At 36.7% G+C, this 144,179-nt stretch overlaps 3 protein-coding genes and 1 pseudogene across 3 annotated transcripts; 3 read left to right on the forward strand and 1 right to left on the reverse strand.

Annotated features, from left to right (window-relative positions):
• Window positions 1-23,860: 23,860 nt before the first annotated feature.
• Window positions 23,861-24,955, forward strand: LOC149181396 (UPF0496 protein 4-like). The gene has a single exon (XM_089414192.1). It carries the CDS (start codon window positions 23,861-23,863, stop codon window positions 24,953-24,955), a length of 1,095 nt encoding a protein of 364 aa, XP_089270318.1.
• Window positions 24,956-51,961: 27,006 nt separating this feature from the next.
• LOC149181397 (protein BPS1, chloroplastic-like) lies at window positions 51,962-53,056 on the forward strand. Its single transcript, XM_089414193.1, has one exon. It carries the CDS (start codon window positions 51,962-51,964, stop codon window positions 53,054-53,056), a length of 1,095 nt encoding a protein of 364 aa, XP_089270319.1.
• A 12,676-nt stretch (window positions 53,057-65,732) lies between these two features.
• LOC149181398 (putative aquaporin PIP-type pTOM75 pseudogene) lies at window positions 65,733-66,134 on the reverse strand (annotated as a pseudogene).
• A 27,625-nt stretch (window positions 66,135-93,759) lies between these two features.
• LOC149181399 (protein BPS1, chloroplastic-like) lies at window positions 93,760-94,854 on the forward strand. Its single transcript, XM_089414194.1, has one exon. The coding sequence runs from the start codon at window positions 93,760-93,762 to the stop codon at window positions 94,852-94,854; it is 1,095 nt and encodes a 364-aa protein (XP_089270320.1).
• The last annotated feature ends 49,325 nt before the right edge of the window (window positions 94,855-144,179 follow it).

The following is a 144,179-nucleotide window of genomic DNA, read 5'->3' on the forward strand; positions in this document are numbered from 1 at the left end:
CATCTACAACTTCAACATCAACATAAGAAGTCTTGCCCCCTAGCTCGATGGAAAACTTTGGAAGAACACCCTGGGGTATAAAATGCAGTCTGTCAAAGCTTTGAAGAGTAGTACTAGAATTCACGGGTGTAGGAGACCCGAGATATTTCCAGTATGAGGTTGACATAACGCAAGTGGAAGACCCTTCATCCACACAAGTGTGATATACGACATGATTAAAGACACCCACAACAATTTGAAAGGAAACATGGTGGGAAAATCCACCATGAGGTGTGTCAACATCAAAGGTGATCAAAATAGAGTCTGAGGGGTTCACCCCTCCGATGGAAGTCAACAAGGATTTGCGTTGCTGAGGGCAGGTTTGCAAATGTTCCAAAACAAACATGGCACAAGGTGATTGCGTAAGATCCTCAACAATACTGAAGTGATGGGCAACCCACGCATTAGGGTTGTGTGTTGAATTTCGAACTACACCCTTGGGTTGGTGATATATTGGTTATACATGCTTATCTAACGTGAGAGGTCCAAGAGAAGCAGTAGGGGTGGTAGAGGCCTTAGGAGCAGAACTTGACTCAGGAAGGTCATAGGATTTTTCTTGTGTTGTCACGTTAATCTCTTCTTGACACATTAGGATTGGTGCATTGGTAGCAACGGGATGAAATTGTGGCCCACCATTTCCCCTTTATGAAGGTTGAGGAGCCTGTGCAACCATTTGTTGTTGTGGTTGGGAAGGGAACGAATGAGTCAATACAACTGGTTGTTGGGAAGCAGTCAGTGATGCAAGGAAATTATGGACTTCATCCATATGCAAGCACTCATGAGTTAAATTCTCACGTTGACAAATCTTGCAAGGGAGCTTAGTCTTACGAAATTGTTTAATCGTGCCCCCACCCAGAGCAGGTTAGATTTGTTGATTCTCCTGAGTAAGTTTGTTCTTTTTTGCGCCATGTTGTTGAGCATGCTTAGGTAACGTTGAAATTGTGGTAAGAATGTCGATGGACTGGTTAGAAGAAGTGGGTGCTTGTTGAGAGCCAGGGGCACTTGCTGGGGCTTTAGAATTAACCATCATTTTCCCTAGCTAAGTAGCTAACTGGTTCATGGTATCAGAAGAAAGACAACCATTCACTCAATTAGAGAATGGTCAAGGTTTGGGTTGTTGTGGGTCTGTTGAAGGGAAAGGAGTGTTGAGAAGAACTTTATATAATGTGGCCATATGAGAGTAAATAAAATCAAGGTGTTGAGCACATAAAATGGCTTGCTCTTCTATAGCCTCCCCAACCATGATGGCATCTTGGGAAATTTGAGGTTGAAGGGAGCGAGTGAACTAGTCTCTAAGAACTTCAATAGGGATTTCGATTCTTACTAACCTCTTGTATCTGTGCCACTCATGAATATGATCAGAAATGTGGGTGGAAACATCCTATTTAAAGTTGGATAAAATTTCAGTCTCAAGATCTTGTCATGTAAGTAGTTGAAAATGATTCAAGAAAGTACTAGCAAAGGAAGCAAAGTCGCTATAGTTTGCATGATTGAGTTCGATGTACCATTTGGAGGCATCCCCTGTCAAGGTACGTTGGAAAAGCATCAACTTCTTAGAATAATCCACCAAAGAATTAGATGAACATTGTAGATGAAAGGTGGTGATATGTGTCAAAGGATTCTCTTGAGGTTTCCCTTCAAACTTAGGAATATCAAACGATAGCTTGGTAGGCATAGGTGGCCTCCGAGGATCATGATGGATGGGGTCATTGGTTAATTTATGTACATTAGTCAGATAAGGAGGAGTGAGAAAAGGAATATTTAATTTACCATACAGGTCATAAGGGTCATAACATGTAAATGGACCATAAGGTTCTCCCATTCTATATTGAAAAGAAACAAAATTATGACCAAGGTTGTAGTTTATCCCAATATTTTGATATCTTGGGCTAGTAGACGAGGTGTAAGGATTATGCCCCCACAGGGAATGTTCCCCCAGAGAGCCAAGGACCCCCATAGGCTTGACTTCCCACGGGGTTATACCCAACACTAGGGAATGAACCTCCTTGTTTAGAAGCACTAGTATAAGGATTATAACCCATAGGGATAAAAGTACTGGTGAGGATGGTAACCCTAGGTACACTGTCTTCTTTAGATAAGAAGGATATTCTGGAGAAAATTGTCTTTCCAAACATAGAATTTGACCTGGATTGAGAAGTACTCCCATAAACAACGTTGCCCCCATGCTGACCAAAAGCTGTAATGGATGGTCCCCCCCATCATGTTTCCCCAAGTATAGATACCCATACCTAAGTTAGGAACCATAGGTTGAGATGAACTAGGATTAAATGTCCTAGCTCTTGTAGGTTGAATAGAGCTTATCCCCACTCCAAATGTGAAGTTAGCAAAAGATAATGGCACATACGAAGACAAAAAACTTGATGAGGTCACATATGTGACTGGTGGAATGCCCCAAGAAGAAGAGATATAGAAGGAGGTATAGACCCTACCACACTAAGTGGTGGTAAATATGTCATGGAAGCAAATATTGTTGCTTTAGAAGGTAAAGTGGGGCCTTCTCCCTCTGTAGAAGAAGAAATGTTTTCACTAGACATGAAAGGAACTCATATGCAATAAGGCTCACTACCGTCAAGTCTCAACTGCAGTAAAATGGGGCCGAGAGGGTCAATCAAAGGTGGATAGAAATGTGGTAATTGACTTTCGTTAACTACCTAAATAGTAATAGAATCATCCTCCCTAGGACCAAGGTTATCCTCCCCAACCTGTGTATGGTCTGAGTCTACTAATGTAGAAGTTAACATGCGTCCATGTGCCGGTGGACCCTCCTCTTTAGGAAAAAGGCCTAACAATCTACGAGAATGATGTATACTTCATAGCCATAGTGAATATGAATTTATTAACCAAATTTGCTAGTAAGATACTCATATGGCCAAACTAAGACTTTGACCAAACAACACACACTAGAAAAGTACTAAAAGGGTATTCACATGCAAACCAATCCTAATATTATTTTTTTAGGTGGCCTTCCAAAAAACTTTTTAATTGAGGGATATCAACTCTACAAGTAGAGTGGTCAAGGGGAAGGTAAGGTAGAGGGATGGTTGGTGCCCAAAACCACCATGTATAGGGTTTCTTTCTAGGAATGGCCACTAAGTACCTTCGTCCCACATGTTAATTTTTGGCATCTAGGAAGAAATTCCCTAGCCCCCATTTTATTATGCTTCAAGAAATTAAATAAAAAGAATTGTATTTATGGTCCTCAAGTCGACTTTAAATTGGAGGGAAAAATATTAATTTAAAAATTTAAAAATTTTCCTAAGTCAGCCTCATGTTGGCCTAACCCTAAAGAGACACCTATTTGCACTGGAAAACAAGTATAAATACTCCATTGGGGTGATTTCCAAAAGGAAATTATGGGTGGCTCTGAGATTTCAGATGCATCTTCTGTGGATCTTCGCAAAGGTTATAAACTATGTATTTTCACAAGGGTTATGGACTTCACAAGTATAGGATGCCTCTCACTCTTATGTCTTAGGATGAATCTTTCTATGCTCTCGCTTTATACACCATAAGAACTTTTCTCTTGCAATAAACACTCTATGATCTCGTCTATATTGTATACTCTCAGTGACTATATGCTACAATACTCCAACTACTGAATTATACTATGCCACGCTACAATATTACATGATCTCGCTACAATACTTCCATACTCTCATTATCTTCTTGCAACAAGTTTATACTCTCGTTGCTTTGTGGTTACAATCAAGCATCTCTATAATGGCTACTCTCTCTCGCATCAATCAATACTATCAAAATTATCTTCAGACCATATCCTCTTGAGAATTATGCTCTACCTTAGGATCTCAGATCATAAAACTCACTTATGGCGGCTCTCATTACAACACAGTTTGGCATTCAAAATACTTTGCATCGAATCACAATATGTTTGATATCAATTCACAGTTCCCCTATGATATCTATGGTCTCGATACATAGTTCCTTTTATGGCCTCATTACACAATCCCTCTGCATTAATGTATAATATATGTGGCTTGCTCCTTTACACAGTATGTATACACTATGTATATGGCCTTTATATTTCCATCGACTCACAATATGTACACAGAACTCATATGGCATCAAACCACAAAGTTTGTATAACATCTAAATTCTCTCTATATATGTGGCATTATCACTCTATGAATTTTCCAATGGTAGCAATTGACATGTTTATATCTTGTCAATAGAAACCCTAATAAGGGTTGTAATCATGAATCAAATATATATGTGGAAACCCCTCTTGATTGATATGACTTTGGCTCTGAGCAGTGATCCTTGGCAGGAACTTTAACGAAGACTTGGCAGAAGCCTTGAAGAATATTTGGGATATGTTATGCTAATGTACATGATTGTGCTCTCATACAATGAACTTATTCTTGTTAGAGTCTGATTACAATGATATGGATTATCAGAAGTCATCTCATAAATGGAATTGTGAACTGACTTGGATTGGTCCTAAGAGGCCTAATGTTGTGATATGAATCTCTCATGTTGTGATGTAACTCTTTGAATCTTAGCTGAATAATTGATGAATATATAATAGAAGAAGAAGTAGGATGGGTTTCCCCCTTGTGGGGTTTTGCCTTGGTCCATGACCAAAATCATGGGGTCCCTATCTGTGCATGATTTTCTTTTGTTCCTTTTATTGTTCCACTAAGATGTTAATGTTATTGTTATTTCTACATGATTGTTAATGATGTTAAGATGTACATGGGGTGAACGTGTTATAAGGATAAGCTCAAAATTACAATTATCTAAAGTAAAGAACAATATATCCCTAAAAAGGTGGTAACAGACCATGGGGGCACACGAGTCTTGGGCTTCTTGATAGTCAATTGTCGGCATGGGATTCTCTGCCATGAGTTGGGTAGCCTTGAGAAGAATCGCTCACACAATGACATAATCCTAACCCCATATTACACAGGTTTATGATACACTCTAGTTTTAATCATGGGATTATGGAGGGATTTTACACTCCATAGCCCAAGATGCTAAGTTTGTTTTATATTCTTGGAGCAGTTTACTCACACACCTAGCTCAAAAACCCCAACATAAGCTAATGTTGGTGTACTACCACTAAAATTAAATGAAGAGTCTAGTGAATTTTATTAAAGTGTTAATTTTAATGGTTATTATTTACTCAATGGGAAATGGAGTGAAACTTGTATGGCGTGAGAAGATTCTTCTTAGTAACACCCTAATCCAACAACATGCCAATGCACAATTTTATTTCCGATTTGATGAAAGTTAACTATAGGAGGGTAAGAATATTTTTCCTTTTTCCAGTGAAAACAACTTCTACAAACATACTCACTACCTTTATATGTAAATCATTAAAGGGAAAATAACCCAAACTCAACAACAATCCAAAAGAAATCACTCAAAAAAACAACAAAAAGATCTATAAACTAGAATAAGTCGCAATTGATCAAAGAAATTAAGGAAGGCAATAAAAACTGAATCCAATACAAAAGAGAAGAGATCCAAAGGAAGACAGGGCAAACTCTCTAAGTTCTATTATGGAAAATTACACAAAGGCACTAGGAGCTATCGCTTCATAGTTTTATGACCCTTACAAGCCTACCAGGTCAAGGACTATATGACCATTTAATTATTCAAATAAATAGATACCAAACCATATAATCCAACTAATCGTTCATGCATGTTTTTCCCTATCTAGGGTTTGTGCTAAAACGTGGAATCCTCACAAATCAGTGATGGATGTTGGTTTCGATGCAAAGAGTCCTTGCTCCAACTAGGAGATCTCTTCCTCCACAATAGATCTAGAACCTACACACAAGCATCACCAAACAAGGAGAAAAAATAACCATATGTAGAAGATCGTCAACTTAAACAAATAAACATAGACATGAAAAAATGATCATAAATTCAGATTTACTGGAAAGGGAACATTCATTTTTATTGATCATGAAACAAAATGATACAACATGTATACCTTCACAAGTGGATTCTCCTCCCAAAATTTCAGTAGAGTCTCCCCCTCTTTGAGCAATATGCCCTCGAGACAAAATGGCTCACAATCTTTGAATCAGAATCAAGACAACAACATGTCAACTCTATAATTCTCTCTTTCTAGCTAGCTTGAACCTCAAGGATGGACTAGTATATAAAGAATCAAAGAGCTCCCAAGGAGGATGAATGTGGACACTTAGGGTGAAGAGAAGTTAGGAATATTTTCTAATAATTCACCCAAGACAACTCGAATAGATGAGATAAGGTATAGCTTTGAATTGATCTCCTAGGGAAGGTAAGTCTCTAGAAGATAAACTAGGACCGCAGGTCAAGATTGGTCTAAGAAATTTTGGCTCTAACTGCTAGGAAGAAGGTTGCTTCTTGCGGCTAAAGGCCTACAATCACTCTATTAGGCACTAAGTCTCAATGAATATGGCCTAAAATAGGTCAAAAGAAGGGCCAAGGCTCAAAAAATGGCCAACCAATGTAGAGACTCATGAATGCTGACTGTAGGGAGACAAATAGGAAGATAACACTAGTATCTTCCTGAGTACATCTAGTTTTACACTTTTCATGCTTAAAGAAGTTTATATGTGATAAGATTCTAGTTTAAATAATATTTCCAGAACTTGACGAGGAAGGAAAAATCAAATTTGAGCCTGAAGTAGTCACAAAAACAAGAACCTAGCAACTATGAAATCGATCAAATTTAAAGTATCTCATTAAGTGGAAGAACTTACCTATTTGAGATTTCACATGGAAGGATGAGTATTTTATATAGTAGCATCTAGAACTACTCAAGCATTGAGGACAACACTTTTTTGAATGAGAGGGCATGTTAGGTCCCTATAATACTAGTGTAGCACCCATATTGTTATTGTTGTGCTCATGTATCCCCCATATTGTTATTGTTGTGCCCCATAGAAGCACACTATTGTTATTGTTATGCCCTTACATTATTATTTTTATGTAGACCCTGATTATGTTATGACCCTTTAGACTCCTCATGGAGGTATTTCCATTTGTATCATTGAAGAATTGTTCACTTATGTGATGTAAAGGAGGTTTCCCCATCAAAGAGGCTTATTTCCAAGTTGTTGATCTATCTTTTCTTCTTCTTTTTTAATTGGTTACATAGCACTATGATTCTATGGCCACCTGTTTTGTTGTAGTTCCTTTAGAAGCTAGGAAGGAGATTTTGTTAGGTCCCTATAATACTAGTGTAGCACCCATATTGTTATTGTTGTGCTCATGTAGCCCCCATATTGTTATTGTTGTGCCCCATAGAAGCACACTATTGTTATTGTTATGCCCTTACATTATTATTTTTATGTAGACCCTGATTATATTGTGACCCTTTAGATTCCTCATGGAGGTATTTCCATTTGTATCGTCAAAGAATTGTTCATTTATTTGATGTAAAGGAGGTTTCCCCATCAAAGAGGCTTATTTCCAAGTTGTTGATCTATCTTTTCTTCTTCTTTTTTAATTGGTTACATAACACTATGACTCTATGGCCACCTTTTTTGTTGTAGTTCCTTTAGAAGCTAGGAAGGAGATTTTACCGCTGGAAAATAAAGAGGTAGGGGACAAACCATATCACTCATATTCTGAGGTGACGAGGGAGGATATGAAATGGGTACCAGAGCTTGAAATATTTAGGAAGAAATAATTTCATTTTATGAATGCGTTGGCCTTGCACCAACAAATAACCACTTTGTTATGTTTGATATTCAAGGAAAAAAAGTTGAGATCTATAATATATTTTCCTCATTAGAGGATGCCAAATGAATGATTCATAATTTCAGGTATTGTTTGGATTGTGTGGACTCTCGCTTGCCTTGTATAGAAGGTTTCTTGGTGAGTGACTCCACCTCTAGACACCTCACTGATCCTCTAGTTGAGCATGGGAAAATCCCTACTATAATTTCCTCAGATCAAGATTAATGATGGTGGGCTTCATAATTTTTTTTGTCAAATTTTGGTGATGTGTCCTTCAACTATAACTTTTATGGAAATCTATGTTTATGGTCTACTTGATGCAATCTAGAGCATTTGGGCTCTTGTTTCCTTTCTTATGGACTCATCAATAGTGAATACGGTTTCATGTGTTTTCCATGCACTCTGGAGAGACTCTTGTTATGGAAATTTTGTTTATCATTTGGAGGTGGATAGTTCTCATTGTTTTGCTACTGATACGTTTTCAAAAATATATGTGGCATGTTGTGTTTATTCTAGATTTTTTGTGGGACATACTCTATTTCAATTCAAACAAAGCTTGTTTGGGTTGGTGTCCCACCTGCACTTGCAACCTAGTTTATATTGGTCTACTGGTTGAGTATTATTTTGTCTCAAAATATGATGATGATGTGCTGGGGACATTATATAAAACTTTGGCTCCTGAACTTTATGCGTTCTACTGCTTCCTTCTCTTATGGTTTATAGACATATATGTACACATCTTGGTGAATTTATGAAGTGAAGTGTAGATGGGCATTATATAGAGGTCATTATAGAATATTTTAGCCCAATATGGAGTAAGCGTTCTATCTTTCATTGGTTGGTCTTCCCTAGTTTCATGGCAGTCTCTTTCATTTTGGTTTCCTAGAATGCACTTGATAATGCAGCGAGATCATACTTTGTCTATGTAGGTTGGAATCTCATCGAGATATGAGTTGTTGATGTGGTGACTGATATATTGAAGAACATATTTTGTTCTAATTATTGTAATGAAGGTGTTCAGGGAGTTTAGTTGATCTACTCTTTTGAAGGGATTTGAGATAGACTTTGATGAACTCAATGTAACCAATTTTCTTTATTATGAATACAAAGAGCTTCAATTCACAAAAAAAAAAAAAAAAAACTAAACATGCATATTCATTTTTTATTATTATAGCTGACATTATTTTTCTATTTAGAAAATATTTTATTTTTCTTTTAAGAGGGATACATGTCAACTCCACATTGAGCACATACGAACTTACTCATTTCCCTCACACTGGGATGTAGAATACACCTCTTTATGACATTAAAATATCTTTTGTTAATTTTTAATTAATTTGTTTAAAAATTTAAATTTTAATAAATTTAAAATTAAATATTTTAATATAAAAAATATTTTTAATATTTAAAAATTGTAAAATAATTTTAAAATAATTGATTTATCTAAAAACAAATTAATATTTATAAAATTTTCTTAGTAATTTTTTTCCAAGGAAAAAGGCAAAATTTTCATTAAAGATTTAAGAAAATTACATGTTGTATCAGTCCAACATGTATGAGACGAAGTCTCAGAACAATAACAGATCATAGTTTTAGCAACCAGATATACAAAATACATCATAGATGTCCATAGTGATAAATATGCTGCAAGTAAAAACAAAAATACATAGAATATGTCCATAAAGTAACTATTTACTGCGATGGAACAAAAAGCAAAAAAAAAGAGTGATCATGGATCACTCCAAAAGATCCTTTTGCATCTCTATGAACAGCTTGTGGAAAAAACAGTAGAAGAAACCTTCCCTGAATTCCTGGATTTCCCATTGTCCTTTGTTTAGTTGGGCAGCGTCTTTGGAAAGATGATTAGTGATCTCATTCCTTTCCCTGTATACGTGAGAGCATATAGTAAAATCAAATTGATATTTTAATGATAAGATATCCTCCATGGAGTGCCTGAGTGTGTGCAAGTGACAGTGGTGAACTTCATTAAACCAATTGATAACCAGCTGAGAATCCCCGAAGATCTAAATCTTTTGGCAATTTTGTTCCTTTGCAAAAAGGAGAAGGTGTTTGAGACTATTCAGCTTGGAAAAATTATTGGTACCTCTGCCCAAGCCAACTTTAATTCTGAAGGACACGGTATTGTTGATGTGCAAGATAGCCCCGCCCCCACAACCCTCAGCTTGGGCCGAACCATCAAAATATCCCCATGGGTAACTGTAGTCGATAGATTCAGGGGAGATAATCCGAGGAGGGTTGCTGTTCGGATTGTTTGGGATCAAATTGCAAATGGATAAAGAATTTATATAGGAAGTTAACCAGTTTACCGGGGCATCCAAGAAGATATTCCTATTTCTGTTGATCCAGATACACCAAAAAACAATGAGGGGAAGGTTTCTAGCTTTGTGAGTGATGGCCCTGTTCCACCAGTTATGCCAAGCCTCCCTAACATTTTGCCCAGACTAGACCAACGATAGATTCAGACTTGTTGAAATACTAGCCCAGAAACCAATCGTCATCGGACAGGACAAAAACAGGTGGTTTGAGTCCTCTTCTTGCTCTTTGCAAAGACAACATCTTGAGGGACCTTGGAAGGCCTAGTGTTTGAGGATTAACTCAGTTGGGGATTTTTCCGAGAGAATGAACCACATGAACAACCTTGCTTTTGGGGGGGCTTTTAATTTCCAGAGATGACACCACTAGCAAAGGAAATCACTCGTTTCCCGAGCGGCCATGGTTGCCAAATAACCGGCTTTGGGAGTGTATCTACCATGAGGGTATGTAGCCCAGATGAGCACATCTTCCTGGTAAGATAATCTAATATTGACATTCTCAAGAGCCCCAATGTAACATTGCCAGTCCTCAATCTATCTATCTCGAATGTTTAAGTCTTGATGGTCCATCCAGAACTGGGGCATCCATTGATCATGATCCACAACAACAATCTGTGAGATATGAGTGAAACCTGACCATGAAAGAAAATGACATAGATCGTGAGGAAGAAAGTGGGAATTACCACATCCACCCCAAGCATCTGTGCATAATCTCACCTGAGTGCCTTGACCAATTTTCCAAGCCCGTATGTTTTTTATGATGGTAAGGGATTGGGTAATAGCCTTCCAGATTAAAGAAGCACCAGTCAGGGGAAGGATGGGCCTGCAAATCCAATCCAACATTGGGAGGGGGTAGATATATTTGAAGTACATAACCTGCTGCCAAAGGCTTTGAGAATTGATAATATGCCAACCCATTTTTGCTGCAAGAGCTCTTGCAAATAACTGTAGATTTTTTATGCCCCATCCCCCCAACTTTTTGGGCTTGGCAATCTAGTCCCAACTTACCCAAGCAAAAATCTTCCTTGCATTTTGGCCCCTCCAGAGAAAGCGGCAACAGATTTGTTGGATTCTTTTTAAGATACCTTTAGGGATCCAAGCTAGCGATATCCAATACACAGGGATAGACTCCAGGACAACTTTTATAAGGTTGAGCCGACCTGCTCTGGAGAGCCAACGCTGTTGCCAAATATTGATTTTGTTTTCGATTTTTGCTAGGAGCCAAGCCCAATCGGAAATACGGTATCCATTCGGCTTCAGGCGAAATCCTAAATATTTTAAACTTGCATCCAGCTCATGACAAACATAGGCATACAATTGTGATGCGAATCTTGCCTCATTAGGAAGGCAAGTTACAAATATAATTGATGACTTCGCATAATTTGGTTCCATACCTATTGCTTTACAAAAAAGTGAAAGGATATTCTTGAACACTTATGAGTCATGAATATTTCCATTTAGAAAAACAAGTATATCATCAACAAACAGACGGTGGGAGAGAGTGATCATATCTGAAATTTGGACATCGCTTAGATCTCCAGCCACTAGAGCATTTTTAATCAGTCTGCTAAAACCTTCCATAATGAGGAGGAAGAGTAAGAGGGAAAGAGGGAATCCCTGCCTTAGCCTGCATTCCGCTTGAAAGAAACTGGAGGCAACACCATTTATGAGAACACTAAAGGAAACAGAAGTGAAACAACACATAATCCAAGTGACAAAGGCATGGGGGAAGCCTATATGAATAAGAGTGAGCTGAAGAAAGGTCCAACTAGCCCTATCGAAGGCTTTGGAGAGGTCGATTTTGAGAATGATGGACTTTAAATGCTGCTTTTTGATTGAATGGAGGGCTTCCTGAGTTGTTCCTATAGCTTCATGAATTTGGCGCTGACTGAGGAAGGCAAACTGCTCCAGGGAAATCATTCGAGAGAGAAAAGGTTTAATTCAGAGAGAGATGATCTTAGCAATGATTTTGTAGATACTGTTGCAAAGGGAAATAGGGTGAAAGTCATCAAAGGATGAGGGGTTGTTTGATTTGGGGATGAGGGCCAAGAAGGTTGCATTAAAACTCCCAAACATTCGGCCTGTTCTTCTACATTCCTCTATGACCAGTAGTAGATCATTGCCAATAAGATCCAGAAAGGAGCTGTAAAATTCCACCGACCACCCATCCGGGCCTGGACTTTTGTCCTTTTTGAAACATTTCAGCACAACCTCCAGTTCCCCTCTAGTGACCGGGGAGTTTAATGACTATGATTCATCAGGGTCAACAAATCTGGGTAGAGCTTCTGCTGTTCGAAGGATTTCTGGAAGGGTAACACCAATGGGGGCTTTGAAAATTTTGTTGAAATGAAAAACTCCCATATCGGCCAACTGCTCAAAATTATTAGCCTTTCTGCTAGCCTAATCCTGCAACTCCCATATAGTGTTGATTTCTTTTCTCCCACGAGAAAAGTTGTGAAAAAATTTAGAGTTTTCATCACCTGCTTGTAACCAAAGAGCTCTGCTCTTGAGCCTCTAGAGGTCTTCTTTTTGTCGCAATAATCTGGATCTTTCCGACTCTAGATGAGTTAAATGGGCCTTTGTTCCCTCTGATGCAAAACAAGCAATCCCGGACGCTTCCAAATTTTTTAGGGTTTCCTCAATCTCAAGGAGCTTGGCCTCATCTCTTCTTTGCTTCTCCCTAGCCCAGATGATAGTTTTAGATTTAATGCAGGACAAATTGTTGGAGAAAACCACAGTCGGGGAGAGATGATCGACAGGATGACAGTGAATCCACGAATCAGTGACTAATTTACGAAATCTGCTTCAGGAAGCCAATTCAGATTGAATTTGAAAGGTGCCAGAGGTTTAAAATTGTTATCCCTGATCTCCAAAAAAATAGGGGAGTGATCCGAGATTCCACCCGAACCCACCCACTGGTGGAAGAGGTTCAAGCTGGCGAGGAGCGGGGCCTTTATCAAAAAACGGTCGAGCCTCCTAGCAAGCGCCCCAACACCAGTTCTTCTGTTTCTCTAGGTCGAGAGGATCTTGGCCGAATCAATGGGAATGAGATCATGTGAATCCAACAGATTATCAAAAAAATCTGAGAGGTGATCACTTTGGGCCTAGCAACCCCAAGATTCAACCAATCCTAATGAAAAATTAAGATCACCTCCAATAATTAGGTTATCGGCTTGCATAAAGTCAACATCCAAGAGATTGTGCCAAAAATGTTCCCTGTTGTGACATGGCCCATAAATATTGATGAGCCTAAAAGGCATGTTTAACTCCGAGGAGGTAATGTCAGCACCTAGATAGCCCTCCCCTCCCCAAGCATTGTGAAGAATAAGGGTTCTTTTATTAATACCCAAAGCACATCCTCAAGAACGACCTCGGACATCTAGGAAGTGGAATTCCCAATTAGGGAGGAAGCTCATGAGCAAATAATTGACTAAAATCCCTTCTCTAAGGGTTTCTTGCAAGAAAATGACATCGAAACGCTCTGACAGATAGAGCCTTTTTAAAGCCAGTTTTTTTCCTAGGCTGGCTAAACCCCTGCAGTTGAAGGAGAGGCACTTCATGGTTGATCAGAAAGTGGGTTACCCTTTTCTCTAAGGACCCAATCGATGGGATGTTGCACTCTCGAAGCCACTTCCACACCGACCCTCTTAATGGCTTTAGAGATTTTGGACTGTCTACCACGAGGAGGTTTCAAGGGGATGGGGGGAAGGGGATCCGCTTCCAGACCGAAGGCTGGAGACTGAGAGGCAGGAAGGAAGCGGAGAAAATACCAGTGAGAGCCACTGGAGGTCAGGCTGCCCCCCCCGACTAGGGGCAGACAACATCGAGCTGGTTGTAGGTGATGATTGAGGTAAGGAGGGTGGGGCCGGGAGAATCGGACACACCGGGGAGCACAACTTGCTAGACTCAGGGAGAAACTAGAACATAAAGAAGTAGAGACAGAATCAGAAACCATATAATCAATAGTAATCATAGGGAAGAAGTAGCCGCAAAGGGCGAGTCACGGACCCAAGGGCTGGTGAGTGCAGTCATGGTAGTCGAAGAGACTAGCTGAGAGGCAGGTACCTGCACACCCGGCATCTACAGCTCCATAACCATGGGTTGCGCCTCTAGGGAGGGAAAGTTTGAGTCCACTGTTTGAGTGTTGGTTGAGACCAAAGCTTTGGGCGACTCCTGTTGTGCCACGGATAGAAGAGGGAAATCCTTGTATAAATGACCCACCTCATGACATCTTTGGCATCGAAAAGGGATGCCCTCATAATCCAAAATCTGCCTGCGTGTAACATCCCCCATTTGAAGCAGGTAGCTCTCCACTAGACCCTCTCTGGTGTCAAGATGTACCAAAATGCGGGCCAAAGCCAAGCAACCCGTGTCCTGGTAAGCCTGATCATGATCAAGGTACACCCCTAAATCATCACCAATGACCCTAAAGACCTCGTCTGCCCAAAACTGGAGTGGTAGACAAGGCAAGCGAACCCAAATCGACCCAACACCCAGATTTTTTTTATCCAGATCAAACAGTGGAGACCAATATTTTAGCATCACCAGAGCCATTTCAATGTGCTAGTATCTAGTTAACACCCAATCGACCTGAACAGGATGGGCAAAAATCAGGGCGAACCATCCCCGTGACAGGGTGATGATACCAGGAAGTTGAGCCAACAGATTGCCCCAAACCTCGGTGGTCCATTTCCGCAGCCATGCGGGTGTGTAATTCTTGCCTCGAACCCTACCTACAAGCACAATGCTTTCTGTAAGGACAACCTGTGCCATAGTAATACCAGCTCCAAAAACCAGTCTCCTGTTTCTTTCACGGATCTTGGAGAGCTTTGACTTCTTCTTTTCATGATGGGATGGTGGAAGAGCGACCGGGGTGCCCTCCTCAGGAACGTTGTCGTCAGAGTCCTAGGACCTGTTCTCCTTCGTGTTTATATCAGTCCTTGAAATACCATTGAAAAACCCCGAGGGCGGAACCAGGACTGAGGGAAAGTGTGTTGAGCTTGTAGGCACCGAGTCCAGGGGTCCAGCCTGAGCATCAAAGCCTTGTGAAGCGAGTAGAGAACCACTAGGCACCCCCATCGAGATGCTTGCACCACTGTGAGGGATTGAGAGAGTCGGGAGAGCCCGTGACCACTCTTGGAGCTCAGAGGGAGAGGGAATGGAAAGGAAAGGCGATTCAGCACCCTCGCCCGAACTAAAAAGACCTCCAAACACAACCACCATCGGATGAGAGTTGCCCAAGTCTTGAAGAGAGACCTTCGTATCGAAAAGAGAGGTAAGTTACGTTACCTGAGGGGCGGTAAGCAGTTACCTTTCGGTGTAGACTCTACAGTTGACGGGTGTGAGTAGTTGACCGAGATGTCTTCTGGAGCCAGTGAGTCTGAAGAATAATCAAGAAGTTTTTCTTCCATTCAACTGACAGCTGTCATAGATAAATATGCGGGGCCGTTCCGAGAAAGCCGTAGAGGAACCCTTGTGCCCACTGACCAGGGTTAGAGGGCGACTCTAAACTGAGAAAAACGAAACCCTGCAAGGGGAAACTGTAAACGATGGAGTGAAAACCCCGTGGAGGCTTATCTTCAACCGCTGACAGTGCTGCCAAAACCCATGACAACCTAAGGTAACCACCCAAGCGGCAAGAAGTATAAGACGAAAAAACCCTCGTGAGGCTATGACGGTTAGCAACAAGGAACACCACTGACGAGGAGTGAAATAAAAAAAAACCAGCTTCAAATAACCCCAAGGAAAAAGGGAACCCAGGTGACAGATAAACCATGAGCAATCCGTGCTTGGTTCAGTAAAAACTGCAGTAAAAAACTTTTAGTAATATGTAGTAAAATAATGTCTATTAATTAAATTATTTATAAAAAAATGAATATATATCTTATTTTTCATGAGTATGATTAAATACTTAGGTTTTGTTCTATAAAGTGCTTTTGCTACATACAAGTATATATAAAGTATCAATAAATTTACAAATTAAAACATTAACAAACATTTTAACACACTGAAGAGAGTGAGTATATATATTCCAAGGATAAAAATCTTGTATTTTATTTATAAATAAAACAAAATATATTTACACATAGGTTTAATAGCATTTCTATAGCTTATAGTCTATAGATTTTTATCTATGTTTTTTTGTAATTCTTTTTAAGAGTAAAAAATGACACTGAAAAATGTGACCAAAGCACTCGTCATTTTGTGTAGAATTTTTCCAAGATCAATATTTCTTCAAAAAAGCAAGTAAATTTTGTAATTTGTTGCCCTAATATCTATCAAAATTGTAGTGTATATAGCTTGAAGGTTCTTTGTTTCTGCATAGTTGTTCCAAATTGCCATTTTAAGTATGCACGAAGCTCGATTGACCTTGAGCCAAATCTAGTCCTCTCTTCGAAAGTTGATCAACATTTTGGTTTTTCTCCCTCTAGACATGTGTAAAATAATAGTGGATAAAGCTAATTAACATGTTTATAATGTTCTGGTAAATGGGGAGGAGGGTGAGATTTCTCAATTTGGACTTGCCACTCATCCAATTTACCATTGTCATAGAAACGCCATATATATTGATGTCATAAATACACAAGTGTTCACCTAATTGTAGGAGAAGTTTTAAAGCAAATAACTAAGAAAAGTTGTTTGTATCCAAACTAATACAATAGGACAAGGAGGAACAATGTGAGTCTAAGAGATATAGACAACCACATATTCTACCAATGGAGGGGATCTATTGGGAAACACCATCAAAATAAGCCCACGAATTATCCTTCAAAATGATTATATCAAGATGAAATCGATTATATTAGGCATTCAATCTCTGAGGTAGGGAGTCTTGTAGTACTAGACTATTAAAATCCATTGTGATGGATGACTAGCCTTGGTATTCAAAGATGATACCATTTCTTTCTAACCATGTACCCCAACATATATATAATCTTTTATTTTTTTATCTAACTAGGATTTTTGGCATTTGTTCATTGAGGCTCCAAGTGAGCATCAAAGTTGTCCAACCATCTTTTCATAAATAGGGCCTATGATCACCAATGTCGTAGAAGTTGAAGGGTCTTCTTGCCATCATCCTTCGAATCCAAAAGCCACCCCATACAACCGTTGGCCAAAATTAAAAGGTGTGTTGAATAACCAAGTATAGGGGAAATATTCTTCAACGTCCAATTTCTCATACTAACCATCACCATTCTCTTACTTGCAAAACGACCAGCGAAAGTGATATCCTCCATTCTTGAGATGTCGTTTGACATAACTCCTTCACCCAACACTAAATCTTCTTTGCATTTTACACATCCATTTTTGTACTTAGCTCGCTCCTTCCCTATGACTCAACTAGTGAGACGACCCTTGGATGGAATGAGACACACCCTCACAACATTTCACACGTGAAATGTTTGCACAAAAAATAAGTACGTGGAGGGGGGAGGTAGTAGTCGGTGACTAATGTAAAATAGGGGAGGGAAATTGGGTTCGAGGGAAAAGAAATAACACTAAGAGAGATAGCGGGTAGCTTGATGGAGGTTTACCAAGTTATGATGGGGTCAAGATGTGGTAAGCTTAGAGATTTGTAACAGGTGAGGAGGACCTCAAAGCGAGGGGTGACTGTGGGTGTCGTCATATGAATGAGACAAAGAAGGATGGCCCAAGCATGTGATCTGTGAATGTGGAGAGCAAACATGAAATCAAACTAAGAGAATGTGAGAGATATGATGGAGCTAAGTATTGTTGAGGAGGTGGTAGGTGTGTTTTGACTTCTTCTTTCTAGGCCCATCATTTGGAAACCTTTATATGGGTCCTCTGAGAAGTTGATTTGTTGAACTTCCATCTTTATATATAAGAGAAAAAAATGATATTAATTTAGAATTAATATTTATAAATTGTTTGAATAATAATTATAAAATTTATCTTTTTTATATATAAAATAATTAAATTGACAATAATGTAATTTTTTTAATTGACAATAATGTAATTTTTTTAATTGACAATAATGTAATTTTTAAAAATTTAATAATAATAGTAACATAAATGTTTTAATATAATATATATAGTTTAGTATATTATAAAATTCTATGGCAGCTTAAACAACTCGGGGAAATGTAAATTTTCTACGAAGGAATTTCACTGAGTTACAAAGTCCTATTCAGGAAACAATTCTCTTTGTAGAAGCGGAAACTAGTTGGAATATTTATTCAATGCCCTTCCAAACGTAAAGTTTTTTTTAGAGACTTTGAAGTCCACAGTTTGAAACTAATCGAATCAAACCAAAACTATTTCAAATGCCACACTCATCCGTCAAGGTGGAATCACAAGAGTCTTTCGTACGTAATTAAAGTTTGTCTTTCGTACGTAATTAAAGCGTGAATAACGCTTTTTATAATATGAACACGCCGTGATTGTGTGCATTGACGGGTAAATTCATCCGTCACGACGCAATTTACTTGTCAACTACGTACTTTAGAATGCGAAGTTTTATCTTGTAAAATATAACGGTCAAACTTAACTTGTAAAATCAATTTCATTTTTTTTTTCGTATGGCAAGGGACTTTTTCTTTATATTTAATTGAAATCGTCAACGTCAAAGTATTTTAGAGAGACGTTTTATTTTTTATATTTAATTGAAAATATCAAAGTCGAACATATAAATGTATGTTTACAATGTGAGGTAATGATGAAACTGAATCCATCACCAACACAAATGCAAAAGCAGCAGAATTGAAAGGTAAACAATTAGTTGAGTGCTTGACAGGGAAAGCGATCCAATCTGAATCTTTCAATACGAAATTCTTTTAATGGTCTGTAAGCTATTTATTATGTATATTTTTAGAGATGTTTTCGTTAAAATGGTCTAGAATATGGTCTATGCTCTGTAAATCTAGCTGGTTATGTATTTCAGGTATCTTTCAGAAGTTTCAATCCGCATCGGGCTTGGTCATTAATACAGCCAAATCCACATTATATCACAACGACTCAAATCTGGAGCTGGCGCAATGGATTGCTGTTCTTTTTGGTGTCAATTTGGCATCAATTAAAGACGGCTTCAAATATCTGGGCTTTTTCCTCAAGCCAAAAGCATACCGCAACCAGGATTGGGCTTGGTTGATTGACCGGTTTTACAAAAAAATCTCAAGATGGGAGCTTCGCTTTTTATCCCTTGGAGGCAGATTCATATTGGTTCAATCGGTTCTCTCCCAGCTTGCGGTCTACTGGGCTCACCTCTATTTCCTGCCTGCTGCTATTGTTCGGAAAATGGTCTCTCTATCAGCAAATTTTTTATGGGGAGGGCGCTCTCATCAGTCTAAGTTTCACTTGGCAAAAATGGATTCAATCTCCAAACCGAAGAGAGCCGGCGGATGGGGTCTCTTACATCAGCGGTCTTTTGGCAAGGCCCTTCTCTGCAACTCTCTTCACAGAGGTGTCTTTGGCAATAGTAAATGGAGTGCCATTATTAACCAAAAATATTTGAAGGGGCCATCCTTGGTTTACTGGTTCAGAAAGAAATCTCTTGGCACAGAAAGAGGGTCCGCTATTTGGCTCGGATTTAGAAAGGTAAAGAACCTCTTTTTTGACTTTCTAAAGTGGCGCTTTTCCTCCGGCTCCAGCATCCTCATTGGCATTGATCCTACTGTTTTCGGCCTGGAAAAAAAGCTATCCCCCGATCTGATTGCTTGTTTGCACTCCCGGGGTCTGTTCACTTGGGATAAATTGGTTTCGTCGTGGTCTTCTTCCTCGCCAACCTGGAAGGATGTTGAAGAACTTGGTCTGCCTCAACCGCTGCGACAGTCTTGGGAGATGGCGACAAAGTATTTTGTCGACATAGGAATTAAGCAAAACTGATGAATTGTCATGGTCAAAACAGAATTCATCTCTTCCAGTTCGCGTCAAGGACTTATATGAAGCTGCCTCATTAAACCTTCAGACTCAGCCCTCTCCAATCTTCCCCTTTAAATTCTGGAAAGCATCTTGCCCGCTCAAGGCAATCTTATTCTCTTGGCTGTGCTTTTCCAATCGGAACCTCACATGGGAGGTCCTCCAACGAAAGGGATGGTCAGGACCAAGCAGATGTGTAATGTGTGGACAAGCGTCTGAATCCAATGTCCACATGTTTTTTCAGTGTCCAGCATCAGCTCTAATCTGGTATGAACTTTCTACTTCTCATGGTTTTTCTCTACAGGTTTTCTCTACAGTTCAAGAAGGATTCATGTGGTGGAGTGCCCAACGCCCTGAATGGCGATCCTTATTTATCATCACGTGTTGGTGTCTTTGGAAATGGAGGAATGCCTGCATTTTTCAGGACTCCAAGGATCCTATTAGCTCCACGATGGTGCACATATCAGCTATGCTCGAGCCGGCTTGTCAATGATGGTTCCTTTTCTCTTGTTTTGTTACTATCCTCCCTCAGCTTTCTCTCTCTGTCCTATGCTGATCTTTTTCTACAGTATTGTCCCTCTCTTTTTTGGAAGATATCCTGGATGTTTTGATATATTTGGGTCTTCACAATACGAATTGTTCTGCTCTTTCTTGACATAGGCCCAGATTTCTAGCATGTGCTAGGCTTCAGCTATATGTTTTCTGCTTTTCAGAAATACAGGCCGACGTATTGGCTTTTTTGTACACGCTCATTATATTTTCTTAATATAATACTATGATGATTCTCTCTCTGAAAAATGGTAGGGATTCGTTAAAATCGAATTTTTCATATTTTAGATAACACAAAGATTTTTCAGGTCGATAAATTTTTATATAATTAAAAACTCAAGTTAAAAAAAAAATTAACCAAAAAAAACTAAATTCAAGCCAAATTTTCCAAAAATCTTATAGTTAGACAACTCTGAATGAAATATTTTTTTAAATTTCAAAAAGACAATTGTTAATTTGACAGTTCTCAAATATTGTAAATAAATATGTTCAACTTTGACTTTCAAGGGTTGTATCTTGAAATTGAAATAGTTAAACTCTAATTTGATGTTCAATGAGAATTCTGAATAACAACTCTGTACTTTCGACTGTTAATTAAGATATTAATTAACAAATGCAAGACAATAAGCAAGACAAATACAAAACGCAAGCACATTTGAAATAGTCAATGTGTAATAGCACTGTTTGACACGGTGTGTCAAATAATAGCAGTGGCCATTACAACTGGAGTCCACTGAATGGATAAAAAATCATAAAGATTCCAAATTATCATGTATTTAATGCCTTTTCCTAATTCTGGATACCATCTATCTCAACTCAATATAAATACGATCTCTCAAGTAATGAGTTGTTTCTTGCAGATATACATGAAAAAGGTAGTGTTGGCTACTTCTGTCTGGCGAGGGGAAGAAAAATATGGGATATTTATTTTTCAAAGTGTTGAAATTTGTATTAATTTTTGTTCTTTAATATTATTAAAGATTATATTAGGCAGGGAAAATTTTAAGAACCCCCCCTAAATTTATAAATATAATAAATGGGCGAATCTCCATGGTATATAGGAAAAATGGAAGGCGATTTTATCAATAATATAATATGTATATATAATTTTTTGTCGAATCTCTCACCAGGCATGGCGAATATTTTACTCAATTATAAAATCTTGTAATATCTTGGCGAGTCTTTCACTAAATAATAAAACTTTGTAAAGTCCTAGTGAATCTTAGCATAGGCTACATGCTGGTTTAATTCCCCCATTTAAATAGGCTACATTCTAGGTGAATACCATGGGTCAATATCATGTGCCATTTTGGTGAATACCATGGGTCAATACCATGTGCCATTTTTATTTTTATTAATTCTAATATTAGGGTTAATAATGGGTTTTTGCATGGTATTAATAACAATCTAGTCCATGGTATTTGTCCCATAGTATTTTGGCCATAGGTTTCACCTAAATAGAACCCATTTTTTGAGTGTTCGTAAATATAAGGTGACTTATGGAGTAAATATAAAAAAATGTTTTATTTGTTTACCATACCTCTCGTTTATTTATATTTTTATTAATTTACCATACCTCTTTTACAAATATGGTATTTGGCCCATAGGATTCACTTAAATAAAACCTCTTTCTTGAGCCTTCATAAATAGAACGAGGGTTATGGACTAAATATAAAAAGAGGTTTTATTTATTTACAATAAGTCTAGTTTATTTATATTTTTATTTATTTACCATACCTTTTAAGTATAAAAAGACATTTTATTTATTTACCATACCTCCACTTTACTTATATTTTTATTTGTTTACACCCTTACATGTATATAAGGTGACTTATGGAGTAAATATAAAAATGTTTTATTTATTTACCATACCTCTCATTTATTTATATTTTTATTAATTTACCATACCTGTTTTATAAATATGGTATTTGGCCCATAGGATTCACTTAAATAAAACCTATTCTTGAAAATGGGCGAATGGATTCACTTAAATAAAACATGTTCTTGAAAATGGGCGAATGGAAGGTTGTAAGTCCTAATTTCAAGGGCTAAATTTACCTTTTTTACCCTCTCCCTTAAAATAAGGTGGGCTATTTGAGGTGATTTGTAAAAATGTACTATGATACAAAATATTTGCCCACTAAAAATTTAAAACCCTTTAATTTCGCCAAAGGGCGAACATTCGCCCCTAAAATTATCCTTGATATTAGGTTTGATTTATGGTCGGAGTTATTGACATTTAAATTGTCAAAAAAAATCATGTTGTAGATTTTTTCTCACAAAATTTAAACCTTTCACATAACAAAATCACTTAACAATACACTCATTAGTAAACCTAATACTTAAATTATTAAAATATCTATACTTTGGACTCCCCTTACTAAATTATAATTTTGCTGGCACTTTGGACTCGCCTTACTAAATTATAATTTTGCTGATAATTGTCGATGTTGCTCGTAGCATGACACAAAGACAAATGCTTGGATTCTTGTTTTGAGATTATGGGAACCTAACAGGCTTAAATTATTCTAAAGTATAAGTTCGCTGATAATTGTCCACGCTGCTGCTAGCATGACAAAAAGGCCAATGCTTGGATTCTTGTTTTGAGATTATGGGAACCTAAGAAGCTTAAAGGTTATATTATTCTCATACAATTAGGTCTGGTTCTGGAGGGCAATGCAATTTTTTAAGTATAACTTGTCCATAGATTCTGCGAAAAAAAAATGTTCTGCCCATAAACCTTGGACAAGCAAGGGGACACCGCCACATAAGTTATGTCATTAGATTAGGGTTGATTTTTGTTTGCTCAGCAGCTAAGTGACACCCAATGGGTTTTTCATTTTCATTTTTTTTGGTGGTATTCTTGTTTTATTATTGAGAAGCATTGGAGTTGCTAGGTTGGGGTCCTTTGGGATGGGGGACAATGACTAGCGAAAACGAAAAAAGAAAAAGAACACGAATTTGTATTTTATTTTGTTTTTTTCGTGGAGGATTATGTCGCTGACGCCATATGAAACGGGACTTGCCAAGTTGCCAGTTTGCAGGATGAGCTGTTGCCGGCTGGACCACGCACTGCAAAGGACAAGCGGTGTGAGATTTGACGAGAGCTGAAGCGACCGACGGCATATGAGAGGCAAGGCCACGAGTTCCAATCCTTGAGAAGCAATTATACTGCACACGATAGAGACGTGTGAAATGTAAATAATGATTACGTCCGCCCGTACTCTTCTTATCCACACAGCCGGGATGACCTGTTGCCTTCAACGCATTACCTACTTAATCCGCCCCATCACGCCTTTCCCCGCAGAATTGCAGACGCAAACGAACAGTGAAGAAGAATTATGATGGAGCCTTCCTCTGTATTTTCGTCTCTCGGGGCAGCGTTCCATGCCCTGCCGCCTCTGTCGTTCCATCGTCGAACCAGCTCGTCGTCAACAATATATCCCACGACTTACACGCATCCCCTTGTGGACGCCTTCCAGAGCTGGCTCACTTCGGAGCTTCGTCGGCTACAAGAAAGCGGCACGTCTTATCTCAACGCAGAGTGGCTCCGGCAAGCTCTGGAACTCTGCCTTGCCGTCCATTCTCGGGCGGAGGAGCTCTTTCCTCACATCCAACAGGCCATTTTGCACGAAAATCGCAAGTGGGTAGACAAGCAACTGGACGCCACGGTGAAGCTTCTTGACGTTTGTAATGAGCTGAGACAAATGATAAGTGATATCAAGGAATACCAGGCATCGCTGCAGATAATCGTTCGTGGCTTGGATGGTTTTACTCACAATTCGATCTGCGCCAAACAGCTTTTGAGGGCGCAGACGGCTCTTGCTAATTGTAAGGAATTCATGGTCAAGAAAGAGGCGCAGAGTCTGCAGGCCTCTTGCCAAAAGCGCTCCACGCTGGACAAGTGCAACTCGATGCTGAGGCAAATAGGCGAGAAATTGCTGGTGACTCCAACGAGCGGGAATTCAAGCAAGGCCCAGCTCCTGGAAATTTTGTATGGATCAACGGCGACGACGGTTTTCGTCTGCGGCGTTCTCGTGGCTGCTCTGTCTTTGAAATCAAAACGGCCCCTTTCGACTGCTCCTCATACGGGCCATTCTTTATTGGCATCCACGCTTCATGGCCTCCAGTATAAAGTGAAGGAAGAGATCGATAGGAGGAGAAGCAAGGGCGCCCGGGCTCCATTACAAGAGCTTGACAACATCGACACGGCAGTCCGACATTTACACGATGTGGTGAACAGATGGATACCTGGCAAATCGTCTTGTTCGGCTTTAGGTAACGAGGCGCTGGAATTGAAGCAATCCATTCACTCCTTGCAGAAATGCATCGCAGATATGGAAGCAGGCATCGCTTCCTTTGAAAAGCAGGTGGACAAACTGTTCAGAGCGTTAATACGCAGTAGGATGGCTCTCTTGGACAGCATCAGTTATTCCTAGCAATTTGAAAAGCCAAATGTTTCGGAATAGAATCGGCACTGATGAACTGTAACTACAAGTATTTATTTAGAGTTCCTTACACAATTTTGATCTTCAAAATTTTAAACTTGAGGTTGTACTTAGCAGATAAATTCCACTGCATCAGAAAGTTAGATACAAGATCTTCAATAAACGAAATGAAAATAGTGTCAAGCTCGTCTCTCTGTAGGAAATTCGGCGGCACCATCGGTGTTTAAACAGCTACAACTTAGTGTGTGATTATTCACTTCGCTAGTGAAGGGGCTGAATGTTACAATGTTTCAGTTACTGAATGGTTAAGGACACTAAGACCCCGTCACCATCGATTTCGCAGAGTTACACATCATTTTCAATTAGGATGGGTGTCGCTAGCGACACTTTCTAAAAAAATTACAATCAATGTTCAGAGATTATAAAGTCTCATTATGTGGCAAAACTTTTTAAAAAAGGATTTATGCTATTTAAAATTTTAAGATCCTTTTCTTTTTCTCTAGATATGTACTTCGTCTTGGCCAGTCTCAAGGTCTCCCTCCTTCCCTGGATGCACATGATCATTCTATTTCACTCATACCAAGGAGCCTCCCACCCAATGTACACCCGTATTACTATCTGTTTGTTCAAAAAATGAAATTAAAAAGCTTATTTAAAATTTGCTAGCTGTTAGTGTCAATTACCCTAGTATCACTCATTCATCCTTAATCATCACGGTATTAAAAAACAAAGGCACATATGCTCCTTATTCATCCTTAATCATCACGGTATTAGAAAACAAAGGCCCTTGGCATATGTGTGCTACTTTTCATGCTCTTATAATCATCAAAGCATAAGTCCCCTATTCTAGTCATTGGTGATTTTTTAGATGAGCTTAAAAACACTTAATTTTGTACCAAATTTGTATGAAAGAGACCAATATTTCCCAAATTACTTTTTCAATTCATGAAAGACATTATTACATCTTGGTAATGTACTTTGGAATTTACAATGTACCATCCACCTTCCAAAAGCTCACGAACCACATTTGTCAACCATTTTTATTTTATTTTGTCTTTTGTTTTTTTTGTTTTTCTTTATGACATCTTAATCTACAAGAAAACTTGGTATGCCCTTGTCACAAATGTGGATCGTGTCTTATAATTGCTTTCTCATTAATAATTATTTATCAAAAGGTTTTAATGTGCCTTTGGTCTCTTTGAAATAGAACATTGAGTCATATGGTTTGTAATGATAGTGTGTGACTCAACTTGAAGATAGTTGAAGCAATCAACAATTGGCTATCTCCTAAGACTCCTAAATGTTTATGAACTTTTTTTTGTCTAATAAGGTTCTACAAAAATTTCATCAAAACCATAGAAATTTTATTGCTCTCTTCACTTCCTTAAACAAAATGCTTTTAATTGGAATGAAGCTATAGTTTAAGCTTTTCAAGAATAAAAAAATGGTATATGTACAACCCTTATACTTGCAATGTTAGAATTCCACAAAACTTTTTTTTTAGAAAGTGGTGCATTAAGAAAAGAAATTGGAGTAATTCTCATGCAAGAAGGAAGACCCTAGACCTTTACCTTCTAACAAATTTGTAAGAAGCACTTGGACAAATATTCCTAGGAAAATAAATATGGCTATTTTGCATGTTGTTGATATCTAGCATCACTACTTGCTTATGCAACATTTTTAGCTTAAAATTGATCACCACAATCCCAAATACTTTATGGAGCAAAAAATTTCATCCCTAGAGCAACAAAAATTAATTATCAAAATGTTAGGCTACAATATTGTGATCATTTATACAAAGGGAAAGGGGAATGTTGTAGTCAATGCTATCTCTAGAAAATATCAAGGGAAGGGTTACTCTTTTCACTCTTCTTCATTATAGCGGATTGATTAAATGAGATCCATAAGTAATGGCTCATAAATCCCATGATTGCTAGTTTGATCGAAAAACTTCAACAAATCCCTGATGCATCTTAAGGCTACACTAGGTATAATGAAGAGATTTGCTATAAATCGAATTTGTGTTTAAAAAAATAATCCACCTTCAAATCAATTGTGTTATATGAACTCCATGTGTCTCCAACAATAAGCCACTTTAGCCTCCAAAAAACACATAAATGGATCAAATGATTACTTTTTTGGGAAGGCATGGAGAAGGATGTTTGCACTTTTATGGTCAAGTATGATATTTGACAATCACACACAGGAGGAATAGAGAAAAATATATGTGAATTAAAATGGACAAGAATTCTATAGACTTGATTGTAGGTTTACCCAAATCTAGAAATCAAATCTATCATCGTGATTGTGGTTCACTACCTTTCCAAATATGTTCATTTTTGTTCTGTCCAACACCCCTCTAAAGCTTCAGTGGTTGCTCAAGTCTTCATGGATAACATCTCTATAATACATGGTATGCAACAATGCATTATGACAAGTCATGGTTCCATTTTCATTAGCAATTTTTGGCAATAACTATTTAGGCTTTATGGCACTCAATTGAATATTAGTAAAAATCTGTCACCCCAAAAGTTATGGTCAAATTGAAGCTATCAACAAGTTTTTGGAAGCATTTTTAATTTGCTTCCTAATGAACAACAATCACAATGGGTTGAATGGTTACCCCTAACAGAATAGTAGTACACTAAAGCTCAACATAGGGCTACCCATTTGGCCCCCTTTAAATTTCTCTATGGTCAAAATCCCCCTTTGATACTATCTTACTTTCCAAAACTCTCAAAAGTACAAGAGTTTGAAAACCATCTAATAGATTGAGCCAATATTCTCCATAGTCTTGAAGATAATATGGCAGTTCATCATAGTTATATGAAGCAATAAGCAAATAAACATCACTTTGAACATCATTTTAAGGAAGAGGATTAGGTGTTCCTTCATCTGCAACCTTATAAGCGAACCTTCTGTAACCGTCTCCTCCCACATTTACCCACTTTCACCAATTTACCCAAGGTAAACATGAGCTGAGGGTCACTATGATAAGACTCAACCTCCTATATGACCTTAAGAAAATGGAGTCGACAAATTAAGACCTTACTGACTTCCATTATATGTTACAGGGCCTTTAGGAGCTACCCAACTCCTCCATGTGTCAAACCCTTGAGCTACCTCTCTTTTTTCACTGACCTACAACCTCACTTTCTCCCTTGACAAGGACTCCAAGTGACTATAAGCCTCCAATCACTCTCATAAGCCTTCTTCTCAGTGACTATGGACTTTTACAGACAATTATTTGCTAGCGACCCCAAATTATGGGCCGCCTTTTCAATGCTAGGACTCAGGCCTCTACCCAGAACTCAATGAAACTTCCAAAAATGATAATTAACATAGAAGAAAATCCTCTAAACGAAACTATTGAACAAGGACTTGACTTGACCCCTCCTATTTGGGACTAACATTCCGTCAAAGACATGATGAAGATACAAACTACAGGTCATGAATGCATATCTGAACATAAGGATATGGAAACTTATCTGATATTTCACAAGAAGGACTTATGCCTTCTCACAATAGTTATCATACACAAATTAGGTCATGCATTCATTAATCAAACATTCACTAAATGAAATGTGATAAGAACTAAGATCTATCATATAACCATGATTATAACCAACATATAACCAGATACATAACAATGATAGAACAACCATTAAAGCCACATAATAACAAGTAAATTTATTTATCAAAGACAAGAGGAACTTAGCTCTTATTAACCTGTTGACGATGCTGGACCCGCCAACATTAAGGGCATCACCCGAGTATGAAGTCCCAATTAGACCTCACATCATTTGGTGTGGGAGTCTCATCCGGTATGATGGCCTGGTTGCCATTATCTTAAATGTTTGCCTCAGCTCTGGTGCAGGAGCATCCGAACTTAGCCAGCAATGTGATTGTATGTTCACATGTTGTGGCTAACAAGAGATGAATTTTATTAACCTGAGTGGTCAAAATCAATTCTTAGGAGAGAGGGTTGGATCTCTCGAATTGATCTTTACTTTAATTATTGTAACAATTAAATCATTGTATTATTTTTTGAACATGAGCTAAGTGTTAGGATAAGTGTGTCTCAGAGCTTGAGAATAGGGATCTAATAGTTGAGCTGATAAAAATAGAGATTGAGTTGTCAATGTTGTTAGGATAGGATTTGATCCATAAAATAAAGGAAAAAATGTAATGATCGAGATTGGATGGAATAGGAGAGTAGTAAGCGAGAGATTGAGAGAGAGAGATAGGGTTTGAGAGTGAAATAGAGGTCAGACAAATTGTGTAATCAAGTTGAGAAGACCAAGACTCTGTAATTTCTATGTTATTGAATAATTGATTAAGTGTGGTGTTGCATGTTATTCCTCGCGCAAAATTTCTCTTGAATCTATGTATCGACGTTCTGGACCCTAATTGGGTATTATTTTCTTTTTATGCATTTTATTAATAAGTCACATTTGGTTAGCATTAAGGGTTATTCCAGGCTTAAGTGCTAAACCTTTGTTAAAACGTATTTCTTAAAAGTGCATATTAAGCACGTAATCAATATTCCCAAGTGGTAAGCGGTATCTCGCGCACTTAAAGAATGGTAAATGGTATTTCTAAACTTCACCTGATTAACCTAAGCTGGTGACACATAGCACATGAAAACCACTTTTCTCGCGCGCTCTCTACCTGATATCGATCGTGCAAGTAATCGTGCGAGATTGCGCAATAACTGTTGGATCAAACGGGATAGATCGACGGTGGAAATCAACGGACTAGTTGGAACACAATACGTCATGGTATCCGTAGGATTAGGTAAACAAATCAACAGTGTAGATTGAAGCGCTCAGGAGTGGAAAAGTCAAAGTGGGACCGGCGGTGATTGGTCAGCTTAGCGGGACCCTCAGGAGGAAATACACGTACATAATCTTATTAACGTGCAGCTAATTGGTTTTTAAGTGAACCATTAGTCTAATTTTAGACTACCACATCAATTTTGGTAACCATCCGTGCATCATTTGGTCTCTCGGCTCAAGGATTAAGTCTACTACAGTAAACATGCCACCTAGGAGAGGATTTGGCATAGGTCGGGGGATACCTGTAGCGAATGCAGTTCTGCTGGAAGAGATTCGAAACCTGTGTACAATGATGGAGACAATGGAAACTGCTCAAAGGAGAGCACATGACGAAGGAGATGCCAGTCCTGCAGAAGATTCTTATGAGGAATAATAAGACGATGAAAGCGAAGCTATCAAAGTTATCAAAATGTTGGCCAAACTAAGTGGAAGACCAAAGGTGGAAATACCTTTGTATGACGGGAATCTCAATGTAGAAGAGTTGATGGACTAGATCAGTTCATTGGACAAGTATTTCGACTATGAGGAGGTTGATGACAAAAAGAAGGTGAAATTTACAGTTACCAGATTGAAGGGTCATGCAACTATCTGGTGGGATGAACTACAAACATCCAGAGGAAGAAAGGGGAAGCCCAAGATCAAACAATGGGATACAATTGTGAGTAGGTTGAAAGGTAAATTCATGCCAAAAGATTATCAGTTAAATATTTTCAAGCAGTTACAAAATTTGAGACAAAAGGGGATGACTGTCAAAGAATATACAAAAGAATTTTATAAGTTGAGCATTAGAGTAGGACATGCAGAGGATGATGTAGAAAAGGTAGCCAGATACATCAATGGCTTGAGATATGACATAGATGATGAAATCAACTTCCTGAGTTTGAAGACAATTGAAGATGCCTATAAAATAGCTTTGAAAGCGAAGGAGAAGATGTTGAGGAAACAAAATCAGAGGAACAAAGGGAAAAGTTCAGCAAGAGGTAGAGGAACTACCAGATCAAGATTTCAGCACCCTCAGGGTGAAGCAGGAGGTTCAAGTAGTAGACCACCATAGAGAGGAGACTTTAGTAGAGGAAGATTTGCACCCAGAGGAAGAGGCCGAGGAAGAGAAATTCGGTGTTATACATGTGGAGAATGGGGACATGGATCATGGGACTATCCTCATAATAAAGCAACAAATCAATGGAATGTGAATGTGGCTAAGGCAAAGGAAGAAAAACCTCAAATTGAAAATAAGGAAGAATCACCTGAAGTAGGAGAATCTTTGTTATTGAAAAGGGTATTGCTTAAAGCAGAGAAAGAGACAGGAGAACTAGCTCAGAGAAAGAGTTTATTCAGGACCACATGCAAGTCCAAAGGAAAATGTTGTAAAGTGATAATTAATAGTGGAAGCACTGATAACCTGGGTTCTACAGAAATGGTGGACAAGTTAGGATTAGTGAAAACAATACACCCTACTCCTTACAAAGTATCATGGCTGCAAAAAGGACATCAGCGTATTGTGACAAAACAATGCAAAGTAGAAATCCAGATTAGTACTTACAAGGATGTGGTATTATGTGATGTAATGCCAATGGATGTATGCCATGTATGGCTGGGAAGACCTTGGTAGTTTGATTGGAAAGCTATACATGATGGGAGAAGAAACACTTATACTCTAGAGAAGGATGGGAATAAATAGACACTGTTGCCATTGAAGGATGAAGCAGACAAATAAGTGCCTAGAAACAGTGTTATGATGATGAGTGGGAAGCAATTGCTACAAGAAGTCAAGAAGGATGAACAGATACATTTTGTTCTCATAAGGAGACCTAAGGTAATTTTGACTTCCACAAACTTAGATGATTTATCTGAAGAAATCAAATCTTTGTTCAATGATTTTGCTGATATTAATGTGGATGAGCTACCAAATACATTACCACCAATCAGGAGTATTAGTCATCACATTGATCTAATACCTGGAGCAAGTTTGCCAAATAAAGCAGCATACAGGTTAACTCCTCAAGAAAATGCAGAAGTTGGGAGACAAGTGCAAGAACTGATGGATAAGGGATTAATCAGAGAGAGTCTTAGTCCATGTGATGTACCAACAGTACTCAGTCCAAAGAAAGGAGGTGAATGGCGCATGTGTACTGATTCTAGAGCCATAAACAAGATTACTATCAGGTATAGATTTCCTTTACCACACATGGATGATTTGATGGATTGTTTAAGTGGGTCAAAGTATTTTACTAAGATAGATCTGAAGAGTGGATACCATCAAATAAGGATTAGAGAAGGAGATGAATGGAAGACTGCATTTAAAACAAACAGTGGGTTGTATGAGTGGTTAGTGATGCCTTTTGGACTCACTAATGCACCCAGCACATTCATGAGATTGATGAATGAAGTCTTGAAGGAATATGCAGGCAAGTTTGTCATTATTTATCTTGATGATATTCTAGTTTTTAGTAGAAGCAAAGAAGAACATCTGGAGCATCTTAAGTTGGTTCTAAGAACTCTGCAGAAAGAGAAACTGCTGATAAATCTGAAGAAATGTAGTTTCATGAAAGAAGAATTAATCTATTTGGGGTTTGTAGTTTCTAAAGAAGGTCTGAAAATGGATCCAGAGAAAGTCCAAGCAATTTGGAACTGGCCTATTCCAAGAAACATATTTGAGGTAAGAAGCTTTCATGGTCTTGCAAGTGTTTATAGAAAATTTATCAGAAGTTTTAGTTAGATTTGTGCACCAATTATTGAACAATCAAAGAGATTAATCAACCATTCATGTGGATAGGAGCAACAGACCGAAATTTTAAGTTGTTGAAGAAGAAAACTACAGAAAAACCAGTTTTAGCTTTGCCTGATTTTGGAAAAGTTTTTCAAGTTGAAACTGATGCTAGTGGAGTTGCAATTGGAGCAGTTTTAAGTCAGGAACAAAGACCAATAACATAATTTAGTGAGAAACTAAATGAAGCTAAGAAGAAATATTCCTTGTATGATAAAGAATTTTATGCTGTTGTGCAAGCTTTAAAAAAATGGAGACATTATTTACTACCAAAAGAGTTTGTATTGTATTCTGATAATCATGCATTACAGTTCATAAACAACCAACCAAAATTAAACCAGAAGCATGCCAAGTGGGTAGAATTTTTGCAGAGTTTCACTTTTGTGATAAAACATATAAGTGGTAAGTTAAACAAAGTTGTTGATTCTTTAAGCAGGGTAAATTTCATTGTGCAAGAAAGTAAGAGTTGGTGTTGTAGGATTTGAAGAAATGGTTGATATCTATAAAGATGATGTAGAATTTAAAGATGTTTATGCAGTTTTACAAAATCCAACAGTTCATAATAGAAGCTAGTGGTTAGATTATCTTATCCAAGGAGGTTTACTGTTTAAAGGTAACAAACTATGCATTCCCAAATATTCTATGAGGGAAAACATAATCAAGGAGAAACACAGTGGAGGGTTATCTGAGAACTTTGGACAAGACAAAACCTTTGCTCAGGTAAATGATTTTTACTACTGGCTAAAGATGCAAACTGATGTTAAGAAATTTGTTGAGAAGTGCAGGATATGTCAGCATGCTAAGGGGAGAAGCCAAAATATAGGATTGTACTAGCCATTACCAATACGAGACCGACCATGGGATGCAGTTAGTATGGATTTTTTTTGGGATTACCTAGAACTGAAAGAGGAAATGATTACATTTATGTTGTGGTAGATAGATTTTCAAAATGGCACATTTCATTGCATGCAAAAAGACTAATGATGCAACACATATTGCAAATCTATTTTTTCAGAAGTTGTAAGATTACATGGATTGCCTATATGTATTGTGTTTGATAGGGATACAAAGTTTGTTGGGCATTTCTGGAGAATTCTTTGGAAGAAACTAGGTTCCAACCTTAGTTTCAGTTCAACATATCACCCTCAAATAGATGGACAGATCGAAGTGGTAAACAGAAGCTTGGGAAACATATTGAGAAGTTTATTGTATCAAAATCCTAAGCAGTGGGATTTAGCACTTGCTCAAGCTGAGTTTTCTTATAATGACACTCCAAACCAAAGTACTGGGATGAGTCCATTTCAAATTGTTTTTGGAATGAATCCAAGAGGTGTGTATGAGCTTAGAAATTTGGGCTAACATGAGACAAGAATTGCAAAGGGCGAAGAGTTTGCAGAGCAGATGCAAAGACTACAAGAAGATGTCAAAGACAGATTGTAGGAAAGAAGTGGCAAATACAAACAGAGAGCTGATATGAGGAGGAAAGAAAAATAATTCCAAGTGGGAGATCTAGTGATGGTGTACTTGAGGAAAGAAATATTTCCAGTTGGGACTTATAATAAACTAAAGATGAAAAAGATAGGGCCATGCAAAATTGTGAGGAAGTTTTCAACCAATGCTTATGAAATTGAGTTTCCAGAAGGGATTGGAATATCACCTATATTCAATGTTGCAGATTTATACCCATACAAGGAGACAGAGGCAGAGTTACAGAAGGAACCTACAGAAGATGAAGTTCAGAATTTATAGTGGGAAGAATAAATGCCAAAGGCAATCAAGAAAGAGGTGGAAGTTGTTTTGGAGAAAAGAGTATCCAAAAGAACCAGAGGACAAGATTATTTTCATTATCTAGTCAAATGGAAGGGACATGCAATGGAGGATGCCAATTGGTTAACAACAGTAGAATTACAGAAGTACGGAGTCAATCCTGACAGTTTGATGAATGATTATTTTCTTCCCCGGGAGTCTGATGCAGGAGCATCCAGACTTAGCCAACAATGTGATTGTATGTTCACATGTTGTGGCTAACAAGAGATGAATTTTATTGACCTGAGTGGTCAAAATCAATTCTTAGGAGAGAGGGTTGGATCTCTCGAATTGATCTTTACTTCAATTATTGTAACAATTAAATCATTGTATTATTTTTAGAATAGAAGATAAGTGTTAGGATAGGTGTGTACCAGAGCTTGAGAATAGGGATTTATTAGTTGAGCTGATAAAAATAGAGATTGAGTTGTCAATGTTGTTAGGATAGGATTTGATCCATAAAAGAAAGGAAAAAATGTAATGATGGAGATTGGATGGAATAGGAAAGTAGTAAGCGGGAGATTGAGAGAGAGAGATAGGGTTTGAGAGTGAAACAGATGTAAGAGAAATTGTTGTAATCAAGCTGAGAGGGCCAAGACTCTGTAATTTCTATGTTATTGAATAATTGATTAAGTGTGGTGTTGTGTGTTATTCCTGGTGCAAAATTTCTCTTGAATCTGTGTATCACCGTTTTGGACCCTAATTGGGTATTATTTTCTATTTATGCATTTTATTGATAAGTCATAGTCGGTTAGCATTAAGGGTTATTCCATGCTTAAGCGCTAAACCTTTGTTAAAACATATTTATTAAAAGCATGTATTAAGCACGTGAGCAATATTCCCAAATGGTAAGCGGTATCTCGCGCGCTTAAAGAATGGTAAATGGTATTTCTCAAATTCACGTGATTAACCTAAGTTGGTGACACGTAGTATGGGAAAACCACTTTTCTCGCATGCTCTTGACCTGATATCGATCGTGCAAGTAATCGCACGAGATTGTACGATAACTGTTGGATCGAACGAGACAGATCGACGGTGGAAATCAGCGGATTAGTTGGCACACGATACATCGCGATATCCATAGGATTAGGTAAACAAATCAATGGTGCATATTGAAGCGCTCGGAAGTGGAAAATTCAAAGTGGGACCGACGGTGATTGGTCAGCTTAGCGGGACCCTCGGGAGGAAATACACGTACATAATCTTATTAACGCGCAGCTGATTGGTTTTTAAGTGAACCATTAGTCTAATTGTAGACTACCACATCAATTTTGGTAACCATCCACATCAAGCTCTTGCTTGTCAGCACAAGAGAGTGGTCTGCTTTTCCTTCGAGTAGTTAGGTTCGCATGCCTGGTGATTGCTAGTGTTACTTGTGTCAATGGTTCTTTCACCGCAGAAGGAGAGGGTGGGAGTGGGTCCCAAGTCAGATGGGAAGAAGCCCCAACTCTATTAGGAACACACAACACAATAGGATGTGCATAGCTTCCAAAGGAGCAGTCCACACGGATGCAGAAATCACAACACACAAGGAAAGATAACACGTACAACACACATCAGACGAGTCTGCGCGAGTGCGGCGGTCGTTATACCAATTTTACGTGAAAGGCATGTCTGATGTCCGGGAGGTAACCAACATGGGAAGGACAATGTTAACAAATGATACAACACATTTTCATTAATATATATGTATTACAACAATTGAATGAGTTCAAGTGTTAAACACAGGTTAAAGCAACATGTATTACAAGTGTTCAAGATTAGTCTTACAACAATTACAACACATGTGTGAAAACGTGTTGGCATGTTAGCAAGCTTTTGAATTAAGTGAAAGTTCCAAGACACATCGTTACACCTTACATCACTAACCCTGTGGGCAGGGCGTTGGAGCCACTACTTACTCCTCAAAGAAAATATTACATACTCTCAAGGCTATGTGGGAGGAGTCAAGGTGAAAATTCATTTGCATGTACAAATGAGGGGGTATTTATAGCCAAGGGTAAAACTGACCCTTGTGGCTATTCGACTTCCCTCATGGCTGTTTGAATTCCATGACCTTTCGACTTTACATGACTCTTCATATGACAAGTGGGCCTCTTGGACTTCCACGTTACATTACATTGATTTACAATATGGCCCACAGTAGATATGTGGACGACATGACTCATGACAAGAATCGACATGACAGTGCTGGTACATTTGTGCCGCTGATGGTGCGCATGTCGAGCTGTAGTGTTGTTGGATGATGGATGTCCTCATGGTGTGTCACAACTTCACCTCCACATGGAAAGGTGCACGGAGTCTTCGATGGTCGTTGGGTTTGCTTGATGTTGCATTCACACATTTCTCCTTGCTTGTATCTTGGCATGCTTGACAGGTTCGTCCGTTCATGAAAGTGCATGCTTGTCCGTCCGCAAACACATCTTTGCATGATCACTCATTCGTGAGCACATAACTTTGCATGCATTGTCTGTTCATCCACTCACGAACCAGTCCTCTTACATGTACTCCCCTTGTTCATGCCATCCGTTTTCACGCCATGTTTGCTTGTGTACATGTATCTGCAGTCACTCATGACGAGATGACATCAAATCCATTAACCTCCTAGTCTACCATGATGCATAATCATTTCGAATGTAGGTGACTGGGAGAGAAGACAAGGTTGTCTACACAACTACTTAAGGCACAATATTCTCATGTTTAATCCCACTAGCATAGATGAGGTATCTGTTCAAGCTACACATCTAGAAGCTAGAGGAAATAATGTGAACCCAGAAGTTGGGGGATCATTAAAACCCACTGCAAGCAAAAGCAAGGAAAAGAGAAAACAGAAATGGAAAGAGAGGAAGGCCAATATTGTACAGAAGACCAAGTCTTCATGCACTCACTGTAAGACGGATGGGCATGATGATGAACAATGTTGGATCCTGCATCCGGAGCTGAGACCCAAGAAATTCAAGGGCAAGAAGAAGAAGACTGTTGCAGCTATTCAAAAGGATTTGGGGTCAGACTCAGGAGATGAAACACCAATCGCAACCACAGGTATAAAAGGTAAAAAATATGAAGCATCTACTAGTAATTCTGCACAATCTACTGATAATGAAGAAAATGAGAGGAAAAGACATGAGATTTTTCATGTTCGAGTTATTTACAAGCATCAAAAGATCGATACTTTGTTTGATAGCGGCTCACAAGTAAATTTAATTTCTGAAGCAATTGTAAAGAAGTTGGGATTACTAACCACACCTCACAAAAATCCATATCCATTAGGCTGGTTATGTGATAAAGCACAGCTACAAGTGACTAGACAATGTAAACTTAGGTTTTCTTTTGGGTCATCATTTGTAGATGAGGTTGAGTTAGATATAGTTCCTTTGGATATATGTGGAATTGTTTTAGGAAGTCCTTACTTATATGATAGAAAAGCTATTTTCTATAGAGCTGAGAACAAGTATCAACTCATTAAATATGGAATCGAATATATTGTAAGAGTTCATAAACTCAAGAATAATTATACTCTCATAAACTCAGGGAAGATGAAAAGAATTGTAAATTCATGCAAACAATTTTTACTAATGGTTGTAAAGGAAAAGAAACCTGATAAAACCAATGTACTTGAGGGTTGTGATGTTAAACAACAAGCTGATTTAGAAAAAGTTGTTTCAGAATATGATATACTGTTTCAAGAACCTAAAGGTCTACCACCCAAAAAGGAAATATTACATGATATTAATTTGTAGCAAGATGCTCCATTACCTAAAATCGGAATGTACAGGTTGTCTGCTTTAGAGAATGCAGAAATCAAGAAGCAGGTACAGGAGCTACTCGAGAAGGGGTTCATCAGACCTAGCGCATCACCATGTGGGTCTCCAACTGTATTAGTGAGAAAAAAAGATGGCTCATGGAGAATATGAATTGGTTATTGAGCACTGAATAAGATAACGATCAAAAATCGTTATCCCCTTCCTCGCATAGATGATCTATTGGATCAATTAAAGGAAGCTGTTTATTTTTCCAAGTTGGATTTGCATAGTGGCTATCATCAGGTCAGAGTTGCAGAGCAAAATGCATGGAAAACTACTTTCAAAACAAAGCAGGGATTGTATGAGTGGTTTGTTATGCCTTTTGGCTTAACTAATGCTCCTGCTACTTTCATGAGAGTAATGAATGATGTACTCAGACCTTTTCTTTATGATTGTGTCATTGTATATTTGGATGACATTCTTATATTCAGTAAAACATGGGAAGAACATTTAAAGCATGTTAAGCAGACTCTAAATGTTTTGAAAAAAGAAAATCTTTATGTTAAACTCTCAAAATGTGAATTTGGAAAAACATATTTGAATTATTTGGGTCATATTGTAGGGGGTGGTGAATTGAAGATAGATCCCTCTAAGGTTGCAATCATTGTAAACTGGCCTAAACCCAAATCTGCTACAGAAGTTAGAAGCTTCTTAGGAGCAGCACAATATTGGAGAAAGTTTATTTCTAACTTTTCCTTAATTGCAGTTCCCTTACATGCTTTAATAGGATTGAACAAGGTGTTTTAGTGGGGAGGCAAACAACAGAAAGCCTTTGACACCTTGAAAGAAAAGATTAGTACAACACCAGTACTAGCACTACTCGATCTTCAAAGACCATTTGAGATTGAAACAGATGCTAGTGACTATGCCATGGGAGCAGTGTTGATGCAGCATGGTAAACCCATATGTTATCATTCTGAGACATTTAATTATGCAGTAATTAACTATCCCACATATGATAAAGAATTGTATGCATTAGTATAGAGTGTGAAAAAGTGGAAACATTACTTAATGGGCAAAGAGACAGTTATACATACTGATCATCAACCACTTCAATATTTACACTCCCAAACTAAGTTGCAGCAATCAAGACATTATAGATGGATGGGTTTTCTACAACAATTTCATCTAGTCATCAGGTATAAAAAGGGCATACACAATAAAGTTGCAGATATGTTGTCTAGACCAATCATAAATGCATCCACTATACTTAAGTATAATTTAGTATTGCATGAAAGCTACATTGAATAGTGTGCTCAAGATATGGATTTTAAAGATGTATATGCAACTTTAAGTCAAGGCAAACAAGTAGAAGAATTGGATTATCATGTTAAGGACCAGCTCTTGTATCATTTTGGGAAGCTATGCATTCCACAAACTGAAAGAGTAAAGATAATTTGAGAGGCACACACTTCTCTAATATCAGGTCACTTTGGTGTAAGTAAAACAGTTGCACAGCTGCAAAGATTTTTTTATTGGCCAAAAATGAATGAGACAGTTTCTAGATATGTAAGAGGGTGTACCATGTGTGCTAAAAGCAAGCCCAGCAATAGAAAACTAGGCTTGTACACTCCACTACCAGTTCCTTCTCATCCTTGGGAAAGTGTTTCCATGGACTTTGTTGGAGGACTGCCTAAATCTAGGAAAGGTCATGACTATTTATATGTTGTTGTGGATAGGTTCAACAAAATGTGTATTTTAATACCTTGTAACAAACATATTACAGCTGAACAAACTGCAAAGTTGTTCTTTTAGCATGTATGGATTCATTTTGGATTACTCACTTCCATTATATTCGATCAAGATACCCGATTTGTTGTGAAATTTTGGTCAAGTTTGTGGGAATTGATGGACACCAGGCTGAAGAAAAGCACAATTTTTCATCTGCAAACAGATGGCTAAACAGAATTAGTCAATAGGACAGTGATCCAGTCGCTCAGAGGCTATTGCAGCAAGCATCCCAGGCTTTGGGATGAACACTTATGTTATGTGTAGCATGCTTACAACTGAGCTAAACATTCTTCTACACATAGATCTCCTTTTGAGACCTGTTTTGGTTTCACACCAAGGTCTCCCTTGGATTTTGTCTTTGGTAAAGACACAACAGTCGATGGACACAGTGATGTGGACAAGGAAACCAAGTTCATCGAACAAATCCAAGAGATTCACCAGGCAGTACAGAAATAGCTGGAAAGGAGCCAAGCCAAGTACAAGGCAAGGCATGACAAGCATCGGATGGAGCATAGTTTCCAAGTTGGTGATCAAGTCTGGTTGTATATCATCAAAGATAGAATGCAAGGTGAAGGTAAGAAACTAAAGCCAATAAGGTATGGACCTTTCACGATACTTGAGAAAATTGGTGAGAATGCTTTTCGCCTTGATTTACTAGCTTACATGCACATCTACTCAGTGGTTAATGCAAACAACTTGAGATTATTTGAACCTTCATTAATTGAAGATCCTGAAGAGCAGAGTCAATTACATTCTATTGATGATCTGTTGCCTGAATATCTTAATGAATTGCAGGAAGATATAATTCTAGACAGGAAGGTGAGAACTATGCGCAAAGGGGATGTTGAGTACCTCAGGATTGGACTCAAAGGTTCAAAAACAAGCAGTGTGAAATGGATAGAAATTAGGCAAGCAAGGAATCAATACCCTCACTTGATTGATGCTTAAAAATAAACTTTTGGGGTCCAAAAGTTTTTTCAGTGGGAAGGCTGTGATTCGAATTAGATCCTAAACACTCTCTAAGTTTTCATAAACTCGTTCAAATTATGCCAAATAGATTCAAGTCTTAGAAAGATCAAGCTATCAGAAGGAATCCTCGTGACAATTGCAATTATGTTCAGTACAGAGCAATGAGGACCCTCGGTCGAGCGCACAGACCGTTCGCCCATGGTAACGCCCGCTGGCGCAAATTGGCAAAACCAGAGGCTAATTTAAGAAACGGGGGTGGTTTTTGATACGCGATTAGCGCTTCGCAGGGCGTCCCCCTCAGTGAAGGAAAGCCCCGAAGTGCCCGGATCGGAAATGGCTATGAAATGTAGAAAAGTAATTAATTCAGCTCCATGGATTCCACAAAACTGGTAATGTATTGGAAGGCCTCGAGGCAGTAAGCAGTTTTGACCGAGTCTCACACGATGCCACACATTGAGTGACACACGTCCGGCGGAAGAGAGAGAAAACCGCTCACATCAGACAGGTAAACGTCACGCTACTTACCCGCCTGATATGAACGATGATCATAGGATCTGGGGGGCCCAGATCAACGACGAAGGTGCGTCCTGATAAATGACCGGATTTGACAAGGTTATAAAGAAAGATTACATGGGATTTGAAGTCCGACGTGGACGATGAGTTGGCAGAAGATTTGTGTTTTGTGAGCATCTTGGGGCAAACAAAAATAACGGTCGTTCAATTGTGTCCAAGGAACCTAACACACTCACCCGTTGTAGAATAGGTGGCCACCTCCCTGTGAAGTGTTACATAGTGATGATGATGTAGAACAGGGGAGTTCGAACGGACAGAGGCAGGAAAACCAGAATGCCAGGAAGCAGAAACGAACTGACAGAAAGAAGACTGGCTTTAAAGCCATAAACTGACAGAAGCAGAGGACACACACACACAAAGGAGTTAGTTAGACGCAGAAAGCTAAGAGCAGAGAACAGAGAGAAGAAGCCGAGCTGACCTAAAGGCAACATCGAGCCAGACAGAGCTAGAGAGAGTCAGAGAGTCTGTGCACTCCAGAGAAAGCTTGAGAGGTTCAAGCGAGCTCCTCGACATAGGCCTGTCATGTATGAGTTTCATATTGGAATCATACTACTGTGACTAGTAGAGGTCAAGTACCAGTAAGGAGAGTCTGTGTACTCCAATCCTACTGATTCATATTTGTTGAGTGAGACTCAAATTGAGCTCACTGTTGTAAAGAAACTCTGCTTTGAAAACATAATAGAGAGGCCACCATTGAAAGTTGGACGTAGCCCAGGAGCATTGGGTGAACTCCTTATTAAAATTGTTGTATTACATGTTTTCCTGTTATGTTTTCTCTAATTGCCTCAGTGTCTATGTATTTTGCAATCTTATCGATCCATTGCATAAAGTAACATAAGCACATCCATGCACATGAGTCTGTAATACCTTTAATTCTTTGTCCTGGATAAATTCCAGATCAAATACACTTTATATCAAATTATTGAGCCACTAGTTATCATAATATTAGTATTATTAATGTGAAGGTAGGCATGAAGAGTGAGAGGAATGTCTGGAGTTCACCTATCCTTATTGGAGCTTCTAGAGCCTCTTTCCTTAAAAAAATATGGGAAAAAGTGAAATTTAAGCAAATATATCTCTATTTGTATGCCAAGGTATCTGCTAAAAAAATGGGTGATTGCATTTGGAGTAGTTCATGATTCAAAACCCATGAGAATGAGTCCATTTTAGTAAGAATATAATGCACCATCCTAATATTGGCTTTACAATTTTCCCTAATGAATTCTCCAAGAAATAAAATTATTAAAAATGATAACCATAATGGTGAGTAGAATAAATAATGAGGGAAGGTTAAAAAAGGGAGTTTTATCCAAACCCCAAGGATTGATATATTAGTTTTAAGATTAATTGGGGAGACTCAAAGGAAGCTAATTATATGAAAATAAAGAGGCGTGTACGAAGGGTTAAGTATGTTTTTGATGAAGATCCAATGTTTATTGAAGTTTCTCAATTGCTTAGACACAAAGGAGTTTTCCTTTATTTCATACCAAAAAATATGCCTTGTGGCATGCTCACTGAGGATTGCATTTATGAATAGCTTGTTTCTTTAAGAGAAACCTACTATTTTTTTTTGACAAAAGCAAGATTGTTATTCCTTAGGCACATTATTTAGGGATTCTTCAATAAACAAAGTTAAAGCTAGGTAAGGATGTAAACTTCACTAACTCACAATTCATTTAACCATTGATCAACCAACCAACTAATCTGTCCTAATCACTAACTGCTATGCTCTACTATATTAGAACATGATAAACTATGGTTCAATATAGTTATACATGATTGACACTACTAATCCACTAATATGTACCTCGCTAAATTATAAATCTTTTAGACATTATACAATAAACTACTTAAAAGATAGGTTCTAAGCAACTTTGCTAAATTGTAATTCATTGAGCTTGTTCTTACACTTAGTTTCACTATGATTGACATATAGAGGTAAAGTTGCTAATAAGACAATAACCAACGAGGTTTTTGTTGCACATTTTTGAACAAGAAATAAATATTATGTAGGAACATTAAAATGCTAACATTTTCCCAATATGACTTTCTTTCAACCTATAAATTCCTTCAAGATGAAGAGCTTATTACTTTTACTTTTAAAAAAATCCATTATAGAAAAATTGCAACTATAAATATTTTGGCTTTTGTGTTAGTTTTGTGAACATCGCATATAATATTTCAATATCAAGTGTATACTTCTGCTATAATCTTTGCATTTTTTTTAAGAAACAATTATAAATTTGTATTAATAAAAGAGAGATATTACAAAACTTCTGATAACTCGAAGTCTTCTGCTATAATCTTTGCATTTTTTTTAAGAAACAATTATAAATTTGTATTAATAAAAGAGAGATATTACAAAACTTCTGATAACTCGAAGTGTCAAATTTTTTGGAAGGTTTGGGTTAGAACGTGTAGGAACAACCTAAAAACCTTACTCGTTGACACCACTCAACTTGAAGATTGAAATTGTTCCACTAGAAGACTTTCCAACAAGATCCCGAAATCCAAGTAAATTTACAACACATTCGTAAGATTCTTTTAGTTGTTTGGGATTTCACCTCTCATGAAGAGTTGTCCTTCGATTTTCTTTTAACTTGGGACCAAGACCATTTTTCCATTGAAACTGAAGAAACATCCAATTTTGGGGGTGTTCTGCTGTTGGGATCCGTCGTTTTGACTTGATGAGGGAGGATCATTTCTACCTGCTCCACCCACGATAACAACTTTCAATTATTAACAATTGTAGAGGTAAGCCCTACGAGGGATTTACCACCATTGCATTTGTCCAAGGGTGATGAGGATATTTGCACATTTCTTTTCTTTTAAAGGAGATTTGGAGGGACGAGAGAGTTGTTAGTTACCTTAGCAACCCAAAATTCTTCAATTTTGATTGCCTTTAACAGAGTTGAGGATGGGGCAAGAGACGACTCGAGAGTTTCATTCTTTGTCTTTGTAATTGCGATACCATTTTTCACACTAGGCTCCTTACAGAAAACATGTTCATTTTCCATAGAAGAACGTGGAGAAGCATTTATTACATTGTCCACAGTTGAGGTGACATAATCTTCCACATTTAATCTCATATTTTCTTTATTTTCAGCCGGGTTATTTAATTCCCTTTTCAACTTGTTCTCTTTACCAAAGGTTGCAAGAGGGCTCTCCTTGGAGATGAAAAAGTGATCGAAGGTGCCTCAATCCCACCATTGAGGCTTTTTGCTAGATTTCTTCGCTGGATTTTTCCTAGCTTTGAGACATGATTTGATGAAAGATTTAGTTTTGTAACAACCTTTACAATGAAATAAAATGTTTTCATAATATAGTTTTTGCATCCATGAGAATGGAGGGCCTATTAAATTGATTTCAATAGGGAACCCTTCACTGAAATCCATTTCCATGCATATGCGTGTATATGTGGGCTTTAAGTAGTATTTTCTATCTACTCCTCAACAGAAGAATTTTCCTAATACATTACTAATTGCAGTCAAAGAAGGGAGGTTTCACTAATGCAAACGCAGGTTGGGAAGCCTTACCCAAACCAGAACAAATGAGAGAGAAGCCATGACGAGATCAAAGGAGGGAAACCGTGGATACATGGAGAGCCCTGCACTGCCCCAGAACCATAAACTAGAGTAATAGATCTGAGATCAAATCCTCTTACCAAAGGATATATGTTCAAATCGTCAGAAATAAAAGGGGTCCATTTCTCTGAGATCCATGAGTGAAAATTTACCAACTTTGGCCGCAATCCAAAAAAACCTGCACATTAATCCAACTTTTTTTTCCCAAACAAGAAAAAACAACTTCCTATTACAGTAGCAAAGAAAGTACATAGTTTTGTGGGAGGAATAAATTCTCGTACATCAACAGGTGGCTCCTAGATACCATCAATTCCTTATCCAGATGACAAAAAAGAAAACCAAAATGTTCCCCAAAACAAAGCGACAATTTTCATGTGACCTTCCTCTTGGGAGAGTACAAATTTACACACACATATATTTTTAGAAACATTATTTTTTCAATTAATTTATAAATTTAATTTATTTTGTATTTTTTCAATTTAATTGGAATGTAATCATTAAACAAAATAAATAAAATTATACATTAAGAGATATTAAATTTAAAAGTAAGAAAAAAAATATATAATTTAAAAGGATTAATTTTTTTTAAATTATAATATATTTTTTTAAACTTCTTTTAATATAATAATATACATTTGATTATAATTTAAGAATTATTATTATACAAAGACCTTAAATTTAAATTCCGATCTTGATAAACCATCATCATCATTGCCATCACCATGATATTATAATTGTGAGATCTTGATAAGGGGTTGGACCAATTTTGAATTTGTCTCTAAAGAGGATTGCGAAGAAATCTTTTAAATATACATTTGATTATAATTTAAGAATATATTGATAAGCTGCCATCATCATCACTTCAGTTTAAAATATTGATTTCTTGGGTTTACAATCGCTAGGGTTTGTAATATTAGCACCTTAGGTTTATCGTTTCCTTTGGGTTTATAAAATTAATAATTCCTTGGTTAATCTAGGTCAACCATGGTCCAACGTCACATTGTGACAAATATTATCTCAATATGAAAATCATCAATGGTCGACCATGGTCCAACATCAGAATGTGACAAAGATTGTCTCAATATGAAAATGAACCATGTTCAACCATGGTCAAACGTCACATTGTGACGAAGATTGTGTCAATATGAAAATCAACCATGTTCAATAATGATCAACCATGTTTATTTTAGGGTTTATAATATTTATCTTATATAGCTTGGGTTTATAATATTAATCCCCTCAGTTTAATATTATTTCCTTGGGTTTATAATCCCTTTGGTTTTAAGTATTAATCCCTTGGGTTTATTAGTCGCTTAGGTTTATAATATCAATTCCTTGGGTTTATTAATGTAAGAGTTCATATTCCTATAGTATAATATAAATACCTTGGGTTTATAATCATGGTCAACTATAGTCAACCATGGTCCAATGTCACATTATGACAAAGATTGTCTCAATATGAAACTCAACAATGTTCAACCATCGTCAACCACGATAAATCTTGGTCAAGCATGGTTCAACGTTACAAGGTGATAAAAATTCTCTCAATATGAAAATCAACCATGGTTAACCATGGTCAACTATGTTCAATCATGGTCAATTATGGTCCAATGTTGCATTGTGACAGGGATTGTCTCAATATGAATATCAATCATGGTCAACCATGGTTAATCATGGTAAACCATGGTCAACCATGGTCAAATGTCGCATTGTGACAAAGATTGTCTCTATGTCAAAATCTATCATGGTCAACCATGGTCACATTGTGACAAAGATTAGCTCATGGTCCAGCGTCGAATTATTGTGACAACCATGGTCAACCATGCTCAATTATGGTCCAACGTCACATTCTAACAAATATTGTCTCAATATAAAATTCAGCCATGCTTAACCATGGTCATCCATGCTCCAACGTCGCATTGTGACAGATTCTCTCAATATGAAAATGATCCACAACCAACGATACTCAACCATGGTCATCCATGTTTGTTTTAGGGATTATAATATTTATCTTAGGGTTTATATACCTTGGGGATAAATATTAATCCCTTGGGTTTAATATTATTCCCTTGCATTTTCAGTATAAATCCCTTAGGTTCATTGGTTTCTTGGGCTTATAATACCAATCCCTTGGGTTTAATAATATAAGTGTTCATATTCCTAGGGTTTAATATTATCGATAGGGTTTATAATATTAATCGCCGGGTTTAATATAAATCCCTTAGGTTTATAATATTAATAATTCTTTGAGTTTAGTAATCCCTCGGTTTTTAATATTAATCCCTTGGGTTTTTAATTTGTTTGGATTTTTATACAAATAATTCCTTAAGTTTATAAATCAAAATCACATGGTCAACCATGGTCCAATGTCGCATTCTAACAAAGATTATTCCAATATAAAAATTAACCATGGCCAACCATGGTCCAACATCGCATTGTGACAAACATTGTCTCAATATGAAAATCAACCATGGTCAACCATGGTCCAATGTCTCATTATGACAAAGAATGTCTCAATATGAAAATCAACCATGGTCAACCATCTTCAACCATGCTCAATCATTGTCAACCATGGTCAACCATCTTCAACCATGCTCAATCATGGTCAACCATGGTCACATTGTGACAAAGATTATCTCATGGTCCAACATCATATTGTGACAACCATGCCCATCCATGGTCAACCATAGTCCAACGTTGCATTGTGGCAAAGATTGTCTCAATATGGAAATCAACCACAGTCAACCACGATAAATCATGGTCAACCATGTTGAACCATGATCCAACATTACATTGTGATAAAGATTCCCTCAATATGAAAATCAATTTGGTGAACCATGGTAAACCATGGTCCAACGTATCATTGCGAAAAACATTATCTCAATATGAAAATCAACTATGGTTAATCATGGTTAACCATGTTTGTTTTAGGTTTTATAATATTTATCTTAGGGTTTCTATACCTTGGGTTTACAATATTTACGCCCGGGTTAAATATTATTCCCTTGGGGTTTTAGTGTTAATTTCTTAGGGTTATTAGTGCTTTGGGTTTATAAGAGTTCAGTAATCCCTAGGATTTATAATATTAATCCCTTGGGTTTGTTAATCCATTGGGATTATAATGTTAATCCCTTGGGTTTTATGATTGACGATGGTCAACTATGGTCTAACGTCGCAATGTGACAAAGATTGTCACAATATGAAAATCAACCATGGCCAACCATGGTCAAGCGTGGTCCAATGTTCCATTGTGTTAAAGATTCTCTCAATATGAAAAACAATCATGGTCAACTATCGTCCAATCTCGCATTGTGACAAAGATTCTCTCAATATGAAAATGAACGATTGTCAACCTTATTCAACCATGTTTGTTTTAGGGTTTATAATATTTACATTAGGGTTTATATACCTTGGGTTTACAATATTAATCCCTTGGTTTTAATATTATTCGCATGGTTTTTTAGTATTAATCCCTCGATTTATTATCATCTTGGGTTTATAATATCATTACGTTGGGTTTAATAATCTAAGGGTTCATATTCCTAGGATATAATATTATTGATAGGTTTTATAATATTAATGCTAGGGTTTAATATAAATCCCTTGGGTTCATAATATTAATACCTTCGGTTTTTAATAATCCATTAGGTTATTAATCTATTTGGATTTAATATGAATAATTCCTTGGGTTTATAAATTATAAACCCATGGCCAACTATGGTAAAATGTCACATTGTGACAAAGATTGTCTCAATATGAAAATCAACCATGGTCCAATGTCACATTGTGACAAACATTGCCTCAATATGAAAATCAACTATGGTCAACCGTGGTCAACCATGTTCAATAATGGTCAATCATGGTTAATATGAAAATCAACCATGCTCCAAAATCTCATTGTGACAAAGATCGTCAATACGAAAATCATCCATGGTCAACCATCATTAACCATGGTCAACCATGGTCCAATGTTACATTGTAATAAAGATTGTCTTTATATGAAAATCTACCATGGTCAACCATGGTTAATCATGGGCAACCATGTTCAATAATCATAGTCACATTTTGACAAAGATTGTCACATGGTCCAATGTCACATTGTGAAAACCATGGTCATCCATGGTCAACCATGCTCAAATGTCACATTGTGACAAAGATTATCTTAATATGAAAATCAATCATTGTCCAATGTCACATTGTGATAAAAATTCTCTCAATGTGAAAATCAATCATGGTAAACCATGGTGAACCATGGTCCAACATCAGATTGTCAAATATTCTTATGGTTTATCTATCTTGCATTATGAAAATGAACGATGGTCAACCATGGTCTAATGTCGCATTGTGACAAAGATTCTTTCAATACAAAAACTAATCATGGTCAACCATGGTCCAATGTCACATTGTGACAATATGAAAATCAACCATGGTCATCCATGTTTGTTTTGTGGTTTATAATATTTATCTTAGGGTTTATATATCTTGCGTTGAGAATATTAATCCCTTGGGTTTATTAGTGTCTTGGGTTTATATCAATCCCTTGGGTTTAATCATCTAAGGGTTCATATTCCTACGGTATAGTATTATTGATAGGATTTATAATATCAATCCTAGGTTTAATATAAATGCATTTGGGTTTTCAATTCATTGTGTTTATAATATAAATTCCTTAGTTTTGTTAATGCATTGGGTTTATAATATTAATAATCGCTTACATTTATTATATTTATCCCAAGGCTTTATAATATTAATCTATTAGGTTATCAATATTAATCCTTTGGGTTTTTAATATCAATCCCTTTGGTTTATTAATCCTTGGGTTTATAATAATAATAATATCTTTGTGTTTAATATCTTTTTTAGTATTAATCACTTGGTTTATTATCGTCTTGGGTTTATAATATCACGACGTTGGGTTTAATAATCTAAGGGTTCATATTCCTAGGATATAATTTATTGATAGATTTAATAATATTAATACTAGGGTTTAATATAAATCCCTTGAGTTCATAATATTAATACCTTCGGTTTTTAATAATTCATTAGGTTATTAATCTGTTTGGATTTTAATATGAATAATTGCTTAGATTTATAAATTATAAACCCATGGCCAACTATGGTATAATGTTGCATTGTGACATTTTCCTTCCTATTTAATTACCATTATCAAAGTCAACTCATAAATGAGACTATTTTTAAGAAGTGAGATAGAAAAGAAACTAAAGAATACGTACGCATTCTGTAATATATTTATTTATCACCAACACAAGCAAAAGCAACAGGATTGACGGATTCTAAGAGACAGCTGTTCCGTACCAACTCCTTTTAATTAGTAATTTCTGTGTGACAGAAGCAAACTTTTTTGGAATTCGAAAACACATTTACATGTTTCATAATTTGACAGTTTTCAAACATTATAACTAAATATGTTTAACTTTGACCTTTAGGGGTTGTATTTTGAAATTGAAATAGTTTAACTTTGACTTTCACTGGTTGTATTTTGAAATTGAAACAGTCAAACTATAATTATATTGTTGAATGATATATATTTTTTCCAATAGAAGAAATTGCCTTCACGGCAGTTTTTAGTGGTATATAGTTTAGCTCAAAATTGAACCATAAGATCGGTGCGACCAAAACTGCTAGCGAACCATAAGATCAGTGGGACCAAACATGCTAGCGAACCATTGGACCACATCCTTGTAAATCACAACTTTGTACATAATTATAAATCACAACTCTGTACATTGGAATGTTAACTGAAATATTGATTAAAAAATGGTAATAAAATAACAAATACAAAACGCAAACACATTTGAAACAGTATCTCATATAATAGCACTGTTTGGCAGTGTCTCAAATAGTAGCAGTTGCCATCACAATTGGGGTCCAGTGAATAGATGAGAGACATATAGATGCCAATTTTATCATGTTTTTAATGCGTCTTCCTATTTCTGGATACTCCTATCAAACTCACAATATAAATACGATTTATCAAGATCTTGGAGTTGTTTGTTGCAGATAGACATGAAACGGTAGGTTGTGTGGGCTACTTGTATCTGGCAAACAGAATGTGGGGATACTCAGTTTTGAGATCATGCAAACAGAAGAGCCTTCAATTATTTTAATACAATTATATATGCACAAGCTGTCATCTGGGATCCCCTTACTAATAATTGTCACACTGCTCTTAGCATGAGAAAAGGACGAAGGCTTGGATTCTTGTTTTAAATTATGGGAACCTAACAAAGTTCCGTTCTCTCCTTGAGATGTTTTCGAGGGCAATGCGTTATTAAAGTATAACTTCGTTGATAATTGTCCATAGCTTTGGGGAAGAAATATTTGTTCAATGAATAAAACTTGGACACGCAAGGGGACACCGGCACATATGTTATGACATTGTTGATTCTTGTTTGCTCAATATTTTTTCGTTTTTATTCTTAATACCATTTTTGTTTTATTAGAGCGGACACTAGGAGTTGTTGAGGTTCCGGCCATTGGGGGTGGCGAGGGGTAAAGACAAGCAAAAACCGAAAAAACATAAAATAAAGGATTTGGGTTTTGTTTAAGTTTTGTGTGGAGGATTATGTCGCCAACGCCATATAAAATGGGAGTTGCCAACTTGCAAGTTTGGTAGGATGAGCTGTTGCCGGCCGGAGCGCGCAGTGAGAAGGACGAGCGGGTGTGAGATTTGACCAGATGTGAAGCCACCCAGGCCATATCTCAGACAAGGCCACGAGTTCAAATCCTTGCGAAGCATCTATATTGCAAACCGATAGCCACACTTTAAACGTAATAAATGATTTCGTATGTCCGTATGATATCGCCGGCTTGATCAGTTGGCATCAAGGCGCTAGCGACTTAATCTGCACGATCACGCCTTTCTCTACAGAATTGCAGAGCAAAACGAACAACGAAGAGGAATTATGACGAAGTCTTCCTCTGTATTTTCGTCTCTCGGGGCAGCGTTCCATGCCCTGCCGCCTCTGTCGTTCCATCGTCGAACCTCGTCGTCGACAATATATCCCACGACTTACACGCATCCCCTTGTGGACGCCTTCCAGAGCTGGCTCAGTTCAGAGCTTCGTCGGCTACAGGAAAGCAGCACTTCTTATCTCAGTGGAGAGTGGCTCGGGCAAGCTCTGGAACTCTGTCTCGCCGTCCATTCTCGGGCGGATGAGCTCTTTCCTCACATCCAACAGGCCATTTTGCACGAAAATCGCAAGTGGGTAGACAAGCAACTAGACGCCACCGTGAAGCTTCTTGACGTTTGCAATGAGCTGAGACAAATGATAAGCGATATCAAGGAATACCGGGCATCGCTGCAGGCGATCGTTCGTGGCTTGGATGGTTTTACTCACAATTCGATCTGCGCCAAACAGCTTTTGAGGGCGCGGACGGCTCTTGCTAGTTGTAAGGAATTCATGGTCAAGAAAGAGGCACAGAGTCTGCAGCCCTCTTGCCAAAAGCGCTCCGCGCTGGACAAGTGCAACTCAATGCTGAGGCAAATAGGCGAGAAGTTGCTGGTGACTCCAACGAGCGGGAATTCAAGCAAGGCCCAGTTCCTGGAAATTTTGTATGGATCAACGGCGACGACGGTTTTCGTCTGCGGCGTTCTCGTGGCTCCTCTGTCTTTCAAATCAAAACGGCCCCTTTCGATTGCTCCTCACACGGGCCATTCTTTATCGGCATCCACGCTTCATGGCCTGCAGCATAAAGTGAAGGAAGAGATCGATAGGAGGAGAAGCAAGAGCTCCCGGGCTCCATTACAAGTGCTTGACAGCATCGACGCGGCAGTCCAGCATTTGCACGATGTGGTGAACAGATGGATAGCTGGCAAATCGTCTTGTTTGGCTTTACGTAACGACGCGCTGGAATTGAAGCAATCCATTCACTCCTTGCAGAAATACATCGCAGATATGGAAGCAGGCTTCGCTTCCTTTGAAAAGCAGGTGGACAAACTGTTCAGAGTGTTGATAGGCAGTAGGATGGCTCTCTTGGACAGCATCAGTTATTCCTAGCAATTTAAAAAGTCAAATGTTTCGGAATAGAATCGGCACTGATCCTGGAAAACTGTAACTACAAGTATTTATTTAGAGTTCCTTACACAACTTTGATCTTCAAAATTTTAAACTTGAGGTTGTACTTAGCAGATAAATTCCACTGCACCAGAAAGTTAGATACAACCTCTTCAATCAACGAAGTGAAAATTAGTGTCAAGCTCGTCTCTCTGTAGGCAATTCGGCGGCACCAGTGATTATTCCCTTAGCTCATGAAGGGGATGAATGTTACAATATTTCAGTTTCACGGATTTCACTGAGTTACACATCATTTTCAATTAGGATGGGTGTTGCTACACTTTCTAAAAAATTACAATCAATGTTTCAGAGATTATAAAGTCTCGTTATGTGGCAATTTTTTTTTATAGGGATTTTATGCTATTTAAAATTTTAAGATCTTCTTCTATTTCTCTTTTAACGATCTTGATATGTACTTCGTCTTGGCCAGTCTCAAGGTCTCCCTCCTTCCCTGGATGCACATGATCATTCTATTTCACTCATACCAAGGAGCCTCCCACCCCATGTACACCCGTATTACTATCTGTTTGTTCAAAAAATGAAATTAAAAAGCTTCTTTAAAATTTGCTAGCTGTCAGTGTCAATTACCCTAGTATCACTCATTCATACTTAGTCATCACGGTATTAAAAAACAAAGGCACATATGCTCCTTATTCATCCTTAATCATCACAGTATTAAAAAACAAAGGCACTTGGCATATGTACCAAATTTGATGTCCATTCTAACTATCACTAAATTTGTATGAAAGAGGCTAATATTTCCCAAATTACTTTTGGAATTCATGAAGGACATTATGACATCTTGGTAATGTCCTTTGGAATCTACAATGTACCATCTACTTTCCAAAAGCTCATGAACCACATCTATCAATCGTTTTTTTCTTTTTCTTTATGACTTCTTGATCTATAAGAAAACTTGGTATGAGCTTGTCACAAATGCAGATCGTGTCTTATAATTGCTTTCTCATTAACAACAATTTATCAAAAGGTTTTAATGTGCCTTTGGTCTCTTTGAAATAGAACATTTGAGTCATATGGTTTGTAATGATAGTGTGTGAGTGAACTTGAAGACAATTGAAGCAATCAAGGATTAACCATCTCTTAAGACTCCTAAATGTTTATGAACTTTTTTTGTTCTAATAGGGTACTACAAAAAATTCATCAAGAACTATAGAAATATTATTGCTCTCTTCACTTCCTTACTTTAAAAAAATGCTTTAAATTGGAATGAAGCTATAGTTTAAACTTTCCAAGAATTAAAAAACGGTATACCTACAACCCTAATACTTGCAATGTTAGACTTCCAAAAAACTTTTGTTTTAGAAAGTGGTGCATTAAAAAAAAAATTGGAGTAATTCGCATGCAAGAAGGAAGACCCTGGACCTTGACCTTCTAACAACTTTGTAAGGAGCACTTGGAAAAATCTTCCTAGGAAAACAAATATGGCTATTTTTCATGTTGTTGATATCTAGCATCACTACTTGCTTATGCAACATTTCTAGCTTGAAATTGATCCCCACAACCCCAAATACTTTATGGAGCAAATAATTTCATCCCTAGAGCAACAAAAATTAACTGTCAAAATGTTAGGCTACAATAATGAGATCATTTATACAAAAGGCAATGGGAATGTGGTAGTCAAGGCTCTCTCTAGAAAATATCAAGGGGAAGGGTTACTCTTTTCACTCTTCATCATTATAGTGGATTGATTAAATGAGATCCATAAGTAATGGCTCACAAATCCCTAGATTGCTAGTTTGATCGAACAACTTCAACAAATCCCCGATGCATCTTAAGGCTACACTTGGTACAATGAAGAGATTTGCTACAAATCGAATTTGTGTTTAAAAACACAATCCACCTTCAAGTCAATTGTGTTATACAAACTCCATGTGTCTCCAACAATAAGTCATTTTAGCCTCCAAAAAAAATATGAATGAATCAAATGATTACTTTTTTGGGAAGGAATGCAGAAGGACATTTGCGCATTTATGGTCAAATATGATATTTGACAATCACACATAGGGGGAATAGTGAAAAATCTACATGAACTACAATGGACAAACTTTCTATAGACTTGATTGTAGGTTTACCCAAATCTAAAAATCAAATCTATCATCGTGATTGTGGTTCACTACCTTTCCAAATATGTTCATTTTTTTGCTCTACAATACCCCTCTAAAGCTTCAGTGGTTGGTCAAGTCTTCATGGATAGCATATCTAAAATACATGGTATGCAACAGTGCATGATGACAAGTCATGGTTCCATTTTCATTAGCAATTTTTGGCAATAAATGTTTAGGCTTTATGGCACTCAATTGAATATTAGTGAAAAAATTTCACCCCAAAAGTTATGGTCAAAATGAAGCTATCAACAAGTTTTTGGAAGCATATTTAAGGTGCTTTCTAATGAACAACAATCACAATGGGTTGAATGGTTTCCCCTAACAGAATGGTAGTACACTAAAACTTATCATAATGCTACCCATTTGACCCCCTTTAAATTTTTCTATGGTCAAAATCCCCCATTGATACTATCTTACTTTCCAAAAATCTCAAAAGTACAAGAGTTTGAAAACCATCTAATAGATTGAGCCAATATTCTCCATAGTCTCGAAGATAATATGACAGTTCATCATAATTATATGAAGCAATAGGCAAATAAACATCATTTTGAACATCATTTTAAGCAAGAGGATTAGGTGTTCCTTCATTTGCAACCTCATAATCAAACCTTCTATAATCGCCTCCTCCCACATTTACCCACTTTCACTAGTTTACCCAAGGTAAACATGAGTTGAGTGTTACTATGATAAGACTCAACCTCCTATATGACCTTAAGGAAATGGAGTTGACAACTTAAGACCTTACTAACTTCCCTCATGTGTTACGAGACCTCTAGGAGCTACCCAACTCCTCCAAGTGTCCAACCCTTGAGCTAAATCCCTTTTTTCACTGACCTAGAGCCTGATTTTCTCCCTTGACAAGGCCTCCAAGTGAGTGTAAGCCTCCAATCACTCCCATAAGCCTTCTTCCCAGTGACTGTGGACTTTTATAGTCAGTTATGTGTTAGCGACCCCGAATTATGGGCCACGTTTTCAATGCTAGGACTCAAGCCTCTACCCAGAACTCAATGAAACTTCCAAAAATGATAATTAACATAGAAACAAATCCTCAACCAAAAAATTGAACAAGGACTTGACCTGACCCCTCCCAACCAGGATTGTCATTCCGTCAAACATATGATGAACATACAACCTACAGGTCATAAATGCATATCTGAACATAAGGATATGGAAACTTATCTGAGGTTTAACAAGAAGGATTTATGCCTTCTCACAATAGTTGACATACACCAATTAGGTCATGCATTTATTAATCAAACATTCATTAAATGAAATGTGATAATATCTATACTTATATCTATCATATAACCATGCTTATAACCAGCATATAAATAGATAGATAACAATGATAGAAAAACCATTAAAGCCACATAATAACAAGAAATTTACTTATGAAAGACAAGAGGAACTTAGCTCTTATTAACCATATTCAAACTCCAACCAAGTCAGAGACTTCCATGTACCACTCAACCATAGATTGGGTTGAACCGAATCTTTCTTTGAGCCAATCACCCCCATGCCATATTCCAAGAATGAATATGCGATTTCACGGGATAAAATAATCCATGAACAATGAAGGGAATCCAGAGTTTAAACCACCTCCACCCTCACCATACAAAACCGGTCTCGAGATTACAAAACCAAACTGAGCTTGGATGCCTCAGAATTCCTTCACCATCCCTTGAGGAATTTTCCTGCCTCCACCCACCTGCTGAGAGCTTCTCGGAGAAAACCATCTCCACACCCAACCCTTGGGATTTTCCTGAGACCACCTCACCTAGATCCAAAACTTTTTGACAATCTAAGGATGAACCAAGAAAGAATCCCATCACACCATGACTAACCGAAAATGGAAAGGAAAGGCTAGAAACCATTGTTAAAACTCGACAAAATCCATGCCACTTACAACCATGAAACCAAATACACACATTCCCATACCATGCATGCCAAAACCAGCTAAGAAATCATACATGCAACCTGTTACCGGCAAGTATTCTCGCTAAAGTTGCTTGATCCAACCTTTCCTTGCTTGATCCTTTCTTTCCTTTTCTTTCCTTGTCCTTCCTTCTCCTTCTTTTTCTTGCTTGCTTTCCTTCTCCTCTTGGTTCTCTTCTCCTCTCTGAAGACCAATTCTGGAAATGAACTCACAAAAGCTACAAACTAATGCTCTGATTTCTTTTTATTCTTGAGGGCTCTAATTTTTTCATTTTTCCTTAATTTTCCTTCAATTTCCTCCTCACATGCAACCTATGACCTTTCACCTCCCTTTTCTCCTATTTTCCTTTATTTTCATAAAATAAAATGCCAATAATACATTTTTTCCTTTTCAAAGCCTTTGTTAATTCCTTTTCCAATTTCCCCTTAGCCATAATAAACATCAAGTGATGCCCACTAGGATACTTCACCCAACATTCAACTTGGAATAAGTGTCCCTTAACCTTGGTCTTATTTTTCCTTTATTAACCTTTATTACATGAAGTTTTAACTCGGGGTTGTTACATACCCCTCCCCCTTAGCGGCACACCGTCCTCGGTGTTATTATATGACACCTAAAACCAGTGAAACTACTGCAAACCAGAAGCATACTGCCTATGGAGCTTTATAACTTAGCTCGTTGTAGTATTTATAATGAACATCTTGTTCAAAAGAAAAACCATCATGACAAACATGATAACCATACCGCTTATTGGAGCTTTATAACGCATCGCATGGAAGTATTTACATCCATGTATATATCTACATATACAAAAACTTCTTTTCCTCAACTGATAAACAATGAGGGATACATAGTCTACATTTGATAAGCCATCTCCCATGTAGCTTCATCGGGCCCAAAGTGCTTCCACTGCACTTTAACCTACTCGGTTTCTCTGTTTCAGAGAATGAGTTGTTTCCACTGCAATATGCACTGAGGTTCTGACTGGAATTCTCCTTCTAGTTCCACATGCAATATAGACCAATCAATAACATGATCAACATCCTTTACATATCTTTTAAACAATGAAAATGGAAAACATCATGGACTTTCACTTTCAGAAGCAGTGCAATTTTGTAGGCCACTGGTCGAATCCTCTCAAGGATCTCGAAAGGCCCACAATATTGTGGTGCCAACATGGAACATGATCCAATCCTCAAGGAGCTCGTCTTAGGATTGATGCGCAAATACATATGCTCCCCAACCTGAAATTCCTTAATTTCCTTGTGTTGGTATGCATAACTCTTTTTCCTATCATGTTCTTCCTTTAGATTCTTCTTTATAACTTGCATTTCCTATTCCATTTCTTCCAACATATCTGATCCAATGAGTACCCTGTTCACTGGATCACTCCAGCGGATGGGAGTATTACTACTCCACCCATAAAGTGCCTCAAACGAACTCATCCTTAATGACTCCTGATAACCATTGTTGTAAGCAAACTATACCAATGGAAGGTACTCCTCCCATATTCTCTACTGGTGCATGAAGTGTATCCTCAACATATCCTCCAAAATATTGTTGAGCCTCTCTGTCTGTCCATCTGTCTATGGATGATAAGTTGTATAGAAGGCCAACTCTATCCCCAAAATTGTAAACAACTCCTTCTAAAACTTGGAAGTGAACTTAGAATCCCTTTTTGACATAATCTTCTTCAAAACCATGCAACCTCACTATCTTCCTGATGAAGACCTATGCCACCTCAATAGTTGAATAAGTAGTCTTCACTATAATGAAGTGAGCTACTTTGCTCAGTCTATCGACCACAACCATGATAGAATCATTTTTCCTTGACGTCCTCAAAATAACTATAATGGAAGCCATGGAAATGACCTCCCATTTCCATTCTGGAATCTGAATAGGATGAACCAACCCACCTGGATGCTTACACTTTGCTTTCACCTGCTGACAATCTAAACATATAGCCATAAACTTTTCCTCTTCTTTCTTCAAATTTGACCAATAGTAGAACTTCTTCACTGTTGTCAATGTCTTCTAATATCTTGGGTGACTTGAATATGGCTTGACATGAAACTCCCTCAAGATAAACTTCTTGAGCCCACTGTCATCCGACACATAGATACTGTCCCTGAATCTCACCAAACCATCTATTGTGAGATGATAGTCCACATCTTGATCACTTCTATCTTGTTGTAACTTGTTCCTACACTCCATGTACCTATCATCCTATTTGTCTGCCCGTGAGATCTTATCTTGTAAATTTGTCCCATAAGAGCTCACCGCTGCAACGTGGTTCATCTATGCTCTTCTACTGAGATCATCTACAACCTTGTTCTCCTTACCCTTAATGTATCTGATCTCGAAGTAAAATTCACTGATCGTGGCACACCACCTAGCCTGCCTATCATTCAAATTCAGTTGGTCAAACAAATATCTCAACCCACTGTGATCGCTCATTAATACAAACCTCTTGCCAAGAAGACAATGGCTCTACATATTCAAGGCATGAATAATAACTTCCAACTCAAGATCATGAGCCATAGCTAAAAACCCCTGCTATATGTATATTTCATTAGTCAGAAAATATGAGAAGATTACAATGCTTTGCTCAAGCTTGAGCAACCTCTGCACTATCTCTATTCGTCTCACAACTTCCTAGAAAAACCTAGCCCAATACTTAACCAATTTTATGTTTTCCCAAGTCCCCATTTCCTTGGGAATTAGCCCCTATTAATTAGGGAAATTCCTCAATTGGAATTGCACAATCCTCATAGGCCTTCCTTTGACTGCATGCAACACCTGTACAATTCAGATGATTATACAATTGATAGTACATTGTCCCTTAACTCCAATATCGACTGGGTAACTCTTAGATATGACATGCAAGAGTTATTTATGAGTGAATCATCAGTTAACTGGTTGATCACTGCAGACAACACCACACTACTAGACCTCCCACTAGTTCCTCCATCAGTTGGAACTAGTTTAACTAACTTTAACTCAGTTAAACTGAATTAATTAATTACAACTCAAAATAAACTCAACCAGGACTCCTATAAAGTAATAAACAATCTACATGACTCAAGTTAGACCCTCAACTCGAATTAACTGAGCCAATGAAGCCAAATTAACTTAGTTAACTAATACAAGGTGTCATGTGATGTGGAATTACAATTGTATCCCTAATTTAATTCAAGGAAAAAATTAAATTAGGATTTTCTTGTTGAATTTTCAACATGTTATGTACATTAGAATAATAAATTAAAATATGAATATTCATAAAATGAAATCACATTAATAATATAGTAATTATATATAAATTAAAAAGAGATGATATTTTAATGTAAAATGAAAAAAAATGAATAATTTATATTAAGTTAAGAAATTTGAGTTGAATAATTTATATTGAACCTTTATTTTAACATCTAAATTGTTTGAAATAATTAAGAACATTTGTTAGTTGTGATGATGATTTTGAAAGAAATTGCAAAGCATTCATATTCAACTTTGAAATCTGTTATAATAAATAATCATTACATAAGAATAACTTCCTTAAGGGAGGGAACATGGAGGAGTCAATCTCAATGGAAATTGGAGAGGAAATTATTCCATTGGAAATCTCAAAATATGTTGTAAATCACTACCCAAATCAAGGTGAAGGCACCACAATAATCTCTAATTGACACCAAACTATATACCAAGGATCACAATTAGAGACTATCTCCCTAGAGCTTTATTTTAGTTTGAATGAACATAATCAAGTTTTTATATAAGGCTTATTAGCAAATGTTAAGGGCTTCATGAATATGTGTGCCATTAATGACAGGAGCGTGTGAGGGTTATTTCACAAGGAATCATTATTAGGAACATTATAAATTCCATTCTTCAACTTTGGGTGTGCCTCTATAGCCATTCCAAGTAAAATGCACTTCCTAAACATGACTTGTTTGTTTTAGGACATGGATAAGTCATTCTCCCTTTCGTCACAAGCTAGCCAAAGGGGGAGATTGTTGATCAGTGGTTGTCATTGATGTTAACCCAAGAAACACCAGGGGCTACCTTGATCTTGCATTAGAATTTTGCTTTAAAACTTACTCTTTTCTGAGTCAAGGATCTTCTAGATGGATTCTACTCGTCGAGATGTTTCCGTTGATATATGGCACGCCACGTAATTCTTCACAGTTTGAGAGATATTCATGTTTGAAGCTAGTAACCCCAGTTAATGGGCTAAAACCCTATGGGGTTGTGGCATGGCACTCATAATTGGTTGTGGTAATTGAATGGTAAATAATTAATAATGTTTTTTTCCTAAAATCCTTCCAACTTTCACTTGTTGAGGACCCTCTCAACTCAAGACATTCATATAAATAATGACCCTCATATCCTCTAGTAGGGATTTTGTGACTTCAACCAGGTCATCGTAGAATTTTCTCTATAACATTTTCTTCTGCGAAGCTTCAGAAGTAGAAATTAAAACCCATTTGACCCAAAATCTTGATGAATCTCGTGACCAAATTTCAGATCTTGGTTATATTTTCGGAGATATGATCTAATGAAATTAGGGTTTTTGCAGGCTCCCGAATTCCATGTCAAACAAGTGACGTTGGGAAAATCGGCATAACTTTCTCTTTGAGAATTGGATTCAAATTTCGTAAATAATCACATAAAGAGAACAAAATTTAGTTTGTTGAGTAGTGTTTTTAGGGCCAAAGGCTGCAACAGTGACACGTGAAACTTCGTGCAAGTTCACTCTACTGAACCAGTCTATAATCAAGTCATCAAGGGAGATTGGGCATAACTTTTTCTTGAAGAGTCAAATCTTGATCAGACATGTGGGGTTGGAAAGAGGACTCAGAGGGCTACCACAGGATGAAATTTTAGACCCTCGAGATATGTAATTATATAGATATAATAGATTCAATATCGAGCTCCTAGAAGGCAAGAAAAAACATGCATTCAAGGATCATTGCAGTAAGGACCACACATCAACAGTCAAGGGTAAGTCTCCTACAAAAAGGTATGTATGATTAATGTTTACATTTGAATTTTGAGTATCATCTCTGACATATGTTTTTGCAGGACAACATAAGTATATACAGGGTCTCAGTTATATCTCTATGTCTCTATGTCACAGTTAGTTTTGATACAACATTTCAAATGTCCTATTATTGGTACTACACATTTAATGCTACACCAAGTTTGCTAGATCTATATGATGTTGTAATTTCATGTTACTTGTCCTGTCATAGTTGATATAATGGTCTCTTTTGTTGTACTTAGAACTTGGTCCATCACAATTCTAGGGTCTGTCATCAGTTTTTATTGTATATATCTTCAGGCCAGTTTTGGATATAGTCTTGCATAGAGTCTAGGCCTATATCAAGAGTGGGAGTCTTTGTCTACTGCTGCAACAAGTCAACAAAAAAAGTTACAAGCAAACTTCATATATGCATTGTAATTTTAATGTGTGTTTATTCATTATTATGCACTTACATGTGTTTTGTAGGTAGAGGTAAGTTGAAGGGTATTTTGTTTTGTTTTGGGATTGGTTTCGCCGGGAAAATTTTGCATGCAGATAGAAGAAGATTCAAGTACAATTTCAAGCAAGAATTCAAGAGCAGAAGTATCAAATCAAAGCAAGCATTGTAGCGGGACATCCTTTGAAGACATGACAACTATCCGTGTATTATGAAGAAGTGTCAAGGCCAAGAGTCATCATTGTAAAGTTGTAAAAGAGTCATTTGTAAAAGTGTCATCACTGAAGAGTCATTATTGTAAAAGAGTTAATCTACCTAGAGTCGAAAAGGTATTAATGTGAGGTATAGACGTCTCTGTTGGGATGATGTCATGGTTGGGTTGCAAGTCATAGTGTGATTGGGTGTTCGGTCAAAATCATTGTAAATCATATTGTATCGTGGATCGTTGTCCCTTGTATGGGAATCCACACTCTTATCTCATTTCAATCATTATGGGGTGGCAGGGAGGTGCTAAGCTAGTGCGTGAAGTCGCCTACAGGTTGGAGCTTGTGAACACTTTAGGGTGGTAGGTTTGTATAGGATGTTGGGGCATCCATTCAGTTGACTACTAAAGAAACCAGGGCATTGGTGCATCCTTCCAGTGGGAGTAGGAGAAGAATGCTTTTATAGAATTCTAGGAAGTTGTTGCTTTCATTTTAGTTAGGGCTGAAGATTAAATAATTTGTTAGAAAAACGTTAGGTGGTTTTTCCACATCTAAGAAGAATGGTAAGGACAAGCAAACTTAGAAAGCAAAAACTTGCAGTTGTAAGGCTGAAGAAAAGGAAGAAGAGGAAGAACTCTTAGATAAAGAATTCACCTACATCATGTGGAAAATGAGAACATGTACGGGAAAATTCAAAGCTAAACTTCCATTAATATGTTTTGACTGTGGTGAGGTTGGGAATTTTGCAGCCAAATGTCCTCACAAAATGAGGTTGTTACGAAGGGAAAGAAAGGTCCTAGGAAGTTCAACAAGCAAGGCAAGAAGAAATGGTCGAAGAAAAGTTTTTTCACCAAAGAAGATAGTTCCTCATCCGAGAAAGACAGTGATAACGAAGAAGAATTCAATGGAAGAGTATTGTTTATGGCCAAGCACAATAAGAAAGAGGCACCTAACGAAGAAGGAGACGAAGAAGAAGAAATGACTGAGGTTGAATTTCAAAACGAAGTGATCAGGGTTATCAAAGAGCTCAAAGCTGAGAAGAAGCATGTCAACACTCTTAAAGATGAATTGAGGACAGAAAGAAAATAGATCCTCAATCTTAAAATCAAGGTTGAAGAATACAAACAAATTGAAGAATCACTCAGGAAAGAAGTAAAGGAAAGCAACAAGGAGAGAGAAGCATTGGAAGCTGAAATAGTTTCTCTGCGAAAGGAAGTTAAAAGTGGAAAAACTCTTCAAGACTACGCCAATAGTTCAAAGGCTTTGGACGAACTCATCAACAACCAACGATAATACAGTGACAAGGCTGGTCTTGGTTACAAAGAAAAATATGAAAAAGAGTCAAGTCCTTCTATGACAACTAAAGAAGATGGATATGAAAAAAGGGTAGATCCCCCAGCTAGATCAAGAGATCAAGGCTCGTAGGAAGAACCTTGGAAGACAATTCCTCGAAGAAGATTTCCTCCCAAGTACCAACCTATCTTTTATGGTCATTGTTATTCATGTGGAAGTTTTGGACATAGAGCTTCAGAATGTTGCATGTATGTTTGGAATGAATATAATTCTAGGAGATCCTTCAGAAATGGATATTCTAGAACTCAACTTAATATCAACAAATTTGATCATTTGATAGATGATGTCGAATGTGACAAATGTAACAATTTTGGACATATGGCTAGGGATTGTGAAGTTCCACACAGGTACAACTATTATTGGAAAAACCCTAAAAGAAAATTTACAGGGTGACGAGATAAACACCAAATGAAATCTTCTATGAATAACATCGAATGTTATAAATGTCATAACTATGAACACATAGCTCATAACTATAGGTACAAGATGGAATCAACCATGAATGAAAATCTTGACGATGAGAATAAGAATATTTGGAAAGGAAAACATGTACAAGATGAACAAGTACAAGATGACAAAGAAAAAAAAAGGCAATAAGGTCCCAACAGTTATGCTTTCACGATTCCTAGCGGATTGTGAGGAATCAACGACTACTTTAGTTAATGACTCAAGTCAAGACGGTCCGTTAAATGACACACTATTCTGAACAATTTATCTTATCGACTCCTAGAAAGTTGAAGATGAGGAGTCTATGCAACAATATATGACACAAGTCTATGATTGACAGGCATGTAGTTTGAACAAGATGGCAGTTTCATTACGTGTTCAGGGGGAGAAGAATAATTGAAGTATTACAGATTCAAAAAAGGAAGCGCTGACAAACAATATCTATGTGAAAGTCGATCAAGACAATCTAAGATTATCGAGATATCTCAGCAGGATAAAGGAATATTCATATATCAAATCAATTACATCAAGGAAATGCTCAAGAAATTCATGATGGAAGATTGCGAGCCTATCCTTAAAACCACCACCCTGTGAAACCATTTATATGACGACATTACACATGCGTTAATAGACCTCTCAGTCTAAAATTTAAGCCCCCTCTCCAATATGTTGGGCTAGGTTAGGTTGTTTCTAGGAGCAAGTTTTGAAGGCAATGGCACGAACGATCATCTGGTGGTAAATAGCTACCAAGCCAACACCCAAGAATGGAACGACCCAGAAAATCCAATGGTCATCCCAAACATGAGACTTATTGTAGATGATGGCAGCTCCCAGGCTTCAAGTAGGGTTGATACCAGTTCCAGAGATGGGAATTGTGGCAAGGTGAACCAGAAAAACTACAAACCCTATTGGAAGTGGTGCTAACAGAGGAACATGAGAGTCCCTGGCGCTTCGATTAGCATCAATAGCAGAGAAAATGGTGTAGACTAGAACGAAGGTTCCCACAATCTCAACCCCTAAGCCATCTCCCTTGGTGTAGTCGTGAGCCATAGAGTTAGCATTTCAACTGTTCGTTTGTTACTCGCCTTCCATGAAGCCCTTCACAACACCAATGCCACAGATGGCTCCCAAGAATTGGCATATCATGTAGAACACAGCCTGGGGCAGAGATAACTTTCTGGCCAATAACAACCTAAAGGTTAATGCAGGGTTATTGTGACTGCCTAAAATTCCTTTTGTGCAATAGACGAGACAAAATATCATTTCCCCAAAGGCCCATGCAATCCCCTGAATTCCAATAGAATCAGTAGAAACATTGTTGGCCTTCTTGACACCCATGACCGTGAGGATTGTGATGTAAAGAAACAAGAAAGTTACCATGAACTTTGTAATACTCGCCCTCCAGAAGGACCATGATGCGAACTCCCCGAGTTCGAACAGTGGAGCCAGACCAAGCTCCCTGTAATCCTTTTCCCTCATCTATGCCGCAATCCCCAGTGGCTGCCTCTCGGAATACTTGTTCGCCTCGAGCTTAATGTATTCTTATTTTCCTTCCATTTTCAACATAAAAACACACAAAGAACTAGAGGATTCTAAGACTGTCTAAACCACTCGAAAGAAAGCCAAACACTACAACGCAACAAATGCAGAATGAGTGAATGTGTGATCAGCTTAATGTAGGTTTATTTTGAGAGAGATGTAAGTATTTGTTGTTATATACTTAGCAATTGTTGTTCTGAGATGATGCTGATATTACTAGAGTGGGGATAGGACTAGTTCCCGCCAATTCGTAGGGGAGTACACCTCACAAAATTGGGCACCTTGGCTAAGCAAGGAAGCACGTGAAGTAATTCAATCCCTCGGGTTCTTTCATATCCAAAAAGTTGGTCCATTACCTCACTTACGGTTGTTCGTCTAAGCAAGGAAGCACGTGAAGTAATTGGATTCCTCTGGTTCTTTCATCTCCAAAAAGTTGGTCTGTTACCTCACTTACAGTTGTTGAACAAGGATAGACGAATCCTTGCAAGAGAAACCCTCGCAGAACTAAGAAGGTAATAAACCGATTAAGCCATCAAGAAACTGTTCGACCAGAAATAGTTTTTGATTACTTTTTGAACTTGCCCATTAGGTGCCCTAACTATCAGTTTTCTTTTAACTAATAACTATTAATCAGATGGCCTAAAAATCTTCAATTGTCTAACATTCTATCCAATGGTGCGGACTTGTACACAGTGGCTACTAAGGGAGTTGTTTTCAAAGGGGAACAACTTACAACATAATTGCCTATTTTCTTGAAATACACGGCAGGTAACGTTTAATAAATATGGGAATGGACATGAAAAGAAAAGTAAAATCTTGAACATAATACGATCTTGAGTTAAAAATATCATTTATTTGATATCACCAAAACACCCAGTTGTAATTAAATATTAATTTTAATTTAATGGTATAAAACTGTGATAATGAAAAATTAAATTTATTTTTAAAATATAAGAATATTCTTTTATATTTTTATATTTTTGTTATTCATAAAAATAATATTTTTTATTCTAACTAATATAAATATTTAAAACTTACAGTTTTAAATCTAAATGGCATAAAGTATATATACTTTCTTAAATTTTTATGGTCAAATAATTACTTGGACGCGGAACTCTTGTTATTACATACATCAATTTGATATCTAGCCTAGCTTAACCATAACCTTGAAAATAAATTATATTATTATTACTAGTAGTAATTTATAAATTAAATAAATAATATTTCTTATTTTTAATATATGTAATTTATAAAATAAATGAGTAATTTTTAGTATGTTTTAATAGTTTGATTTCTCAATGATTATAATATTATGCTAAAATGAGTGATTAAATTTTCATATTATTTATTTGGTTTATAATATTTAAAATTATTTACATTTAAAAAAATTATTAATAATAAAAAAATTCAATTTTTATTATAGATAAAATACGTCAATTTTCATATTAAGTAATTTTTTTTAATTTTTATCATGGGGTTGCCATATTGATATAATGGTCTACCATCATTTAAGGGATAGTGGGTGTTAGGGATATGTTTCAAGATTGCATTCAATTTCATTAATGAAAGGTGGGGTTTGGTTTTGATACTGCAATGGCCTTCCTACTCTTGATTTCTCATGCTTGTACCCTTTGTTACTTCCTAGTAATCATAGTGAAGGAGGTGGAAACAAGCAAGTAGGTGAATGGAAATCGAAATATGAAGGAATGTAAATTCAAATAGATTTGACATTATTTCTTTCTTCTGATGGGGATTTTCTTGTTTATGTGGTAGTTTGACTACCTTGGAGGAATGTGGGAGGTGATATTTTGCAAATTTTTAAAATCTAGATTCGTAGAAGATAGATAGTGTAAGTTTTTGTTTGAGTTGGATGGCTTAGTGGTGAAGAATAATGGGACAATTTTTTAGTGAGGATGTATCCCTCTTCCTCTTAGGCTTTGGTTTGTTGATTTTTATGGTTGCAAGGAGACTAGAAATTTTTTATATCTAATAACTACTTCCAATGAAACATTTTTAACTTCTTAGAATATTCCAATCATCAAGTAGTTTTACTTAGAAAATTTCAACCATTAACTTCAGTAGAGCAGTAAATATCATAATGAATAGTAATCATACAAGAGCCACCAAAAATTTCTTTGGACAAAACCCCATAAGGGGGGAAACACAGTAAGCTTCCCTTATGAGAGAATGTCCAATTTTATCCAATTTGTACATAGACTAGTAAATAGACAGGAAAGAGAAGAATGAAACCCTGAGATTGTATGCTTAATACAGGTCTGTCAGTGTACCTTGTTACAAAGCTCTGCAAAAGCCAATATAGAGAGGATTCCACTAGTTTCCCTTCAATTGAGACAAATAATACAAATAATACAAGCAACCCTTGCAAAACCTTCCCTTGGATCCTCCTGCTCCATTTTGTGTCTCTCCTTTACTAATCTCTGACCCTTTCTCTTCAACCATCTTTTATTAATTTATTTTAAAATAATATGTGATAAATCGACCGACGACCTTGGGTTACTCACCAATATCAGTGATTTCCCATCTTTTTCCTGCCACTAAACAATTTGGCTACACTAATCACTAACTAACCTCATAGAAAATTACAAATGGGCTATACTAAATAACCCCGTGGAAAAATTACAAATCCAAACAACAAAATCCTTAAAGGTACACATTTTCAAAAAAAAAAAACGAGATCAAACCTATCAAAAGGGCCAGATATTTACCAGGGTATTCATAGGAAGAATTGTCAATCCATTGCTAGGTTACGTGTTTGAAACCCCAATTAATTACTACAAATAAACCAACTTTGCAATATTAAACCTTTACTTCCATTACAATAGCTCTTTATGATGAGAATAAGAGGAGCCCTCCAAAAAGGAATTAAACAAAAACTATGTGCAATAATTACCCCATCCTTGATTTGATTTTGAATAAACAGAAAAACACATGGATGTCGCTAGAATAAGAGATGTTTAGAGCAATCTGCTTTGTATATACAACTGGAGGTTGAGATGACGATCTAGACACAAATTTGAGAGTATCTATAATATTTTTTTTCTAGAAACCCTCAGGGTCTCTATGCATCCAAGGTCACCATGGAAAAAGGTTCCAATGCTTCATATGGTCAAGTGGGGCACCGAGGTCATAGGCTAGTTTGGTAGGCATGACTGAATGTGGATAGTGGAAAATAATTTTGTGTTCTTTGAACGAATTTACAAATGGGAATATCAATGCTTGAAATTTTAATAAGAGCACAAATTGAATTTTAATTTTAATGCATCGTTGCAATTATGACACCAACATTGTCTGAATCACTTGCGGTGAAAAGAATCTATTGTCGCAATTGCGACACATTAGAAATCATATGTTGCAATTACGACTCACGAAAAATATGTTTTCATAATTTTGATGAACACGGGCACCAAAATAAAAAGAAAATGAAATTTTTCTTGAACTTTGCAATAGTATGGGCCATACTATCAAACTATGTCATTGCAATTTAGTCATATATGTAGTAATGTCTTCAGCATTACCCTAATTTTAGTTTAAAGGAAGAGGAAAAAGGAATAAAAGGCAAGCGTAAAGGAAAGAATCCCATGAGAACAAATTCCATTCCAACGCTTTAATAATTACCAGGGTTATCTCCAATGAACGGTACAATATTACACGTAGTTGTAATTTTAGTCGACAATATAAAATAATCAAGTTGATTGATGGTGATAATATTTCCTTCATGAGGAAAGAAAAGCACACAAAACATCGAAAACACAACCGCAAACTTGGAATAAAACCATCTAAAACAAGGCACAAATTATAATCTAAAGGAGCATCTACAACTTCAACATCAACATAAGAAGTCTTGCCCCCTAGCTCGATGGAAAACTTTGGAAGAACACCCTGGGGTATAAAATGCAGTCTATAAAAGCCTTGAAGAGTAGTACTAGAATTCACAAGTGTTGTAGACCCGAGATATTTCCAATATGATGTTGACATAATGCAAGTGGAATACCCTTCATCCACCAAAGTGTGATATACGTCACGATTAAAGACACCCAAAACAATTTGAAAGGCAACATGATGGGAAAATCCACCACGAGGTGCGTCAACATCAAAGGTGATCAAAATAGAGTCTGAGGGGTCCACCCCTTTGATGGAAGTCAACAAGACTTTGCATTGTTGAGGGCAGGTTTGCAAAACCTCCAAAACAAACATGGCACAAGGTGATTGGGTAAGATCCTCAACAATATTGTAGTGATGGGAAACCCACGCATTAGGGTTGTGTGTTAAATTTTGAACTACACCCTTGGGTCAGCGATATACTTGTTATACATGCTTATCTAACATGAGAGGTCCAAGAGAAGCAGTAGGGATGGTAGAGGCCTTAGGAGCAGAACTTGACTCAGGAAGGTCATAGGATTTTGCTTGTGTTGTCACGTTAATATCTTCTTGACACATTAGGATTGGTGCATTGGTAGCAATAGGATGAAATTGTGGCCCACCATTTCCCCTTTATGGAGGTTGAGGAGCCTATGCAACCATTTGTTATTGTCGCTGGGAAGGGAACGAATGAGTCAATACAACTGGTCGTTGGGAAGCAGTCAGTGATGCAAGGAAATTATGGACTTCATCCATACGCAAGCACTCATGAGTTAAATGATCACCTTGACAAATCTTGCAAGGGAGCTTAATCTTACGAAATCGTTCAATCGTGCCCCCACCCAAAGCAGGTTGGCTTTGTTGATTCTCCTGAGAAAGTTTGTTCTTTTGCTTATTCTTCTTGTTATTTTTTGCACCATGTCGCTGAGCATTCTTAGGTAACATTGACTTCACGGTAAGAACGTCGGTGGACTGGTTAGAAGAAGTGGGTGCTTGTTGAGAGCCAGGGGCACTTGTTGAGAGCCAGGGGCACTTGTTGAGGCTTTAGAATTAACCATCATTTTCCCTAGCTGAGTAGCTAACTAGATCATGGTATCAGAAGAAAGACAACCATTCACTCAATTAGAGAGTGGTCAAGGTTTGGGTCGTTGTGGGTCCATTGAACGGAAAGGAGCATTGGGAAGAACTTTATATAATGTGGCCAAATGAGAGTAAATCAAATCAAGGTGTTGAGAATATAAAATGGCTTGCTCTTCTATAGTCTCACCAACCATGATGACATCTTCGGAAATTTGAGGCTGAAGGGATCGGGTGAACTAGTCTCTAAGAACTTCAGTAGGGACTTTGGTTCTTAATAACCTCTCGTATCTGTAGCACTCACAAATATGATCGGAAATGTGGGTGGCAAAATCCTATTTAAAGTTGGAGAAAATGATTCAAGAAAATCCTAGCAAAGGAAGCAAAGTCACTGTAGTTTGCATGATTGAGTTCGATGTACCATTTGGAGACATCCCCTGTCAAGGTACTTTGGAAAAGTCTCAACTTCTTAGAATAATCCACCAAAGAATTAGATGAACATTGTAGATGAAAGGTGGTGATATGTGTCAAAGGATTCTCTTTAGGTTTCCCTTCAAACTTAGGAATATCAAACGATAGCTTGGTAGGCATAGGTGGCCTCTAAGGATCATGATGGATGGGGTCATTGGTTAATTTATGTACATCAGGTAGATAAAGAGGAGTGAGAAAAGGAATATTTAACTTACCATACAGGTCATAAGGGTCATAACCTGTAAACGGACCATAAGGTTCTCCCATTCTATACTGAAAAGCAACAAAATTATGACCAAGGTTGTAGTTTATCCCAATATTTTGATATCTTGGGCCAATAGATGAGGTGTTAGGATTATGCCCCTACAGGCAATGTTCCCCCAGAGAGCCAAGGACCCCCATAGGCTTGACTTCCCATAGGGTTATACGCAGCACTAGGGAATGAACCTCTGTGTTTAGAAGCACTATTATAAGCATTAGAACCCATAGGGATAAAAGTATTGGTGAGGATGGTACCCCTAGGTACACTGTCTCCTTTAGATAAGAAGGATCTTCTAGAGAAATTTGTCTCACCAAACATATAATTTTACCTGGATTGAGAAGTACTTCCATAAACGACGTTGCCCCCATGCTCACTAGAAGCTGCAATGGATGGTCCCCCCATCATGTTTCCCCAAGTATAAATACCTGTACCTAAGTTAGGAACCATAGGTTGAGATTAACTAGGATTAAATGTCCTAGCTCTTGTAGGTTGAATAGAGCTTGTCCCCACTCCAAATGTGAATTTAGAGAAAGATAATGGCACATACAAAGACAAAAAACTTGATGAGGTCACATATGTGACTGGTGGAATGCCCCAAGAAGAAGTAAGAGATACAGTTGGAGGTATAGACCGTACCATACTGAGTGGTGGTAAATATGTTATGGAAGCAAATATTATTGCTTTAGAAGGTAGAGTGGCACCTTCCCCCTTTGTAGAAGAAGAAATTTTTTCACTGGACATGAAAGGAACTTAGACTTAATAAGGCTCACTACCGTCAAGTCTCAACTGCAGTAAAATGGGGCCAAGAGTGTCAATCAAAGGTGGCTGGAAATGTGGTAATTGACTTTCATTAACTACCTAAATAGTAATAGAATCATCCTCCCTAGGACCAAGGTTATCCTCCCCAACCTGTGTATGGCCTGAGTCTACTAATGTAGAAGTTAACATGCGTCTATGTGCCGGTGGACCCTCCTCTTTAGGCAAAAGGCATAACAATCTACGAGAATGATGTATACTTCATTTAGTCATAGTGAATATGAATTTATTAACCAAATATGCTAGTAAGATACTCATATGGCCAAACTAAGACTTTGACCAAACAACACACACTATAAAAGTACAAAAAGGGTAGTTACATGCAAACCAATCCTAATACTATTTTTTTAGGTGGCCTTCCAAACAACTTTTTACTTGAGGGATATCAACTCTACAAGTAGAGTGGTCAAGGGGAAGGTAAGGTGGAGGGATGGTTGGTGCCCAAAACCACCACGTATAGGGTTTCTTTTAGGAATGGCCACTAAGTACCTTCGTGCCACGTGTTAATTTTTGGCATCTAGGAAGAAATTCCCTAGCCCCCATTTGATTATGCTTCAAGAAATTAAATAAAAAGAATTGTATTTATGGTCCTCAAGTCGACTTTGAGTTGGAGGGAAAAATATTAGTTTAAAAATTTTAAAATTTTCCTAAGTCAGCCTCATGTCGGCCTAACCCTAAAGAGACTCCTATTTGCACTGGAAAACAAGTATAAATACTCCATTGGGGTGATCTCCAAAAGGAAATTATGGGTGGCTCTGAGATTTCAAATGCATCTTTTGTGGATCTTCGCAAAGGTTATAGACTATGTATTTTCACAAGGGTTATGGACTTCACAAGTACAGGATGCCTCTCCCTCTTATGTCTTAGGATGAATCTCTTTGTGTTCTCGCTCTATACACCATAAGATATTTTCTCTTGCAATCAATACCCTATGCTCTCATCTATATTGTATACTCTCAGTGACTATATGCTACAAGACTCCAATTACTGAATCATATTATGCCACGCTACAATATTACATGATCTCGCTACAATACTTCCATACTCTCGTTATCTTCTTGCGAAAAGTTTATACTCTTGTTGCTTTGTGGTTACAATCAAGAATCTCTGCAATGTCTACTCTCTCTCGCATCAATAAATACTATCAAAATTATCTTCAGACCATATCCTCTCGAGAATTATGCTCTGCCTTAGGATCTAAGATCATAAAACTCACTTATGGTAGCTCTCATTACATCACAATTTTGCATTCAAAATACTTTGCATCGAATCACAATATGTTTGATAGTAATTCACAATTCCCCTATGATATCTATGGTCTCAATACATAGTTCCTTTTATGGCCTCGTTGCACAGTCCCTCTGCATTAATGTATAATATATGTGGCTTGCTCCTTTACACAGTATGGATACACTGTGTATTATATTTGCATCGACTCACATACTATAGTGAAATAGGAGGATCGCTATGACTATAGCCCTTGGAAAGTCTTCTAAATAAGAAATAACTTTATTTGATAACATAGAAATCATATGGAATCAAACCATAGAGTTTGTATAACATCTAAATTCTCTCTATATATGTGGCATTATCACTCTATGACTTTTCCAATTGTAGCAACTAACATGTTTATATCTTGTCAATAGAAACTCTAATAAGGGTTGTAATCATGAATCAAATATATATGTGGAAACCCCTCTTGATTGATATGACTTTGGCTCTGAGCAGTGGTCCTTGGCAGGAACTTTAAAGAAGACTTGGCAATAGCCTTGAAGAAGATTTGGGATATGTTATTCTAATGTACATGATTGTGCTCTCATACAACGAACTTATTCTTGTTAGAGTCTCATTACAATGTTATGGATTATTAGAAGTCAACTCATAAATGGAATTGTGAACTGACTTGGATTGGTCTTAAGAGGCCTAATGTTGTGATATGAATCTCTCATGTTGTGATGTAACTCTCTAGATGTACTTTGAATATTAGCTGAAAAATTGATGAATATATAATAGAAGAAGAAGTAGGATGGGTTTTCCCCCTTTTGGGGTTTTGGCTTGGTCTCTGACTAAAATCATGGTGTCCCTATCTATGCATGATTTTCTTCTATTCCTTTTCTTGTTCCACTAATATGTTAGTGTTATTGTTCTTTCTACATGATTGCTAATGATGTTAAGATGTACATGGGGTGAACATGTTATAGGGATAAGCTCAAAATTACAATTATCTAAAGTAAAGAACAATATATCCCTAAAAAGGTTGTAACAGACCATGGGGGCATATGAGTCTTGGGCTTCTAGGTAGTCAGTTGTCATCATGGGATTCCCTGCCATGAGTTGGGTAGCCTCGAGAAGAATCGCCCACACTGTGACCTAATGCTAACCCCCTATTACATGGGTTTTTGATGCGCTCTAGTTTTAACCATGGGATTATGGAGGATTTTTACACTCCCTAGCCCAAGATGCTAAGTTTGTTTTATATTCTTGGAGCAATTTACTCACACACCTAGCTCCAAAACCCCAACCTAAGCTAATGTTGGTGTACTACCACTAAAATTAAAAGAAGAGTCTAGTGAATTTTATTAAAGTGTTAATTTTAATGGTTATTATTTACTCAATGGGAAATGGCATGAAACTTGAATGGTGTGAGAAGATTCTTGTTAGTAACACCCTAATCCAACAACATGCTAATGCACAATTTTATTTCCGATTTAATGAAAGTTAACTATAGGAGGGTAAGAGTATTTTTCCTTTTTCCAGTGAAAACAACTTCTACAAACACCCTCACTACCTTTATATGAAATTCACTAAATGGAAAATAACCCAAACTCAACAATAATCCAAAATAAATCACTCAAAAAAACAACAAAAAGATCTATAAACTAGAATAAGTCGCAATTAATCAAAGAAATTAAGGGAGGCAATAAAAAATAAATCCAATGAAAAAGAGAAGAGATCCAAAGGAAGATAGGGAAAACTCTCTAACAGAGTTGTTAGTTCTATTATGGAAAATTACACAAAGCCACTAGGAGCTATCGTTTCGTAGTTTTATGACCCTTACAATACTACCAGATCGAGGAGTATATGACCATTTAATCATTCAAGTAAATAGATCCCAAACCATATAATACAACTAATCATTCATGCATGTAGTTCCCTATCTAGGGTTTGCGCTGAAACTTGGAATCCTCACAGATCAGTGATGGATGTTGGGTTCGATGCAGAGAGTCCTTGCTCCAACTAGGAGATCTCTTCCTCCACAATAGATCTAGAACCTACACACAAGCATCACCAAAGAAGGAGAAAAAATAACCTTCTATAGAAGATCATCAACTTAAAGAAATAAACATAGACATGAACAACTGATCATAAATTTAGATTTACAAGAAAGGGAACATTCATTTCTATTGATCATGAAACAAAATGATACAACATATATACCTTCATAAGTGGATTCTCCTCTCTAAATTTCGGCAAAGTCTCCCCCTCTCTAAGAAATATGCCCTCAAGACAAAATGGCTCACAATATTTGAATTAGAATTAAGACAACAACATGTCAACTCTTAATCCTCTCTTTTTAGCTAGCTTGACCATCAAGGATGGACCAGTATATAAAGAATCAAATAGGTCCCAAGGAGGATGAATGTGGACATTTAGGGTGAAGAGAAGTTAGGAATATTTTCTAATAATTCACACAAGACAACTTGAATAGATGATATAAGGTATAGCTTCGAATTGATCTCCTAGGGAAGGTAAGTCTCTAGAACACAAATAGCACCATAGGGATTGGTTTGAGAAATTTTGGCTCTAATTGCTAGGAAGAAGGTTGCTTCTTTCGGCTGAAGGCCTACAACCACTCTGTCAGGCACTAAGTCCCAATGAATATGGCCTAAAATAGGTCAAAAGAAGGGCCAAGGCTCAAAAAATGGCCAACCAATGTAGAGGCTCATGAATGCTGACTGTAGGGAGACAAATAGGAAGATAACACCAGTATCTTCCCGAGTACATCCAATTTTACACTTTTCATGCTTAAAGAAGGTTATATGTGATAAGATTCTAGTTTAAACAATATTTCCAGAACTTGATGAGGAAGGAAAAATCAAATTGGAGCCTAAAGTAGTCACAAAAACAAGAACCTAGCAGCTACGAAATCGATCAAATTTAAAGTATATCATTAACTGGAAGAACTTATCTATTGGAGATTTCACATGGGAGGATGAGTATTTTATACAATAGCGTCCAAAACTACTCAAGCATTGAGGACAACACCTTTTTGAAGGAGAGGGCATGTTAGATCCCTATAATACTAGTGTAGCACCCATATTGTTATTGTTGTGCTCATGTAACCCCCATACTGTTATTGTTGTGCCACATAAAAGCACACTATTGTTATTGTTATGCCCTTACATTATTATTTTTATGTAGACATTGATTATATTGTGACCCTTTAGACACCTCAAGGAGGTATTTCCATTTATATCATCGAAGAATTGTTCATTTATGTGATGTAAAAGAGGTTTCCCCCTCGAAGAGGCTTATTTTCAAGTTGTTGGTATATCTTTTCTTCTTCTTTTTTAATTGGTTACATAACATTATGACTCTATGGCCAAATTTTTTGTTGTAGTTCCTTTAGAAGCTAGGAATGAGATTTTACCGCTAGAAAATAAAGAGGTAGGGGACAAACCATATCACTCATATTCTAAGGTGATGGGGGAGGATATGAAATGGGTACCAGACCTTGACATATTTAGGAAGAAACAATTTCATTTTATGAATTTGCTGGTCTTGCACCAACAAATAACCACTTTGTTATGTTTGATATTCAAGGAAAAAAAAGTTGAGATCTATAATATATTTTCCTCATTAGAGGATGCCAAATGAATGATTCATAATTTCAAGTATTTTTTGGATTGTGTGGACTCTCGCTTACCTCGTATAGAAGGTTTCTTGGTGAGTGACTCCACCTCTAGACACCTCACTAATCCTCCAACTGAGCATGGGAAAATCCCTACTATAATTTCCTTAGATCAAGATTAATGATGGTGGGCTTCATAAGTTTTTTTGTCAAATTTTGGTCATGTGTCCTTTAACTATAACGTTTATGGAAATCTATGTTTATGATCTACCTGATGCAATCTAGAGCATTTGGGCTCTTGTTTCCTTTCTTATGGACTCGTCAATAGTGAATATGGTTTCATGTGTTTTCCATGCACTCTGGAGGGACTCTTGTTATGGAAATTTTGTTTATCATTCAGAGGTGGATGGTTCTCATTATTTTTCTATTGATATGCTTTCAAAAATATTTGTGGCATGTTGTGTTTATTCTAGATTTTTTGTGGGAAATACTCTATTTCGATGCAAACAAAGCTTGTTTGGGTTGGTGTCCCACATGCACTTGCAACTTAGTTTATATTGGTCTACTGGTTTAGTATTTTTTTTTCTCAAAATACGATGATGATGGTAATTGTGTTGGAGACATTATACAAAATTTTGGTTGTTGAACTTTATGTGTTCTACTGCTTCCTTCTCTCATGGTTTCTAGACATATATGTACACATCTTGGTGAGTTTATGAAGTGAAGCGTAGATGGGCATTGTATAGAGGTCATTATAGAATATTTTAGCCCAATATGGAGTAAGTTTTATATCTTTCATTGGTTGTTCTTCCCTGGTTTCATGGTAGTCTCTTTCATTTTGGTTTCCTAGAATGCACTTGATAATGTAGCGAGATTATACTTTGTCTATGTAGGTTGGAATCTCATCAAGATATGAGTTGTTGATGTGGTGACTAATATATTGAAGAACATCTTTTGTTCTAATTATTGTAATGAAGGTGTTCAAGGAGTTTAGTTGATCTAGTATTTTGGAGGGATTTGAGATAGACTTTGATGAACTCAATGTAACCAATTTTCTTTATTATGAATACAAAGAGCTTCAATTCAGAAAAAAAAATAAACATGCATATTTTTATTATTATAGCTGACATTATTTTTCTATTTAGAAAATATTTTACTTTTCTTTTAAGAGGGATACATGTCAACTCCACATTGAGCACATACGAACTTACTCATTTCCCTCACATTGGGATGTAGAATACACCTCTTTATGCCATTAAAATATTTTTTGTTAATTTTTAATTAATTTGTTTAAAAATTTAAAATTTTAATAAATTTAAAATTAAATATTTTAAAATAAAAATTATTTTTAATATTTTAAAATTGTAAAATAATTGATTGGATAGTGCATATTATATAAGGCACGTATCAACGTAGAGAAAAATAATTTTAATAAATTAAAATATTTATCTAAAAACAAATTAATATTATAAAATTTTCTTAGTAATTTTTTTCATTAAAGATTTAAGAAAATTACATGTTGTATCAGTCCAACATGCATCAGACCCAGTCTCAGAACAATAACAAATCAGAGTTTTAACAATCAGATATACAAAATACATCATAGATGTCCATAGTGCTAAATATGTTGCAAGTAAAAACAAAAATACATAGAATATGTCCATAAAGTAACTATTTATTGAGCTGGAACAAAAAGCAAAAAAAAATGAGTGATCATGGATCACTCCAAAAGATCCCCGTGCATCTCTACGAATGGCCTGTGGAAATGGTAGAAGACACCTTCCCTGAATTTGTGGATTTCCCATTGTCCTTTGTTCAGCTGCGCGACCTCTTTGGAAAGATGATTAGCGATCTCATTCCTTTCCCTGTATATGTGAGAGCATACAGTAAAATCAAATTGAGCTTTTAATGATAAGACATCCTCCATGGAGTTCCTTACTGTGTGCAAGTGACAATGGTGAACTTCATTAAACCAATTGATAACCAATTGAGAATCCCCGAAGATCTGAATCTTTTGGCAATTTTGTTCCTTTGCAAAAAGGAGAAGGTGTTTGAGACTATTCAGCTAGGCAAAATTATTGGTACCTCTGCCCAAGCCAACTTTAATTCTGAAGGACACAATATTGTTGATGTGAAAGATAACCCCTCCTCCACAACCCTCAGCTTGGGCTGAACCATCAAAATATCCCCATGGGTAATTGTAGTCGATAGATTCAAGAGAGATAACCCGAGGAGGGTTTATGTTCGGATCGTTTGGGATCAAATTGTAAATGGCTAAAGAATTTATACAGGAAGTTAACCAGTTTACCGGGGCATCTAGGAAATTATTCCTATTTCTGTTGATCTAGATACCCCAACAAACAATCAGGGGAAGGTTTCTAGCTTTGTGAGTGATGGCACTGTTCCACCAGTTATGCCAAGCCTCCCTAACATTTTTCCCGGACCAGACCAATGACAAATTCAGACTTGTTGAAATACTAGCCTAGAAACCGATCGTCACCGGACAAGACAAAAACAAGTGGTTTGAGTCCTCTTCTTTCTCTTTGCAAAGACAACATCTTGAGGGACCTTAGAAGGCCCAGTGTCTGAGGATTAACTCAATTGGGGCATTTTCCGAGAGAATGCACCACATGAACAACCTTGCTTTTGGGGGGCTTTTAATTTCTAGAGATGACGCCACCACAAAAGGCAATCACTCGTTTCCCGAGTGGCCATGGCTGCCAAATAACCAGATTTGGGAGTGTATCTACCGTGAAGGTCTGTAGCCCAGATGAGCACATCTTCCTGGTCAGATAATCTAATATTGGCATTCTTAAGAGCCCCAATGTAACATTGCTAGTCCTCAATCCATCTATCTAGAATGTTTAAGTCCTGATGGTCCATCCAACGCTGGGGCATCCATTGATCATGACCCACAACAACAATATATGAGATATGAGTGAAACCTGACCTTGAAAGAAAATTATATAGATCGTGAGGAAGAATGTGGGAATTACCGCATCCACCCCAGGCATCCATGCCTAATCTCACCTGAGTGCCTTGACCAATTTTCCAAGCCAGCCTGTTTTTTATGATGGGAAGGGACTGGGTAATAGCCTTCCAGATTAAAGAAGCACCAGTCAGGGGAAGGATGGGCCTGCGAATCCAATCCAACATTGGAAGGGGGTAGATATATTTGAAGTACATAACCTTTTGCCAAAGGATTTGAGAATTGATAATATTCCAACCCATTTTTGTCGCAAGAGCTCTTGCAAATAAATGTAGATTTTTTATGCCCCATCACCCCAAATTTTTGGGCTTGGCAATCTGGTCCCAAGCAAAAATCTTCCCCACATTTTGGCCCCTCTAGAGAAAGCGGCAACAAATTTGTTGGATTCTTTTAAGATACCTTTAGGGATCCAAGCCAGCGACATCAGTACACAGGGATAGCCTCCAGGACAACTTTTATAAGATTGAGCCAACGCTGCTGCCAAATATTGATTCTGTTTTTTATTTTTGCTAGGAGCCAAGCCCAATCGGAAATACGGTATCCATTCAGCTTCAGGAAAAGGCCTAAATATTTTAAACCTACATCCAGCTCATGACAAACATAGGCATACAATTGTGATGCAAATCTTTCCTCATTAGGAAGGCAAGTTACAAATATAATTGATGACTTCACATAATTTGGTTCCATACCTATTGCTTTACAAAAGAGTGAAAGGGTGTTCTTGAACACTTGTGAGTCACGAATAATGCCATTTAGAAAAACAAGTATATCATCAACAAATAGAAAGTGGGATAGAGTGATCATGTCCGAAATTTGGAAACCCCTCAGATCTCCAGCCACACTAGCATTTTTAATCGATTTTCTAAAACCTTCCATAATGAGGAGGAAGAGTAAGGGGGAAAGAGGGAATCCCTGCCTTAGCCCGCGTTCCTCACGAAAGAAACTAGAGGCAACACCATTTATGAGAACACTAAAGAAAACAGAAGTGAAAAAACACATAATCTAGGCGACAAAGGCATGGGGGAAGCCTATATGAATAAGAGTGAGTTGAAGAAAGGTCCAACTAGCCCTATCGAAGGCTTTGGAGAGGTCGATTTTGAGAATGATGGACTTTAAATGCTACTTTTTGATTGAATGGAGGGATTCCTGAGCTGTTCCTATAGCTTCATGAATTTGGTGTTGACTGAGGAAGGCAAACTACTCCAGGGAAATCATACGAGAGAGAAAAGGTTTAATTCGGAGAGAGATGATCTTAGCAATGATTTTGTAGATACTGCTGCAAAGGGAAACAGGGTGAAAATCATCAAAGGATGTGAGGTTGTTTTATTTGGGGATGAGGGCCAGGAAGGTTGCATTAAAACTCCCAAACATTCGGCCCGTTCTTCTACATTCCTTTATGACCAGTAGTAGATCATTGTCAATATGATCCAGAAAGGAGCTCTAAAATTCCATCGGCCACCCATCTGGACCTAGAATTTTGTCCTTTTTGAAACATTTCAGCACAACCTCCAGTTCCCCTCTAGTAACCAGGGAGTTTAATAACTTTGATTCATCAGGGTCAACAAATCAGGGTAAAGCTTCTATTGTTCGAAGGATTTCTGGAAGGGTAACACCAATGGGGGCTTTGAAAATTTTGCTGAAATGACGAACTCCCATATCAGCCAACTGCTCAAAATTATTAGCCTTTCTACCAGCCTAATCCTGCAACTCCCATAGAGTGTTAATTTCTTTTCTCCCACGGGCAAAGTTTTGAAAAAATCTGGAGTTTTCATCAGTTTCTTGTAACCAAAGAGCTCTGCTCTTGAGCCTCTAGAGATCTTCCTTTTGTCGCAATAATCTGGATCTTTCCGACTCCAGATGAGTTAAATGGACCTTTGTTCCCTCCGACGCAAAAAAAAAAATCCCGGACGCTTCTATATTTTTGAGGGTTTTCTCAATCTCAAGGACATTGGCCTCATCTCTTCTCCACTTCTCCCTAGCCTAGATCATAGTTTTAGACTTAATGCGGGACAAATTGTTGGAGAAAACCTCAGCTGAGGAGAGATGATTGACAAGATGATAGTGAATCCACGAATCAGTGGCTAATTTACGAAATCTTCTTCAGGAAGCCAATTTAGATTGAGTTTGAAAGGTTCCAGAGGTTTAAAATTGTTATGCCTGATCTCCAAAAAAATAGGGGAGTGATCTAAGATTCCACCTGAACCCACCCATTGGCGGAAGAGGTTCAAGCTAGCGAGGAGCGGGGCCTTTATCAAAAAACAATCGAGCCTCCTAGCAAGCGCCGCGACACCAGTTCTTATGTTTCTCTAGGTCAAGAGGATCTTGGATGAATCAATGGGAAGGAGATCATGTGAATCCAACAAATTATCAAAAAAATCTGAGAGGTGATCACTTTGGGCCCGGCAACCCCAAGATTCAGACAATCCTAATGAAAAATTAAGATCACCTCCAATAATCAGGTTATCGGCTTGCATAAAGTTAGCATCCAAGAGATTGTGCCAAAAATGTTCCCTGTTGTGACATGGCCCATAAATATTGATGAGCCTAAAAGACTTGTTTAACTCCGAGGAGGTAATGTCAACACCTAGATAGCCCTCCCCTCCCTAAGAATTGTGAAGAATAAGGGTTCTTTTACTGATACCCAAAGCACATCCTTCGTACCCATGAATCCTTTCCCAACTGAGCCCAGGATATGGTTTATAAACTATAAACAACCGTATTCCTAGTAAGAGCCCTAATAGCAACCTGATGAATGTATTTATGAATGACTTAACTAAAGCTACCCATCTTTGATATCTACCTGGCTAGTTTGAGCGTGCTAGTGGTTGCAGTCTAATAAAAGCTTGGACTGATACTATCACTGGGTCGCTAGCTTGTTAGGGAGAAAACAAAGCAAGGAGTAGGGAGGAAGGTGCCCGGATAGAAGTGAACAAATTGATTGGCCGAGAATGACCTCGGACATACAGGAAGTGGAATTCCCAATCAGGGAGGAAGCTCATGAGCAAAGAATTGACCAAACTCCCTTCTCCAAGGGTTTCTTGCAAGAAAATGACATCGAAATGCTCTGACAGACAGAGCCTTTTTAAAGCCAGTTTTTTTTTTTTTTTGGGCTGGCTAAACCCCTACAGTTGAAGGAGAGGCACTTCATGGGAGATCAGAAAGTGGGTTACCCTTTTCTCTAAGGACCCAATCGATGGGATGTTTCACTCTCGAAGCCACTTCCACACTGGGCCTCTTAATGGCTTTAGAGATTTTGCACTGTCTACCACAGGGAGGTTTCAAGGGGATGGGGGGAAGGGGATCCACTTCCAGATCGAAGGTCGGAGACTGAGAGGCAGGAAGGAAGTGAAGAAAATACTGGTGAGAGCCACTGGAGGTCGGGCTGCCCCCCCCCCCGATTAGGGGCAAACAACATCGAGCTGATTCTAGGTGATGACTCAGGTAAGGAGGGTAGAGTTGGGAGAATCGGACACACCGGGGAGCACAACTTGTTAGACTCAAGGAGCAACCCAGAACATAAAGAAGTAGAAACAGAACCAGAAACCATACAATCAACAGTAATCAGAGGAGAAGGGGGGGAAGAAATACCCACAAAGGCCGAGTCACGGACCCAAGGGCTGGTGAGTGCAGTCATGGTAGTCGAAGAGACTGGCTGAGAGGTAGGTACTTGTGTACCTAAAATCTGCGTCTCCATAACCACGGGTTGCGCCTCCTGGGAGGGAAAGTCTGAGTCCATTGTTTGAGTGCTAGTTGAGACCAAAGCTTTGGGCAGCTCCTGTTGTGCCTTGGACAAAAGAGGGCGATCCTTGTATAAATGCCCCACCACATGACATCTTCGGCATCGGAAAGGGATGCCCTCATAATAAAAAATCTTCCTACGCGTAACATCCCCCATTTGAAGCAAGTAGCTCTCCACCAGACCCTCTCTGGTGTCAATATGTACCAAAATGTGTCCCAAAGCCAAGCAACCCATGTCTTGGTAAGCCTGATCATGATCAAGGTACACCCCTAAATCATCACCAATGACTCTGAAGACCTTGTCTACCCAAAACTAGAGTGGTAGACAAGGCAAGCGAACCCAAATCAGACCAGCACCCAGATTTTCCTTATCCGGATCAAATAGTGGAGACCAATGCTTTAGCAGCACCAGAGCCATTTCAATGTGCTAGTATCTAGTTAACACCCAATTGAACTAAACAGGTTGGGCAAAAATCAGGGTGAACCATCCTTGTGACAGGGTGATGATTTTAGGAAGTTAAGCTAACAGATTGCCCCAAACCTCAGTAGTCCATTTCTGCAGCCATGCAGGCGTGTAATTCCTACCTCAAACCCTACCTACAAGTACAGTGCTTTCTGTAAGGGCAGCCTATGCCATAGTAATACTAGCTCCAAAAACAAATCTCTTGTTTCTTTCACGGATCTTGGAGATCTTTGACTTCTTATTTTCACGGTGGGATGGTGAAAGAGTGATCGGGGCACCCTCCTTAGGAACGTAGTCGTCAGAGTCCTAGGACCTGTTCTCCTTCGTGTTTATATCAGTCCTTCAAATACTGCTGAAAAACCCCGAGGGGGGAATCAGGACTGAGGGAAAGTGTGCTGAGCTTGTAGGCACCAAGTCCAGGGGTCCAGCCTGAGCATCAAAGCCTTGTGAAGCGAGTAGAGAACCATTAGGCACCCCACCAAAACGCTTGCACCACAATGAGGGATTAAGAGAGTCGAGAGCCCGTGACCACTCGTGGAGCTCAGAGGGAGATGGAATGGAAAGGAAAGGTGATTCAGCACCCTCACCCAAACTAAAAAGACCTCCAGACGCAGCCACCACTGGATGAGAGTTGCCCAAGTCTTGAAGAGAGACCTCCATATCGAAAAGTGAGGTAAGTTATGTTACCTGAGGGGCCAATAAGCACTTACCTTTCGGTGTAGACTCTAGAGTTGATGGGTGTGAGTAGTTGACCCAGATGTCTTCTGGAGCCAGTGAGTTTGAAGAATAATCAAGAAGTTGTTCTTCCATTCAACTGATAGTTGTCGTAGATAAATATGCGGGGCCGTTCTGAGAAAGTCGTAGAGGAAACCTTGTGCCCACTGACTAGGGTTAGAGGGCGACTCTAAACTGAGAAAAACGAAACCCTGCAAGGGGAAACCGTAAATGATGGAGTGAAAACCCCATGGAGGCTTATCTTCAAACGCTAAGAGTGCTGCCAAAACCTGTGACAACCTAAGGTAACCACCCAAGCGACAAGCAATATAAGACGAATAAATCCTCATAAGGCCGCGACGATTAGCGACAAGGAACACCACTGACGAGGAGTGAAATATAAAAAAAACCAGCTTCAAATAACCCCGAGGCAAAAGGGAACCCAGGTGACAGATAAACCGTGAGCAATCCGCGATTGGTTCAGTAAAAACTGCAGTAAAAAAACTTTTAGTAATATGTAGTAAAATAGTGTTAATTAATTAAATTATTTATAAAAAAAAATGAATATATATATATATATATATATATATATATATATATATATATATATATATATATATATATATATATATATATATATCATGAGTATGATTAAATACTTAGGTTTCGTTCTATAAAGTGCTTTTGCTACATACAAGTATATATAAAGTATCAATAAATTTACAAATTAAAACATTAACAAACATTTTGACGCACTGAAGAGAGTGAGTATATATATTCCAAGGATAAAAATCTTGTATTTTATTTATAAATAAAACAAAATATATTTACACATAGGTTTAATAGCATTTCTATAGCTTATCTATGTTTTTTTACAATTCTTTCTAAGAGTAAAAAATGAGATTGTAAAATGTGACCAAATCACTCATCATTTTGTGTAGAATTTTTCCAAGATCAATATTTCTTCAAAAAAGCAAGTAAATTTTGTAATTTGTTGCCACAATATCTATCAAAATTGTAGTGTATATAGCTTGAAGGTTCTTTGTTTCTGCATAGTTGTTCCAAATTGCCATTTTAAGTATGCAAGAAGCCTAATTTGGACATAAGTTCCCCAAAAATTCCACCTATGTAAGCTTCGTACCTAACTTCTAGCCATTCCGAAAGGTAGACATATCCAAAAAATAATGAAGAAGGCTTGTAGTAAATATAACCATAATTTAAACATTTGCATATATCGATCCCCAAAAAACATTGATATACAAGTTGCTACATAGTTCATAAATATATACACTTATGTATTCATTCTATTGATCAACGACAAAGGGATTAGTTATGCCCAAGGGCATGACTAGAGAACGTCGAGCACACCTTCTTTGTCTTCTTGAATTTCCAATTGACCTTGAGCCAAATCTAGTCCTCTCTTCAAAAGTTGATCAACTTTTTGGTTTTTCTCCCTCTAGACATGTGTAAAAGAATAGTGGGTAAAGCTACTTAACATGTTTATAATGTTCTGGTAAATGGGGAGGAGGGTGAGATTTCTCACTTTGGACTTGCCATTCATCCAATTTACCATTGTCATAGAAACCCCATATATATTGATTTCATAAATACACAAGTGTTCACCTAATTGTAGGAGAAGTTTTAAAGCAAATAACAAAGAAAAGTTCTTTGTATCCAAACTAATACGATAGGACAAGGAGGAATAGTGTGAGTCTAAGAGATATAAACGACCACATATTCTGCCAATGGAGGGGATCTATTGGGAAACACCATCAAAATAAGCCCATGAATTATCCTTCAAAATGATTATATCAGGATGAAATCAATTATATTAGGCATTCAAATTTTGAGGTAGGGAGTCTTGTGGTACTAGACTGTTAAAATCCATTGTGATGGATGACTAGCCTTGGTATTCAAAGATGATACTAGGCTTTTTGGCATTTGTTCATTGAGGCTCCAAGCGAGCATCAAAGTCAGCCAACCATCTTTTCAGAAACAGGGCCTATGAGCGCCAATGCCATCGAAGTTGAAGGTTCTTCTTGCCATCATCCTTCGAATCCAAAAGCCACCCCATACAACCCTTGGCCAAAATAAAAAAGTGTGGTGAATAACCAAGTATAGGGGAAATATTCTTCAACGTCCAATTTCTCATACTAACCACCACCATTCTCTTACTTGCAAAACAACCAACCAAAGTGATCTCCTCCATTCTTGAAATGTCATTTGACATAACTCCTTTACCCAACACTAAATCTTCTTTGCATTTTACACATTCATTTTTGTACTTAGCTCGCTCCTTCCCTGCCAACTAGTGAGACACCCTTGGATGGAATGAGACACACCCTCACAACATTTCACACGTGAAATAAGTATGCGGGGGGGAGGTAGTAGTCGGTGACTAATGTAAAATAAGGGAGGGCAATTGGGTTCGAGGGAAAAGAAATAACACTAGGAGAGATAGCGGGTAGCTCGATGAAGGTTTACCAAGTTATGATGGGGTTGAGATGTGGTAAGCTTAGAGATTTGTAACAGGTGAGGAGGACCTCAAAGCGAGGGGTGACTGTGGGTGTCTTCATATGAACGAGACAACAGAAAGATGGCCCAAGCATGTGATCTGTGAATGTGGAGAGCAAACATGAAATCAGACTAAGATAATGTGAGAGATATGATAGAGCCGACTATTGTTGAGGAAGTGGTAGGTGTGTTTTGACTTCTTCTTTCTAGGCCCATCTTTCGAAACCCTCATATGGGTCCTTTGAGAAGTTGATTTGTTGAACTTCCATCTTTATATATAAAAGAAAAAAATGATATTAAATTATAATTAATATTTATAAATTATTTCAATAATAATTATAAAAACTATCTTTTAATATATAATAATTAAATTGACAATAATGTAATTTTTAAAAATTTAATAATAATAGTAACATAAATGTTTTAATATAATATATAAACTATATAGTTTAGTATATTATAAAATTTAGTTTATTAAAAAATTCTATGGCAGGTTAAACAACTCCGGGAAATGTAAATTTTCTACGAAGGAATTTCACTAAGTTACAAAGTCCTATTCAGGAAACAATTCTCTTTCTAGAAGCGGAAACTAGTTGGAATATTTATTCAATGCCCTTCCAAACGTAAAGTTTTGTAGAGACTTTGAAGTCCACAGTTTGAAACTATGGAAATTATAGATTATAGGGCTTCATGCATTGAATCGAATCAAACCAAAACTATTTCAAATGCCACACTCATCCGTCAAGAGTCTTTCGTACGTAATTAAAGTTTGTCTTTCGTACGTAATTAAAGCGTGAATAATGCTTTTTATAATATGAACACGTCGTGATTGTGTGCATTGACGGGCAAATTGATCCGTCACGACGCAATTTACTTGTCAAATACGTACTTTACAATGCGAAGTTTTATCTTGTAAAATATAACGGTCAAACTTAACTTGTAGAATCAATTTCATTTTTTTTTATCGTATGTCAAGGGACTTTTTGTTTATATTTAATTGAAATCAATCGTCAACGCCAAAGTATTTTAAAGAGACGTTTTCCTTTTTATATTTAATTGAAAATATGAAAGTCGAACCTATAAATATATGTTTTTTTAGGGAGAAAAAGTTCAATAGTATTATATAAGATATATAACGGCTAAAATATTACATCATAGTTGAGAAATAGGTTGACCAATCTGACAACAATAGACTCCAGAAAGGTCTGATCTAATATATCCTCAATATGCCAATAGTCAGATATAAGACAACATTATACATTATATGGAGATACAACACGACATAGGATGATGGAGGAGAATATGCCACATCATCAAAATTCCAGAAAATATAGGATCGGATTATCCACTTGCAGGACAAAACAGTGGCAGAAACAAAAATACAAAAGTATAGAAAATAGGAAAGACATACTTGGGCTTTTGAATGAAAACATGCTATGAACCAGGGAGAGAGAATTCTTGAATAGGAAATCTTTCAGCTTCAAATATTACCTCCATATTCCAGATGCCCGGTTGAGTGAGTAGACCCTTCTTAGATAAAATATCTGCCTGGACATTTTGAGATCTATAAATATGACTAATAGAATAGCCCTCCATCTTCCCCCACATATCCATGATTCTATTCATCCAACCGTCAAGATGTTGTTTTTTGATATGGTGCTTCTCAGTGACATGGTCAATAATGACTTTGGAATCTCCATAAATCTGAAGAGTTTGTATATTTAGAAAATGACATATGGAAAGAAGGCCAGCCAGAGCCATAGCCTCAGCTTTTATATTGGAGCCCCTTCCTCCGTTCTAGCAAATTTGATATTGCATATTATCCTCCATAAAGATATAAACGCCACAACCGCAGATATCATTTTGAGCTGCTCCGTAAAAAACGCCCTTGGAAAAACTGTAAGATCTGGATAAAGATCTGCATGATTTGACTTATTACTCTGTGAAGGATTTGCTTGGATAGAGTCGATGGAGGATATTATGTTATCGAACACTACCATGAATGGTTCCTTTCTGTCCTGAAAAATGATATAATTCCTCCACTTCCATATAAACCAGATGACAAGAATGATGACAGGCCTCCATGTAGCTTTTTGACCGCTCCACCAAAGAAAAGCCTCTATTAAAGAGGAATGAGAAATATAGGGGAAACCAAAATGAGCCGCAAGGCAGCGCCAAAGTTGCTGAGATAAATGACATTGAAAAAACATGTGAAAATTATTTTCTACAGCAAATTTACATGCATAACAATATCCAGGACCATACCAACTTCGCTTCTGTAAATTATCCCATGTCAAATTTTTGTTATGGAATACCAACCATGAGAATATGATGGTTTTTTGAGGACAACCAGTCTTCCAATAGATTACTGGAAAAATGAGATGAGATTGGTCACATTTAATACTGATAAGGTTTGTATATATCTCCTTAACACTAACAGGCTCCATACCACATTTGCCTTTCCAAATGAGGACATCATCATCCAACATGCGGCAGAAACCACAGTTTCTCAAACAACCCATAACCTGCTCCCACTGACGCGCCAGTTCACCGGACATACCCATACAAGTGGAATCCTTCCAAATAGGAATAGGACCCTGCCATGCTGCAATAAGCTTGTTCCAAGTAAAGAAACCCTTTCTATGAAAGAAGTTTATAAGACTCTGAGATATATCAATGTAATCTCCACCTCCCATGATCGGATCAATGCCTATAAGGATCTTATTCCCAGTTTGAAAGCTCCAGACCAATTTTTTTAAGAAAATAGTTTCAACTTTACGGAAACTCATCCAGATTGCAGAACCATAACTAACCCCGATCTTTCCCATTCTGAACCAGTATGAAATATCTTTGTTTGCCATGTATTTTTTCTTTATAGTCATGCTCCATGGCCCATCCCCAAATACACCCCTCCAAAGAGACTTGCAAATTAATGCCTTTCCGAAAGTCCTCAGGTCGAGAATGCCCCAGCCTCCTAACTTCTTTGGAAAGGAAATATCAGATAATTTAGTTAAATGATATTTCATTTTCTCTGATTGACCTCCCCAAATAAAATTTGCAGTAAGCCTATTCATCATATGGATGATGCTCGCAGGGATGTAGAATAGATGAGCCCAGTACACTGCTAATTGAACCAACACCGATTCAGTTAGCATAACTCTACCCGCTAAGGAGAGGCATTTATATTCCCACCCTGAAATCCTTTAATAATATCTGTCTAGAATCCAGAGCCAATCCGATTTTGAATATATCTTAGCTTTTAATTGGAACCCAAAATATTTCATCCCATCATTGATGGATCTCGCTTCAATCCCATATAGAGAAGTTAAAAATTCAATAAGATCCATGTTAGCATCATTATGATAAAAGGATGATTTGGATTCATTAATATGCAAACCTGTAGCTTTTTGAAACCAAACCAATATGTCATGGAGAAATGTCCAAGTAAGTTTGCATAGCATACCAAAAATAAGGATGTCGTCCACAAATAAATTGTGGGATATAAAGATGTTCTTGCATATCTTTAGAGGCCTACATCTATCTTCCAAGACTGCTTTGTTGATGCGGAGACTTAATGCGTCCATGGCCAATATGAATAATAATGGAGGTAATGATGAAACTGAATTCATCACCAACACAAATACAAAAGCAGCAAAATTGAAAAGTAAAACAATTAGTTGAGTGCTTGACAGGGAAAGCGATCCAATCTAAATCTTTCAATACAAAATTCTTTTAATTAGCCTAAGCTTAGGAATTTTTTTTTTATGGTTTGTAAGTAATTTATTATATAGGGATGTTTTAGTTAAAATGTTTTAGACCAAGTTTAAATTGTGAATTTTTTATGTTTTAGATGGCATAAAAAAATTTCAATATTGAAAAACTCAATTTAAAAAATAAAATAAAAATTAATTAAAAAAAACTAAATTCAAACTAAAATCTCCAAAAATCTAATAGTTAAACACCTCTGGATGAAATATTTTTAAATTTCAAAGACACAATCGCTAATTTGACGGTTCTCAAATATTGTAAATAAATATGTTATTTCAAATTTCAAAAACACAATTGCTAATTTGACAGTTCTCAAATATGGTAAATAAATATGTTCAACTTTGACTTTCAGGGGTTGTAAATTGAAATTGAAATAATCAAACTATAATTTGATGTTCAATGAGAATACTAAATAACAACTTTGTATTTTCGACTTTTCATTAAAATATTAATTAAAACCTCACCTTCTTTAAATGCAAAAGAATAAGCTAACAAATACAAAACGCAAACACATTTGAAATAGTCACTCAATAAAAGCACTGTTTGACACGGTGTGTCAAATAATAACAGTTGCCATTACAATTGGAGTCCACTGAATAGATTCCAAATTATCATGTAGTTAATGCCTTTTCTTAATTCTGGATACTATCTATCTCAACTCACAATATAAATACGATCTCTCTAGTCCTGAGTTGTTTGTTGCAGATATACATGAAAAGGTATTGTCGGCTATTTTTGTTTTTATTTTTATGTGAAAGGGAAGAAAAATATGGGCTACTTATTTTTCAGAGTGTTGAAATTTATGAGTATTGATTTTGGTTTGTTTGTTAAATTGTTTGAGTTTTTCAAGATTATCAAAGATGATATTAAGTTAGTTATTGTAATTTATTAGTATCTAAACGGTAAAAATCACCAAAAAAATCACATTTAACTTAAATCACACCAACTTTTAAATTAAAAAAAATTCCACAAAATTTCCACATTCACATAACAAAATCACTCAACAATACGCACATTAAAAAACCTCTATCCAATGGCACTTTGGACTTCCCTTACTATATTATAATTTTGCTGGCACTTTGGACTCGCCTTACTAAATTATAATTTTGCTGATAATTGTCCACGTTCCTCGTAGCATGACACAAAGACAAATGCTTGGATTCTTGTTTTGAGATTATGGGAACCTAACAGGCTTAAATTATTCTAAAGTATAATTTCGCTGATAATTGTCCACGCTGCTGTTAGCATGACAGAAAGGCAAATGCTTGGATTCTTGTTTTGAGATTATGGGAACCTAAGAAGCTTAAAGGTTATATTATTCTAATACAATTAGGTCTGGTTCTGGAGGGCAATGCGATTTTTTAAGTATAACTTGTCCATAGATTCTGCAAAAAAAAATGTTCTGCCCATAAACCTTGGACAAGCAAGGGGACACCGCCACATAAGTTATGTCAGTAGATTAGGGTTGATTTTTGTTTGCTCAACAGCTAAGTGACACCCAATGGGTTTTTCATTTTCATTTTTTTTTTTGGGTGGTATTCTTGTTTGATTATTGAGAAGCATTGGAGTTGCTAGGTTGGGGTCCTTTGGGATGGGGGACAATGACTAGCGAAAACGAAAAAAGAAAAAGAACACGAATTTGTATTTTATTTTGTTTTTTTCGTGGAGGATTATGTCGCTGACGCCATATGAAACGGGACTTGCCAAGTTGCCAGTTTGCAGGATGAGCTGTTGCCGGCTGGACCACGCACTGCAAAGGACAAGCGGTGTGAGATTTGACAAGAGCTGAAGCGACCGACGGCATATGAGAGGCAAGGCCACGAGTTCCAATCCTTGAGAAGCAATTATACTGCACACGATAGAGACGTGTGAAATGTAAATAATGATTACGTCCGCCCGTACTCTTCTTATCCACACAGCCGGGATGACCGGTTGCCTTCAACGCATTACCTACTTAATCTGCCCCATCACGCCTTCCCCCGCAGAATTGCAGAAGCAAACGAACAGTGAAGAAGAATTGTGATGGAGCCTTCCTCTGTATTTTCGTCTCTCGGGGCAGCGTTCCATGCCCTGCCGCCTCTGTCGTTCCATCGTCGAACCAGCTCGTCGTCAACAATATATCCCACGACTTACACGCATCCCCTTGTGGACGCCTTCCAGAGCTGGCTCACTTCGGAGCTTCGTCGGCTACAAGAAAGCGGCACGTCTTATCTCAGCGCAGAGTGGCTCGGGCAAGCTCTGGAACTCTGCCTTGCCGTCCATTCTCGGGCGGAGGAGCTCTTTCCTCACATCCAACAGGCCATTTTGCACGAAAATGGCAAATGGGTAGACAAGCAACTGGACGCCACCGTGAAGCTTCTTGACGTTTGTAATGAGCTGAGACAAATGATAAGTGATATCAAGGAATACCAGGCATCGCTGCAGATAATCGTTCGTGGCTTGGATGGTTTTACTCACAATTCGATCTGCGCCAAACAGCTTTTGAGGGCGCAGACTGCTCTTGCTAATTGTAAGGAATTCATGGTCAAGAAAGAGGCGCAGAGTCTGCAGGCCTCTTGCCAAAAGCGCTCCACGCTGGACAAGTGCAACTCGATGCTGAGGCAAATAGGCGAGAAATTGCTGGTGACTCCAACGAGCGGGAATTCAAGCAAGGCCCAGTTCCTGGAAATTTTGTATGGATCAACGGCGACGACGGTTTTCGTCTGCGGCGTTCTCGTGGCTGCTCTGTCTTTCAAATCAAAACGGCCCCTTTCGACTGCTCCTCATACGGGCCATTCTTTATTGGCATCCACGCTTCATGGCCTCCAGTATAAAGTGAAGGAAGAGATCGATAGGAGGAGAAGCAAGGGCGCCCGGGTTCCATTACAAGAGCTTGACAACATCGACGCGGCAGTCCGGCGTTTACACGATGTGGTGAACAGATGGATAGCTGACAAATCGTCTTGTTCGGCTTTAGGTAACGAGGCGCTGGAATTGAAGCAATCCATTGACTCCTTGCAGAAATGCATCGCAGATATGGAAGCAGGCATCGCTTCCTTTGAAAAGCAGGTGGACAAACTGTTCAGAGTGTTGATAGGCAGTAGGATGGCTCTCTTGGATAGCATCAGTTATTCCTAGCATTTTGAAAAGTCAAATGTTTCGGAATAGAATCGGCGCTAAATTTTGTACCAAACTTGATCTCCATTCCCACTATCACCAAATTGGTATGAAAGATGCCGATATTCCCCAAACTAATTTTCAAATTCAGGAAGGGCATTATGACATCTTGGTAATGACCTTTGGCCTTTGCAAGTAACATCCACCTCCCAAAATCTCATGAACCACATCTATCAACCCTTGTTTTTTGTTTTTTAATGACATCCTAATCTAAAAGAAAACTTGGCACGCCCTTGTCACAAATGTGGATCATGTATTATAATTGCTTTCTCATTAACATTTATTTATTAAAAGGTCATACATAATTGCTTTCTCATACATCTATCAACCCTTGTTTTTTGTTTTTTAATGACATCCTAATCTAAAAGAAAACTTGGCACGCCCTTGTCACAAATGTGGATCATGTATTATAATTGCTTTCCCATTAACATTTATTTATTAAAAGGTCATACATAATTGCTTTCTCATTAACGTTCATTAACGTTTATTTATCAAAAGGTCTTAATGTGTCTTTGAAATAAAACGTTTGAGTCATATGCTTTGTAATGATAGTGAGTGAGTGAACTTGAAAGGTCTTAATGTGTCTTTGAAATAAAACGTTTGAGTCTCATATGCTTCGTAATGATAGTGTGTGAGTGAACTTGAAGATAATGATAATGTTTCAGTCATATGGTTTGTAATGATAGTGTGTGAGTGAAATTGAAGACAATTGAAGAAATAAAGGATTAGTCATGTTTTAAGACTCCTAAATGTTTATGAGTTTTTGTTTTTCTTATTAAACACACACAAAATTGATAGCAAAATTTAAGATAACTCATGTGATTTACTATTATTCACAAGAATGTACATATAAATACATGGCATTGACCCTTCGCTTTCATCTTCCAAGATGTCTCTTAGACTTCAATGACCCTTGGAATTTCTTCGCACCAACGGTCATCATGGATTAGGTGTCCAACATTCCCCCCTTTAATCCAAAGGGGTGTATATGAGTCCAACAAGAGAGCTAAAATATAAAAGTGCATGGTAGCGAATTGTTGGATGTGCTCTCTGAAAAAGGTGGTTTAAGGAAGACCACAAACCAAATGAGGTAGATGAATAAGAGGTTTCTGACCACCAACTTTGGAATTAAAGTTCGAAGTCGTCCCTTGAACAATTCTGAATCTGGCTAGAAGCTAACGTTTTTGTGATGTGGAAGTGCTCCCTGATGATGGTTTAAATATAACCAAAAACTAATATAGCGAAACCTCGAATCTTCAGCTTGTGGTGGTTTAAGGTTGACCACCAACCAAAAAAACATTCTCATGGAACATGAATCTATCTCTTGCTACAACTCTGAATCTGGTTATGGTTGACTTTGGCTCTAGGCTCTAGCAACTGTCTCTGGTTTAGGCTATGGCTCAGGATCGCTTGATAAATCTTCAAATCAGTTGGTTGACCATCAATTCCCCCTACCATATGCAAGGTGAGAAGATGAAGAAATATCCACTGCAAGGCATGTTAATACTCAAGACTGAACTCTGAGGTATGACCGATATATCTTCTTGGATGTTGAAGACCATTGCCAAGAAGCGATCCATCAAATGCGAATCATTTCTCTTGTAGGACTCTTATGTTTAGATCATTTGTTTAAATGATGACTATGTTTTCCACAATGCTTACAATACATTGATCTTTCACATGGCCAACTCAATCACAATGTTGGCATATGACACTCTAATGTGGTTGTGGAAAAGGAGCAGTGAAGATGAGTTATCTTGAATAAACCAAACACTCTAAAACTTGATGGGTTTAGAATAGTCCGGAATGTGAAAAGACACATCTTTGTCATTCCAAGACCATTTCTATTATTGTTGATGATAAGTTCTTCCTAAGGTCTAATGACGGGCTTATGAAGTGCAACCTGAACTTCTGCATCTTCACACAAATATGCTCCTAAAATGGGAACTTGATAGGAATCAACCTCAACCTCACTGATTTGTTTAATTTTTGGATACTAATGGGAGTCAACTTCAAACAAAGTATTGTTCTGAACAAAAACCATTTCATAATGATGACTCTTCTTCTGTAGCTCATCTTCCTGTAGCTAAGATTCGAGTTGCAAAAACATAATGTTTTCTTGTGTATTTTTCAAACATGTTTGAATGTTTGTGAGAGTGAATTTGTTGACTTTTACCATACCATAAATAGTGGAGAGTATCATAGTATTCAATATTTACAATAACTCATCAATTATGGCCATTTTCTCAAGCTCCATAAGAAACACTTGCAAGCAACTTTGAAAGGGTGTCAGCTTCAACCAAAAATGCACCCACTTATAATGTAAAGGTACAAATAAACTTACAGATATTAAGACACCATACACATTCAAATAAAACCACTCCCAAAATGTGGTAATGCAAGAAGACTAAACCCAAATGGACTTAAGTCTTTTAGATTCAATCTGTGTGGTGGTGGTGCTTAGCCCAAATGAAGTATTTCTCCTCTCAAATAAATTAGAAGTGCTAAAAAAACCTGTTAAAAAGATACCGCAACATCAAACGTAAGTGTGGTGTTAGATGTGGATGCCAGAGTGCTACTAGAAGCAAATTAAGCTCAAGCATTTAAAAGGAGTACACTCATAAAGGCTTCTACGCTTGTGACTCAAACTCCTTTCGTCTACTGGATCATTTTTTGTATCCTAAAATATCAAAGGTAAAAGTATCTTCAAATAAATCCTTAAAAATATTGTTGTTCACATGGAAAAGTTGGGAAATTTAGATGCTCAACCTACAACTTTTAGCCAACAAGTGATTGACTCTTATGCACAAAAGAGTAAAGATCGGTGCAAATAATCATTCCTATTAGCGTCAACGATCTGTCATCATAAATACATATATAGAGTTCTCAAATATTTTCTTTAGGGTCGGATCATTCTCGTCAACTTCGTCATAATCACAATAAGGGGAAAATGAGGTCAATATTGCACTGATACTTATTTCCTTTTTACTTGAGTAAATAAAACTCCATTTAATGAAGGGATCATCATAGCGTTTTGAACCAAGCATCCACCCTATTGAAAGTGTAATGTAAGCAATGAGACAAAGATTCAACAAGTGACCTAGTAGAAAAATTTAAAGGTTGAATCACTAGCCTCATTTTTTTAATAGATGATATGCAATGACATCCCCTTGCAGAGAAAGGAAATTGGCACCAAAAAGATAGGAGTTATTGTGAAATTTTGTCACCCACAACGTGTCTTTACTTTGGAACACAATATTCTATTGTATCAATGGAATCTTAGTATTGTGGCATGTCTTCACTCTGTAATGGAGTAGTCCAATGCATCAATTGAATCTCGGTGTTGCAACACCTCTTCATCTTGTAGTATAACTCGTCAACTTGAAAGAGTCACCAATTCTATAACATCTTAGTGGGTGTGTTGAGATGCTCATAGAACAAGTGGCGGGTGCGTAATATGTACACCAAAAATCTTGACGGAACATCTAGGCACATAGGTGGAATCATGGATATATGTAACCAGTTGGGTGTTGAAAAAACATTATGCAAATATCAACACTAGGGTTTTGAAGGGTTTACACCACGCTTATGTGAATGAGTAGAGAGGACTAGGTTGCAGATCATATGAGAGAGAGTTTCCTCAACGCAGATGACCACCAAGATAGAGGAAACTAAAACAAGAGTGCATACAAGGTTTTTTATAGAGAGAGGTGTCATGTGAATCTTAGGTGTTGTTACAAGTTAGAGAAGCATGAAGTGTTTCTGACATGAGTCTCCTAATTTGTGAGGGTTGGTGTGGAGGAATTCTAATAGTCATTGAAGTCCAAGAGACCTCTTGGAAGATGAAAAACAAGGGTCAATGACATATTTTTATGTATATGATTGGGAATAATAATGAATCGCATGAGTTATCTTAAATCGTTCTATCAATTTTGTGCGTGTTTAACATGGTATCTGAGTGATATTGTGCTCTCGCTAATGATAAAAACATGAGGTAGAGAAAAACTTGAATTGACAAAGAATGCCTAACAACCATAATGGGAGGCAAAGAAATGGTCAGGTTACCAGACTCGAGGAACCTGTGAATGAAATAGTCAGATCAATGAGGTAATGTAGAGGATCACCAGATGGATGGGCTCATAATAACAAATTTGTTTCTTTGTGTACACAGAGTTCTAAAAGAGCTAGCTAATACTCTGGAAATAGTCAAAGCAAGAGAAACATTGGCATGAGTAATAGAATGATTATGATTTTCGAGGTTGAAACCACTTTTTTGATCTTATAATAAGACCTAAAACTATTTTTGTTTGGTTAAGAGCTCATCTTCCTTACAAATTATGAGCTCAAGGTCTTGTGACATGACACGAATAAAACTCTATCCCTTATATATGATCTGAACCACCCATGGTATTCATCCACCCATAGTATTCATTCACCCATGGAATTTACCCATGGTATTGTAAGTGGCATCCACCCATGGTATTCATCCACCCATGCAATTTACCCATGATATTGTAAATGGCATCTACCCATGATATTCATTCACCCATGGTATTGTAAGTAGCATCAACCCTTGGTATTCATCCTTCCATGGTATTTATCCACTCATGGAATTTACCTATGGTATTGTAAGTGACATACAACCATGGCATTCATTCACCCATGGTATTTACCCACCCATGGAATTTACTTGTGGTATTGTGACCAAAAAAGGCAATACGTAACAAGTCACATTTTTTAAAAGGAAATACTATCCACCATAATGTAGCCTTTACTGTTATTATTTGTTTTAATAAAAAAAAAAAAACTTTGTGGTTTTGTTATTGTGTGTTCTCCTCTTTACTTCTGGCATTTCAATTTTTTCAAATCTTGGGGGCCTTCCCCCAAGATCCGGATCAATGGTATTAGATTCAAGTTACGATTCAATAGGAATGATGGTTTGATGCATATTTCAGTTTCAAATTTTTGCAGCAATATTCAACAAACTTCAGAAATGTGCTATGATCTCCACAAATCACTTTCTTGGGCAAAGCAGGAAAAAAAAATATTGTAGGATTTTTCTTTTGGCGACGAGTTTGCAAATCAGATATGAAACTTTTCGTGCAACATTTACACAAATAAATAACAGATCTAGATTCCTTGCAAAAAAATACCCAATTAAAAAAAAACAATTGGCCGAATTTGAGTCTGGATGAGGGAGATATCGATGATTTAAAATCAGTTATGTTGTAAAAAAATGTCTGACAAAAATTCATGGATGACGTCTCTCCTATCATTTTTTTTCAATTTTTGTGCATAATTTCAGAAAAACGATTGTGGCTCTGACCTCCTCTCCAAAAATCACCCAATTTCAAAAATAAATTGTTCGAACCAGAGTTCGAATGAGGGAGATATCGCATATTTAAAATCAACTATTTTTTTTCAAAGCTTTTTATGACAGCGGGACAGCTGCAGCGCGAATATGAGTTTCCAGAGTGTCTAGCTGGGATTTCAATCCCATGAGAAGATGAAGAATGGTCATTCTATTTCCAAAAGCAGGTTATAATAAATATTCTACGTTATATTGATTGAGTTATGCCCATTTTAAATCTGAAGCAACATTCATAGCGAGTTCCGTTTGGAGATGTGCCATCCCACCCCGCTTTAGTAGGCACCTGCTTCACATTCATCAGTTTCATCATAGCATCATCTGTCTTGAGTTCTTTGGAGATGTTCCATCCCACCCCATGCTATGTAGGCACCTACTACTTCATCAACAGTCAACATCACGATTATGGGTCAACCGCACAAAATCCTTGTCATCGAAGTCCATTTGCTAGGCCGCACATTGTTAGTATCACAGTTGGTCACAAGCATTACAGGGTATCTCTATCCTCGAATCTTCAGTTTTCATGGTTATGGGTCATCCACAAACCCACACTTCATCAAAGTCCATTTCCTAGGCCGCACACTGTTAGTATCAGAGTTGTTGACAAGCATTACAGGGTATCTCTATCATCGGATCTTTATTTGTCATGGTTATGGGTCATCCACAAACCCACACTTTATCGAAGTCCTTTTGCTAGGCCGCACATTGTCAGTATCGCAGTTGGTCACAAGCATTACAGGGTATCTATATCTTCGAATCTTCGTTCATCACGATTATGGATTAACCACACAAAACCCTTCTCTTCGGTGGCTCTTCATATTCAACAAAGACTTCTTAGGAGGGAACTTCACGCAATGGGGACCATTGCTTCTTAAGCAGGGAGGAATGATCTAAATGGAAAATGGCATCCACCCATGGTATTTATCCACCCATAGTATTCATTCACCCATGGAATTTACCCATGGTATTGTAAGTGGCATCCACCTATTGTATTTATCCACCCATGGAATTTACCCATGATATTGTAAGTGGCATCCACCCATGGTATTCATTCACCCATGATATTTTCCCATGGTATTGTAAGTGGCATCAATCCTTGGTATTCATCCTCCCATGGTATTTATCCACTCATGGAATTTACCCATGGTATTGTAAGTGAAGTCTTCCCATGGTATTCATTCACCCATTGTATTTACCTGCCCATGGAATTTACCTGTGGTATTGTGACCAAAAAAGGCTATAAGTAACAAGTCACATTTGTAAAAGGACAGATTGTCCACCATAATGTAGCCTTTACAATTATTATTTGTTTTAATAAAAAAAATTCTTTGTGATTTTGTTATTGTGTATTCTTCTCTTTTCTTCTGGCATTTCAGTTTTTCAGATCTTGGGGGGCCCTCCCCCCAAGATAACTTAAATATATATTGAGCAAAATTTGCAAAAACACAATAGAGGTACATCACTAATCTCTTTCTTACCAAAATTTTAAGGAAGGAAAGTCTATGTGAGGCACTCTAAACATGCCCAAAATTAACATGACTCACTTATATTTCTAAATACATAAAATAATTGCATTCCAACATTTCTATAATGAATATATTATCACAAATTGATTACATAACAATAAACAAAATCAATACACGATTAAAATTATTTTTGGGTGTGACTTCTTGTGATCATTGGCGAAGATACTAGTGGATATTTCTTCTTTTTCTTTCCTACTTTTTTTAAAGAATTTTGTTGAATTGGGAGGAGTACTTGTTGATTTGTTTGGATCTAGAATCCCTTGTGCTGAGAATTTTTCTTGTGCTTGAGATTTAGCTGCATTAGCCTAGTTTGTCCAATTTTCTATTTTCCAAGGGCTAACATTACCATGGGATTCATGACCCTTGTCCTATGGATCCAATTATGCTTTTGGAAAACTTTGAGGGACCTAATCTTGTTGCTTTTATTTGGAAATTGGAGTCACTTGAGGTGGATGAGCTAGAGGTGATTTGTCTTACAAAACTAACTGACGATCCTCGATGGAACCAACCCATCAAGTATATTTAATTTTCTACTTCCTTTTGTAATTCATTAATGTAGTTGGACAATGAGTAGCTATATGGCTTATTTTAAAACAAGATCTACTCTGTAAGAAAACATGTTCATAATTTCATTTTTGATTCTAAGAATCTTTCCTCGTCAAATTAGTTTAATCTAGAAACCCAACACTGAGGTCCATTTCCACATATATTTTGGCCAAAGTAACAATGTTTTTCCTTTGAGTTTTGTGGGAGGAAAAATGAAACTTTCTTGAAGTAAACCCAATAACCTAAAGAAATGGAAAACCCCATATAGGTAGTAACAAATTTAGAAGCCACACCCAAATAGGAGTAGAATTTAAGACCTTTGTCATTGGATCGAAGGAGGGAGACCAATGTTTAAGTCAATAACCAACATTGCCCCAAAACCACAAACCTTAGTTACATATTAGATCCCTATATTCACCAATATCAGACTCAAAACCAAAAATCCCTTAGCATAAGGGTGAACAAAAACTTCCTTTTTGATCATGGGAAGCCAATTTTTTGCTATCCAAGATTAAAGATTTGTAAGTCATGGCCAAAACCCATAAAATGAAAACAAAACTACAAGTTAGTATGAGTACATTTTCTTCTTCATCAATGTTTGATCCAATCGGAATGGAAATAGAGGGAGCTTCATGAACTAGAGTAGAAGAAGAAAAGGCAAAAGATCGCTAAAGATCACTAAAGAACAACACACTTGAAATACATAACTCCATTAGAGACAATGGTGGGATCTAAAATCATTGGATCTGACACCACAAACCCACAAGATATCAAGAGAATGGGCGTCATGGTTGGGTGCAACAACATGTGGGGTGTAGGGCTTGGTAGAAGATGGGATGTAGTGTGGCAGGTAGGGACAAACCCTAATCAATGGAAACTTGAGCGCAGGCATGACATCCCAAATAAATCATTTTAAGTAGCATAGTTTTTATTAAATAATGGTAATGAGCCAATTCACATTTACAAATAACACTAATTAATTACTATCTTCCTTTTCATTAACTGCTATATATATATATTTATTAATTTTATATTTAATAAACTTTAAAAATAAATTCCCCACATGGGGTGCCCATCAGCCATGTGACATGTCGTCAGTGATGAAGGCAATCAAGGGTTATGAAGGGAAACAAGTTGTCCCCACTTGGAAGGTTGCATGATGGCCACCCCATCATAGTAAGGGTCAATACACGCATAGTAAATTTTTGTATGTGTAGGCTACAAGCATGTGAGGAATCAGGGAAGTACATTGACATGGCAGTTTACACATTCAGAGACCCAAAGCTTCAATTATGGCATTAGATGAGCATGAATAATGTTATAATGTTTAGGAGTGGGGGGGAGGCCACAACACAATAGGCAAAGGGAGCTTGGATCCGCTTATAATATGCCAACCATAGCAGAATTCACTTGGAGATACATTTTTGGGTTTTCGGCGCAATCATATGGAGAACATGTAGACCAAGTCCATGATTTTTTCAATGCATCTTAAAAGTTCGAGGATATATTCTTTCCTACATGTCACTCTGTTGAAAATGCAACAAGATGATGGAGCTTAGTGGAAAGGAGTTGCCTTCACTAAGTGGGCCCGCAGGCTATTTTTGGTGCAAAGTCTATTTTTAGACTATGTCTATTTTTAGACATATGGATCATGGTCTATGAGTTGCAGGATGCTATTTGTGGATGATTGGTCATGTTGGTAAAAATAAATGGACTTCTATTTTTAGACATATGGGCGGTTTCTATTTTTATAAAAATAGAACAGTCGAATATTATTAGCTCTTAATAATATTTGGACTATAAACATTATCTTATCCTCTTGGAGCACTTCAGTTTGAGCTACAGATGTGGTAGATGCAACTGCCAGAAGGAAATACGCTTTTCTTATGAGTCAGTTGAGCTATTGCATGGTGGAATTCAGTTAGAACTCATGTGGTTGAGTTTGGTGGAGTTGATTGAGGAGTTGATGGAGTTGTGTTTAGTTTGACTTGGTTGAACTAGTTGTATTTAGTTTAACTGCAAATACACTAGTGATGAGTGATGTGAATTAATTATTAATTAATTCACTAATTATTAACTCATAAATCAACTAAAGAATACATCTGTTAACTCACATGCATGGACAGTTCAGTGGAGACAGGTGTTAGAGGTGAGTGAAAGGGCAAGACAGTTGTCAGTTGTGACTATAGTTGTGCATGAGATTTTGTACATGCATGGATTGAGTAATGCCAATGAGGATTGCGTGGTTCAGCCATTCATCGTTATTCTCATGCAGGATTGCGCAGTGGAGGCAGGCAAACAGTGGAGGAGATTTGAGGCATCAGATCTGAGCTAGTTTGTGTGTAACAGGTGGAGATAGTATTGAGTACTTGTGAGGAGTATTGTACTATGTATTGTTACATGTTCTCAATCAATATAATATATAGATAGTTGGGGGTTTTCAATTGTATGCTTTCCCTGTGATATACTGTGTTGATATGTGTGATTGATGCTTCAATGTGCACATGCGATTGTTTCTGAATACTGCAAATTGATGATCAATAGTAGAGGAGGTTATGTATTATGCATGCATTCCGCAAATAGTGTATAATCAGGATAATCTCTGTGAATAAGTGTTATATTATTCAAAATTTCTACACACTCCTCTTCACAAATATTTTTTATTTAGGTTCATCCTCTTCATGATATTCTCCTACAACTCTATACAAGATTTGCATCGTTTAATGTTTTGTCTTTTATCCTCTACATGTTATTTCAATTTCTATTCTTCCATCCCTTTCCTTGACCCTATGATCTTGGGGGGATACCTCTCGTCGACTTCACTCTAAGATTTACTCCCTTGTTCTCTATTGGACCTTTTGCTCACTGTCTCTTTTGTTCCAACCCAAAATTTCCATTTTCACCCTTTGTGTTGTTGTCTTTACCCATCTTTCAGTCCTCCACCTTTTTCTTTTGTGTGATTCCTCTCTCCTTGCCTTAGCTCTCCCTCCTCGACCTCCCATGTTCCTACTCCCTTCTGCATTATGGTTCGATGTCTGCTAGTTGGACCCTCAAGCCATAGTCAAAGAGGCAAAACTGGGGTTCCCATTTCTCTTGACTTTAGCCCCCTACCCTGAGAGGAACTTGTTCTCAATCCTCTGCCAAAGCTATTATGGAGAGATATATAGATATATAATTATACCTAAAGTTGTTTAGAGGGAAATCTAAAATGTAGAATAGCAAGTCAGACAGGCTTGTAGGTTTATTTCAAACACTCACATGGAGCAGGAGACCACAGATTGGATCGTTGACATTGACAATTCCAATAGAGGTAACTTGTGTTGGCAGTTAGTACTCTCATGGGAAGAGTACTCATTGGAAGAATGGACACTTAGTAGGAACTTATCATCTGCATGACCGAGCTCTTGCAAAAAATGGATAGTGTAAAAAGGAAAGTCACTCTGTTGACCAAGTAAATCACTGGCATTGAACCCTCATCATCAAACACTAATGGAGGTCCTCAGCTGCCTGATTAGGCACATAATTCAACTAAATGAGATAATTTATGACTTAGGCTCATGCTCAAGCTTAGTCTTAGGCTAATATTTATTTTTCAATGTGACCAAGTTTATTAGCTTATGCAATGTTGTCTATGTAGTTTTTTCTGTCTATTTTATGCTATTAGCTCAACATATTAGGAACAATAAAAATAATTTTTTATTTTTTATTTTATACTATTAGTCTGGTTTCCCTAGTGATGGAGCATTAAAGACCATCAATATTATAAATATGTGTTGTTATGTCACTACCATAGCAATGACATATATCAATGGCTATTCTGAATTATTTCTACCGTAGAAATAAATTTCTACGACAGTACCATGTTTTAGTAATGTTAACTTTTGGTTTCGATAAAAAATTATTGCAGGAGTCACCCCGTCACCAAGGTAGGGCCCCAATGGCCAAGGTTTCACATCGAAATTTGTATTATCACTGCGTCTTCTTTTTAATGTTAGGGGTACTGGTATGTACAATGAAATCCTTCAATCTCCCACATTAGTTTAAGGCTTAAGCAATGGTTTGGTGTTATGTATATGGGATATGTATTTCATAGGGTTCAACCCTATTTTATACATGGCAGAAGTCTACAGAGGCCACACAGGGGTAGTCCATGTGACTTCACATGGCTTCCCTAGCTCATGCACTATCAACGATATGGATTTGTTTTCAATTATATCTAATGATGGACATTCTTTTAGGTTTTTGAATATATTGTAAAGCCTATTCTCAAGGCTCATTTGGTCATTTACCCTTTTTGCAGTAGCATCTAGAATGTCGCTCCACTTTATGACACCTTTGAGGTATTTTTTTATGTTGTGCTTCTCTCTGTTACATCTTACAGGTGTCCCTTTGAAACAAGCCAGACATTGAGCATTTTGTTAGTTGATTTCCTCTTGTTGACACATGACAAAAACTTGGTAACCACATTGATCTTTTTACTTGTAAATTTATCGCTTTGTAAATCCATCTTTCTCTTATGATTTTCCCTTACATTTTCCTTAATGTTCACAAGTTCCCTGACAAGTATATCAAGGCATGTGTTCTTGGTTCTGGATGTAGAAATTGTTCCTTTGGGTGAGGAAACCAAGTTTTGTTTATGATCTTATCATTCTCTATTTTGTTTCATTGCCTCATGCAGGGATATATCTCCTCTCCTTTCTCTATTATTTTTAATATTTTAAAAATTGTAAAATAATTGATTTGGATATTGCATATTATATAAGGCACGTATCAACATATAGAAAAATAATTTTAATAAATTAAAATATTTATCTAAAATAAATTAATATTTATAAAATTTTCTTAGTAATTTTTTTCCAAGGAAAAAGCCGCAATTTTCATTAAATATTTAAGAAAAATACATGTTGTATCAGTCCAACATGTATGAGACGCGGTCTCAAAACAATAGCAGATCAGAGTTTTAGCAACCAGATATACAAAATACATCATAGATGTCCATAGTGATAAATATGTTGCAAGCAAAAACAAAAATACATAGAATATGTCCATAAAGTAACTATTTACTGCGATGGAACAAAAAGCAAAAAAAAAAGAGTGATCATGGATCACTCCAAAGATCCCTGTGCACCTCTATGAATGGCCTGTGGAAAAAACGGTAGAAGACACCTTCCTTGAATTCCTGTATTTCCCATTGTCCTCTATTCAGCCGCGGCCTCTTTGGAAAGACAATCAATGTTCTCATTATTTTCCCTGTATATGTGAGAGCATACAATAAAACCAAATTGAGCTTTTAATGATAAGATATCCTACATGGAGTGCCTGAGTGTGTGCAAGTGACAATGGTGAACTTCCTTAAACCAATTGATAACCAGCTGAGAATCCCCAAAGATATGAATCTTTTGGCAATTTTGTTCCTTTGCAAAAAGGAAAAGGTGTTTGAGACTATTCAGCTCAGCAAAATTATTGGTACCTCTGCCCAAGCCAACTTGAATTCTAAAGGACACAGTATTGTTGATGTGCAAGATAGCCCCTCCCCCAAAACCCTCAGCTTGGGCCGAACCATCAAAATATCCCCATGGGTAATTGTAGTCGATAGATTCAGGAGAGATAACTCAAGGAGGGTTGCTGTTCGGATTGTCTATGATCAAATTGTAAATGGCTAAAGAATTTATACAGGAAGTTAACCAGTTTACCGGGGCATCCAGGAAGGTATTCCTATTTCTGTTGATCTAGATACCCCAACAAACAATCAGGGGAAGTTTTCTAGCTTTGTAAGTGATGGCCCTCTTCCACCAGTTATGCTAAGCCTCCCCAACATTTTTCCCAGACCAGACCAACGACAGATTCAGACTTGTTGAAATACTAGCCCAGAAACCAATCATCACTGGACATGACAAAAACAGGTGGTTTGAGTCCTCTTCTTGCTCTTTGGAAAGACAACATCTTGAAGGACCTTGGAAGGCCCAGTGTCTAAGGATTAACTGAGTTGGGGCTTTTTCCAAGAGAATGCACCACATGAACAACCTTGCTTTTGGTTGGGGGGCTTTTAATTTCTAGAGATGACACGACCACCAAAGTCAATCACTCGTTTCCCAAGTGGCCATGGCTTCCAAATAACCAGATTTGGGAGTGTATCTACCGTGAGGGTCTATAGCCCAGATGAGCACATCTCCCTTGTCGGATAATCTAATATTGGCGTTCTCAAGAGCCCCAATGTAACATTTCCAATCCTCAATCCATTTATCTGGAATGTTTAAGTCCCGATGGTCCGTCCAGTGCTGGGGAATCCATTGATCATGATCCAGAATAACAATCTGTGAGATATGAGTGAAACCTGACCTTGAAAGAAAATGACATAGATCGTGAGGAAGAATGTGGGAATTACTGCATCCACCCCAGGGATCTGTGCCTAATCTGACCTGAGTTCCTTGACCAATTTTCCAAGCCAGTCTGTTTTTTATGATGGGAAGGGACTGGGTAATAGCCTTCCAGATTAAAGAAGCACCAGTCAGGGCAAGGATGGGCCTACAAATCCAATCCAACATTGGGAGGGGGTAGATATATTTGTAGTACATAACATGCTGCCAAAGGCTTTGAGAATTGATAATATGCCAACCCATTTTTGCCGCAAGAGCTCTTGAAAATAACAGTATATTTTTTATGTCCCATCCCCCCAACTTTTTGGGCTTGGCAATCTAGTCCCAACTTACCCAAGAAAAATTCTTCCCCGCGTTTTTGCCCCTCCAGAGAAAGCAACAACAGATTTTTTGGATTCTTTTTAAGATACCTTTAGGGATCCAAGCCAGTGACATCCAGTACACAGGGATAGCCTCCAGGACAACTTTTATAAGGTTGAGCCGACCCGCTCTGGAGAGCCAACGCTGCTGCCAAATATTGATTCTGTTTTCGATTTTTGCTAGGAGCCAAGCCCAACCGGCAATACGATATCCATTCAGCTTCAGGCTAAAGCCTAAATATTTTGAACCTGCATCCAACTCGTGACAAACATAGGCATATAATTGTGATGCGAATCTTGCCTCATTAGGAAGGCAAGTTACAAATATAATTGATGAATTCGCATAATTTGGTTCCCTACCTATTGCTTTAAAAAAGAGTGAAAAGATATTCTTGAACACTTGTGAGTCACGAATAGTGCCATTTAGAAAAACAAGTATATCATCAACAAACAGAAGGTGGGAGAGAGTGATCATGTCCGAAATTTGGACACCCCTCAGATCTCCAACCACACGAGCATTTTTAATCAGTTTGCTAAAACCTTCCATAATGAGGAGGAAGAGTAAGGGGGAAAGAGGGCATCCCTGCCTTAACCCACGTTCCACATGAAAGAAACCGGAGGCAACACCATTTATGAGAACAATAAAGGAAACAGAAGTGAAACAACACATAATCCAGGCGACAAAGGCATGGGGGAAGCCTATATGAATAAGAGTGAGCTGAAGAAAGGTCCAACTAGCCCTGTCGAAGGCTTTGTAGAGGTCGTTTTTTAGAATGATGGACTTTAAATGCTGCTTTTTGATTGAATGGAGGGCTTCCTGAGCTATTCCTATAACTTCATGAATCTGGCGCTGACTGAGGAAGGCAAACTGCTCCAGGGAAATCATACGAGAGAGAAAAGGTTTAATTCAAAGAGAGATGATCTTAACAATGATTTCTAGATACTGTTGCAAAGGGAAATAGGGAGAAAATCATCAAAGGATGCGGGGTTGTTTGATTTAGGGATGAGGGCCAGGAAGGTTGCATTAAAATTACCAAACATTCGGCCTATTCTTCTACATTCTTAACACACTGAAGAGAGTGAGTATATATATTCCAAGGATAAAAATCTTGTATTTTATTTATAAATAAAACAAAATATATTTACACATAGGTTTAATAGCATTTCTATAGCTTATAGTCTATAGATTTTTATCTATGTTTTTTTACAATTCTTTTTAAGAGTAAAAAATAAGACTGTAAATTGTGACCAAAGCACTCATCATTTTATGTAGAATTTTTCCAAGATCAATATTTCTTCAAAAAAGCAAGTAAATTTTGCAATTTGTTGCCCCCAATATCTATCAAAATCGTAGTGTATATAGCTTGAAGGTTCTTTTTTTTCACATAGTTGTTCCAAATTTCCATTTTAAGTATGCAAGAAGCCTGATTTGGACATAAGTTCCCCAAAAATTCCACCTATGTAAGCTTTGTACCTAACTTCTAGCCATTTCGGAAGGTAGACATATCCCAAAAACAATGAAGAAGGCCTGTAGTAAATATAACCATAATTTAAACATTTGCATATACCGATCCCAAAAAACGATTGATATATAGGTTTCTACATAGTTCATAAATATATACACTTATGTATTCATTCTATTGATCAACGACAAGGGCATGACTAGAGAACGTCGAGCACACCTTCTTTGTCTTCTTGAATTTCCCATTGACCTTGAGCCAAATCTAGTCCTTTCTTCAAAAGTTGATTAACTTTTTGGTTTTTCTCCCTATAGACATGTGTAAAATAATAGTGGGTAAAGCTACTTAACATTTTTATAATGTTCTGGTAAATGGGGAGGAGGGTGAGATTTCTCAATTTGGACTTGCCATTCATCCAATTCACCATTGTCATAGAAACCCCATATATATTGATGTCATAAATACACAAGTGTTCACCTAATTGTAGGAGAAGTTTTAAAGCAGATAACTAAGAAAAGTTGTTTGTATCCAAACTAATACGATAGGAGGAGGAATAGTGTGAGTCTAAGAGATATAGACGACTACATATTCTGCCAATGGAGGGGATCTATTGGGAAACACCATCAAAATAAGCCCATGAATTATCATTCAAAATGATTATATCAAGATGAAATCAATTATGTTGGGCATTCAATTTCCGAGGTAAGGAGTCTTGTAGTGCTAGACTGTTAAAATCCATTGTGATGGATGACTAGCCTTGGTCTTCAAAGATGGTGCCATTTCTTTCTAGCCATGTACCCCAACATATATAGAATCTTTTGGTTTGTGATCTAACTAGGATTTTTGGCATTTGTCCATTGAGGATCCAAGCGAGCATCAAAGTTGGCCAACCATCTTTTCAGAAACAGGGCCTATGAGCGCCAATGCCATCAACGTTGAAGGATCTTCTCGCCATCATCCTTTGAATCCAAAATCCACCCCATACAACCCTTGGCCAAAATTAAAAAGTGTGGTGAATAACCAAGTATAGGGGAAATATTCTTCAACGTCCAATTTCTCATACCAACCATCACCATTCTCTTACTTGCAAAATGACCAACCAAAGTGATCTCCTCCATTTTTGAGATGTCGTTCAACATAAATCCTTCACCCAACACTAAATCTTCTTTGCATTTTACATATTCCTTTTTTTACTTAGCTCGCTCCTTCCCTGTCAACTAGTGAGATGACCCTTGAATGGAATGAGATACACCCCCACAACATTTCACACGTGAAATGTTCGCACAAAAAATAAGTACACAGAGTGGGGAGGTAGTAGTCGGAGACTAATGTAAAGTAGGGGAAGGCAATTGGGTATGAGGGAAAATAAATAGCACAAGGAGAGATAGCGGGTAGCTCAATGGAGGTTTACCAAGTTATGGTGGGGTCGAGATGTGGTAAGCTTAGAGATTCGTAATGGCTGAGGAGGGCCTCAAAGCAAGGGGGGGTTGTGGGTGTCGTCATATCAACGAGACAATAGGAGGATGGCCCATGCATGTGATATGTGTATGTGGAGAGAAAACATGAAATCAAACTAGGAGAATGTGAGAGATATGATAGAGTCGACTATTGTTGAGGAGGTGGTAGGTGTGTTTTGACTTCCTCTTTCTAGGCCCAAATTTGGAAACCCTCATATAGGTCCTCTGAGAATTCGATTGGTTCAACTTCCATCTTTATATATATAAAAGAAAAAATGATATTAAATTATAATTAATATTTATAAATTGTTTCAATAATAATTATAATGGGACATTTTGTTTATATTTAATTGAAATCGTCAACGTCAAAGTATTTTAAAGAGACGTTTTATTTTTTATATTTAATTGAAAATATCAAAGTCAAACATATAAATGTATGTTTACAATGTAAGGTAATGATGAAACAGAATTCATCACCAACACTAATGCAAAAGCAGCAGAATTGAAAAGTAAAACAATTAGTTGAGTGCTTTACAGGGAAATCGATCCAATCTAAATCTTTCAATATGAAATTCTTTTAATTGGCCCTAAGCTTACAAAATTATTTTAATGGTCTGTAAGCTATATATATATATATATATATATATATATATAGAGAGAGAGAGAGAGAGGGGAGTAAATAAAACTTCTTTCAATGGAGGAAATCATCATAGCATTTTGAACCAAGCAACCACCTTATTGAAAGTGTAATATAAGTAACGAGACAAATATTCAACAAGCAACCCAGTAGAAAAATTTAAAGGTTAAATCACTAGCCTCATTTTTTTTAGAGATGATATGCAATGACATCCCCTTGCAGAGAAAGGAAACTGGCACCAAAAAGATCTGAGTTATTGTGAAATTTTGTCACCCACAACATCTCTTTACTTTGCAACATAATTTTATCTAGTGCATGACTTATCAGAGCTATTGTTGTTTCATGTATGGCTTAAGTGGATATGATTTATCTAATGAATGACTTAGTGAAATTATGATTTGTTTCCAATATGAACTACAAAATTGACACGTGGATACTAGACTCAATAATATGATGATTATATGTCTTGTTGTTATATAAATGCATGAATAAGAGCTAACCCGCAGGGGGGAAGAACTATATGATAGCCAAGATCTACTCTTCCATTGAGGGAAGGTCGAGACATCTCATGGGGGAGTTATAACGCACATTGTTCTATTACATTTGGTATCTGCTTGATATGCACTATTATGACATGAGCAAAATACAAATGACAGGGGGCGAGACTACCTGACTGGATTATTTGATGACAAGTCCAACTAGCACTGTAGTGTGGTCCGTATTAGGGCATTGACCCTAGTTATGAGGAGGGGTGGAGGCATTTCCCACTGTGTATCCTCTGAAACCTGGAATCGTGGGAGGGCAGTGGTGGACACGCTCCCCTAGACATGTGATGACAATTTCCAGTTGCCTACTGGGGAAGTTAGGTCGATGTAGTCGACGCTTCCGCCATGTTGGTTTTATCAGTGGTTAGATTGGTATAGCCGATGCCACCAGATATAGTAGCAGAGGATGGATAGGGTGGGAATGGAAGTAGGTCAGGATGGATAGGAGGATATATATCAGTTAAAGACTCCTGATGGGAAGTAATGTCATTGTCTGACTTATCAATTTTACTACCATAACTCTCTCTATTTTATTATGCCTTCGAACTCCTTGTATCTTTTCACTCTAACTTCGGGACGAAGTTTTCTGAAGGAGGGGTGTATGTAATGCCCCACTTAATCTTATCATGCAAATTTTATTAATGTTTACATTACCTGAAAATATTGAGAAATATTGGTGAATACCTTCATTTGCGAATTATAAATTTATTTACTAGTATAAAATTCATTATTGCTATTATTCAAATTCCCAACTTGTCTTCTCAAATTGAATCTTGGGTAGGATATGGTCTCCTTCCATTATTTTAAATTATATATATATATATATATATATATATATATATATATATATATATATATTCATCTCACATTCCCAAATGTACTCACATTTACTTGGGAGAAAACATGGTCCTCTACAACTAATTACCATATATATATATATATATATATTCATCTCACTTTCCCAAATGTATTCTCAGATTTACTTGGGAGAAGACATGGTCCTCTCTATTTAATTACCAATATATATATTAATCTCACATTCCTAAATGTACTCTCACATTTACTTGGGAGAAGACATGGTCCTCTCCTACTAATTACCAATATATATATTCCTCTCGCATTCCCAAATGTACTCTCACATTTACTTCGGAGAAGACATGGTCCTCTCCCACTAATTACCAATATATATATATTCATCTCACATTCCCAATTGTACTCTCAGATTTACTTGGGAGAAGACACGGTCCTCTCCCATTAATTTCCCAATTTTATATTCATATCACATTTCCAAATGTACTCTCAAATTTTCTTGAGAGAAGAGAAGTCAACTGTAAGGATGAAGGAGAAGTTAATGACATTAATGAGAGGTGGTTGAGGGGGAGAAGGGAGGAAGGGCATAAAAGGGGAAGGAGGAAAGGAGAAAGGAGGATGTTGGGTCTTGCTTTTAATTTTGGGGTTGGCTGTGATTTTGAGAAATTGTTGGAGAGAGAGGAGGAAGGAAACACTGTTTATCTTGGTCTGAATTATTCATTTTGGACACACTACATCTGGTTTGACTTGGGCTCGAAGGGCTAGGGAACCCGTGGAGGTTTCCTGGGCTATGAATTATTTCCTAGTTGGCGGGGAGGTAAATCCATTCGGTAGTTGAGAGGAGCGTTTCAGCAGGAGCAACATCTCAAGGGCATCTCCACCGGCCACCAGTACAGGTGTTCCTCTATGCATAGATTACTCATGTAAATTATTGAAATGAAATGTTCACTATAAGTTGTAAGGATTAGAATGTAAATAGTAAATTATCATTGTTTAAATGTCTTGTAAGAAAGTAAATTATTGTCTCTCATTGTATTTAATTTACAGAGAAAATAGATCTGTTAGAAGACCCTAGGATATGGCCTTATAGTTATAATATAAAGTTGGTATATGAAAATCATTATCTAACCATTTATGAATACTATGAAAAATTTGGAATGCTTGGCATCAAGTTTTTTCAAAATAACTAATTGACTTTTTATATGTTTTTATATAAAAAACAATCATTATCATTAATGGAACATAACTTTCTCAAGTGGATGGGCTGCAATTCAAAATAACTAATTGATTCTTTATATTTTTTTATAGGAAAACAATAATTTTGCTATTAGTGGAACATATCTCTCTCAAGTGGATGGGTTGTAATCGCAGTTACCAGCTGGAAAATTACAAATATCATGAAAAAAGCCAAGCTTTTGGAGGTTGTTCTTGCTTTGAACTTTTGGAGATCGCTTTTGTTTTTTTTTTTTTAAATTGGCGCTCAAATATCAACGTGTTGGCTCAAATACCAAGGGTTATGCATTACACAATTTCAATGATAATTTCGATCTATTGTCTTAATCAAACAAAACTTATTTATCTTCAATGTTTAGATTCCAATTTTATAGAGCCTAAGTTGCAAAATTACACAATTTCTATCACAATTTCCATCTATTGTCCTAATCAAACAAAACTTTTTTATCTTGAGCATTTAGATCCGAATTTTATAGAGCCTGTGATGCAAAAATTACACAATTTCTATCACAATTTCTATCTATTGTCCTAATCAAACAAAACTTCTTTACCTTGAGCATTTAGATCCCAATTTTATAGAGCTTGTTGTTGCAAAAATAAATTACACCTTTCAACACATGAAATTATATAGAACCTTATTTTTAATTAAAAAACATTAAAAAGTCAAGTCCGTAGCTCAAAAAATCCACATGTTTTTATTTTATTTTATCAAATACACAACAAAATTATATAAACCTTATTTTTAATTAAAAACATTAAAAAGTCAAGTACATTTTTTTCTTTTTTCTTTTGTCAAATACACAAGGACCACTATATTTTAATAAGTGTTTTTGGGCTTACTACCATAAAGCTTCTTCTGTGTGTGTCATCAACATGGAAAAACTCTCTTTGTAGGAGCAACAACATGACCATATTTACACTTGGCTTTTGTCTCAATCAAATCTTTTTATTTGGAAAAAAGAAAAATTCATTGGAATTTTATGTCTTTATATATGTACCATACGAAAGAACATAGATTATCAAAACCAAAAAATAATTAATAATTTTTCTAAATCAAAATATTTACATAACATTACAACATCTCTTTTAAATTAGAAAGCATCTCTTAACATGATTACTACAAACTAAACTATAACTATAATAATGAAAATTGATAAACAGATTTTAGTCTTAAAAATAATTAAAAAAATATAAAATTTTAATCTTAAAAACAATTACAAAACTATACATTTTGATTTTGAAAATACAAAAATAAAAAATATTAAACAAATATAATAATATTTTAAATGGAAAAAAATATATAATAATGTTTTAAGTGAAATACACCTTCTCCATTCCTTTTGAAAGCTAGTCTTCTGCCCATGAGAGTAAGACTATAATCGAGTACTTAATGTGCAAACAATTATTATCATTAATTTAATCTTGTCACTCCCCACTCTCAATAGAGTAAACTATAGATATATTTTTTCTATAATTTTATTGTTAAACCGTTGGGTATAGTGGATTAGATTTAAGATATCAATTTATTAAAAGAGATATCATGATTAAATTTGAACTAAAAATATGTAGTGATAAAGAGTTAATAAAATTGAATTATTACCCCCAATATAAATAAATAAATAAAACTTTAAATTAAAATATAAAAACCATCGTCGTATCACTGCCCATTGAAAAATTAAAAAAACCAAATCTAGCCATGTTAAATATAAATTCAGAGTAAAACAATGCAGGTTGGAGAATATCTAAAATATTTCCTATATTACTTATAAATATCCATAATAAAATATATTAATGAGAAATTTTATTTCCAAGTTATTTTATTATTAAAAAAACATAATGTTGTTTCGATACCTTGGTTATTAGGGTTAGGTCGGCAGAGCTACAATATGCATCAAATAAATCCTCGGACCCATTACAGGATCATCCCACTACGTCGAGGACAGGGAAGAAGAAAACCAAGTGTATCAAGGCATCTAGTAAGGATTTCACCATTAAATTCGACGAAGGTCTCACTATGGGGGAAGTTGCCTAGAGAGCAGGGAAAGTGCTAGTGGGTAGGGTTCACGACAGAACCTACACAACGGAACGATTGGGGTTATGGGTAAAAGAGATTTGGGGACAAATCTTTTTACAGCTCTTGGAGGTTCAGACACTGCCTCGGGGGTGGTTTGCACTCCACTTTGCACTTGAAGAATACACGAACTTGGCTCTGGCTCGATTCTGGCATATAGAAATGGCGTCAGTCTTGCTCAAAAGATGGAGCCCTCTTTTCGATCCTGAAAGAGAGCAGATAGGAGCAGGACCACTCTGGGTGAGGTTACCAAGCTTACCCCTCCAGTACTGGTAAGAAGAAGTGTTCGTAAGGATAGGGAACACCCTTGGCACCTTTCTGGATTATGATAAATCCATCGTTCAATAAAAAAACCAAACACTAGCCCGCATTTTGGTGCATCTGGACACCCGGGATGGTCTGGAAGAAAAAATAACCCTACAATGGCAAAATTTCACTAGGGTACAGATCTTAGATTATGAGGGAGTGCCTTTTAGATGTCGAAGGTGTCATAAGGTTGGGCATCTGTTCAAGGAATGCCCTCTGGTCCCGAAACCCCTGGATGCAGCAGTGGGACAGGAAGTTGGCAATGATAAAGGAACCCCGGAAAACACTAGGAAGCACTCCGTGGCCACTCTAGATCCACCTAGGAAGGCGACCCCATCCAGGACGTTTCAACACGAATCAGACATCTCTACGGGCCCTCCATCCCCTCCTCTGACTCGAGCCAGGGAAGCTGCTGAAGCGGCTCATTCAACATGTATTCCTCTTCTCTCTTCCCCTGTTCTATCTTCTGATTATGCATCATCTGCACACCATATGCATAATGTATCGTCTATACACTACTCCATCGCTCTTGCCTCCATTACATGCACACTTTGCCCCCATCATCTGGTAGATTCCACCACCTCCCCCATTACCCATCCAAAACACTCTTCCTCTCCATCTCCTTCTCCCTTGACACCCCCTCATCCATATAATTTCCGATCATGCACTTCCATTGGGGATCCACATCTATCGATCTCTGGCCTTGGCCTGTCTCACTCCTCATCTTCAAACAAACCCCTACGGGGGCGCAAATCATACCTCTCACATGCTATTCTTTGATCTAGTGCTGAGGTGATATCGGGAAGATAATCCTCATTGGACCGGGTTTTTAGAGCAAATAAAACCCTTGATTTGGTTCCCCCATGAAATGCCTCTCCTTTATCTGCAGGGGTTTGGCCAGTACCCCCAAAAAACTAGTCCTCCGCAGACTTTTTACTGCTGAGCTTGTTGATTTAATCCTTCTTCAAGAAACCCTAGGGGAAGCTCAACACACTACTAGGATTCTGTAGAGTTTATGCCTGGGGTGGGAGTTCATTGCCCTTGATGCTATGGATTGTTCAGGTGGTCTGCCTTAGGATATAATCCCTGTACTGTAAACCCTAAATCGACTTGGGGAGGGAAGGGATTCATTGGTATTGATTTTTTCTCTATGGAGACAGGAATGGAATTCCGTGTTATGAATGTATATGGGTCGTGCCAAGGGCGGGAGGCCTACTGGAATCATCTCCTAAATCTCTCCCTGGCCTCATCTGACAACTTCATCATGGGAGGGGACCTCAACTTTTCTATTGGATACAGTGAGTCTTGGGGATCATCGGCTTAGATTGATCCACTCTTTGATATCATGGAAAATCTACTTGAACAGGCCCACCTCACAAATGTTCCTATGAACAGGCCACTACCTACTTGGAGGAATATAAGGGTTGGGGAGGTAGCCCTAGCCAGAAGACTGGATCATTTTGTCATCAAAAACTCGTTGATTCAGTGTTTATCTCATTACAAGCAGTGGGTTGGGTCTGGAGGCATCTCTGACCACTCACCTATCTATCTGGAAATATCTGGTCCGCCAATCAAGCCCAAGGCCCCGTTCAAATTCAACTCTATTTGGCTACAAAATCCCTCGTACATCGACTTGGTCACCAATCACTGGACACAAAACCCTCCCTCATAGTGTCACACTTGGGCCGAGGGATTTTGTCAAAATCTTCTTCAGCTCAAGAAGCTCACTATCAAGTGGGCAAAGGAAAAACAACAAAAGGATATCCAAACCCTCTCCTCTGTAGAATCAGCCTTGGCGGACCTCAATGATGACAACAACAGAGGATTCTTAAGTGCTGAAGCAAAATTAAACCTGATTGATCTGGAAAACAAAAGAGAAAAAATCTTGAAGGATCAAGAGGAAACTTGGAGACTCAAGAGTCGTGCAATCTGGCTCAAAGTCGAGGATGAGAATACTAGGTGTTTCCAAAATTTTGCCAAGGGAAGGAAAACCTCCAATACTATTTGGCAATTGCCCACTCCTGATGGAGGTACTGCAAAAACCTTCCATCAGCTTTCTCAGCTGGGCATATCACATTTCCAACAACTTTTCAAGGAACCTCCTGTCACAAATCTTGCTGAGATCATACATGTAGCAGGGCATTTCCCCAGATTTGTTGACCAGGGAATGGCTGAAGAGATTACTTCTCCAATTACCAGAGATGAACTTGAAGGGACATTAAAATGGTTTCAGAAAGATAAAAGCCCTGGTCCGGATGGTTGGCCCATTGAATTCTACTTAGCATTTTTTGACCTCATTGGGAATGATCTACTCAATGTTGTTGAAGAGTGCAGGACTACTGGAAGAATGTATGAGGCCATCAACGCCACCTTCATTGCCCTCATTCCGAAATCTGACTCACCTGCATCCTTCAATGATTTCTGTCCCATCTCACTCTGCAATACCCTATACAAAATCTCCACAAAGATCATAGCAAACCGTCTACGTCCCATACTCTCCCACCATATTTCCCCTTAGAAATTTGCTTTTCTCCACAATAGGTAGATCCATGAAGCCATAGGCACGACCCAGGAAGCCATTCATTCTATCAAATCTAGGAATCAAAAAAGCATAATCCTCAAGATTGATCTTGCCAAGGCTTTTGATTGGGTAAGCTGGCTCTTCATCAAGATGATCCTGATCCACTTAGGGTTCCCTTTAGCATTCACAGACTAGATTATCTGCTGCATAAACACTGCCTCCTTCAGTATTCTGATTAATGGCTCGGCATCCCAATTCTTTCATGTTGAACGTGGGCTGAGGCAAGGTTGCCCATTGTCTCCTCTTCTGTTTCTACTAGTGATGGAAGGGCTCAGTAGGCTCATTGCCTCTGCAAAAAGGGATGGCAGACTCAAAGGATTGAGAATGAACGAACTCTGCCACCTCACACATCTGCTCTTTGTAGATGATGTCTTGATCTTCTTGGATGGCAGCATCAGGGATTCAACCTCCTTCCATGATATTCTAACCCTCTTTGAAAAAGCTACAGGCATGGCTGCAAACCAAATGAAATCTACGATTACTCTGACTAATACCACCCCATAGGAGGACAGAGCAGCACATCAGTGTTTTCATTACCAACCACACAACCTCTCGGATGGGCTCAAATACTGGGGTTTCCAGATAAAACCCCATAGTTACTGGATTGCTCATTGGATCTGGTTGGTGATTAAAATTGAGAAGAGGTTGAAAACCTGGAACCATAGATTACTTTCAAGAGCAGGGAGACTTGTCTTGATAAAATCAGTTCTGGAAGCTAGCCCGGTTTACTGGATGTCTCTTGCCTGGATCCCCAGTTTACAGTTATGCTACTGATATCTATGGAATGGCCATAAGGAAGGCAAAACATTTGCTTGGGTAAGCTGGAAGAACATTGCTTTGCCAAAGAAATGGGGGGGGGGGGGGGGGGGGGGGGGGTGGGGGTTAAAAGATCTGCCTATATTTTCCCAAGCTCTAGCAGCCAAGATGAGCTAGTCTCTTCTCACTGCAAAGAATCTTTGGATGACTGTGACATACCATAAATACATTTGGCCGCAGCAGACATTGGACTGGGTTCGATTACAAGATTGGCCTCGAGGGGGCATATCCATTGTATGGAAAGCAATCTTACAAACAATGCCTTTTATAAGAGCTGGCTTGGCTTGGTGCATCAACAATGGATCATCTGTTCGTTTGGGTATCGATCCATGGATAGGTGGGGGAAACAGATACCTACTGCATCTGGATCTTATACATTACCTCAACCACAGGAATATCACGACGATTGCTCAGATTTCCGATCATGAACACAGTACCATATTCAGACAACTTTGGTGATCTTCTCATGAGCTGAATATTCCTGTACAATGGCAGCATACCTGGGAATCATTTCTAGTGGCATTGTCTGAAGCGCATATAACTCTCAATCAAGACCCTGATGTATTAGTATGGATCCCAGCTGAGCACGGGAAATACTCTCCTAAACTGGGCTATAACCATCTTCTACAGGACCGTAATCCCACGCACACTAATGCATGGTGGCTACAGTTATGGAAATTGAAAACTCCTCCATTAGCACGTCTCTTCATGTGGAGCGTTTTAAGTAATAAAACTCCCACAGGTGAAGCTCTCATGCGCAAATCTATACACAGCCTAAATTGGTGTATTCTATGTAAACAAGCATTTGAAACAAACAAGCACATGTTCTTGCTCTGTCCATCTGCCACTCAATTATGGCAAGCTGTTACACAACAACTCTCTATGTAGAATGCATGGTAGGGCTCTTCTAACCCACAAGCATGGAACAATTGGGCTACAGCTCACCAGGGAGCAAAGGCACAATGCTTACCTCCAATTATCTGCTGGACCTTATGGCTCACTCGGAATTGCCTCATATTTAAGAACGAATTTTCCCGCTAGCCACAACTCATTGCAAAGGCAGTGGTTGTCTACCATGATATCCCTGATGAGGAAAAGCCACACACTCATAAAATCTCGGGACCTGGTCGAATTGATAAATCGTAGCCATGGGCATACTTTGATGGGGCTGCTCAACCACATGGCTGCGGAGGGGGTTTCTTGTTATACCTCCCGGAACAATATTACTACAAAGTCCAATTAGGACTATGGGAGGGAACTAATAATTTTGCTGAGCTTATTACCCTCAGACACTTGCTCCATTTTGCACTTTCTCATAACGACACTTCCATACATATTTTTAGAGACTCACAAATCATCATCAATTGGTTCAATAACAAAAATCATTGTCATGCTATATCTCTTCAAAATATTTTGGACGAAGTATACAATCTCAAAGCAGTTTTTAATACAGCCTCTTGTCATCATGTATACAGGGAACACAATGAAGATGCTGACAAAATTTCCAAAGAGGGCTTGTTACTACCCCAAGGTTTGTGGATAATTGACGAACAACAGGGATTAGAGATCTATCAGTATCACCACAGGCCATACATAGACCAGGAATACTATAGGGTGGAAAGGCCCTAAAGTATATTTTTATTTTTGTGTCAATACATAGTTAAAAACAATGTGTATATATTTATGATCTACTGATAAAGAGACATACAGATTGATTTTTGGTACAGGAAATGGCAAGGCCGTCCTTTTTTTTTGATACAGTTATTATTATGCAAAGGTCCTTGACCTACAGTTACCACATATGCCTTTTGGCATCTACTACATGTAATTTTTCCTCATAATGAAAGATTATGATTTTTCCTTTGGAAAAAAATTAAAAAACATAGTATATTAAAATATTTAATTAAATTTTATAAATAAACATTGATTTAAATTGATAGTATGATAGTGTTATTTATCATCATTTAGTGATTCTTATAATAATTAAAAGAAAATTGTAATATGTTAAGTTTTATTAGCATAATCGGTTGAGGATGGACTTCGTTAGCAAAGAAACTAAGGATTAAACATCATAGATGTTGTTGCACCTATGCTAGGGGGAGGAGATATGCTAAAATCCAGTCATTTTAGGGTTGGTGTGGCCTAGGTGAGGTGTGATCCCCAGATGATTTTGATGACTTAGATGCCCTTGAGTCACAGTTTCTCAAGCCACAGGTCAAGCTTGGAAGAACACAAACATCTTGATAAAAAAAATGGCAAATTGCAATATTGATTATGGAAAAAGTATATAATGTAAAGAGTATGCTATAATTGAAATAAAATTGGGGGAAAATGGGAGCTCTGTAGTTTTTCAGAGTCTTTGCAGTTGCGGTGGTTTCATTGGTTGGAAGTCTGAAGAATAGGAGGTAGGGTTTGGACCGGTCTAACAATTATGGTTGTTGAGTCAGACATATTTGTCGGTTAGTTAGATGAGTTGGTGGACTGCATTGACAAGTCACTTGGGTCCAATACTCACGACATGGGCACCTCATATTAGTGAGGTGGAAGTTTGGCATAAAGATGACGTGAAAGGGGATGACGGCCTAGTAGTGCATCAATTTCGAAAGAAGGTTTGGTCGGAAGCAGAGAAGGAGTTTCACCTATAGTTACTGCAAGAGGAAACCTAGGTTTTGTAGCAATTGGGACCCTCATTAAGAATTTGGGACTTGGAAAATGTGGGTTCACAAACCTATGAGGATAATGAGGTAGCATAGTATCTGAATTTTCCTCTGCATGTATTCAATTTTGTAGCTCAGACAGAAAATCCATCTCATGTTGAATTGGAGAGACAAGCCACTGTTGAAGGTAAGGGGAAAGATTCTATGGTTTCATCTGGGAAGTAGGTTTCTCCATCTACACTAGGGGATGCCTTGTTATTGGGCTTAAAAGAGGAAGCATAGGTTGAAAACCCTAGTCAGTTAGCAGTCTCTTGGCATGCAGTGGTTGTACCATAGCCTTCTAGAAGAGGGGAAAAAACCCCAAGGGAGCATGATATTACTAGGGAGGTGCCCAATTGTTCCAAAAAAAGGAAAAATGGAAGGGCCTCAAACCTAAAAGAGGTAGATAAAATTTTGATTTTAGGAGAAGACGTGCTATTGGATGAGGTTATTAATATGACAGAGAAGGTTGTTGTAGGATGGGTTAGTGGTCGAAGATTCTCCCAAGATTTATTGAGGAAGTGGGCAAAAAAACATGGAGTGGGCTTGTGAACAAAAACCCAAAGGTGAGTACTATATCTCATGGGTGGTTTATGGTTGAATTTTAGTCGACAGAAGTGGCACTGTTATGAAACCAACTCACAAAAAGATAAGAAATATAGATAAGAAACTTCAAAATCAGCCTCTTCGAGGGGGCAACCTCCTTTACATTACACAAATGAACAATTCTTTGATGATACAAATGACATGACCTCCTTTCTATATATAGGAGTTTAAGGAGTCATAATATAATCAGAGCCGACATAACAATAATAATGTAAGGGAACAACAATAACAATAGTTGGTTTCTATGGGGTACAATAATATAATATGGGGACTACATGGGCACAACAATATAATAAGGGGGTTGCACTAATTACAATAAGGGGTTATACTAGTAGTATATGGACCTAACATGCCCCTCTCCTTCAAAAAGTGTTGTCCTCAATGCTTGAGTAGTTCTGGATGCTTTTGTATAAAATTCTCGTCCTCCCATGTGGAATCTTCAACGGGTAAGTTCTTCCACTTGATGAGATACTCTGAAATTGATTGATTTCGTAGCTGTCGGGTTCTTGTTTCCATGACTGCTTCAGGTTCCAATATGATTTTTCTTTCCTCGTCAAGTTCTGACAATATTATTTGGACTGGGAGCTTCTCACTTATAAACTTCTTTAAGCATGAAACATGGAACACTGGGGGCACTCGAGAAGATGCAGGAAGCTCTAATTTGTATGCCATAGTACCAATCTTTTGTAGCACCTTGTAAGGACCATAGTACTTTGGTGATAATTTATTATCCTTCTTAGCTTACTTGAGGGACATTGTTTGTATGGTTGTATTCGTAAAAATACCCAGTCGCCTATATCAAAACTTCTTTCGCTGTGATGTTGATATGCTTGTTGTTTCATTCGATTCTATGCCAAAGTGAGGTTATCCTTTAAGAGTTGTAGAACTTGTTGTTGTTGAGGGTCTACCTTAACACCTTCATGAGATACAATATGACCCAAGTATACCACCTCTTGTACTCCAAAGAAACTTTTGGATTTTTTTGGATATAATTGTTTCTTGTCCAACAGTCTGAGCACTCTATCAACATGTTGAACATGACCCTTCCAAGACTTGTAGTAGATTAGTATATCATCAAAAAATACTAATAAAATTTTTCTAAGGAAGGGTTTAAAAATGGAATTCATCAAACCTTGAAATGTAGAAGGTGCATTGGTAAGGCCAAAAGGCATGGCCAAAAATTCATAATGACTCTCATGAGTTCTAAATGTTGTTTTTGGAATGTCCTCAGTCTCCATTCTGATTTGATGATATCTTGCATGAAGGTCCGACTTGCTGAAGTAAATTTCTCCATGCAATTCATCCAATAATTCATCAATAAGAGGAATGGGAAATTGATCTTTAATAGTGAGCTCGTTGAGCTCTCTATAATCCAGACACATGCACCATGATCCATCCTTTTTCTGCACCAATACTACTGGAGCAGAGAAAGAACTTTGACTAGGTTGAATTATACCAGCCTCTAGCATTTCTGCAACCATATGTTTAATTTCACTCTTTTGTGCAAAGGGATATATGTAAGGCCTGATGTTTGGAGGAACACTTCCTGGAAAATGAATAGCATGATCATGATCACAAATAGGTGGGAGGCCTTTGGGAGTCTCAAATACCTTGGAATGATTGTCCAAGACTTTTTGGAGATCTGGAGAAATAGATGATTTCGACGCGGGAACCTCTAGCAAACATAATTATGCAATTATGACACGTTGTTCTTCCTTTAGAAGCTTTGTCATGCCATTAGAGCTAATTATCTTTCTTGGTTTCCATGCGATACCCCTTAATTCAACTTCCTTTCCTTCTGAAAAAAAATTCAAGAAGATTTCTTGAAAATTAAAAGTTATCGTACCCAAAGATTGTAGCCATTGGACTCCTAGTACAACATCAACACCACCCATTGGAATGGAAAGAATTGGACTATTCAAAACATATTCTCGCATGGATAACTTGATATTATGGCACTTTCCAGAGAAATTTATGGTTCTTCCATTTGCAACCATCACTTGACACTCTGGTGTTGGATATAGGAAGCAATTCAATTCCTTCGTTATCTTACAATGAATAAAATTATGGGTACTTCCTGAATCAATCAACACTATTACCTTTTTCTTCTTGATATGTCCTTCTATCTTGATAGTTTTAGGAGTGGTAATTCCTACCAATGCATTACAATATATGGTCGGATTTATTTCTTGATGTTCGATAGGTCCTTCTATCTTGAGAGTTTGAGGAGTGGTAATTCTTGCCAATGCTTTACAAGATATGATTGGATTCATTTCTTCTTTCTATGGGGGTGTTTCCTGGTGTATATCCTCTTCTTTTGATGTTTCTTTATCCTTTTCTTCCTCCTCTTCACAATCTATGTAAAATAATTTATTCTCAACACACTTATGACCTTTAGTGTATTTGCTATCACAAATGTAACAAAGCCCTTTTTCTCCTTTTTCTTCCAATTGTTGTGGTGTAAACCATGTAGGTTGTGGAAGGCTAGGAGAAAAAACACTTCCATATTTATAGCTGTGAGTGGTATGATTCCTTGTTTCCATATTTCCGCTTTCAATTTTTCTTGCCAACCTGAATGCCTTCTCCAATGAATCAGGTTCCCAAAGACGAAACTCATGTTGAATGTTATCCTTTAAATTCCCTATGAAGACATCAATCATTTTCTTCTATGGAATGTAATTTACCCATATATTCAATTTTTGGAAGTCCTCAATGTGCTCTGCCATTGAACCCTTTTATTTGAGATTTATCAAAAAGAAGGTGTTTCTCTTTGTATCCTCATAATGTGCTATCATTTCCTCTGTAGTATCCAATTTACCGGATCCTTGCCATCAAACTTCCTCATACCGCCTTTTTTTGATTTTAGGAGCTCGATCTTTAAACGATTGTAACTCTGTAATTTCAGATCTCAAAGTTCTGCAATTGCTTCTTGTGGTATCTCTCTGTGTCCTACTTCCAATGCCACAAGTATTATCGAAATTAGATTCTCCAAGAAAGAGTTATGCCCAATCTCCCAAGATGGCCTGATTATAGACTGGTTCAATAGAGAGAGCTTGTAAATTGATTATAGATTATAAATGTTATGATTGTAAATTTTCAATTTTAATAAGTAAGAATAGATTTTAAATTGTTTAATTAATAAAATAAAAATATTATAATTTAAAGTAATGGTATAATTATTTTTAATTTAAAATAAACCTATAAATTATAGTAATAAAAAAAGATAAAGTAAATATTGTTTAAATTAAATTGTAAATGTTATTAAAAAAATAAATTATTTTATTTGAATATTTAAGGTAGTTATTGAAAAACTACATTTAAATCTGAAATCTATCAAATTTAAAAATGAATCAAATTTCTTGAGGTTTAAAATGTAAAATTTGAAAATTCATTTGCCCCTCAAAAAATTTGATCATCTTGAAATTTGATGAATCTAGAGTTCAAATGAATTGATTATATATATATATATATATATCTATATATATATATATATATATATATATATATATATATCATGCTAAGCACGGAGGTAATTACATAACTACTTCATTAATTACATAACTACTTCATTTTATTAAAATTTTTCTATATAGAACGAAATATTTTTTATTTAATTGTCTATATTAAAATATTTTATTTATGCCAACATTGAAAAAATGTTATTAATATTTTTTAAATGTAACATGTCAATTTCATATTAAGAACTGAATGAATTTCACATCATTTTTTTGGGAAGTAATTGAAAATTTTTACTTTAAAATAATTTTATTTAAAGTGGACCTGGGCAGTATTGGGGTTAGCAGGGAGTCTCGACACCCAATAGAGCATGACATAATACAATTGGGATAGCATGGCATTACAATGTCATGCACACTTGTGGGGAATAAATAAAGCCTGTGGAGGGAGGAAGACCTATTTACGAGCTAGTTGCGGAGGCATATGTGGGCTTTGGTATCAAAGATAGAGGGGCAAGATTTGAGTTTGGTATGCATGAGCAGGATGGCACTTTTCATGTGCTAAGAGGGGTAAGGAACTCTACAGTGGTGGCTTGGCACTTATCTATGGTCGAGTTCCAGGTTGGTGAAGGTCACGAGGTAATCTAGGTGTTCCAAATCTAGGACCTTGGAATAAAGAGGACCAACCAAAAAATTCCACAAACACCAAATAAACCTTCAACACTGTGGGATCTTCATGATGGCATGTCGGCTGAAATTAACCCGTAAAACTTTGTCCAAGAACTTGGTAAGGATATTTGGCTTCTCTGAGTGGCTTTCTTGTGCAATTGTTGAATTTTTAGATGGGTATTCTCTCTTTGGGAAGTAGTGGCTAAATTCTGTGAGTTTTATAGAAGATTATTGTCATTATTGGGGTCTGTAAGATAACATTGTTTGTCTTTGGTGGTTTGTTGATGGGTTAGGATAGAAGGCTTTGAGCCTTGTCTCTACCCCTGCTAACCATGCTCGGTGCTTGGTTTTGTTGAGGGGTAGCACCATATGTTTGAGGGTGGATATTTTAGAATGTTATTGCATTAATTTTGTCACTAGGGGGGGCTATAAGGGTGGTCTTTGGGCCAATTAGTTGGTCTAGTGATAATTTGAGATGCCATATGGTTGACGCCTTTAGTTTGAGGTCAATGACCTAGCTTAGGGGTGGGAGGTGCCTTGTTGTTCTTTGAGCTATAGTAGGTTGTTGGTAGATCTATCTATTGGTAGAGTTAAGGTATGTAAGTGAGGTTATAAAAAAGATATCTCACTACGGGGCTGTAATTTTCCAGTTAAATTACAATATGAGTGGACAGTTTGATACTATATTGGTATTCTTAGGTATTGGTTTGCAAGGTTTTTCTTGGACTGTAGATATTTAAGGGGCTCTAATCATCAAAACATGCATCAATAGCAAGGCAAGGTGAGGAGGGGTATTGTCCTTAGGGTTCAACATGATGAACACCCCAAGGGAGACCATGGACTAGATGAGGCGGTGGACCCCTTACCAGCACAGTCCCCTGGTACAATGGAGCTCCCCCTCCTTTTGATAGCCTTGACAATCAATGTATATAGGCGACTCTTCTACTGGAGAAAATTACTAGGGACCATCATCATGACCAAAATAAATCCATGCGATTCTTGAACGTTATCTAGCATAACCAGTGGAAAATGGAGGATCATCTTGCCACCTTACAAAGAGGTCAAATGAAAGTCTATGAAAAGTTGGAATGTATGGGAGTGGAGCTAGAAAATTTGGAAAATAATGGCCAATGTGATTTTAAGCCACTTGCATCACCTGACGATGAACTAGAGAACCCAAATTCGATGCACTTCTTTGATCCCGGGTGGATGTGGGATGTATTTTGATCTTAAATGTTTTCTAGTTTAAATGGCCATTTAGACTCTGGTTAATCAAATTGTATTGGCTTCATGTTATCTACCTTAGTTATTATCTTCTAGCCAATAAATCTAGTAGGAGTGAGGCCAAAGAATTTTGATGATTTGTACTTTTGTGATGCATCTTCTTCTGTTACAAAAAATAAAAATAAAAAAATGGACATTGAATTAGTCCACAAGAGATATCTCAATTAGTGATCACCTTGTTATAAAGTATTATGTAAGTCATGAGATTTAAAGTTAAAATCCCTCATGTGATCCATAATGGATCATTATATTGTTTTTCATCCATCTCAATGCATTTGGAGTGGAAAAAGTGAAGGAATCGGCTCACATCACTGTTTTTACCGACGGGACCTAGTTTGGTGAAACTGGGTCTAAGACCTTCTGAGAGTGTTTCAGGCATCAAATGATCTTTTTTTAGTGTAAAAATTTGTCATTTAAGCTACACACCATTTCATGTTATTCTATACACCGATATCTTTCCAACAACGCAAGAATCGCGTCAATCAGAGCTCATATGCAAACGTTATTCCACTAAGAAGTTAACCTTCATGTTTTCACACCTATAGTTCGGGATGATGTCACGTCAGCCCCCATTATTCATGGAAAATGGGATAGCCCCGTGATTATGATGTAAAAGACTCTAGAAGAGTCTATATCGTAACTCTAGTTAAGAGTTGATGTAGTCAAAATTAACAACTAGTAGGCTATCAGGTTGTGTTATAACCAGGCCACTAAGACGAAGAGACATTCCATTCTTTTGAGAGGATTTTTCTCCATAACTTAGAAAATATAACCATGAGAGATATGAGGTAGAGCACATAGAGAGGATATGTGCACTGTAGCAGTCCATGAGCCACAAATGTTACTTCTTTGTACTTGCAACCATATTTACAAACAGAGAAAGAGAACAAAGCGACCTCACCATCCAGCTAGGATTTTGTCCCGAAAGGGTTTCCCAAAGAGCATATCTTGTGTCTTATGTGTGTGTGTGAGCTTATTTTTATGTTCTCTACTTTTCTTCATAATTCCATTCGCATGCATGCACTAATTATAGTTAAAATTATAGATCTTAAATTTTAATAAAACTGTAATAGTATAGAATCTCAGTTTTTTAATATAATATTATCATATATGTTGTGATGAACTGTCGTGTCGACTATCCATGACATTTTACGTATCATCATGGGTCAAGCAAACAAAAAATGGACATAGATTTTTATTTTTATTTTTTTTGGCTAAGGAATTACACATCTTTGATTGAGCATAAGTTAGAGTGAGATTATTGATGTGTTAAAATGACTTTAATAAAAAATAACCCATATGCATGCCTTGTTTTTTTAAGTGAATATTTATTTTTATTGCACTCAGAGGTGCTCTACAACTCAATATGGGGGAGATGTTGTAGTGTTCGTAAACGAGTGTAAACATTTAAACATTGACTCAATAAAATTGTTTCAAAGATTATATATGTCCATATTAGTTTTATAATTCCATATGATAATTCTTTATATGACATGGATTAATATAAATAAATAATTTAATATATACTCATGTAAATAAGTATATTTACCTAGAGTTATTGCCTACCATAATTTAAACAAGACATTCCACCAAAATAGATAGGATTTCTATGAAATTAAGCATACTTACCGAGAGTTAAGGCCCACTATTATTTATACATTTCTTAGCGCAAAAAATATATAAAAGGGTGCTTCACTTAATATCTATTTTAACAATGAAAAGTTTATATACAAAATACATATAGGATAAAATAATAATTATTGACTATTTATTAATTTATATAATTAATGTACAAAGAAATGATGATTAACACTTATCAATATATATTAATGATCGTTTTATAACTATTATCATATTATAATTATTTATGGCATTATAATAATATATTTAAGAGAAGCTAGATGTCTTACATGATATTAAGTAAGATATCTTACATCTTATTAAGTTATTTAAATGAGATAAGATTGTTTGTATGTCTGGGAGATAAAGGTGACGCTTCCCTCATGGAATTCATGAATATTTTTTAAAAGGATGTGAAGGTTGTCATCAAGGACCTATTTGGATATTTCTATCTAATTTGTGTTTATTGTAACTTGAGAGATGGCTGAATATTTAGGTATCCGAATAATATAAAGAATTTTAATATAATATTGGGTATAATGTTAATATTAAAGGTTTGATATTAACATATTTTCATATTAATGCTATGAAGTTTAATAATTCTTAATAATTCTAGATTAATATCACACTAACTTTAATATTATGATGTTTCATATAATTTATTATATATTAATGCGTTAGGCTAGAGAACTTTAATATATTGAAATATAACACTATAACACAAAATATTAATATTTTTTTTCTTTTATGTGGAAAAAAATTACTAATATTATTTATATAAAATAATTTACATTTGTATATGCTTGTAGCATTCCAAAGGCTATTGTATCCCAAAAAGATGTCGAAATGGCATCAATCATTCATTTTTATACAAAAATGGATATTATCCTCGTCTTATGATAACTTTTTGTAGTTCCTTCCTTTTATTTAGACATTGCCAATATGATATCGATGAAGATAGTTAAGCAATCACAAAATGTAAATAGAGGATAAAATTGTGCATATAAAATGTATATTATTATTTTTAAGTTGTTCACGTACATCCTTCCTCCAGAATAAGAAAAAAGTGAAATATTTCCCAACTGAGTTCTCATAGCAAAAAAGAAGTTGAAATGCTTGAGATATCTTAATTTAATTATTTCGATAGGCTGAGAATACGTTTTGTGATATGGCTATCCTTTTGTTAGATAGATTTGCATTACCCTCATCTATTTCCAATCAACTATTTGTGATGTCGTCAGTGCATTAACTAATGCCCCTGTAAATGTGATCAAATGTGATATGAGTGAATTGCATAAGATTTGTAACAACTCTTTGATATGTTGGTAGTAATGTGTAGTTCCTCAATTGAGATATTTCATTCATCCATTCTATAAAAACTTTTGAGTCTTCATAGACATGAATGGTGGAGAGGTTAAGATATTTTGCGAGTCTCAGAAGGATGTTCAAAGCGAATAGTTCCGCATAATTGTTGGTGGTTGTGCCTATGTTTCCATTGAAAGAGAAGAAATGTGAATTGTTTATGAATATTTGGCCTTTCATTCCTCCTTTTGGTGATGTATGTTGAGCGACTCCATCAAATAATGCCCAATTGTTTTTATCCTTGATCATAGTTTCAAAGTTTGAAACTGGTGGAGTTTTTTTGTGAGAAGGAAACATTACTCCCTGAATACTCAAACTTTGAAGATAAACACAAATAAAATAATGTCCATGGTATTCAAAGATAACATTATTCTGTTTTATCTATATGATTCATATATATTATATTAGACATAGGATTACAATATTATAATGTCTAAACATAAAATATTATATAATATTTAATATAATACTATATGATATTATATAATATTGAACATTATTAATCATAGAGAAAGAGGTAGTAAAAGTTTTACAAAAAGTAAAAGAAGTTGGATTTGGAAATCTATCTCAAAATATGATAAAAAACATGATGTTAAAAATTGTTGAAATTTCACTAAATTAAAGAAGTAAACACATATGTAAGGTCATAATATGAATTTAGATTATTTTGAAATTAATATTTTACTTTTTTTTAACCAAAATAGATGCCTTGATTTTAGTGTAGATGTTGATTTCTAATCTTATTTGATTGATTACACTTGATGCATTAATTTAAGCATAGACGTTGATTTCTAATCCTATTTGATTGATTGCACTTGATGCATTGAATTTAGCATAACTTTTGATTTCTAATCCTATTTTATTGTTTGCACTAGATGCATTGATTTCGGTGTAGATGTTAATTTTTTATATGATGTAACTATATGGACAATGTGCAATATTTTTAAAATAATTAGATTAATATTGTGTATTAATTTCAATGTATGCATAAAGTAATTATTAATGATGTGCATGGATTTATGTTTTATAGTACTCATCGGCCTAGATCTATACTAAATAAAAATGAACAACAAAGAGGAAGTCAATAGAGAAAGGCACAAGAAATGACAATTAAGAATGCATTGATTTCAATATAGATGTTAATTTGTGGCCTGGTGTAAAATAGATGGATGATCTACATTATTTCCAAAGTAATTAAATTAATAGTGTGCATTGATTTCAGTGTATGCATAAAGTAATTATTGATGTTGGACATTTATTTATGTGTAACAGTAATCATCAGCCTAGATCCATCTTAAATATAAATGAACAACAACAAAAAAGTCGATAGAGGAAGGCATAAGAAATGGTATCTACTAAAGAGTGTCAACAACAAAGGGAAACAAAAATAGCATATCAACAAAAATAGTCACAACGAATGACAACTAAACAATGACAAGAACCAATGAAGGAAAAAATTGAACAACAAAAAACATATCAAAGAGGATATTGACAAGAAGGGCCCAACAAATGACAATTGAATAGTGTCAAAAGTAAAGAATACAAGAAAATGTGCAATGAAAAGGAAATCAACAAGAAAAGACAGAGACAATGACAATTGAAGAGCATGAAGAATAGAGGAAACAAAAAGATGAATAACAAAGAGTATATCAATAAAGAAAACAATATTCAACCAACTTAGGCATAGTACAAGAAATAAAAGAAAATCCTAAAAGAGACGTTTAAAAGATATCTATGCCTAAGCTCAACTTATCTAGTTGTTATGAATATTGTACATTGAAAGTTTCATGACAGTATTTATTGATTAACTCAAGTTCAAATATGTCATTTGTGTGAGGAGTCATATGTTGTAATTTAGGTGTTTGATATAAATACAAGCTTAATGTAATTGAAATGTAGAGGACAAAAAACTCATCATATTAATCTTAGACATATTTAACATATTTAAAATGATTACATTAATCATGTGTTAGACAAATTTTGTGTGATTGAGCACTATTAAAACCACCTTAGATTCATATTAACTCTGGATATATCAAGTGTTGAGAGAGATCACATCTCTTGAAGTGCAAACCTTTGTATCTTTAAAAAATTAATTTCTTTTGACATCACATCTCTTGAAGTGCAAACTTTTGTATCTTTAAAAAATTAATTTCTCTTGACTTCGTGATACAAAATTTTACATCTTGAGAAATTTGATCCCTTCAACATTTAAGTGATTACAAAAACAATCTTGTTTAAGTAATATTCTCGCATGTTACACTTCGAGCAGAGTAATTAAGAGAACCCATGAATGTGCCGGTTGATTATGCTAATGACCCTGTTTCCCAGAAGCAATTGAAGTAACATCCGTTGAATCGCCCATTGAAGTTTACACCCACAAATCCACACATGATGAAATTATTAAAACATTTTCATTCCACACATGATGAAATTATTAAAACATTTTCATCCCTACGTAATTTTAAAACATTTTCATCCCTATATAATTAAATCCGTAAGGATTATTTGCGTTAACGGGTAAATCGAGCCGTCAAATACTTACTTCAGAATGCAAAGTTGTATGTCTAATAAATTTGATAAAATCGTCAGAATCAATTTCAAATAGTTATCGTATGTTAAGAGATTCTTTCTTTATATTTAATTGAAATCAATCGTCAACGTCAAGTAGTTAAAGAGACATTTTCGTTTATATTTTATTCCAATGTTCAAAGTGAATTTTCAAAGTCAACATACAAATGAGAATATTTTGGCGTATTGACTTCACAAATTATTTTAAAGTGAATTGTCAAAATCAACATACAAATGAAAAAAAAATTATGGCCTATTCAAACTATTTTAAATTGAATTGTCAAAGTCAACATAGAAATGAGAATATTTTTATGGCTTACTAAGTTCATAAATTATTTTAAAGTGAATTGTCAAAGTCAACATATAAATGAGAATATTTTTATGGCCTACTGAGTTCACAAACTATTTTAAAGTGAATTGTCAAATTCAACATACAAATGAGAATATTTTTATGGCCTACTTTTAAAGTGAATTGTCAAAGTCAACATACAAATGAGAATACTTTTATGGCCTACTGAGTTCACAAACTATTTTAAAGTGAATTGTCAAAGTCAACATACAAATGAGAATACTTTTATGGCCTGCTGAGTTCACAAACTATTTTAAAGTGAATTGTCAAAGTCAAGATACAAATGAGAATACTTTTATGGCCTTCTAAGTTCACAAACTATTTTAAAGTGAATTGTCAAAATACAAATGAGAATATTTTTATGACCTATTGAGTTCACAAACTATTTTAAAGTGAATTGTCAAAGTCAACATAATATTTTTATGCCGTACTGAGATCACAAACTATTTTAAAGTGAATTGTCAAGGTCAACATACAAATGAGAATATGTTTATGGCTTACTGAGTTCACAAACTATTTTAAAGTAAATTGTCAAAGTCAACATACAAATGAGAATATTTTTTATGGCTTACTGAGTTCACAAATTATTTTAAATTGTTTTTTAAAGTGAAATTAGATTTAAAATTGTCAAAATCAACATACAAATGAGAATATTTTTTATGGCCCACTGAGTTCACAAATTATTTTAAATTGTTTTTAAAGTGAAATTATTTTTTTATTGTAATCTAAAATTTTGAAATTTGTAACTTGGATTAAAATTCTATTGTCATTTAAAATTTTGAAGTTTGATAATTGTAACCTAAATTTACCAAAAATTCTAATTAATTTTAACAAAAATTATAGTATAATTTGCATTCTTTTCTGATCCATTACTGTTCCGGTTACGGTTAGACTACTCTCATTTTTAAGATGTGTGGTAAAATAAAAAGATGAAACTAAAAATCCAATACAAACTCTGCAGCAGTAGAATTGTAAATATCTGTTGTGTGGTTGACGAGCCTTGTCATACGAAACTATTTTAAATAGTGATTTATTTATAATGACAGAAGGAACATTTTTGGAATTCGAAAACACATTTACATGTTTCTTAATTTGATAGTTTTCGAACAATGTAACTTAATATGTCCAACATTGACGCTGACGGGTTGTATCTTGAAATTATTATTGAAGGAGAGTTATGAATCACAACTCGGTACTGTGTAGTGTTAATTTATAAAAATCCATTCTTAAATAAACAAAGCATTGACTAAAAAGTCACCTTTCTCCATTGTAATACAATATTAGCAATGCAAACACATTTGATAGAGTATTTCAAATAATAGCAGTTGTTGAATTGAGATTTCTGTGATCTATAACAGTTATAAGTAGAGCTTCGGCTTAAATCACATATAGAAAGACCTTTATCGACGCGTTTCGAACCAACTAGTGTGGTTCATCGTCAGGACAAGTTGAAGAAACAGATCCAGCATAGCATGTTAAATACTCTGAGCAGAGTCTCCAACGGCTAAATTTAGCCGTTGGAGACTCTGCTCAGAGTATTTAACATGCTATGCTGGATCTGTTTCTTCAACTTATCCTAACGATGAACCATACTAGTTGATCCCAGACGCATCGACAAAAATATTTTTATATGTGATTTACGCCGAAGCTCTACTTATAAATAATAACAGTTAATATTGTAATTGGAATCCACTGAATAGATAAGGTATCATATAAATGCCAACTTATGGCTTCTTCCTATTTCTGGATATTATCTATATCAGCTCACGATATAAATACGATATTTCAGATCTTGGAGTTGTCTGTTGCAGATATACATGAAAAGGTAGGTTGTGTCGGCTGTTTCTATGTGGCAACGGGAAAAGACAAATGTGGGGATATACTTGTTTTCAGATCATGGGAGACTTAAATTATTAGATATTGAGAAATGACAAAAAGACAAATGCTTGGATCCTTGTTTTGAGATTATGGGAACCTAGCAGGCTTAAGGCTTAAATTATTGTTTTGAGATATGGGAACCTAACAGACTTAGGGCTTAAGTTATCGTAATACAATTAGGTTTGGGTCTCCTCTTGAGATGTTTTGGGGGGCAATGCTTTATTAAAGTATAATTTACTTGATAATTGTCCATGGATTCTGGGAAAGGTATAATTTGGTTAATAATTGTGCATAGGTTCGGGTAAACTTGGAATTATGTCATTGAGATTATTGTTCACTTTTAGTTAAGTGAACATATGGATTTTTTATTTTCATTTTTAATGATATTTTTGCCATTGAGATTATTGTTGACTTTTGTCTTAGCTAAGTGATGCATGGACATATGGATTTTTTATTTTCATTTTTAATGATTTTTTTGTTTTATTAAAAAGGAGATTTCGGATAGTTGACCCAGAATCTATTGTTCATTGGCTCTTTGTAGGGTTTACTTTTTTCTAAATCTCTAGTATAAAATGAACTATATATCTTATAAAATGAGCCATCTTCAATAGTCAATTAAATAGCCTTTCTACTCCATATTAGTGTATGCACCAAAATAGATTGCTATTCGCTCTCTGTATGGTTTACCTTTTTCTAAATGGTAGGAAGAAATTAAAAGGAGTTCAGGAAGAAAGATGGACGACATCCAAACCTCATCCAAGGTAATCTGAGAAATCCTAATAAAAGAAACATCGCCCTGATCCTAAATGAGAGTAAAATCATCGATAAAATCGTACATATTCATTATGTGGTCGAATGTTATAAAATGGCAAAGGAATGATAAAGAGGCTACATAACCAGGGAACGGACGTTTGGTCAGCAAAAAATAACATCCTTTAGTGTTTTACATGATTAAATATATGTACAATGTAAGTTTGAGCACGTTTCACAAACTTTCCATTGCAATAATAGTGTGGTGTATTTTCATTTTTGCAAATAATACTAAAAATAGGTTTAAATTTTTTTGTTTCCAGCTACTTTAAAAGTGTTAAGCAATTGTAATTATTCTTATATGAGGAATTGGTTAAAATTAAAGAGGTGTTGAGTAAAGTCAAGTGATAGATGAAGTGTTAAGTGCAGTCTATATTTAGAGTGTGAGTTAACTGATTAAGTGTGTGTGCTTGTCAAGATATTTTAAGCCAGTTGCTAGTCGGAAAAGTTTAAATACCTTTCACTGGGTTCATTGTAAATATCAATTTTGGTGTGATCAATAAAAGCGCTCCAACTTGTGTGATTTCTGTGTGAATTTATGTTTTGCTTCTTCTACCTTCCAACAAAAAGAATTTCAATCTTCGTAATAATATAAATTTGGCATATGAAAATCATTATCTAATACTATGAAAAATTTGGAATGCTTCGCATCAAGCTTTTTCAAAATAACTAATTGATTTTTTATATTTTTTTCATATACAGAACAATCATTATCATTAATGGAACATACCTCTCAAGTGGATGGGTTGCAAAATAACTAATTGATTTCTTATATTTTTTTAATAGGAGAACAATCATTGTTATTAGTAGAACATATCTCGCTCAAGTGAATGGGTTGCAATTGAAGTTACCATATGAAAAGTTACAAATATCATGAAAAAAGGCAAGCTTTTGGAGGTTGTTCTTGCTTTGAACTTTTGGAGATCGTTTTTATTTTTTATTTTAAAGTGACAACCAAATATCAACCTGTTGGCTCAAATACCAGGGGTTACACATTACACAATTTCTATCTATGGTCCTAATCAAACAAAACTTCTTTATCTTGAGTATTTAGATTCGAATTTTATTCTGAGTTGCAAAAATTACACAATTTCTATCTATCAGCTTAATCAAACAAAACTTCTTTATCTTAAGCGATTACATCCCAATTTTATAGAGCTTGTTATTGCAAAAATAAATCGCACCTTTCAACACATGAAATTATATAGAACCTTATTTTTAATTAAAAAACATTAAAAAGTCAAGAACTCACGGCATCCACATGATTTTTCTTTTTCCTTTTATCAAATACACAACAAAATTAGATAGATCCTTATTTTTAATTAAAAAACATTAAAAAGTCAAGTACTTAGCTTAGGGCATTCACATGTATTTTTTTTCTTTTATCAAATACACAATAATAGACCATTATATTTTAATAAGTGTTTTTGGGCCTATTACAACAAAGATTGTTCTGTCATCAAACATGGAAAAGTTTTCTTTGTAGGAATAGCAACATGATTATATTTACATTTAGGCTTCAGCCTTAATCAAATCTTTTTATTTGGGAAAAGAAAAATTCATTGAAATTTTATGTCTTTATATAAGTACTATATGAAAGAACATAAATTATCAAAACTAAAAAATAATTAATAATTTTTCTGAATCAAAATATTTACATAACATAATATTACAACATCTCTTCTAAATTACAAATTAAACTATAATTATATTATTGAAAATTAAAAAATTATTTTAATCTTAAAAACAATTAAAAAATATAAAATTTTAATCTTAAAAATAATTACAAAACTATAAATTTTAGTTTTGAAAAAAAATAAAAATAATAATAATAATATTTTAAATGAAATATATATATATAAATAAATGTTTTTTTAAGTGAGATACACTTTATCCATTCCTTTTAAAAGCTAGTCTTCTACCTAGGAGAGTAAGACTATAATCGAGTACTTAATGTACAAACAATTACTATAATTGATTTAAACTTGTCACTCCACACTCTAAATAGAGTAGACTCTAGATATAATTTTTCCAAAATTTTATAGTTAAACCGTTGGGTATAATGGATTAGATTTAAGATTATTATATTAACTTTAAACTAAAAATGTGGAGTGATAAAGAGATTAATAAAATTGAATTGTTACACAAGAAATATAAATCTAAATTAGAATATAAAAAGCATCTTCGTATCCATGCCAATTGAAAAAAAAAAAAAAAAAAACAAACTTGACCATGTTAAATATAAATTCGTAAAACAATGCAGGTTGGAGAATATCTAAAATATTTTCTATATTACTTATTAATCCATAATAATTAATAAATTAAATTAACGAGGAATTTTATTTCCAAGTTATTCTATTATAAAAAATATAATAAATCAAAATATTTAATTAAATTTTATAAATCAATATTGATTTAGATTGATAGTAGGATAGTGTTATTTATCATCATTTATGTGTTTCGTATAATAATTAAAAGTAAATTGTAATATGTTAAGTTTTATTAGTATAATTGGTTGAGGATGGATTTTGTTAGTAAGCTGATTAAGGATTAAATCTTACGGAGGTTGTTGTGGTTATGCTAGGGGGAGGAGACATGCTAAGATCCAGTCAGTTTAGGGCTGGTGTGGCCAAGCGAGGTGTGATCCCCAAGTGATTTTGACGGCTTAGATGTCCCTAGGTCACAGTTTCTCAAGCCATAGGTCAAGCTTGGAAGAACATAGAAACCTTGACAAAAAAAGAAGCAAATTGCAATATTAAGGTATATAATGTAAAGAGTATACTATACTTGAAATAAAATTGGGGGACAATGGGAGCTTTGCAGTTTTTCAGAGTCTTTGCAATTGCGATAGTTTCAGTGGTTGGAAGTCTGAAGAATACGAGGTAGGGTTTGGACCGGTATAGCAATTATGGTTATCGAGTCATACTTATTGTTGGTTAGTTAGATGAGTTGGTGGGCTACATGGACAAGACACTTGGGTCTAATATTCATGACATGGGCACCTCATATTAGTGAGGTGGCAGTTTGGCATAAAGATGATGTGAAAGAGGATGACGACCTAGCAGTGCAACAATTTCGAAAGGAGGTCTGGTCGGAAGCAGAGAAGGAGTTTCACCTAGGGTTAGTGTAAGAGGAAACCTAAGTTTTGTAGCAATTGGGACCCTCGTTAAGAATATGGGACTTGGAAAATGTGGGTTCACAAACCTATGAGGATAATGAGGTAGCACAGTATCTGAATTTGCCTCTGCATGTATTCAATTTTGTAGCTCAGACATAAAATCCATCTCATGTTGAGTTGGAGCGATAAGCCACTGTTGAAGGTAAGGGGAAATATTCTATGGTTTCATCTGGGAAGTAGGTTTCTCCATCCGCACCAGGGGATGCCTCGTTTTGGGCTTAAAAGAGGAAGCATAGGTTGAAAACCCTATTCAGTTAGTAGTCTCTGGGCATGCAGTGGTTGTACCATACCCTTCTAGAAGAGGGGGAAAAACCCCAAGGGAGCATGATATTTCTAGGGAGCTACCCAATTCTTCCAAAAAAAGGAAAACGGAAGGGCCTCAAACCTAGAAAGGTAGATAAAATTTTGATTTTAGGAGAAGACATGTTAGTGGATGAGGTTATAGATATGACAAAGAAGGTTTTTGTAGGACGGGTTAGGGGTCGAAGATTCTCCCAATATTTCTTGAGGAAGTGGGAAGAAAAAACATAGAGTGGGCTCATGGACAAAGCCCCAAAGGTGAGTACTATATCTCATGGGTGGTTTATGGTTGAATTTCAGTCGATAGAAGTGGCACTCAAGATTCTTAGTAAAACTTGGAGTATTAACTCCACTCCAGTAGTTCTAAAGTGGTGGCACCCTTTGTTCAATGGCAATTAATAAAATATTGATTTGCTTCTAGTCTGGGCTAGATTACATATGCTTCTTCTCCATTTGTAGACCCTAGATGTGTTCAAAAGAATTGTAAATAAATATGGCACTTTCCTTGAGGGTGATATGTCTTTTTTGGGGAGTAGGAGAAAGTCGATGGTGAAGATCCTTGTAAGTTTGAACCCTAGAGAGCGTTTTATGAATGAACTGAACGTTATTTGTTGAGGTTTCTTTCATGTTCAAGTGTTGAATTACAAAGGTTTTCCCTTTAGGTGTCATTGCTGACAAGATATGACATATCCTTAGAGATTGTCCTATCCCTTATACATGCAAGTTTGAATGTAATGGAATGAGAAATAAAGATGGATCAGGAGGGTTTCACTCTGATATGGGGTGTTAAACAGGGAACTCCTCAGGAGAACAAAAATGAGAGGATATTGAAGCAAATGAGCAAAAGGCCGAGTAGGACACAACGACTATTTGAGAATGGATGTAGAGGGATATTAGATGGACCATGAAGGAGTTTCTCCCTCTTTAGAATTTATCTCCCTCACTTATGGTAAATAATTTGATTCATTCTTTGTGTTCACTTCATATGGCTATTGGGTATATTACACATGATGTGAATGTATCAAAGGATTCTTCCCCTCCCCTTTCTATAGCTATGATCTCTTCCTTGTTTCCCTCATCCTCAAATTGTATTCCTTCCCCTAAAACCATGATATCGAGGGAATAGTCTAACCCTTCAGGCCTTTCTGTGTCATATAACCTTGATCCTAGGAATGGGAAGGGAGATACTTTGGGATGTATTGGAGTATTGTGGAAACTATCTCTAGTTAAATATGGAGGTAAGACCACGAGTAGAAAATCATATATGACTAGGATTAAATTCAAGGCCAATGAGGAGGTTGCTGATGGAAAACAAGTCACTTGAAGGGGTTCTTAGAGATTTGAAAAACCAATTTCTTGAGATTCCATGATTTTTGTATCTTTTGGTTGTAGGGGCCTAGCCAACCTGTCAAAAGGGTTGGCTCTAAAATGTTTAATGAATGTTGTTCAAGTGGATGTAATTTTCTTACATGAAATGTTTGGGTAAGGGGGTTTGATCAAGGGCATTCAAGAATCCCTCTTTCCCAGTTGGTGGTTTGTAGCTTCAAACGCTAAAGGTAGATCGAGGGGCCTAGCTCTGAGTCTAAATGAAAAATCTATAAAACTTTTGGGATCCTGGGGGCGAATCTAATATTGTGAGCTGACCTTTATTCTATTGAATAGGGAAAGGAATTGAAGGTGCTAAATATATATGACCATTTCCATGATAGAGTTCCTTTATGGGAAGGATTGATGTCTCATTCTTTCATGAAAGTTGAAAATATGGTTGTTGGGGATGACTTAAACCTTTCCCTGGGAGCCTCAAAAGTTTAGGGTCCTCATTTGCATGTGGACTCCTAAGCTAGGTATTTCAGGGACCTGTTAGAGGCCCATAAGCTTGGTGATGTAAACCTGGAAAAAATTTGGCCTACATGGAGAAATTGATGATCAGGTTTAGCTAGGGTACCTAGAATGATCGATCAATTCCTCATGGAAAAATCCCCCATGGAAAGGACTAATCATTTGTTTCGATAATGGATTGCTATAAGCGGTGAATCTAATCATTGTCCCATATTCCTAGAACTTGGAGGGGACAAAAACGAACCTGGAAACCCCTTTAAATTTAACTCCTCCTGGTTAAAACATGAATCTAGGGAGCTGGTGTCTAAGAATTGGACTCCTTGTGATCCAAACTTGGGAGGTTTAAGGGCAGATTCAATTTGCAACAAATTTGAAAAAAATAAAAAAGGTTATAGTTTAATGGGCTTTACAAGAAAATAAAAGGGATGATGAATCCATAAGAGTTGTGGAAAGGGAGTTTGATAGTTTTTAAGATTCTGAAGGAGGGGGTTATATCATTAAGGATGTCAAGAAAAGGGTCATTTCTTAGAAAAATAAAGGAGGAGGATAATATGTGACAAAGAATAAATGTGGAGAC

This window comes from Pinus tabuliformis, chromosome 3_2 (assembly GCF_031772625.1).
Source record: "Pinus tabuliformis cultivar Carrire ecotype Pingquan chromosome 3_2, CPIR1, whole genome shotgun sequence".
Taxonomy (NCBI): domain Eukaryota; kingdom Viridiplantae; phylum Streptophyta; class Pinopsida; order Pinales; family Pinaceae; genus Pinus; species Pinus tabuliformis.

What these genes read in the sequence shown, in the direction of transcription:
- LOC149181399 (XM_089414194.1), top strand. Translation starts at nt 93,760, where the DNA reads ATGGAGCCTTCCTCTGTATTTTCGTCTCTCGGGGCAGCGTTCCATGCC.
- LOC149181397 (XM_089414193.1), top strand. Translation starts at nt 51,962, where the DNA reads ATGACGAAGTCTTCCTCTGTATTTTCGTCTCTCGGGGCAGCGTTCCAT.
- LOC149181396 (XM_089414192.1), top strand. Translation starts at nt 23,861, where the DNA reads ATGGAGCCTTCCTCTGTATTTTCGTCTCTCGGGGCAGCGTTCCATGCC.